The 144179-nt window shown below is 40.5% G+C and overlaps 1 protein-coding gene across 6 annotated transcripts; it reads left to right on the top strand.

The window, feature by feature from the left end:
* The first annotated feature begins 6675 nt into the window (after positions 1-6675).
* LOC127798705 (sulfate transporter 4.1, chloroplastic-like) lies at positions 6676-100782 on the top strand. Of its 6 annotated transcripts, none has more exons than XM_052332256.1 (17): positions 6676-7079; positions 8240-8288; positions 8660-8861; positions 9609-9777; positions 52385-52450; positions 52532-52639; positions 54385-54492; positions 54579-54644; positions 58036-58096; positions 61655-61782; positions 62072-62113; positions 62614-62730; positions 90061-90112; positions 90701-90839; positions 90966-91054; positions 91483-91559; positions 100542-100782. In XM_052332256.1, exons 1-17 carry the CDS (start codon positions 6744-6746, stop codon positions 100584-100586), a joined length of 1854 nt encoding a protein of 617 aa, XP_052188216.1. In that variant the 5' UTR covers positions 6676-6743; the 3' UTR covers positions 100587-100782. The 6 variants fall into 6 exon arrangements, with proteins under 6 accessions (XP_052188216.1, XP_052188213.1, XP_052188214.1 ...); XM_052332253.1 differs by lacking the exon at positions 100542-100782 and adding an exon at positions 91686-92406; XM_052332254.1 differs by lacking the exon at positions 100542-100782 and adding an exon at positions 91731-92403.
* Positions 100783-144179: the final 43397 nt, after the last annotated feature.

Consider the following 144179-nt stretch of genomic DNA (forward strand, 5'->3'; position numbering starts at 1 on the left):
AATTGGGACAAGAAATTAAGCAAAGAAGTTGTGCAAAGCACGCAGCAGTGTGCGGTAAGTTTGCGACACACTGCCGCAAGCCCCTCAATCATTCGCATAGGCTCGCGGCACACTGCCGCAAGCTCTGAGCCCGACCGCTTACCAGCGGCAGCATTTATCGCAGCACAATGAGTTGTGTTGCGAGCCCAGTCGATTAAGCTCGTGGCAATTACGGTAAGCTCACGGCACAATGAATTATGCCGCGAGCCCAACGCTTAAGCTCGCGGCAAAATGCTGCAATCTCACGGCACCATGAGCATGGGCTCGCAGCACAATCCAAGTGTGCCGCGAGCCCGACCTCTTAGCACACTTGCCGCAAGCCCCAAGCTTGCGGCAAGCCAAAGTCATGCCCACCTCACAAGCTTGCGGCGAACCCGATCCTGCGGCATGCTCAATGGTTTGCAGCAGTGTGCATCTCCCCAAAAAGCTAAGAGCCTCACTCGGCGAATGCTAGGTGTCGACACCAGCCACCCTTGAAAATCGTGCCCTATAAATATCTAGCTAGAAGACAGTGAACAGGACCTCCAACTTCGGTAAATCTTATCACTTTGAATACACTTTGACTATTTTTTCATGAATATTCATCGGGATTCGGGATTGACTTTGGCATCGGAGGGCCTTCGCGGGGAAGATTCTCGCGAGCCTTCTAACCCATTTTCTCAGCATTAACAGGATCGAATCCTTGCGGCGAGGGAAAAGTCTAGCAGCAAAGCTAGTGGCAAAAGCTAGCGGCGAGAGCTTGTGGCATGAGCTAGTGGCAAAAGCTAGCGGCGAAGCTAGTGGCAAGAGTTAGCGGGGAGAGCTTATGGCATGAGCTAGTGGCAAAAGCTAGCGGTGAAGCTAGTAGCAAGAGCTAGCGACGAGAGCTTGTGGCAAGAGCTAATGACTGGAATTTGTGGCGAAGCTAGTGGCGAAGCCTTGTGGAAAAAGCTAGTGGCAAGAGCTCGTGGCAATGCTAGTGGCGAAGCCTTGTGGCCAAGTTAGTGGCGAATCCTTGCGGCGAACATCCTAGCGGCAATTTCCCTTTAGGCGACATCTCTTACGGCAACCTAACTTCACCAGACACCAAGCTCGAGTGGACCCCACATCATAAATTTTAATTGTTGTATTTTGGCAACAACATTGATATTCTTGAATAAATATGCTGGCCAATGTGTAGTGAGGTTCCAAATTGAGTACATTAAAAGCCTGGCATGAGAATCAAGAAAATTTGAGATACGATTGAGGTAAGCGGTTCGACCTTGAACCCAATTTTATGTAAATGGTTTTTATTATGTTGACATGTCTTGTTATGCTATACATCATGTAATTGCATTTACATGTCATGATGATGAATATGCATATGTTCATGATGATATTCTTAATCATGCATCGCATGGTTTAAGATTAGGGACTGGCACCATTACTCTGCCAAGGGTGCCCCAATACAGCTCGTCTTGGTAAGGAGGTTGTAAAAATAGAGAGTAACAGTTGGGTGCGGTCGACTCAAACGAAAGAAATGATGACAGGTTGCATTTTGCAAACATGCACGAAATATGTAGTCGTTACCTTACTTAAATGATTCATCATCTAACGTGGACTTTGTCCCTGGAATATTCAAACGTTCCAAATGGAGATTGTAGCAAAAACGAGGATGAAAAAGGCATATAATGACACTTAACAAAACTGCATGATGTAATGGTTATATGTTTATGTTGTCTATGTATTTAAAATTTTGCTACTTTGAATTCTGAACGTTTTGAAGAGTGATGATGTATAACCCTATTATTGGTTAATGTTAAAGTTAAGATTTAATTCTTAGCTTCTACATTTGATGCTTATAATGATTCTCTTTTAAGATAGATGAATGAAAAATTTGGGATAGATATGAGAAATGTTATGGTTTAGCATTAGTTTTGAATGAAAAAAAAAATTATTATCCCAAAATTGTCCCAAGTTATAACACACCTGAAAAATGGGGTGTTACATAAGAGGTACTATATGAATTCATGAGCATGTGTAGACTATGGTGGTGGTATTGGCTTGTGATTACAACGCGCAAGACTGTGGGTTTGAGTCCCACAGCAGTCATATCTCATGATGCGTAAAACTTTGGGTTTGAGTCCCACAGCAGCCATATCTTCTAATGCATAAGACTGTGGGTTTGAGTCCCACAACAATCATATTTCACAATGCGTAAGACTGTGGGTTTGAGTCCCATAATAGCCATATCTTTTGATGCGTAAGACTGTTGGTCTGAATCCCACAGCAACCATATCTTATGATACGTGAGATTGTGGGTTTGAGTCATACAATAGCCATATCTTATGATGCGTAAGACTGTGGGTTCGCGTCCCACAACAACTTATGACCCTTGGCGTGTGGTATCATAGGCATGTGTTAATGCCATAGAGTTGAGAGCTATCTGAGAGTACTGCTATAATGGGGCCACTACATACGAGACATGTGGTATCATAGGTGGGTGCTAGTGCCATTGAGTTAAGAGTGGATTGAGAACGCTGCTATGATAGGGTCACCGCATACCGAGTGTGTGGTATCATAGGCGTGTGTTAATGCCATAGAGTTGAGAGCAATTTGAGAGCACTGCTATGATGGAGCCACAACATACTCGGCGAGTGGTATCACATGCGGGTGTTAGTGTTACAGAGTAGATTGGATTTATAGGACCAGAGTGGGTTACCTTGTGTCATGAATGCACGATACCGTAAGATAATAGGTGTTATGCTTAAAGTATTAGATGGGTTCCAGAGACTATATAGTAGCAAGGCCACCAGAGTGTGCTTTATCCATGCTATGGTAGGAGTTTATTGCTTGTGTAGATTATACTAATCTCGATTATGATTATGACCATGATATTCCATATTACAATTGTAATATCCTAGATTTTGTAAAAGGCTAAAGAGTAATTTTAACTTGTGCCGTAGGTGAAATTATCAAAAGATTAAGGACTAAAGTATAATTTCTTACAGTTATCAGTACCGAATTGATTGTAGAGAGTGCCCTGGAGCTTAGATGTCTAAGGAAATTAATATGGTACTAACAAGCATTTCGAGATACAATTTATGAAACTGAAAACGGTAAGATTGGAGACAATTTTTGGTACAGTTTTGATTCTAGGAAGTCAACAGAACCCTATGGGGGCTCTAGTTTTTCGTAAGGATCAACCCTGAAGTGGTTTTGAGATGAAACAATGGTTCCATGAGGGCACGGGGATGAAATCGACTTTATCAAGTAATCTTGGAGTTATTAATTTCGCATTTTAAGTGTCGTAATGCCAATTAATTTAATGGTTGATGGTGTAATTGCAATTAGAGAAATATACAAATGAAGTAGGGATGAAATTTGGAGGTTAAATATGTAATTTCCTTATTATGAAGTAATATATAGTTATATATAAATATATATGTATAGGTGTGTCTGTGTGCATGTGTGAGTGTGATGGCCATACTATGAAGCTTCATGGCTGAGATTTGCTACAAGTTGGAGAGATTTTGGCAATAAGATTTGAGGAGATTGTGTGATTATGTGATGTAGAATATATAATATGTATATATATATATATACATATGTGCGTGGAGGCCAAGCTATCAGTAAGTCAAATTGAAATTAAATTGCAATTGAAAAGTGAGTTGCAGAATCAGAGCAACAAATCTGGGAGCAAAGATTATAATCTTGTTGGCCAAGCTTGACTATTATAAGCATATATGTGTGCGTGGTGGGCAAGCATGCAACAGTGATATATATAGAAATGCGTATATGTGTGGCAGCCAAGGCTAAGATCTCTATAAAATGGGATGGGTTTTGGAGAAATGAAGGAAGGAGATTGAGAAAGAGAGAGAAAGAGAAAAAGCTGGGTGCGGTGCTGGCCATGGTCGCCAAAAGCAAGTTGCGAGTAGCGGCAGTGGGAGGCCATGGCAGTGTCGAGCGAAGAAAGGTGGTTGGCAAGGCAGGGGCACGAGGCGGTGGTGGTCGAAAGTACAACGATTGGGGGCGGCCGTTAGCAGTGGCGCTGGCCGCAGCAGCAGGCGACGAGTGGCCGTAGGGTTGGTGCGCAGGCAGCATGAGCGTGAAACAGGGAAGGGGAAGAAGAAGAAAGAGAAGGTGGAGGAAGGAAGAAGAAAAGAAAAATGAAAAAGAAAAAAAAAGAAAAGAAAGGAAAATATGAAAAGTAAAGAAAAATAGGGAAAATAGGGAAAAAGTCTTCGAAAAATCTTAGAAAATTTTAGAAATTAATTTAGGGCTAGAAGAGTATGCCCGAGGCCAAGAAATTGTTCGAGAGCATGTTTCGAGATTAGGGCATGCATACCAAGGAAGCCTAAGAGGCTAAGTTAAGATAAGTAAAATTTTCTAGAAAATATTAAAAAATCAGAAAAGTTATTTTATGAATTTTTATTGAGAAATATTTGAAAAAATAATTGAGAAATATTTAGTTTGGATTTATTGAGGAAAAATAAGAAGAAATAGAGGGAAGTTATGAGAAAATTAGGAAAAATATAATATTGATATATTTTAATAAATATGATGGTCAGGGAATGTTGAGATTCCGAATTGATTTCGTTAGAAGCCTGACACGAGAGTCAAGATGTTATAAGATACGTATGAGGTAAGTGGTTCGACCCAAAACTTAATTTTAAGTAAATGGTTTATTATGTTGCCATGCCTTGATGTGAATATGTCATGTATATTGCATTTACATATATTGATGATGAAATGTGCATATGTATACGTCGATATTATTGATCATGCATCGCATAAGGGTTTAAGAGTACGGGTTGGGACCATTGCTCTTATAAGGGTGCACCCATACACCTCGGCATGTTGCAGGAAGCCGTAAAAATGAGAAGTAACATTAAGGTACGGTCGACTCAAACTGAAAGGAAAAGGAAAAAGACATATGCATATTGCATTTATGCACGAAATATGTTTATTGTACCCTTATTTAGATGATTCATCATCTAGCTTGGGCTTTGTCTTTAGAATATTCAAACGTTTCAGATGGAGAATATAACAGAAACGAGAATGAATTGGGCATGAAATAACACTTAACAAAGTGCATGAAGAATTGATTGTATGTTATGTAACCCATATATTTAAGTTATGCTATTTTGAATTCTGAACATTTTGAGGAATGATGATGTGTAACATTATTAATAGTTAATGTTAAAGTTAAGGTTCAATTCTATCTTCCGCATTTGATGTTTATAATAATTTTCTTTCGAGATAAATATATAAAAATTTTGGGATGGATATGAGGAATGATATGGTTTAGCATTAGTTTTGAAAGAAAAAATTTATTATCTCAGAATTGTCCTAAATTATAACACGCTCAAGAAAATGGGTGTGTTACAACAATTATACTAGTATTACTCTATGCCACGATCCTACCATATATTGCTTGTTAATGTTTACTGAGTCTCTGTTTCGATATATCTCCTGCTCTATTTCATTGTATCATGCTTGCTGGGCCTTGCGGCTCATTCTTTGTCTTTACATCAATCCAAGTGCTGGTAAAGCGAAAGATGAGAGGGGTCTTAGCAGGGCATGATCTATTGGATTAGATGTGTACAGAGTTCACCCAAATAAAATGTTTTGAGGGTGTTTGTTAGTTGGTTGGTTTGTATTATGTTATTGATTGTATTTTATTATTGGGGTTTGTTGTATTCCCTTTTGGGATAGTCTAACGAAATGTAAATGATTATGCTTATTTTGTTCTGTGTATATATATATATATATAAAATGGTAGAATCATTGCTAACAGTATGGTATAAATGATCTTGATTGAGTTATGCTTTGTTTTCATCTTATATTGGACTTCTGGGTCATTATAACTATTATTAAAGTGAAAAGATAGGGGATTCATCAAGCATTTAACCTAGTGTTTCATTGTCGACCTTTGCTTTCATTGTAGATTTGCATTTCACAATAAAGGTTGATCTCATCTTTGTAATGAACTCAGATTCCATCTTCATATTAGATTTATGATGAGAAAAGAAAGAAAAAAAGAGTTTTATGTGAATTTAAATAGAGATGGTTTGATTCAAATAATTTGAACCCTTTTCTTTTTTATTTAGGTCAGAATCTTATCTAGATGAACTATTTTGGGTTTGATTAGAACTTTCTCATCTAGATTCCTAGGGTAGAAAAGGGTTCAATTGCTATAGAAAGAAAGAGAGATAAAGAAAGAAAATGAGAGACAAAAAAAGAAAGAAAAAAGTTATTTGATGTCAGGACAATAACATAGGTGGTTGGCTAGCATGGATGTGATAGCTGCACAGAGGCAATTTGCACATAAAAGAGAAAAAAATAAAAAGAAGAAAATAAGCATGCTATAAAAGAATAGAGATAGTGGTGATTTGATAATGAAAGAATGAGGAGGTAGAAATGGAGATGAGATAAATAGAGGAAAATCTTTTAAAATAGGATGACATTTTGATCATTATAAATATTTAATTGATATTAATTAATGATGAAATCTAAATTATCACATGATATTAAATCTTAAAAGTATTTGCTTTATTTTTTCAAAAACCAAAAATAACTTTTATAATAATTATGTTAAATCTTAAGAAAAGTATACGTAATTTTTCCAAAAATAAATGTGTCACCTAACTAGCACTCGGTGGCTGGCTCAAGAAATCGAGTGTGGGGGCCGCGAATAGGCTGCCAAGACCCTGAGGCCACTCAGACCAGTCCTCCGCCGGTTTATGATCCAATGCTCGGGGGTGCATATGGAGATAACCTACGCCTCTTCCAGCTCCTGCAACCTCGCCGCCTCTGCCGGGGATGCCATGCCGGCTGTGCCGGGCACGACGGGACGTCCGGTGAAGGTTATTCCCTTCCAACACCCTGCCGAAACTACTACGCCGTCTTCGTCTTCCTTGTCGTCAAGATGGCGGAGCAAGCTGAAGGGGATGACGTTGACTGACTGGATCGAACTCTTGTTCCCTTGCTACCGTTGGATTCGATCCTACAAGTGGCGCGAGTACCTCCAGGTCGATCTCATGGCTGGTATCACAGTCGGCGTCATGCTCGTCCCTCAGGTTTATCCTTTCATTTTATAAAATTTATTTATATTAATGCCAGAAATTATATTTGAATCTTCTGGCGTAAATTAAGGTAGAAACCCCTCGGGGGCTAAAATTAGCTGAATCATGCTTTGAATCTTCTCTCTAGCGTAGATGGGTAAAACCAGTATTTAACTTGTGCTATCTCACATTTTCTCCCAATGACGTTATCCGAGCTCCGCGAACTTTATGGGACGATTCTTGTAGTTGTTCCTACTATGTAATTGAGTTAATCTTTCATATAATGTAGCACTACGTCGGTAATGCCCTGATTCGATATATATGAAAAACGTCAATATGCAATTTAATTGAGCCCATTACACAGGGCTCCTTGCTTTATTGGAGCCAGGAGAGGGTTTTATTATTATTATTTTTTTTTTTATACAACCTTTGAATATAGGTTGTTTACACAACTTGAACCTGACTTCTCAATCACAACTGAGCAATCCTACCAATGCTACAAAGACTCCCCTCATAATTTGATATTTAATTAAGTTATTTCATTCTTTATTTTTTATTTTTACATAATGGTTTTTCTTTTTTTTTTTTCATATGCTTGGATTGAACAAAGCATTTGGATGGGAGTGATCAGATATAGATGTTTGTGTGTTTTCCTTGAATTTTATTGGATACATGTGGTTTGCTGATTTTTGTTGAGTAGCTTTGCACCATATTCAGATTCCCCTTTTAGGTTGTTTTCATCAATGGAATTTAAGTGGGACCTTCCTTTGTATTTTAGATTTTTGACCTTGTGATTATTGTTTGCTTGACATTTTTAATTTAATACCTTGGGGATCAGAAATAATTCCAATAAATTGTCATACAGAGAATGGTTTTGTAATATTGTGGATTGGATAGATTGTCTACTCTTATACTGTTTCAGATCAGTTGTGAACTGTTGTAATAACTGACAATTACAGGCATGTTGGTATAAAATTTGCTAGTTGTCTCTTGGGTGCTTCATGCACTTAAATGGATAACGACGGGATGATCTGCACTCCGAATTTATTGCTGCTTTTATACTCCACTAGTACCTATTGGGTGTGGTTGAATTGTTTTTAGATAAAAAATTGTCTTCTTGATACTCACAATTCAGTTTATTTAACTGTTTGTTTTATCATTTTTATTGGTACCAGTCAATGTCTTATGCAAAGTTAGCTGGGCTGCATCCAATTTATGGACTCTGTAAGTTCGCTATCAAGTTAGCATGTTTCCAACTTTGATAAGATTTGTGCTCTGCTGAATTACAAATGAAATCTTGTGTTTTCTTCTTTGTAAGTTCATAAACAGTAGAGCCAACTCTGTACACTGAGGGAATTTTTTATCTTGGAGATTTTTGAAGTGCTTGAACCTCAAACGGGGCCTTGGAATTTTATAAACTAGTATCTAATTAACATTTCAGCTGATTGCAGTGGAAAATTGTACCTCTGGCATCCATGTCACAATTTCTTTATCTGCTGCTTGTTTTTTTATGCTTAGTTTTTTGTTTTATACCTCCTTTATCGGGCTTTAACTCTGGCATTCTTTTTTTTCGATGCATTCTTGGTGCAAGTCAGATACCGGTTTTGTTCCTGTGTTTGTCTATGCCATCTTTGGGTCATCCCGCCAACTTGCAATTGGTCCAGTAGCATTAGTTTCCCTTCTGGTCTCTAATGTGTTAAGCAACATAGTTGATTCATCTGATGAGTTGTATACCGAACTTGCAATACTTCTGGCGCTTATGGTTGGGATTTTAGAATGCATAATGGGACTCTTGAGGTACTCCTTTCCTTTTGATTTGTTTTCCATTTCTGTTTCTGTTTCTGTTTCTACAGTTTTTTTTTTTTTTGGGGGGGGGGGGGGGGGGTGTTCTGCAAAACCAATCAGTTCATTTGCACTTATGCTGCATTGTACCTTTTTTACGAACTAAATGTATTCTGCTATGTGTGCATATTTCCTCATGTATATTCTGACTTAATTCTTCTGTGGACACCTAAGATAACTTTAAGCTGGCTGTCTAATGCACATTCATGGACGACCTTCGTGTTAGTAACTGGTCTTTCAAAGTTTTAATTTCTTGTGACATCCAATATCATTCTTAAACTAATTTGACATATGCTGGCTGTAATTGTAGTTTGATGTAGAAACAGAATTATGAAATAGTAAACCACACCACTATGCTTCAATTTTGTCTTAAGCATGGCAAGGTTGAGCATTTGAAGGCAGCAGTATTACACTTTTGAATGTAATCAGCAAACCTAGTTGGCTTCCTTTTTCTTTTTCTTTTTTTTTTGTTTTTTTTGTTTTTCCCCCTCTTTGTGCTTAAAGGAATTTAGGAGTGGATCTAACCTACCAAACCTTTTCCTTGTTATCTTCTTTTACCTCTCCAATTTACCTATCTAATCATTAAATAGCTTTCTAATGAAAAATCTTATGCCTTATTTCCCTTTTAGTCTTGGATGACTTACATGTCTAATTTTTGAATGGCTCTGTAATGAAAAATCTTTTGCCTTATTTTCCCTCTAGGCTTGGATGGCTTATTCGTTTCATCAGCCACTCTGTGATATCTGGCTTTACAACTGCTTCGGCCATTGTGATTGCCTTGTCTCAAGCTAAATATTTCTTGGGATATGATGTAGTTCGAAGTAGCAAAATTATTCCATTGATTAAGAGCATAATATATGGAGCAGACAAGGTATGCTTTGAAACACCCTTCTCTTTAGAGTGTGTTTTCATGTCATAATTTGGGATTTTTTTTTTGAAAACATTTATAGTAAAGGCCCTTTGCCAACTCTTAAGATTTACAGTTTGTTTTCAAAACCTTCATTTGCTTAACCTTCCATTTTTATTATTTATTTTTCCCAAATTCACTAGACATAATTCTCTTAAGCGTTTACTTCTAGTGGCCTCACGTTCTGCCTAAACTCTTGTGTTTGATATAGTTTATCAAGGCGGCATTTTTTGTGTGTATGCTTATTTTCATGGATTGAATCTAGTTTGATTTATATCTCATATTAAGGAATCCAAAATATTCATTTCGAAATACTGAAAATAAAAGAAAGAAAAGACCTTTCGGGCTCCTCGAGCAGAAATCTTAGAATAAATTTCTAAGCCGCTACAACTTGAGATATGAATGTAAACGTTGTTCGCTTTAATCAAAATAAAATAATAGGCTTTAAATGCAAACCGAGTTCATACAATGATTTGGCATGTTTCTGTCACGGACATGTGCAATTGCAACAATTGTAATAAATTGAGATTAGTTGATGGTAGGCGGGAAGAGTAGTTTGGCACTTAGGCTGAACTTTTAAATTCAAATTACTCCATGTAATTGATGAGCAAGTGGGCCTTAGCGCCACTCACAAGAGTTGGATCAGTATATATACATGCTGAGTCCGCGCCCCATAGCATCGAAGATCAATATAAAATTCATTTCTCCCACATAATTCTCTCTCGTCTATTCTCTCCGTTCTTCCCTCTTAATTTCTCTAATTCTCCCCAATTTGAGGAGAATTCTCCCTATCTAAGTTCGGCTCTAACATTCTGGTATCAGAGTAAGTTCTTGGGTGGCGATTGCACCGGAATTCACCATGGCCGACGGTACATGCATGAAACAAATGGAAGCACAGCTGCAACAAGTCATCACGACAATGATTGATATGCAGATTTGAATGGGAAGCATGAAGTCGTCCATGGAGGTAGTGGTGGAAAGGAGGATCAATGGAGCCCTGGATCGATGGCGGGAGGAGAATCGGGAGCAACACAACCAACTAAAGGAGTAGATGTAGATGTTCATTAGGATGGTTACGACTCAGCATTTGGTAAGACTCTCTGGAATTTCCTCCCAAGGAAAGATTGGATCCGATCTTGCCTGGTCATATCCCGGCCCCACGAATATAGGAGACCTCTGAATTTGAGGCAGATCTAGTGGGGGTAGGAGAAAATACGATGGAGAGGAGACCGGGAACTCAGGGTGCTCCCCATCAGCCTGGTCTTCCATTCCCAAAACTAGAGATACCTATGTCCAATGGAATGACCATGAGGTGGTGGGTGCATAGGTGCAAGAGAATGTTCAGCTTTTACCATGTGCTTGAGCACCAACAGGTGATGTTGGCAGCAACCTACCTGAATGATGCAGGGGATGCATGGTTCTAGGGATGGATAAGAGCCAAGGAGGGCTGCCGGTAGGCGGAGTTTGCGGAGGATCTATGTGAGAGGTTTGGTGACTGGACGTGGTTGAGGAGTTTAACAAGCTCTAGCAAGAGGGGACGGTGCAGTCATTCCAACTGAAGTTTGAAGAGCTCAAATCCCTCATGCTAATTCTGAATCCATACCTGACCGAGGGGTATTCTGTCTCTAGTTTTGTGAGTGGGCTAAGTGAGGAATTGAGGCCCATTGTCAAAATGCTGCAGTCTAGAACTATTAAGCAAGTCGCGGAGTGTGCAAGGCTGTAGGAGTTGACAGTGGAGGCGTTAAAGAGGAAGCAAATGGGGCAGATGAGGGCCATGAATTCTGGAATGATTCAAATGGGGAGCAAAGGGATAGGGAGAGAAGGAGGTAGAATGAGTCAAGGGGGACAATCCTTTGCTTTAGTCCCATAAACAACGGAAAACTTGCTGAGCAGAAGAGGAAGGCCCGGCTATGTTTTTGTTGTGGGGATCGGTATGCTCCCGGACATCAGTGCAGGAGGCAACTTCTGCTGATAGAAGAAGACAAGGAGATGGAGGAAAATGATGATGAAGAACTTCCCCAAGGAGATGAAAAAGGGGAAGAGAGTGTAGAGATATCACTCCATCCCCTTAGGGGTCTTGCTAATAGCAAGATCATATGGGTGGAAGGGAAGGTAAAGGATCACCTGTAACATCCCGTTCGAGCGATAGGAAGAACCAGAACAACTTATCCTGATGGGCCTACACGAACTTCCCAGGGGGGTCACCCATCCCTGGATTACCCCACGTCAAGCACGCTTAACTTGGGAGTTCTTTGCCAACATTCAGCCCAAAAGATATCCAGCTGGTGTTGTTTCCTTTCTTACACTATCCTCGATATATATTAACCTCTCTGGGCTCTCGGGGTATTACATTCTTCCCCCCTTAAGCGCATGACGTCCTCGTCATGCGACCTTACAACTGGTCCCAGATCTTCTCCCCTTGGGGGCTGCCATCCTAGAAGCCTGCCAGAAGCCGCTCCTTGTACAGGCCCTCGAGCCCCGGCGCCACTCCCCGCCCTCATCGGACCGCTTTCGCCAAGGGTCGGCTCTGATACCACCTGTAACATCCCGATCGAGCGATAAGAAGATCCAGAACAACTTATCCTAATGGGCCTACACGAACTTCCCAGGGGGGTCACCCATCCCTGGATTACCCCAGGTCAAGCACGCTTAACTTGGGAGTTCTTTGCCAACATTCAGCCCAAAAGGTATCCAGCTGGTGTTGTTTCATTCCTTACACTATCCTCGATATATACTAACTTCTCTGGGCTCTCGGGGTATTACATTCTCCCCCCTTGAGCACATGACGTCCTCGTCATGCGACCTTACAACTGGTCCCAGACCTTTTCCCCTTGGGGGCTGCCATCCTAGAAGCCTGCCAGAAGCCGCTCCTTGTACAGGCCCTCAAGCCCCGGCGCCACTCCCCGCCCTCATCGGACCGCCTTCGCCAAGGGTTGGCTCTGATACCACCTGTAACATCCCGTTCGAGCGATAGGAAGAACCAGAACAACTTATCCTGATGGGCCTACACGAACTTCCCAGGGGGGTCACCCATCCCTGGATTACCCCACGTCAAGCACGCTTAACTTGGGAGTTCTTTGCCAACATTCAGCCCAAAAGATATCCAGCTGGTGTTGTTTCCTTTCTTACACTATCCTCGATATATATTAACCTCTCTGGGCTCTCGGGGTATTACATTACCAGCTAATGGTCTTGATTGATAGTGGAAGCACGCATAGCTTCCTCGATGAATGGACGACTAAGAGGTTGAGGTGTGAATTGACAGGGACTCACCCGTTGTCTGTGATTGTAGCAAACAACAACAAAGTGCTGTGTTGGTTGGCTTGTGAAGGATTTTGTTGGGAGATGCATGGGGAAACTTTTGAAGTAGATTTGAGATTGCTGAAGCTAGGAGGATGTGATGTAGTCCTTGGAGTGGACTGGATGTAGGGTGTTAGTGAAAATTAAGCAAGATCGCTACGGGGCAAGTAACGTAGTTCAAAATTTTTTAACCTTATCCTGACCCCGAAGATTGGATTAATGTCGAAATCAAACCATTCACATACAAAATAAAAATAAATCTAACATTTAGATTTTCGAGTCGTTTGCGGATCCAAGTTGTTCAAGCGTTTGGCCTCTAACTCGTGATATGGGGCACGCGTTCGTTGGCGAGGAGAGCGGAATGAGAGTGCTAGCTCTCTCTTCTTTTTGAGGCTTGTGTATGGACGGAAAGAACCTCTCGTTTTGAATTGATGCGGAAGGAAACAAGAGAGAGTGAATGGCAATTTTTCAACTCTTGAAAACAACAAAAACCATTCATTAATTTGGGCAACCCATAAAGTGGTATTTATAGAGGAGCATGGCCTCTTAGGGTTTCCAAAACCCTAGTGGATATGGGCCGACCCATTTATCCTAATTCAACTAGTAATTAATTAAGCGACCCAAATCCAATTATAAGTTTAAATAAAATATTTGGTCCAAATCTAATTTAACCCAAATATAATATTTAATTTAATATTTGGCACAAATCTAGTTTAGCCCAAATATAATATTTAATTTATTATTTGGCCCAAATCTAATTTAGTCCAAATATTGTTAGAGTTATGCCCCACAAGTCAATTATATTTTATGTAATTGATCATATTTTTCATTGGGATTCTTTTATCTTCAATCAATTGTTATTGCAAGGCATTATGTTTTATTTGTCATTGATGTGTGTCCTCATTATTTATTGCGATCTATACTTGACAAAGTCCATAGATCAAATAGGCTCATGGAATATGGTCGTGTATAAAGATGACGATCATGAAACATATTCCTTATAAGCCTTGATCTTAAATGTTCCTAGTCATAGAGTTATTAGGAATGAACACTAATTACTCGGATAGGCTAGCACATATGATGCATGCTCAATCAGGAGAATGTCTTGTTTCATGGACATTGGTGTGAGGACACTAATGCATATATGTGGGTGCTTATTATAAGAATAAGCACACTGAACTGACCTGCTACGGAATTCCTAGTGGTTATTGTTTAATGTTGAATTGGAATTCCTATGTTGCAATTGTGCAGATTGATCCTTAAACTTGAGACATTATGATAGTCTTATATTTTACTGATTACGCTTTAATGCTTTTTTGGATTCTAATGGAGACATTGACAAACTGTCACTGGGCATGGCTTTGTCACATATGAAGACTTGTGAATGTCGAAATAGGATTCATCACTTATCGTCAAGATGAGAGGATGTCCTATGTATTCCAATGATTTCGTGATTGTGGAAATCCTTGGCCAAGGTGAGGTAGAAATCAAAAGGTGTTTTGATTTCACCTATCAAGTCATAAATCTGGAATGGATACATAGTTATTGAATGATTAGGATTTCGTCATAAAACCATGCCCTAAATACTTTATTTAGCCAAAATATTAATTTAAGCTCAAATATATTTTATTTCCTATTTGTCACTCCAACAAATAAAAAATTATTAAATTAGAAACTCATTTCTAATTTAACCAATTGCCATTTTAGGAAACTCTTTTCTTTATGACGACCCTCGTCATATTGATGTCATTACGTGTATTAGGTCTTTTTCCGTGAGAACCTATGACGACACAACTTCTTACTGAAGTATCTCACTTAACTATACGTTTGCTTTTCTGGTTTAAGCCAAAGACCGTACCTATTGCGTATGACTCATTAGGCTTTCAAATATGTTGTCAATGTGTCGGTATGAACACATAAGACAAAATTGGCCTCTAGCAAGATGCCATGTCTATCCAATTATCCAGAAGGATTCATAATCCGCAAACAACCTTTCACGAACATGGTTACCGTGTAATTCGATCATCTCATCAATGTATCTTATGTGATCCCAAGTCTGGCGATGTGTTGCTTGATTACGATCACATGAGTTTTCTTCGGTCCTCCGGATATCCTCACTCAATAGAAAGTGAATCAATAACTCCTTATTGATCTCTTTCACCATGGCATTTACATTGAATATCTACTGAAGGCGTCTTAAATACATCATCCTCTATCAAAGGATAGACGAGTCCCATCTTGGTTATGCACCCATCTCCATAAGCCTCACGATATGCCCAACGATCGCCCACGTGCAGCCTTTGTCTAGGCCCATTGAAACGATGTCAAAGCATACCGGTCTTCTTATGAGATGACCGTGATAATCTCAGGTCCAAGGATTAGTTACACCCATCTTGTATGAGAATTCTATCAACATATAATCAAAATGGATTCTTATGGCGAGTCATGTCCAGTGACACGTTCTTCAATATTGGTCACTTATGTACTGGTCTAGACATCCCCATGTCTATGGGTGTGAGACTCCCATTGTTATCGCATAACAAAAACATAGCACATACAAGTCTTACCGCAATTATCAATGTCCATTCTTGACATTATTATGACTTGGGATATTTAATGATGTCTAGAAACTGTGATACATCATCTCACATCTTTATAGATTAATCACAGTATACATTATATGGACTTCTATCTAGTTCTATCAAGTCATTACAATAATAACAAAAAACTAATATAACGACTTCTTGTGAAATTGAATAACTCTTTATTCAATAATAAATTTGATTGCAATTGTCAGTGTGCAACATGCCAATCTGAGTGGGTCTAGAGCATCTATACTAACAGTTAGCCTCATCAGTTTTGACTTCAATAAAATGGTAGTCACATTTGAGAAGGATGGAACGAGAATGACCCTTACCGAGAGCCCTGAGACTGGAATTTGCAAGATGATAATTGGGAGGAAACTACAGAAGATATTGAAATCCAAATGGACTCAAGTGGCTCAACTATTTTCAATCCATGCAATGGAGCATGTAAAAGGAGAGGCTGAGTAGGAGTTAGCGGGGAAAACCACCAACCAACAACCATGGAAGGTATACGAATTAGACTCCCCTTGATAAATCGTTGATTGAGTTTAAGGACCTATTTGAGGAACCCCAGTCATTGCCTCCCCACAGACACTATGACCACTCCATTGTCCTAAAACCCAACATGAAACCCATTAACAACCGAGCTTATAGATATCCCCTAAACAAAAAGCTGAGATTGAAAACCTAATCAAAGACATATTGACAAGGTCACTCAATCGACCAAGTTAAAGCCCTATGCCTCACCCATACTTCTAGTAAAAAAGAAGGATGGGAGCTTGTTATGGTAGCTAGCTGAGTAATCTAAATAAATGTGTAGTTAGGCTACTAGAATTTGAATTTCTTTTTTAGCGTGGCTGGTAGAATGTTCTAGCATGCTGTTAGCCATTGTAAGCGCACATGGGCAAGGGACCAATCGTTTTTGGCACCTAAACTTATCTCGGATCAGTATAAGTAACTGATCAAACGCCAAGCTACACATGTTGAATGAAATTGGAAATTAGTTTCCCTCCAATTCTCTCTCTCTCTAAATCTCTCTCTTCCTTTTGATCTTTCTCCTTTTTAAATATCTCCCATTCTCTCCCAATTCTCGTTCTCAATTCCTCGAGAACTCTCTTGTCAGACTTGTAATTTGACAAATTGGTATCAGAGCAAGCTCTTGCCCGAAATTTGCTAGGCGATTGGAACGATGGCAGGCGGAACTAGGATGCAGCAAATGGAGATGCAACTCCAACAGGTGATAATGACGGTGTCTGAGATGCAAGGAAGAGTGGGAACGATGGAGGAAAGAGTAGGTTTGACTATGGATAGAAAGTTGGAGGCACTGGCCAATCGCCTAAGGGGGGATATGTGTTTGCAGATCTTAGAGGAGATGCAAGAAGTTCGGGATTGTCACGGTTTTATCCTGACAAGCCTTCTTTCTTCCTATTCGCCATGAATGGGAAGATATCTTCTAATGACTAAGTAGTGAGGTGAGGAAGAAATTATGTAGAGAGGGAGAAGTAAGAGAGAAATAAAGAGAGAAAGAGACTGTGAGAGAATGGATGATTTGATATTCTTTTTCATAAAAATCTCGGAAATGGGTAGAGGGGAATTTATACAACCAGCCAAGGAAGATTCCTTACAACTTGGCTGTTGTAACTGCCTCTGCCAGCTTGCTCCACTTGCACGTGGATTCCTTTGAGCTAACAATCTCTAACAAACTAGGAATCACAACATTACAGAAATTGAAATGGCTGAAATAACACTAACAGAATAATACTAACAGAATGCAAGAAATCAAAATCAAAATTTAGTCCCAAGGTATGTCTCGTAGCGTGACAATTCCCCGCTTGTTCAAGAATTCTTGTCCTCAAGAATGCTGAGAAGATTGGCTAATCTTGGGAACTGCTTGAGCAAATCAGGAAGGTACTCCCAAGTGCTGTCCTCAGCCGTGTTATCTTGCCACTTGACTAATACCTGGATTAGTGGTGCCCCTTGTTGGTAAATGACCCGGCTGTCCACTATGGCCTCTGGTTCTAGAGCTTCACGGTTTTCCCTAGGCAACGTAAGTAGGGAGGGTGTGCAATTTCTATTGCAAAAGAAACTTTAAACTCTCATGGTCTGTCTTGATAACAAACCTCCCCCCCTCCAAATAATTTCTCTATTTTTCCACAGCTATCAACACAGCCAAAAACTCCTTTTCGTAGATGCTAAGCCCCACATGTTTAGCACCAAGAGCCTGGCTGAGGAAGGCTAACGGCCTTCCCTCTTGCATTAGGACTGCCCCAATCCCTGTTGCACAAGTGTCGTCTCTAAGACGAAAGGCTTGCTGAAATCTGGTAACCCGAGGGTAGGTACCCTACTCACCGCCTCCTTTAGTCTTTCAAAGGCTGTATCCGCCTCTGGCCCCCAATTAAATCCCTCATTCTTCAAAAGCTCAGTCAATGGTTTGCTAATGACCCATAATTCTTAACAAATCGGCGATAATAACCGGTTAATCCAAGGAATCCCCTCAACGCTTTGACTATCCTTGGCCGTGGCCAAGCTACCATGGCTTCCACCTTCTTAGGATCTGTGCTAACTCCTTCTTTTGAGATCAGATGTCCCAAGTATTCCACTTGAATTTGACCGAAAGCACACTTGGTTCTTTTGATAAAGAGCTGATTGGATTGGAGGATTTCAAATGTGGTTCTCAAGTGGCTCAAGTGTTGATCAAAGGAAGGGATATAAATGAGGATATCATCAAAGAACACTTGTATAAATTTCTTAAGTAGGGCTCAAATATTTGGTTCATATGGGATTGAAAAGTGGCTGGAGTATTGGTGAGCCCAAATGGCATCACAAAAAATTCAAAATGGCCGTGGTGTGTCCTAAAGGCTGTTTTATGAGTATCCTCGGGTCTCATCCTTATTTGATGATAACCCGAGCGTAGGTCCAACTTTTAAAAAAACTTGGCTTGATGGAGTTCATCCAAGAGATCCTCCACTAGTGGTATAGGGAATTTGTCCCTGATAGTCATAGCCTTAAGTTGGCGATAATCCACACAAAACCGCCATGACCCATCCTTTTTTTTGACAAGTAGGACAGGGGATGCAAACGGGCTATGGCTGGATTTTATGAAGGACTGTTGCACCATTTCCCTCACCATTTTTTCTATCACTGATTTCTGGATAGGTGGGTAGCGGTAGGATCGAATGTTAATGGGTTCTGAATTGGGTTTGAGGTTAATGGCATTGTCTAATTCACGGGTAAGAGGAAGGGTTTTCAGTTCCATGAATAAATCCTCAAATTCAATCAACAATTTATCAAGGAGAACTGAATTGTGTACCTAGTCAAGCATTCCCTCCGGTGTGCTGACTTGGAAGTGAATTTCTCCTTGGTTCCCCGTACTGCTCACGTCTTCCTCCATCGCCATAATGGAAAATAATTGGGTTAGATGGTCCCATCGGTTTTTGAACACCTTTTTCAACCTCTTACCAGTGATCAATTTGCAGGTTCCTGCCTCTCTTTCCCCAGTTAGAGTCAGTTCCCGCCCCTCCCTTTCAAAAGACACACTTCCATCTTGTTGAAGTCAAAACTAATGGGACTAACTCCCTTCATCCAATCCACCCCCAAAACCACATCACAGCCTCACAATTGCAAGAGCCTCAGATCTGCCTCGAACTCCTCTCCTTGCATTGTCCAACAAAAACCATTGCAGGTCGATTTTCTTAATACCATTTGACCGTTGGCCACTGTTACACTCAAGGGTGGTGTTCTCGCGAGTGGACACTTCAACCTCCGGGCCATGCCTTCATCAAGAAAGCTGTGGGTACTCCCACTATCTATCAGGATCATGAGGTTTCCCCCCTTGGTCTGCCCTTCTACCTTAATAATCTTGTTGTTGGCAACTCCCTTCAAAGCATGAAGGGATATTTCCCCATTATCTTCCTCCTCGACCTCCTCTTCGGCTCCTTCTTCCACGCCACTTAGCTCCCTTTCTTCACTTCTTTCCAACAACAAAATTTGCTTCTTACACTGATGGCCAATGTGGTATTTGTCCCCACAACGGAAACAAAGTCCAGCTAGTCTCCTCTGTTCCCTTAATTGCTCCCCAAAAGGCATTGAGCTCGGGCCCAATCCATCTTTACCACCACCGTTCACCTTTGTTGGTTCCTAGCCATAACCTCTTCCTCCTAAGTTAGAGGCCCTTGCCACCATCCCTTTTGTTTGCTGCATCTGTTTTTTTAATAAAGCCTCCACCATCAATCTTGTAACCGGGCATTTTTGGCTGCTTGTTCTAGGGTTTGAGGCCTTAACACCTTTACCATGGGCCTAAGCTCATCATGAAGTCCACTCAAATAGCTGGATACGAAATAGGTTTCTGATAGATGGGGGTTATGCTGTGTAATACCCAGTATTTAATATCAAAAGTACTTTCGAAAATTACGGGTCAAAATGGAATTTACCATAAGTTTCGGGCCATAGTGTAATATTCAAAACATAAACAAAAGGTAAGGGTTGATGTCAAAGCAAGTCAATGAAGGAAAGATTGCCCAAATAAGCGATATTTGACAAAACCAAGAGATTCGCGAAGGTTTGAAGTCAAAATCATGCGATTAGGGGCATTTGGGCAAAAGTGCAGATTTTATAAACTGTCCGAGGGAGGTCAAATCGATGAGTATTTCAGAAATTCTTGAGAGAAATGAATAATATGGAACTTGAGGGCAGTAGTGGAAGTGTTAGAAGATCTAGGGGTGTCAAGGATAGGGAGAAAATGAGATTAAAAATAACTTAGGGGCAAAAGTGCAAAAAAATGAAAAATTAGAAGTGTGAACGTGACCGCTGCACATGGCCAGTGGCCAGCTGTCTCTGGACGTCGGGAAGGTCGCCTGGAGGTGCTAGAGTAGTCTCTAGGTGATGATGGTTGCATTGAGGGTTGCTATTGATCGGAAGAAGCCAAGACATGATCGGTTTTAATGGCGGAAGTGACCAGCATTTTGACCGGATTTTTCGAGGCATTTTTCTCATGATTTAGGGCTAGATGATCGACTTGGAGGCTAGATTTGGGCTTAAGGGATAAGAACGAGCAAGATTTGGTGGGAAATTGTGTCGGAAATGAGTATAAATAGCCCAATTGAGGCCGAGGGCTTCAAAAGAAGTCGAGAGAAATTCAGGGCGTTTTTGCTTGAATCGAGCTTCGGGGATAAGGGGCTTTTGTTCTTTAGATTGTCGGAAAATTTTTTGGAGATTTTGAAGTCGTTTGGCATAGAAATCATCAAGTTTCAATGCTCTCGCCGTAAAATCGGGCTCGCCGGACCGCGACCTGCAATTGGCTTTTAAAGCCTTTTCCAGTGACATTTTCGACCATCTAGGGGTGCCATTGAGGTCGTCTCATCAAGCTCTTCAAGACCTCATAGTTGTTTTGGCCAAAGGAGGTCACCGGAAAGTTGCCATCGCCGGAGAAGGCAACCAGCACCGGCTGCGCGTGGGCTTCACTCGTTGAAGCCTTGGGTGGCGATTGAGGTAGGATTTTCTCCTGAAATTAATTTTGTAATTTGTTAAAATTATTTTAGGAATTTTCATGGAAAAATATTTGGTGAAATTTGATGTTAGGGATTTTTTATGAATTACCGAAGGCAATGAAGGTTTAAAAAAAAAAAGAATCTCGGGAATTGCCTTATGGTGACGCGTCAGTGTAAGGCGGGGTGTTACAATTGGTACAGAGCCCTAGGTTAAAACCCTAGGATGGTTAGGCTAGGTTATTGAACTTGGAAAATGCTACACGAACCGAAGCTTAGACAACATGGTGGACAACTCAACGCTAAAATTACAAATTTGTCCCTTACTTTTTCCCCCAAAGTTTGCTGCTTCCTCTCTTCTTCCTCATACTCTCACTCTCTCTCTCTCTGTCTTCCTCCACCATTGTTCACCGTCGTGGCTGTTCTCGTCGTCGCCGCCGTTTGCCTCCGCCTTTCCAGCCGCCGCCGACACCTCCATCTCTCTCTCTCTCCTTCCCCCATTGTCGTGGACAGAAATATATATTAGTTTTAGCGGACGTCCGCTCGCTCTTCAGTCTTCTCTATCTTGCTGGACTCTGATTAACCCCCCAAGTCCTCATAACACTTTGATCAGTCTCACCTATGGGAGATCACAGATCAAAGTCATACGCCAGTGGCAGGATGCAGATGGAGAGCCACTACGGGTCCAGACCCTGCTTCAATCCTTACTATTTTCGCTCTTATAGCACTTCCTACGCTTCTTATCCGCTGCTCGCCCCCGCTCGCCCAGATGGGTGGCCGCGTGAGAGTCTTCAAGGTGAAGAAAGGCAAGAGCACATGGGCGTCTTCAAAATCTTGGAGCTTCAACAATCCTAAGTTCTAGAGGAAGAAGAGGGTTGCGAGCTAGAAGGTGTACCTGGTCGAGGGGAAGGTCAAAGGGTCCCTCAGGAAGAGCTTCAGGTGGCTCAAGGATAGGTACACCCAGGTGGTCAATGGCTGGTGGTGATCTTTTGTGCTTTCCATCTCTTGTGCTTGCAAACTAGTTGATAAATTGCTTCTGTGGATTTAATTTCCAGAGAATAGAACTAGTTTCTTATTTTGTAGATTTTGGGTTTTGTGATCCTTTTGGCTTTTACCAATACTTGATGCTGATGTATATGGTGTAATATGTGTGTGTGGATGATAAAACTCAAAATTCAAAGTCAGGGGCTTTCTTTCATCATGTATTCGTACAGTTGATTTTTCCAGTGATGAATTACTAGTTTTCTTCTTTTATGCCAATAAGCTGATCTCATTTACTACATTTTCCCAATTGTAATGTTTGCTGGATTGACTTGGATTAAGTGTATTGGCTACATATTACTTCCAGCCCCCATTTTCCTAACAGTCTCATAGCTTTGCTTCTCAATGGCGAAAGATGGCAGAAGTGGCTATGGCAATGAGAACAGCCACGAGGACAAACAACGGTGGAGGAACAAAGAGAGAGAGAGAGAGAAGAGAGGCAGCTCCGTCCATGGCGAAAGACGGCGGAAGCGGCGGCGACGACGAGAACAGCCACGATGGCGAACAATGGTGGAGGAAGACAGACAAAGAGAGAGTGAGAGTATGAGGAAGAAGAGAAGAAGCAGCAAACTTTGGGGGGAAAAATAAGGGACAAATTTGTAATTTTAGCGTTGAGTTGTCCACCATGTTGTCTAAGCTTCAGTTCGTGTAGCATTTTCCATTGAACTTAGCATGGTTAGAACTCTTGAACAAGAACTTAGAATAAGGTTATGGATTCTAAGAGACATATGAAAACTTTAGGAAACACATGTTCGAGGTTTCTGAGTAAAATTTATGTGTTATTAGCAAGCAATGGTGGATCAAGTGCTATTGACACACTGGGCGCAAAGGATCGAAGCTCGAGGGAACCACCTTGATGAGGATGTGATTGTGTTCCTAAATGCGATGGAGGAAATCATTGACGATGTACCTCCGAGTTATCGGCGCTGCGGAGTCTGATGCAGAAGATGAGGTCATCAACATCTGTTCCAATGAGGAGTCCCAAGAGGATGACGAAGGACCCCCAGTGGAGTCTGATGACGATGAGGGTCACAAGGAGTTGTGGATCTGGAGGCCAAAGGACTAGATGGAAAAGGGGCCAAAGGATAGTTGAAGGAAGAAGAACTATATAATATAATAAAATGTTATGCTTATTTCTTTTTCTATTATGTTAAAAGTGTTATGTTTTGCGGGATACTGTTAAGAAATAAAACTGTCCCTCCTTGTAAAGAAATGATCTTGTCTTGTTCATAACTTATTTCCGTGATTCACTTCAGATGGTGAATACACGAAGACTTCGAGATGTAGCCCACGATGGAAATGGGAGAAGAATGGAAAATAATCCCAGAGATTAGGGTGATCGCAGGAATCACTCAGGAGGAAACAAAAGATATGTAGGGGAATCAAGCTCTAGCGAGGATCGGTTCGAGCGAATGGAACGATTCTTAGAAAACATGCTAACTTATGTGAGTCGAGAAGAGCCTACTTGGCACACGACCACAACATTGGAGCGGTACCGACATTTGAGGCCTCCTGTTTTCAAAGGCAAAACTTGCGATGATCCGAGCTCAGCCGAGTACTGGCTTGAGTAGACGGAGAAATTACTTCAACACCTCTAGTGCAGTGATGAGGAGAAGGTAAGGTGCGCAACCTACACATTGGAGGAAGAAGCAGGACGGTGGTGGCAGTCTACCGAGCGTTCTATAATAAGATCTCACCAAGAACGCGAGGATGAAGATGAGGATGCGTCGATCTATACTTGGGCGGGATTCAAGGAAGAGTTTAACGACAAATACTTCCCCAAGAGCTGGAAAGAGGAAAGGATCTGGGAGGTTTATGAGACTCAAGCAGACTGATGAAATGTCTGTGAACCAATATGACAACCGATTCACTCAGCTGATTAAATACGTGCCCATGTAAGAAACTGACGAGGGTCAGAAGGCACAAAAGTTTGTCTCAGGGTTGCAAGCATGTCTCCAACAAGTTTTAAGCGGGTGGGACATTGATACCTACAAGGAAGCGTTGCACCGAGCCCTAACCATTGAGAGGAACTTGACGCGGGTGAAAATAATCAAGACAGAGGAAGGAAGCAAGGGCGGTAAGCTGGGAAATTTAACGACTCAACCTAAAGATGAGGGGAAATGCCCTCGATGTAAAAGGAAACACCCTGGGAAGAGATGCGTGTTAAGATGCTACGGATGCGGTGAGGAAGGTCATATTGGGAGAAATTGCCCGAAGAGCAAAGGAACGCCCCAAGTTGGGTACCAGGGAAAGATTTTGTGCTATAATTGCGGGCAATCGGGGCACATCTCATGAGAATGCGCAAAGAGACAGAAGCTGGAACAACCAGGCGGAGGAGCACAGAATGTTCGTCCAGGCCGAGTGTACAATTTGACTTGTGAGGACGCTGAGGCTGATTTTGTAGTGATTGAAGGTACACTGTTCTTTTCGAATATTCTAGTTCATGCTTTAATAAATCTGGGTGCTACGCACTCATTTGTTTTGCATGCATCAGTAGAAAGTCTAAAACTAGAACCTAGGGAATTGGGTTACCAAATGGTAATAGCTACTCCTATGGGTTCGACCCTGGAGACTGCGGTGGGTTGCTAGGGATGTATTTTCGATATGGGAGGGGAAAGTTTCAAGATAAACTTAGCAGTATTAGATATACAAGATTTCAACATGATTATAGGAATGGATTTCCTATCGATACATGAGGCTAAGGTGGATTGCAAGAATAAGACAGTGAGCTTACTCAGACCTAGCGGAGAATGGATTTCATAGCTCCTCACCAATTCCTTCACCCATTCGGGAGTGACAGCTGATATAGCCTAGCAAACTCCTTTTTCCTCTCTTTTGGACAGAGCATCTGCCACCAAATTCTCCTTCCCTTTTCTGTATTGAATTGTATAATCCAATCCCAAGAGTTTAGAAACTCCTTTCCTTTGTAAATGAGTGTGTAACTGCTGTTGGAGTAGAAATTGAAGGCTCTCGTGGTCCGTTTTAATCACAAACTGATTATTCTTCAAGTAATGATGCCATTTCTCAACAGCTACCAACACTGCTATCAACTCTTTATCATATACACTCAAGCCTAGATGTTAGGAGCTAAACCTTGGCTTATGTAAGCCAAAGGTTTCCCTTCTTGCATGAGAACTGCTCCCACCCCACTATCACAAGCATCTGTTTCAACAACAAATTGTTTTGAGAAATCCGGAAGAGCTAAAACAGGGGCTTGAGTCGTGGCCTGTTTAAGGATTCCAAAGGCTGCTTTAGCTTTGGGATTCCGATGGAAATTGTCCTTCCACAACAGCTTTGTCAAAGGCCGACTAATCACTCCATAATTTTTGACAAATTTTCTATAATATCTAGTCAAGCCTGAAAAATCCCTTAACTCTTTCACATTCTTAGGCCGCGACCAATTCACGATTGCCTCTATTTTGTTAGGATCCGTACTCACCCCCTTAGCTGAAATTACATGGCCTAGATATACCACCTCTCCTTGAGCAAATGTACACTTAGACAGATTGACGTATAATTGATGAATTCGAAGGACCTCAAAAGTGGTTCGGAGGTGAGATAGGTGGGTTTGTAGGGTTGGGCTGTAAACAAGAATATCGTCAAAGAAAACAAGTATAAATTTGTGAAGGTAGGGACTAAAAATCTGGTTCATCAAGGCTTGAAAAGTGGCGGGAGCGTTGGTCAAACCGAAGGGCATGACAGTGAATTCATAAAGCCCTTGGTGTGTGCGGAAAATAGTTTTAGGAATATCGGCTGGTCTCATTCTAATTTGGTGAACCAGCCCTTAGATCTAGTTTAGAGAAGATGGCAACACCATTGAGTTCATCTAATAAATCCTCAATGATAGGAATAGGGAATTTGTTCTTTATGGCAAGGGAATTGAGCTACCTATAGTCTATACAAAATCTCCAAGTACCATCTTTTTTCTTGACAATATGGACTGGAGAGGCAAAGGGATTTGGCTAGGTTGTATGATTGAATTGGTTAGCATGTCCTTTACTTGTTTCTCAATTTCAGTTTTTTGGGCAGGGTTATATCGGTATGAGCGAATATTTACAGGTTCTGTGTTGGGTTTAAGATGGATAACATGATCTAAAGGCCGTTAGGGTGGTAGGGTAGTAGGCTCTTGGAAGAGGTCCTGGAATTCATGCAATAATAAGTGCAAGGGATCATAAGTGTTTACCTCTTGTAGAAGTTGCAGTGTAGCTGCTGCTGTCTTTGTGGGTTATGGTTTGTCCCTTACTTCCTCCTCATACTCCACTGCATGAATAGAGTATAATTCCGCAATCTGATCACTTTTTTGGTTCCTTAGTTTGTGTAACCTCCTTCCCGATATTACTTTGCATTCACCCTGATCTAGGCTTCCCATTAGTGTTAACTTTTGGCCTTCAACCTCCACTGTCACCTCCAGCTTCTTGAAATCAAAGGTTAGAGGGCTTACATTCTTCATCCAATCAACCCCCAGCACGATATCACACCCCTCTAACTCCAAGACCCTCAAGTCTACCACAAACTCTACTCCCTACATTACTCACTTAAAATTCGAACATTTATAGTTGCTGTACATTCGGTCCCCATTAGCGACAGTCACTGATAGTGGGTTGGTTCTGGTCATTTCACACTTGAGATCTTGGGCTGTTTTCTTGTTCACAAAACTATGGGTGCTTCCGCTGTTTATCAGCATCGATAGTCTTCCTCTTCCCACTTGCCCTTTAACTTTTATGATATTCCCCGTAGGGTCCCCTTTCAACGCGTGAAAGGAGATTTGTCCTCCATCATCCTCCTGTTCTTCCTTAGCATGGGGCTCTTCCTCTGTATCTTCTTTTGCCTCTTCATCATCGGAAGCCTCCATCTTCGGAAGCCTCCATCTTCAACATTAATCTCCTACATTGATGGCCAGGTCCATATTTTTCCCCACATTTGAAGCATAGGCCTAATTGGCGCTTCTGCTCCAATGTCGTATTCTTGCTTGTTCCTACCCCATTGCCATTCTTGACGCCTCCTTGATTTGTTCCTCTCACAACCGATTTGAAATTACTTCCTCCAAAATTATTTCCCCCTCTGTTGATTGCCAACCCTCCTTGTGACCATGGCCTATTCTTCTTGAATACTGCCTCCTATGTTGCTTCTTGAAGGCGTGCTTTTTCTGCTGCCTGCCTTATCGACACTGGCCCCAACATCTTCATTACGAATCTCAAATCGTCTTTGAGTCCTCTGATGAAACTCGAGACGAAGTAGGACTCGGGCAAGCTTGGATGAGCTTTCTTCAAACCGCCTCAGATAATCTTCGACCAATCCTTGCTGTTTCAGTTTGTTAAATTCTTCGACCGTGTCTGTCAGATTCCGTTCACCAAAACGACCACACAGTTCGTTAGCAAAATTGGTCCACGACACCCATCCCCCTTCTGATTGCCTCCAACTCTAGTACCACGCATCCGCTGTATCATCCAAGTAGGCTACTGCCATAGTCACCCTTTGTTCTTCTCCTATCTTATATAATTCAAAGAATCTTTCACAGCGTCATACCCCAGTGGGGTTTAGTTCCATCGAAGATTGGAATTTCCAATCTTGGCGTTGGCGGGTGGCCCCCATGCATTGGCTTGTGATTTCTGCCATGGGTTTCACGTTCCCATGCAGTCCTTTCCTTCGTTCCCCTTGGTCCGCCTGGTTGCGGTAATATTCCATCACCCATTACGTCTGTCTCCATTCTTGGAATGAACTCTTCTTGCGATCGGAATTGTGGCCAAGTCGACATGATCGCAAACATGTGATCTATCTTCTGTACATAAAAGTTGGCCCGTTCTTGACCCTTTTCTAGCTCCCATATACTGTCTTTGATGGTGGCTACGTCTTCCCTCTGGATTGCCATATCCTCCCATTGGATTGCCATGTCTTCTCGTTGGGCCCTCACATCTTCTTGCGTCTGCCCTATTAATCTATCAAGATTCTCTAGACAAAGCTCCAATTGTTTCAGGCATGTTCCCTCCGTCGTTTCGTCGTTGTTGCTGAATGGACCTTTCGTCACCTTCTAATTGCGTGCCAGAAGCTGCCAAAGAAGGCCTGACTCTGATACCAATTGTCCAGCCCCTAAAATGGGTTGAAGATGGATTGGAATTTCTGGGAAATTCTGTTAGAACAAAATTTAGGAAGAGAGAGGAGAGAGATAAATAGTGACGAAAGAAGAGAATTGAGGAAGAAGAGAATTGGTTATGTCATTCCAAAAAATCCCCTTCTGTTTCGACATTCCCTTTTTTTTTTCACTGCTAAGTAGGTTAGTTAGCTCTAACCCCCTTTCCCGCCTTTCATTCACCTTCTATTTATTACAATAACACCCCCCAAGTCCTAACATGCACATGGGCGATCGTTGGGCATATTGTGAGGCTTATGGAGATGGTGCATAACCAAGATGGGATTCGTCTATCCCTTTAAAGAGGATGATGTATTTAAGGCGCTTTTGGTGGATATTCACTTTAAATCCATGACCATGGTGAAAGAAATCAATAAGAAGTTGTTGATTTACTTTCTATTAAGTGAGGATATTCAGAGGACCGAAGAAAACTCATGCGATCGTAATCAAGCAACACATCACCAGACTTGAGATCCTAGAAGATACATTGACGAGATGATCGAATTACACGGTAACCATGCTTGTGAAAGGTTGTTTACGGATTATGAATCTTTTTGAATAATTGGGCAGGTATGATGCCTTGCTAGAGGCCAATCTTGTCTTATGTGTTAGTACCGACATATTGCTAACATATTCGAAAGTCTAATGAGTCATATGCAAAATGTACGGTCCCTGGCTTAAACCAGGAGAGCGGACGTACGTTTAAGTGGGACATTTCGACAGGAAATTGTGCCGTCGTAGGTTCTCACGAAAAAAGAATAAATAGACATAATGATGTCGATTTGACGAGGGGTCGTCATAAATGAAAGAGTTTCTTAAAATAACAAGTGATTAAATTAGAAAGGAGTTTCTAATTTAATAATTTTTTGTATTTATTGGAGTGGAAAATAGGAAATAAAATAAAATATATATATTTGGACTTAAATTAATATTTGGGTCAAATATTAAATTAAATATTATATTTGAGTTTAAATTAGATTTTGGCCAAATATTTTATTTAAACTTATAATTAGATTTGGGCTATTTAACTAATTACTAGTTGGACTAGTAAAGGGTCGGCTCATATCCATTAGGGTTTTGGAAACTCTAGGAGGCATTGTTCCTCTATAAATATCCCCCCCATTTTTTTTTTTTTTTTTCTGTAAGTATATAAATATCCCCTTTAAGGGTTACCCAAATTGATGAATGGTTTTTTTGCTTTTTCAAGAGTTGAAAAAATTGCCATTCACTCTCTCTCGTTTCCTTTGGCATCGATTTGAAACAGGGAGGTTCTTTTCGTCCATACACAAGCCATGAAAAGGAGAATGAGCTAGCACTCTCATTTCGCTCTTTTCGCCAAGGGACCCATGCCGCGTATTACAAGTTAGAGGCCGAATACTTAGACAGCTTGGATCCGCAAATGACTCTAAAATCTAAAGGTCAGATTTATTTTATTATGTATGTGAATGTTTTGATTTTGACGTTGATCCAATCGCCGGGATCAAGGTAGAGTTCAAAAATTTTGAACTATGCTGCTTACCCCGTAGCGATCTTATTTACTTTCAGGTAGCCAATGGGGACAAAGTGATTAACAAATCAGCCTGCCTGGGGTTTTGTTAGGAGATTCAAGGGGAGGAATTCCAGGTTGACCTCAGGCTACTTAGGTTGGGGGCTGCCATATTGTGCTTAGAGTGGATTAGATGCGAGAGGTGAGTCCTATTAGTTTTAATTTCAACAATATGGAAGTAACACTGGAAAAAGGGTGGTTTTATAGGGCAATATGGAGGTGGGTGCCTGCAAAATGATGAGGGGCAAGAAGTTGCAGCGGATGTTCAGAAAGAAATGGGCACAAGTGGCTCAACTATTTTCCATTAAAGCCACTTAACAGTAGGAGGAGAATTTAGGGAGGGGATGCTCAGAACCCTCCCGACAAGTACATGAATTAACCCTTTTAGATTCATTGCTAAATGAATATCAAGGTCTATTCGTAGAACCTAAGGCATTGCCCCCTAAACGTTCACTGGACCACACCATACCTCTCATATCCCATGCTGAACCAGTAAACATTCGTTCTTACCGGTACCGACCCAAACTCAAATTTGAAATTGAGAGGATGGTTAGAGAAATGTTAGACCAATCAATTATTTGCCCTTGCCACAACCCTTTTGCTTCCCCTGTCCTATTGGTTAAAAAGAAGGATGGCACTTGGCACTTCCATGTTGATCACAGACAGTTCAATGCCATCACCATTATGGACAAATTCCCCATTTCAATCATTAAGGATCTACTCAATGAACTTAAACATGCTATATTCACCAAATTGGACCTACGGGTAGGATTACACCAAATTAGAGTGGACCCTAATGACATTTCTAAGTCAACATTCAGAGCACATCATAGGCATTTTGAGTTTACAATCATGCCTTTCTGCCTCACAAATGCCCCAGCTACATTCCAAGCCCTCTCATGAACCAAATTTTTGAACCTTACCTTAGAAAATTTGTGTTGGTTTTTTTTTTGAGGGTATATTAGTCTACAACCTTTCTTTTGATTAACACCTTATCCACCTTAGAATTGCAGTTGAGATCCTGCAATTCAATCAGCTATGTATCAAGCGGTTAAAATGTACCTTTGCACAGCCACAGGTAGAATACCTTGGACATGTTTTTTCAAGGGTTGGAGTGGGGACTAACCCCAAGAAGATAGAAGCAATTGTGACATGGCCTAAACCCTCTAACATCCAGGCCTTAAGGGGGTTCCTAGGACTTACTGGTTACTACCGGAAGTTTGTGAAGAACTATGGCACCATAAGTAAGCCCCTGACCAAAATGTTGAAGAAAGATGGATTCAAATGGAACCCTAAGGCAGAAGAAGGCTTTGAGCAGTTAAAAAAAGCCCTAGGTAATGTGCCGACATTGGGCTTACCTGACTTTAATAAGCCCTTCACAATGGGGACAGATGCTAGCAATATGGGGATAGGAGCAGTGCTTTCTCAAAAGGGCCAGCCTTTGGCATTTCTCAGCCAAGCTCTAGCCCCTAGATATTAAGGTCTTAGCATTTACGAAAAAGAGCTGATGGCAGTGTTAATGGCTGTGGAGAGGTGGCGCCACTACTTGGAAGGGGGAAGGTTCGTGATCAAAACGGACCACGAGAGCTTGAAATTCATCCTACAATAGAAGGCTGCACACTTAACTACAAAAGAAAGGTATGGTCAAACTCACGGGATTAGACTATGCAATTCAATTCAGGAAAAGGAAGGAGACTGTTGTAGTAGATGCCTTATCACGCCGCCATGAGGATGGAATGGCTGTAGCCATCTCTACAGTGGTGCCTGATTAGCTCCAAGAAGTCACTGATAGCTACAAAAAGGGTGAATGGACCAAGGAGTTACTAGAGCAATTGACGGTTAATGCAGCTAGTAAACTAGGCTACTCATTGGCCAACGGGGTAATAAGGTATAAGGGTAGGATGGTGATCGGAGATTGTAAAGAGTTGAAGGACAGGATCGTACATGCATTGCATGGATCACCCATTAGAGGGCACTCGAGTATCCAGAGTACCTATCACAAGGTTAGACAGATATTTTTTTGGCCACAGCTAAGGAAGTATGTAGAGGATTATATCTCGAGGTGTGAGGTATGCAGAAGATGTAAGCATCAAAACAGTACCCCACCCAGGGCTACTACAGCCTCTAGAAGTTCCTAATTGCGCATGGACCAATGTTACCATGGATTTCATCGAAGGGCTACCAAAATCTGATGGGAAGGACTATATTCTGGTAGCAATGGATCGGTTCGCAAAATTTTGCCACTTTATAGGATTGACCCATCCCTTTGTAGCATAGGAAGTGGCTAGAGCCTACTTGGAGAATGTGGTTAAGCTACACGGAATCCCAAGGTCAATTGTATCTGATCGTGACAGAATATTTACCAGCTTCTTTTGGAAAGAGCTCATGAAAATCCTAGGCACCAAACTTCTATTGTCTACAGCATACCATCCAGAAAAGAATGGTCAATCAGAACGTGTTAATCAGTGCTTGGAGGGGTATCTAAGGTGCTTGAGTTTTGTGTAGCCGAGGGGATGGCACAAGTGGTTGGTAGTGGCTCAGTGGTGGTGCAATTCGAGCTTCCACAGCTCGATCAGGATGACACCTTTTGAGGGTTTGTACGGTTACAAGCCAGACCTACTTCCTACCCTAGGAGGCCACACAACGGTAGCAGCAGTTGAGGCCTATCTACAACAAAGGCAAGAGGTGCTAAGAATGGTAAAAGAAGAGTTGGCCAAGGCGAAGAACAGGATGAAACAACTAGCAAACCGACAAAGGAGTGAATGAGATTTCTCAGTGGGGGAAGAAGTGTACTTCAGGGCACTAACCAAACAACCCATATCCAAGTTGAAACCCAAGTATTACGGACCTTTCACGATTTTGGAGAAAATAGGGGCAGTAGCTTACCGGTTGCAACTACCTAAAGAGGCAAGGATACATCTTATCTTCCATGTCTCTCTTCTCAAGAAAGCCGTGGGCACATAGAGATCTACCCCAAAATTACCTCCTATGGTGGGAGAAGCGCCTCCAGACGTCGTGCCATCTGCTATTGTGGACAGAAGGGTCATACACTATAATGGAGTCCCTCTGATCCAGGTGTTAGTCCTGTGGTCTTCCCTTCACTCTGACAATAACACTTGGGAATACTTGTCGGAGCTTCTCCAACAATTTGCCAATGCTGCAAGCTTGTTACATATTTCTTGCGAACAAGAAATACTTTAAGGGGCGGGGATTGTTATAGTAGCTATTTGAGTAATCTAAATAAATGTGTAGTTAGGCTCCTAGAATTTGAATTTTCGTTTTAGCATAGCTGATAGAATGTTTCAGCATGCTGTTAACCATTGTAAGTGCACATGGGCAAGAGACACCCCGTTTTTAACGCCCAAACTTAAGGGGCCAATCATTTTTGGCGCCCAAACTTAGCTCGGATCAGTACAAGTAACTGATCAAGTGCCAAGCTACACGTGTTGAATGAAATTGGAAATTAGTTTCCCCCTTCAATTCTCTCTCAATTCTCTCTCCCTCTAAATCTCTCTCTCTTCGTTGTGATCTCTCTCCCTCCTAAATATCTCCCAATTCCTGTTCTCAATTCCTCGAGAACTCTCTTGTTAGATTGTAATTTGATAGAGTTGGCATTTTTGCATTGATTATCGTTAGCTCAATTCTCATACAGTAAAGAAGAAATTCCCAATTCCAATCATAGAAGACCTACTTGGTGAATTTAAACATGTAGTGGTTTTCACTAAACTAGACTTGAGATTAGGGTAGCATTAGATCTGAATGAACCTTGATGGCGTACCTAAAACAACTTTCACCACTCATCAAGGGCACTATAAGTTTTTGGTAATGCCCTTTGGCCTAACAAATGCCCAGTCACATTCCAAGCCTTAATGAATCACATTTTTGAGTCCTACCTCTACAAATTTATCCTAGTCTTCTTTGATGACATTTTTGTTTATAGCCTCTCGTTCCAACAACACCTAGACCACCTAAAGGTTACCTTAGAGGTCCGATGATTCAATCAACTATTTATCAAGAGATCTAAATGTGCATTTGCTCAGCTAAGGGTGGGACATGTAATATCTAGTGTCGGGGTGAGCATCGACCCTAAGAAGGTGGCTGCAATGATTTCATGGCCGCGACCTACATTTGTGAAGGCTTTGAGGGGATTTCTAGGCCTAGGCCTAGGCCTAACAGGATACTACAAGCAATTTGTAGGGATTATGGGGCAATCAACAGACCCTTGACCAACTTACTGAAGAAGGAGGGGTTCAAATAGGATGAGAAGGTAGAGAAGGCTTTCAAACAGCTTAAAAAAGCTATGAGTGAGGTACCTACCTCGGGACTCCTAGATTTCTCCAAACCATTCACTTTGGAGACAGATGTTAATAGCATGGGGGTAGGAGCAGTGTTATCCCAGGAGGGCAGACCCTTGGCTTTCATTAGCTAAGCCTTGAGTCCGAGGCACCAGGGCCTCAGTGTATACGGTAAGGAATTGTTGGCAGTCTTGATTGTAGTGGATAAGTGGCGACACTACTTGGAGGAAGGGCAATTCATCATCAAAACATACCACGAGAGCCTAAAATTCCTCTTGCAACAGAGACTACAAATGCATCTTCAGAAGAAGGGGATCGGAAGGGAAAGGAGAACAAGGCAGTTGATGCCTTATCCAGATGCACAGAAGAAGCAATGGTGACCTCTATCATAGTCGTTGTCCCTGATTGGTATCAGGAGGTCAGTGCCAGCTATGAACAAGATGAGTGGACTAAGGGAATCATGGAACAACTCACCTTAGATTCCACTTCAAGACCTAGGTTCATTATAAAAAATGGAGTGTTGAGGTATTAGGGGAGATTAGTAATTAGAGATAGCGAGGCCTTGAAACAGAAGATTTTGGACACCCTCCATGGATCACCACTCCAGGGATATTCCGAAATACAAAATACTTATCAGAGAGTCAAACAACTATTTTATCGGCCACGGTTGAGGAAGTGGGTAGTTGAGTATGTGTTGTAATGTGACATTTGTAAGAAGTGCAAAACAGAGATAGTACCCACCCCAGGGCTACTACAACCCCTCCTTGTACCTACACAAGCCTGGACCAACATATCTATGGACTTTGTGGAAGGGCTTCCAAAGTTTGAGGGGAAGGATTGTATCTTAGTAGTGGTGGACAGGCTCACTAAGTTCTCTCATTTCATTGGGGTGACGCACCCTTTCACTTCTCAGGAGGTAGAATGCTCATTTTTGGATAGGGTGGCCCAACTGCATGGAGTACCCCAATTCATTGTCTCAGATAGAGACAAGGTGTTTACTAGCCTTTTCTAGAAGGAGTTGCTTAAGAATTTGGGAGCCAAGCTACACGTCATCAGTTTATCACCCAGAGTCCGATGGCCAGTGTTCTAAAAATCGCTGTAGGCGGCCATTAGCCGCACCGAGTATGCCTTAGTCAGGCCTCCTAGGTGCCGGCCCGATTAATCGGCCGCGGCGGCACCTAGGCTGCCCGCATCGCCTAGGCTGCCCAAGTTTTTGCTTTATATATCAGTCGATTTTAGGGTATTTTATTTCTTAATCTCGTCTCTCATCCTCTCCCCCTCTCACCCCAAGGCCGCCGTTGCCTCAACGCTATCACTTCAACGTCGTTGGCTCGTCGGTACTCATCGCCATCGCTGCCTCTAGCTCCATCATTGCCGTCAAGCTTCATCAACACTGCCTCTATGCCATTCGCGTCCTCCTCCCTGCTTGAACGTCGTCGCCGCCGCCGCGTCCTCGCCATCAAGCTCCATCTTCGCTGCCAGCGAGCTCCATATCCTTCATAACCTCTCTCTCTTGAGTCTCTGGTTAATTGTTTCTCTTTCTCTCCGTTACATTATTTCTATTTTTCATTTTTTTTTATTTTATTTTTTTGTTCTATTTATATATTAGATATATATTTAGTTTTAATTATTATTAATTATATATAATATATGTGTTTTTACATGATGAAGAAGATTGAAAACAAAAAATTATATGAGGTTATTTTGTAGAAAATAATTTATGTTTTCATTATATTATAAAACAAAAGTTATTTTGCTATTTTATTGTTTTAATTTGATTATTTTGTATTTATTTTGCAGTTATGGCATGATATGTTATTGTTATTTTGAATATTAAATGAGGTTATTGGTTATATATATATAGGTTTCTATTGCAAGTTTCTCCAATTAAAAAAAAAAATCAAAATTTTCTAGGCTCCGCCTAGGCGCCCTAACCTGGCGCCTGACTAGCGCCTAGCACCTTTTAGAACACTGCCGATGGCCAAACAGAGTGGGTGAACCAATGCTTGGAAACCCACCTGAGATGCTTATGCTTCCTACAGCCTAAGGGATGGCACCAATGGTTATCATTAGCCCAATGGTGGAGAGACTACAGTGGCTACAATGGACTCCTATTTTTAACAGAGACAACAAGTACTTAAGGTCCTACGAAGGGAATTGACCCATGCATAGAATTGGACCAAACAATTTGCGGATAGGAAGATGAGTGACAAAGAATTTGTAGAAGGGGAAGAAGTTTATTTGCGACTGAGATAGGCTCATCTAAAAACTCTCGCTCCAGGACAACACTCTAAACTGAGTCCAAGGTACTATGGGCCCTATCCCATTGTAGCCAGGATTGGTAAAGTTGCTTATAAGCTTCAGCTACCTTTAAATTCCCAAATACACTCGACATTTCACGTGTCTTTGTTATAGAAGTCAGCAGGGGCCAATTCAGTGAGTATGACCTTGCCCTCCTCACTCCCTGATTCCTCAGAGGCTGCAAAACTTGTGGCTATCCCTGACAAAAAGATTATATACCGATAAGGAGCCCCTATCACACAAGTCTTGGTGAGATGGTCCACCCTACACCTAGAAAACAACACTTGGGAGTACCTCCCTAACATGCTCAAACAGTTTCTGAAGGTGGCGGGACTTATTTGATCTTCTTGAGGACAAGAAGCTGCTGAAGGGGGGGGGGGGGGGTTGTCACGGACATGTGCAATTGCAACAATTGTAATAAATTGGGATTAGTTGATTGTATTGGGAATTAGTTGATGGTAGGCGGGAATAGTAGTTTGGTAGTTAGGTTAAACTTTTAAATTCAAATTACTCCATGTAATTGATGAACAAGTGGGCCTTTGCGCCACTCACATGAGCTGGATTATTATATATACATGCTAAGTCTGCTCCCCATGGTGTATTCTCACGCAACACGAAAAATGCCATGAAGTAATAGTTTGTGGGTGGGGGAAACTCACCTTGGGGTCTATTTGGAGAGGATCTTGCTCGCTCTTCCTAGTTTTCCAACCTTTTCTTGTCACCTTGATGGCAGGCTTCTTCTTCCCTTCACTAGTTTTCTCTCTTCCTTCTCTATTTTCTTTCCTCTATCACACTTGTTTCAACTCCCTCAAGTGGGAGACCTCCCTCAATATATAGGATCCCTAATTTTTCCCATAAAGAAGCCAATTAATATGAGGAATTTTTGTTTTATTTGTATTTTTTAAAATCTACTTTCTTGTGAAATACACCTATATATAGATGTGAGAAAGGAGGAAGAGGAAAGGGGTTAGTGGGATCCATGAGGGATGGCTTGAAAGCCATCCCGAAGGGTGCAAGGGTTGGGCAACCACTTGTGCAGGTGAGCAGCTGCTTGCTGCATTGGGGTCGTGGGGTCCCTTTCATGGGAAGGGATCTCACGTCCCCAAGGTGGGCTAGCGGAGGGTGCATTAGAAAAAGGAGATGAATGCACAAGAAAAAAAAAAATTAGACTTGGGAAATTGTTCCTCAGCCTAGAGACAAGAAACCCGTGGGATATAGATGGGATTACACTTTGAAGTATAAAACTGATGGTTCTCTTGAAAGGTATAAGGCAAGATTGGTTGCGAAGGGGTATACTTAGACATATGGAATTGATTATACCTTGAAACCTTTGCACTAGTAGCCAAGATGAATGCTGTGAGGGTCCTATTATCTTTAGAAAGCACTATATGGGTTGAAGCAGTCACCTAGGGCATGGTTTGGGAGATTCAAAAAAGTTTTGCTGCAAATGAGATATAAGAAAACTCAAGGGGAACATATGTTGTTTATTAACATACCAAGGGAGGTAAGGTAACTATCCTACTTGTTTATGTTGGTGATATTATTGTTACCAGAAATGATGAAATTGAATAAAAAGGTCTTAGAGATTACTTAGCCCATGAGTTTGAGATTAAGGAGTTGGGAAAATTTAAATATTTCCTTGGAATTGAGGTTCTTACTCCAAACAAGGAATCTTTATTTCTCAAAGGAAATATGAATTAGATTTACTCAAGGAGACTGGAAAGCTATGTAGCAAGTCAACAAATGTCCCTATTGAATAGAACCACATAGCAAATCAGCAAATGTCCCTATATGTTTCCATCTTTATTTAGAAAAGCATGGATATCTATTACAACAAGGATTTGACATAATCTATATTCCAATATGGATTTGATTCTATAAGTCCTTCTTTAGCAAGGAATTGGTTTATTTATTTTTAAACAGTCCTTCTTTAGCAAGGAATTGGTTTATTTATTTTTACACAAGTGATTATTATCTTTTCTTTTGTTCAGATTTGTTCTATAAAATCCATCTTCAACAAAAACTGGTTATTCTTATGTTACACTGTTGCTAATCCATATCCTACTTGGATGTGGTAAATCTTAATCTCTATACTCTTATCTTCACTCATTATACATATCTAGTCCGTCAAGAATTGGAATTGCGAAGTCCATCTTCAAATAGGTTTTGGATTATTTTAATTATTATTATTATTGTTGGAGAATCCGGGTAAAGGGTGTGGATAAGGAAGTTTTAGTGTTTGAATAAAAGAAGGATAGGCAACCGAATAAAGAGCCTAATAAATTTGAACGAGATAAGGAAGAAGAAAAAGATATTTGTTACTTAAAAGATTAAATTTTGTATCCTATTTATATGTAACCTATTCAAATTATAATTTATATCCTATATCTTATAGGATTAGGAGTAGAAGCCGTTGCTTTACACTTGTATTTATAGGACTTTCATTCAATACAAAGAGTGAGTTTGATTGATTCCATCCTTCTTCATACCTAAGGTTGTTAAGCTTAGGTTTTTTTGGTTTTGTTCATGGTATCAGAGCTTGGTTCCTCTTAGCCGAGAATCAAGATATTATGGCCTTTTCCAATCTTGAGAATGCAGTCCATACAACTACAAAATCCTCCCTCATTCCAAACCCTCAACCGATAGCAGTTCCAGCTACAACAATCCTAGCTGTTCCTCTATCAACTGATAGCCACACCTTGCAGATCACACAACATAGATTGAATGGAAGAAATTTTCGGGAATGATTTCAATCTATTATGTTGGTAATTAAAGGCAAGGGTAAGTTTGCCTACCTGTCAGGATCTGTTTCAACTCCACCAAAGGATACAGTTGATTATCAAAGATGGGAAGCAGAAAACTCAATAATCATGGGCTGCCTTATAAACTTGATGGAGCCAAAGATTGGTTTCACATATCTATTCTACAAGACTGCTAAGAAAGGTATCAAAGGTTAGTTAGGAGGCTAATTTACCTATCTCTCACTCGCCCGGACATTGCCTATGCTGTAAGTATTGTGAGCCAATTTATGCACTCACCTACTCAATAACATATGAATGTAGTCTATCATATCTTGAGATACCTAAAGGGGACACCAAGAAAGGGATTATTGTTTCAAAAGAGTGATACTAGAGGGGTTAAAGGATTTGCTGATGCTGACTGGGTAGGATCCATAGTGGACAGCCGATCAACATTTGAGTTTTACACTAAACTTTTGGGGGAACCTAGTCACATGGAAGAGTAAGAAACAATCAGTTGTGGCAAGAAGTAGTGTTGAGGCAGAGTTTAGGGCAATTGCCCAAGGCATTTGTGAACTGATTTGGTTGCCAAGATTGATGGAAGACCTACAAATGCTCCTGACTTCACCAACAAAACTTCTTCTTCTATCTGCATACTGCTTCATGTGGTTTTAGGCCAGTGTAAGTTCTTCTTTGAGCTGCTACAATACTCTTTGTCTTTTCTCTAAATATGCCTCCATCATAGCCACCGTAGTATTTTCCCCTACTGTTGGAAGGAGTGGGGGCTAGTAACCAAACAACGCTTCAAAGGGTGACCTCTTGATTGATGCATGGTGGTTAGAATTATACCGCCACTATGCAAGCGAAACCCATTTATGCCACCCCTTAGGATGCAAAAAGCATAAGCATCTTAGGTACCCTTCCATACACTGGTTCACTTACTCAATCTGCCCATCCATTTGGGGATGGTAAGCTGTAGATGTCTTTAGCTTCACCCCTAGGGATCTCATCAACTCAAGCTGGTGAAGATCTTGTCTTTATCAGAGACTATTGAGTTGGGAATTCCATGCAGCTTCATGACTTGATCAAAGAAAACCCTGGCCACTTCTTGGGCAGAATAGGGATGGGTAAAACCGATGAAGTGTGCAAATTTGGTGAATCTGACCACCACTACCATAATACAATCCCTCCCCTCTGACTTAGGTAAGCCCTCAATAAAGTCCATGCTTATACTTTCCCATGCCTGTGCAAGGATAGGTAGGGGTTGCAATAAGCCTGGTGGAGCTACTGTTTGTCACAACTCGAGAGGGTAGTCTTGTAATTGGGCATATGGTTAGTTGGGTTAGTTACCTGGATGTATAGAGGTTGAATGTAGGAGATTAAAACCAAGTGCACATGGCCACTTGGCTGCTCTAGAAGATGTAAATAACCGCCTCTACTATAAATAAGAGAACACCACGAGTATGAGGATCATGTGAGGAATTTACCATTGAACTTTTCCCTCCTTTCTCTTCCAATTCTCTCTCTCTCTCTCTTACTCCCTATTTTCCCTCTCTTTCCCTTATTCACTCTTTCTCGCCTACATTCGGTTCTCCTCCAATTACGGAAGAACCACTAGTCAGATCGAGGATTTGACACTATCTCATACTTACAATGACTGCAAGTATCACAAGCTAATACATACTCAGTCACGTACCTTTTCAACTAGGGCCAATGGAAGATCTGCTTCACCTTGTAGTAGGTATTTTGAATTCCCGAGTGGCCTCCCAAGGGTGACTCATGGAGGGAACTCAATATCTTCTTCCTCAGTGTCTCATTGCCGCCAATTACCAGTCTCCCTTTATATCTTATCACTCCCTGATTCAATGTGTACCCGGGCTGCTTGTTAGGATTCAGAATCAACAGCTCCCTCAACTCCTTCATCTTGCTATCTCCTTCATAACTCCCCTCTACCTCTCAGTATCAATCTGGGGTTATCATAGTAAGGGCTGTTGTTTATCCTTCCTTGTGGCACCTGGAAAGGGCATTAACAACCAGATTCTCTCTTCCCTTCCTATATTATATGATATAATCCAAACCTGTAAGTTTGGCCATCCCTTTCACAAATCTTCTGTAATATCCTGTTAACCCCAAGAAACCCCTCAATGCTCTAAGGTTAGCAGGTCTTGGCCAATTCACCATCACTGCCACTTTTCTTAGATCAATGCTTATTGCTACACTTGAAATAACATGTCCCAAGTATTCTACCTGCTTCTAACCAAAGGCACATTTAGGCCGTTTAATATACAATTGGCTGGACTTGAGGACCTCGAATGTAGTCCTTAGGTGTTGTAAGTGTCGATTGAAGGTCTGACTGTATATTAGGATGTCATCAAAGAAAACTAGAATGAATTTGCGTAGGAAAGGTTCAAAGACTTGGTTCATAAGTGATTGAAAGGTGGCTAGGGCATTGGTGAGCCCAAATGACATCACCAAGAACTCATAGTGGCCATGATGGGTTCTGAATGTTAGGAACCGGCCAACCGTGTAGCTTCGATTCTGCCTTCTTTGATCCGTAGAGTTGCAAGCGCAAACTCCTCCAAGTCGGTCCACACTATCAACCCTTTCCACGACGCCTCGAGTAATGCTAGCAAACCCTAGGTGCCTCCAATGAGAGATCCGAATTTTTCCTTTTTTGTTCTTCCAACTTCATAAGTGGCATATTTATAGAGTTAAAAACCCTAGTTGTGCCTTGGAAATCCCCTAAACAATTTAGGCCCGGCCCTGAATCATATTGGGCCGAATCTCTCTTTTAAATTGTGGAACGGGCTCGACTTAAGTGTGTGACCCCTTAGGTCCACCATTGGGCTAGATGTATGGCCAATTCTATTGAGCTATATGAAGGCCCAACTGAATAGAATAATTAAACTCTTTAATTAAACTTATGGGCTTCATAATTAACTCATCTCATGGGCTTCTTAATTAAACTCTTTTAATTAATAGTTTTAGAATTAATCATATTAATTCTAAAACCCTACATATCATGGTTAACGTCTAGCAACATGCCATGAATGCCTAGCCAACGATGGAAAAACATGGACCTTTTCAATTGCAATTACCGCACAGTAAAATCCTTTCATCAATCTATGTCCCGATTGAATTTAGGGTATGGTTTTATGACGAAACCCTAATCATTCAATAACTATGTATCCATTCCAGATTTATGACTTAATAGGTGAAATCAAAACACGTTTTGATTTCCACCTCACCTTGGCCAAGGATTTCCTCAATCATGAAATCATTGGAATACATAGGACATCTTCTCATCTTATCGATAAGTGATGAATCCTATTTCGACATTCATAAGCCTTCATATGTGATAAGGTTACGCCCAGTGATAATTTGTTAATGACTCCATTGGAATCCAAAAAGAACCAAAGCGTAACCAGTCAAATATAAGACTACCATGATATCTCAAGTCTAAAGATCAATCTGCACTATTGCAACATAGAAATTCCAATTCGATAATAAACAATTACCATTAGGAATTCTGTAGCGGGGCAGTTCAGTGTACTTATTCTTATAATAAGCACCCACATATATGCACTAGTGTCGCCACACCAATGTCCATGAAACGAGACATTCTTCCAATTGAGCATGCATCATATGTGCTAGTCTATCCGAGTTATTAGTGTCCAATCCTAATAACTCTATGACTAGAGCATTTAAGATCAAGACTTATAAGGAATATGTTTCATGATCGTCATCTCTATGCACGACCATATTCCATAAACCTATTTGATCTATGGACTTTGTCAAGAATGGAAATAATAAAAACAACCATCAATGACAAATAAAACATAATGCCTTACAATAATAATTGATTGAAGATAAAGAGTCACAATGAAAAAAATATGATCAATTATATGTAAATATAATTGGCTTGTGGGGCATAACTCTAACACTGAAGACTGTTTTGTGGATGTCATTAGAATTCATACGAATCTGATGATGTCTTGAGCATAGGCCCAATTTGGAGAAGATGGCAACATTTTTCAGTTCATCGAGTAAGTCCTCGATTATAAAGATAGGGAACTTGTCTTTGATGGTTAGGGCATTAAGTTGACAATAGTCAACACAAAAGTTCCATGAACCATCTTTGTTCTTGACAAGAAGGACAGGGCAAAGATGGTTTATGGCACTTTTGTGTTGACTATTGTTAACTTAATGCCGTTGACAAGAAGGATAGGGGAGAGGTAGAACAAAAAATGATCCGTTGTTAAACAGAAGGCTAGAAAGAGAAGCTCTCTGTTGGGGATGAGATTTCCTGTTCGTGGTTGCCTTCTCCTTAGACCTTGCTGCTTTCTATTCCTTGATTCTGTATTTGCAAACCTCTTTTGAGAATTCTAGCGTGTGGGTGTGTGGATCTGGGGTTCTAGATTGGTCGGTTTGCTCAGCAGATTCGCTGTATCGGCGACTTGGAAATTCAAACTTGTGAATTTCAAAATTTTGGTTTCCCGCTGTTGGGTTTTCGATTTCCGATTGAAGACTTAGCGTCTTTTGCCAAGTTCGCAAATTCTTCCGTGCATTTCCGGCCCTCATGGGTAGGAAAAAAGTGAAGTCGTCGGGCAAAGATGATGTGCCTTCGGTGGATGACGTTTTTAAAGCTTATGGGATTCGCGTGGATTCCATTAATGAGCAACTAGCGAAGGTGGGCCAAGCTTCTGATGTCACTGATGCTCCCCCATTAAAGGCGAAAACCACAGTCGTTGAATCAGTTAAAGGCGAAGGGTCACAGGCAGTGAAGGGTTCGGAAGACCAGGTCTCAGAGTCTGGTCAAAAGAAGGAAAAGGATGTTTTACTGGATTCTCCAGTCTGCAACAGGGACAATCAAGAAGGAGCTCATCTTCCATTGAAGGCCTTGGTTCCTCCTCAGGTTCAGGAGGCGACCAAGATTAAAGTCATAGCTTCACCCAGTGTTTCTCGTACCTTGGGTGAAAACGTCACAGTATCTGAGGGTTCTCCAGCGAAGGTGGTTCAGTCCGATCCTGCTCGGGAAAGGGAAGGTGCTGCTAAAGCTCCTTGGATTGATTTGTTTAAAGATAATAGAAATCCGTCGAAGGGCTTATCTCTGCTGTTCATGGAAAACCTTTTGGAAATCCCAGAATTGAAGAAAGAACATGCTATTGATGTTCATTCGGCGTGGGGCTACAGTCTTGTTGGCTATTTTGCTGGCCAATTCCCAGGTAAGTCAGCCCTTTTGAAATTATGTGATTCATGGAATGTCAAGTATAAATACTTTGCCCATTCCAGTGGTTGATTGATTTTTAAGTTTGATAATGAATCCTCCAGAGACAAAGTTCTCTCGGGTGGCCCCTACACTGTTTTTGGAAGACCTTTAATGTTAAAGGTAATGCCTCCTTTCTTTGAGTTTGAGGATCAGAATGTTTGATTTATGCCGGTCTGGGTCAACCTTCCTGATTTGCCATTAGAATGCTGGACCCAAGCAGCATTGAATATTATCTGTTCTAAGGTGGGGAAGCCCATTTCTACTGATAGTATTACAACTATGAGAGGGCAGTTCTCTTATGCTAGGGTCTTGATCGAGATTGATGCTTCTAAGGACTTAGTTAAATTTGTTTGTTTTAAACTTCCGTCTGGAAAGCTCAAATTTCAACTAGTTCTCTATGAATTTGAGCCCAAGTTCTGTTCTCACAGTAAAGTTTTTGGACACTCGTTAAAAGGATGTCAAGCCAATAGGGCTGAGGAAACTTCAGTAAAGGCCTCAGATGATAAGCCCTCAGAGGGTATGGCATCGGATGTTGCGAATAAGCCCTCTGCTAAGGCATCGGGTGTTTTGATTACGCCCTCGGATGATTCGGTCCAGATCCTATTTGATCCACCTAATGATCCGGTTCTTTCAGGGCAGCCTAGTGTTGATGGGTCTTCTCAGGACCCTGGCAAATTGCCTGCTCTAGACTGTGAAGCCCAATTGGGTTCAGCTTCAGGCCTCAGTCAGCTCAATCAGAAGGTTAGTAATTCAGATGGCCAGCTATCTGATGATACTATGCCTCAGATTGACATTCCTCGGGTGGTTCCTCTAGGTAAAGTGGTTCAAGTGCAGGCTCCTTTTGTGCCAGTTACGTACAAAAAGAAGAGTAAATAGGCAAGCTCCCATGGAGGAGGTGCAGGATGTGGATGCAAAAGTTGCTATTCGAAAGACCAAACATAAGGGTCAGGATGTAGATGCAAGGAAGGATAATTCAACCCAACAGAAAGTGGTTAAGAAGGGCTCTAGCCTTCTTATCACCATGATTTGTGCTTGTTGGAACATAAGGGGCTTCTCCTTGCCCCTCAAGCATAATGGGGTCTGGCACCTCATTAAGGAGCATGGTATCGATGTTTTGGCTATTCTTGAGTCCAAACTCAGTGTGGGTAAGCTTGCTTGGATCATGTTAGTTAAATTCCCAGGGTGGTATCAGGTTAACAATTTTGATTTACATGAAGCTGGCAGAATCATGGTCATGTGGAATCCTTCCAAAGTGGCTCTTGAGCCATTAGGTTTTTCCCCTCAAGTGATTCGCTGTAAGATCTCATGTTTGATCTCGTTGAAAGCTTTTAATATGAGTTTTATCTATGGCCTTCATTCCATAGTTAGTCGTAGACCACTATGGAGTAGTATTATGGATTTTGGCAATCAGTGTTCAGTTCCTTGGTTATTGCTTGGGGACTTTAACAATGTTCTTAGAGCTGATGAGAAGTTTAATGGAGCGGATGTCTCTACTTATGAAACCAAAGATTTTCAGGATTGCTGTTTATCTACCGGCCTTTCAGATTTGCAGTCCATGGGATGTTTCTTCACATGGACTAATAACTCTGTGTGGTCTAAACTTGACAGAGTGCTTGTAAATCCTGTTTGGTGGTTTGCGGGGTGCTGGGGGCTAGCTCACTTTCTCCCTCCTGGTTGTTTGTCTGATCATTCAGTCATCATTGTCTCTCTTTTTGATCAGGTTATGGGTAATAAGAGACCATTCAGGTTCTTTAATATGTGGGCTGAGCATGAGGAATTTCAGTCCGTTGTGGATTCTGCTTGGAGGCTGAGTGTTCGAGGTAACTGTCAGTTTGTGCTTTGCAAGAAATTATTTTTTCGTAAAGGGGCTTTGAAGAAGTTAAATGTAAACACTTTAGCCATATCTTGGTCAGGGCGGATAGAGCTTTTAAAGCTCTTAAGGACCTTCAGCTACAATTCTCCTCCTAGCCTGATAATGAGATTTGCAAAAGGAATTGCCTAGCCTGCTCAAGGAAGCTAAGGCTCTAACTGAAGCCGAGCGTCATTTCTTTTCTCAGAAAGCAAAGTGTTCTTTTCTTAAAGATAGTGATCGTCGTACCAAATTCTTTCATGACATGGTTAAGCAAAATGCTAAAAGAAATGCTATTGCTGCTATGTATAAGGATGATGGGCTCCCCATTTGTTCTGCTAAAGAGGATGAGGATGAGTTTATCGGTTTCTATAAAGGTTTGCTTGGATCTTCATCTTTTTGCCAACCTATTGATCAAGGGGTTCTTCGGTCTGGGCGTTGTATTTCCAGTGATCAAGGCCTTTCCCTCGCTGGTAGCATCTCATCTCAAGAGATTAAAGATGCTCTCTTTAGTATTGGGGATGGAAAATCCCCGGGGCCGGACGGTTTCTCCTCACTTTTCTTTAAGAAATCGTGGAACATTATTAGAGATGATTTTTATGAGGCTGTTCAGGAGTTTTTCACCTCTGGCAAACTGCTTAAACAGATCAATCATATAACCATTGCGTTGATTCCTAAATCGGCTCATGCCTCGACGGTTGGAGATTATAGACCCATTTCTTGTTGCAATGTCTCATATAAGGTAATCTCCAAAATTTTGGCTTCTAGGCTTGCTTCCGTGCTGGATTCTATAATTGACCAATCTCAGTCAGCATTTGTCCAAGGGAGAAGCATGGCGGAAAATATTTATTTGGCCCAAGAGATCCTTCGGAATTATAATAGGAAAAGGATTTACCCAAGATGCGTTATTAAGATTGATTTGAGAAAGGCCTATGACACGGTTTGCTGGGATTTTCTCAGCTCTATCTTGGCAGGTTTTGGGTTCCCTGACGTGTTCATTTGCTGGCTGATGGAATGTGTGTCCACCCCATCTTTTTCCATCTTGATTAATGGTAGCCTTTGTGGCTTTTTCAAGGGTAAGAGAGGCCTAGGCAAGGTGATCTCCTGTCCCCATTTCTGTTCGTTTTTTGTCTGGAGTATTTCTCCAGATTATTGAGGATTAACACTCATGATTCGGACTTTAATTTCCACCCTAAGTGAGGGCAGTTGCGGATTTCTCATTTAGCGTTTGCTGATGATTTGATGCTTATGGCTAGGGGCGATTGTCCATCTGTTAAAATTTTGATGGATAGTCTAAGGAATTTTGCTGCTTGCTCGGGTCTTCAAGTGAACGAGTTAAAGTCTAGTATTTTTACAGCAGGTATTATTGATCCAGATTTGGATACTATCTTGGCTCTTACCAGCATCTCGAAGGGCTCTATGCCATTTCGTTACTTGGGCATTCCCCTTGTGGCTGAGAAGTTAAAGGTCATGCATTTTTCGCCTCTTATTGATAAGATTACAGCTTATATTAGTGCATGGACCTGTTCATCCTTGTCATTTGCAGGCAGAATCGAGCTTATCAGGGCTATTCTACAAGGTGTTGAATGCTTCTGGTTATCTATTTTGCCCGTTCCGGCGATGGTTATCGATAAGGTCACTCGCTTATGCAGGAATTTCCTTTGGAATGGCAAGCAACCGCTGGTTGCTTGGAAGGATGTCTGTCTGCCCAAAGCCAAAGGTGGCCTTGGTCTTAAAGACATCAAATGGTGGAATTTTGGTCTCTTATCTAAGTCCTTATGGAACATCCATGCGAAAAAGGATACGCTATGGATTCGTTGGATCCATCAATCTTATTCACAACACATTCTTGTTTGGGATTGGTCCCCTAAAAAGGATGCCTCCCCCTTGCTTAAAAGAATCACGGTCATTAGGGACGCTATGTGCCAAAAAGAGGGCAATTTTGACGCTGCCATTCAGAAATTATCTAGCTGGGTCTAGGGCAAGTCAATTGATACTGCGTTGGCCTATGATTATTTTCGCACTAGAGGGACTAAAAGGGCATGGGCTAAGGAAGTCTAGGCATCATGCATCACGCCTAAACATTCCTTTATCGTGTGGCTTGCTGCTAAATGTAAACTTTTGACTAGAGACAAGCTTATGATTATGGACATTGATCGTGCATGTGTCTTCTGTAATGCGACAGAGGAAACTAACGAGTATTTGTTTTTTAATTGCCAGTTTTGTTCTTCGATTTGGGATAAAATTAAGTGGTGGTTTGGCATCTGAAGAGCTATGTCCTCAATTCATAGTGCTCTTAAGGGGCTCAAGAAGGAAGCTCGGGGGACTTCATGGTGCAACAAAGCAAAAAAATTAGCGTTTGCTTGCACTGTCTATTGCATTTGGAATGCTAGGAATCGTGTTATTTTTGAGGGTCAGCGTCCTCTTGTTGATGATATCATTAGGAAGATCAAAACACATGCATACAGAGTTCTTTTTTCTTTGTATCCTCATGTTTTGATTGTTTCTAATTTACCAGACGCGGGTATCTAATTGCCCTTTTTTTGTGTGCCTGGGGATGCCCAGAGTATTTGTATGGTTCATTTTTGATCAATACATATTTATTTACTGATAAAAAAAAAAAGACAGGGGATGCATAAGGACTTTGGCTTGGTCTGATTAATGATTGTTGGAGCATTTCCTTAACCATTCTTTCAATTTCAGTCTTTTGGTGAGGGGGGTATCTGTAGGATTTGACATTAATGGGTTCTGAGTTAGGTTTTAGATTAATTGAATGGTCGAGGGTTCTTTTGGGTGGCAGGGAGTTAGGCTCTACAAACAATTCCTCATATTTAAACAAAGGCATATTAAGATGGGTTAAGTAATGTACCTCCAATTGGCTTTGGTTCGGAGTGATTGTGGTTAGATGGAACTCCCCTTCCAACTCACTCCCTTCCTCTGTCTCCTCTACCGCTTGGATAGAAAACAGTTGAGCTACTTGAGCCCACTTGTGCTTGAGTAACTTTTGCAGCTTCCTCCCTATAATCATCTTACAAGCCCCCATCTCCCTATTGCTAGTGACAGTCATCTTCTTCCCACCTTTCTCAAAGGTCACTTTCGTTCGGTTGAACTTAAAGCTAATAGGGCTAACTTGTTTCATCCAATCCACCCCTAACACCACGTCGCAACCCCATAGCTTAAGTAGTCTCAAATTTGCCTCAAACAACTCCCCTTGCATCTCCCAACAAAAACCTGTGCAAGTTGAGTTGCTTAGCACTTTGTTGCTTTGGCAACGGTCATTGATAAGAGCTGGGTTTCGGTAAGCCTACAATGGAGTTTCTTGGCAGTGCTCTCATCCAAGAAACTGTGGGTACTCCCACTATCGATTAGAATCATCAAATTGCACTCCTGCACCTTACCTTCCACCTTGATGATTTTGTTGTTGGTTAACCCTTTGAGAGCATGCAACGAAATCTCCCCATTATCTTCCCCTTCTAACTCCTCTGCTCCCACTATTTCCTCTTCTTCTTCTTCCATTATTCCATCTTCTTCTTCCAGCAAGAGTAATTGCCTCTTGCATTGATGCCTGAATAATACTGGTCACCACATTTAAAACACAACCCGACCTACCTTCTTTGCTCTATAAAATTCCCACGCTGACCTGCTAAATGACTACCAGGTGCAGCCACTGTCATCCCTTTTTGCCCCGGGTTTACCCTTACGAATTCCTTACCATACCCCTTCACCATCGGTACTGCTGGCCCCATATTGGCTCCCTTACTCGGCTGTCTCTACTTCTTGATGATAGCTTATATCATAATCTCCTGCAGCCTAGCATTTTCTGTTGCTTGCTCCATCGTTTCCGGGTGGAGCATGTTGACAATAGGTCGAAGTTTCTCATTTAACCCACTCATGAAGCTAGAGACAAAATAGGCTTTAGAGAGGTGGGGGTTCAAGTTGACCATGATCAATCTTAACTCTTCAAACCAGGCTTGGTAAGCCTGTACCCCTCATTCTTGTCGCAGTTTATTGAATTCTTCCACCACATACTTCCTATTTCTGTCTCCAAATCTCTCATAGTTTATTAGCAAACTCCTCCCAAGGACACTCTCCCCTAGTCTACGACCACCCTTGATACCAGGCATCCCTCACGTCATAAAGGTAATGCTACTCTACGCCCCTCCGGTATATTACCAGCTAAACATTCACTCACATCTCCTCACCCGTCATCTGGGATTACTCCTATCAAACATGGGAATATCTAATTTAGGCATAGGGAACCCCAGTTGATTGAATGCAATCGATCCCTCCCGCATATGATCCACTTCAGTATCCTCTTCTCTTCTTGGGGAAACCTCAATTTCAAAGGGCTCGACATTCCCATTCCTCATGTTATGATCGGTCAAAACTGGCTTTGTCCTTTCTCTCAGGGGAAAATCAGGTTGATAGACTTACCTGATTTTGGCGTGTGAACATTACCATAAAATTCTACAGTTGATCCCGAATCTAAGCTCCCACCTCGTCTTTAATCCCATCCATGCTCCTCTCCAAGCTTCCTAGAGAGGTGTCCATCTTTCGATCCATCGCCATGATCGCTTCATGGTTGCAATTGGATCCAATCTCTAGCAATTTCACTCAAGCTTGCAGATTGGTAACTGTTGAATGGAACTATTGCACTTGCGACTCCAGATTCTTCATTTGAGTCCCCTCTGTCATCGCTTCGCCTACTGAATTTCTTGGCCCGGGTCTTGCTTTGGTACCAAATTGTTAGAACTTGAGGGATCTAACAGTAACTCTTGAGAATTTGTGAAGAATTCTAGAGAATTAAGGGAGAACTAGTAGAGTTTGGAGAAAGAAGGAGAGAGAGAGAGAATTGAGAGGGAGAGATAGAAATGAGGGAGAATTTCAAAGTGAATTTCAATTCAAATTTCAGCATGCCTCGTTACAAGTAACTGGGTCCTTTATATAGAGGATCCCATGGCCATAGCTCCTGCGAAAAGGAAGCTTTATTTACAGTTGTACCCTTTCTAGAAATAACTACCCAACTCTCTAACCGTTACACGTGAAGGCCATGCCACTTGCATGGTACATTCCCCCCCTAGGTACTTATACTGTGACAACAGATACATTTACAAAGGCTATGTCAAGACCTGGATTTGAATATCTTATTGCCAAGTTAGGAATGAGAGACATCTATTCACCAGTTTGAAAGGGGACGTTGGAGCATCCGTCTAAGGGTGTGGATAAGGAGGTATTAGTGTTTGAATAAAAGAAGGATAAGCAGCTGAATAAAGAGCCTAATAAATCTGAACAAGATGAGGAAGAAAAAGATATTTGTTACTTAAAGATTAAATTCTTGTATCCTATTTATTTGTAACCTATTCAAATTATAATTTGTATCCTATATCTTATAGGATTAGGAGTAGAAGCCATAGCTTTACACCTGTATATATAGGACTTTCATTCAATACAACCAGTGAGTTTGATTGATTCCATCCTTCTTCATACCTATAGCTGTTAAGCTTAGGTTTTTTTGGTTTTGTTCAATTATTTTATTATCTATTTTCCTAATTTCTATCTTTCTAATTATCTGATAGATATCTGTCCTTCTATGTATATATCTTTATATTTCCTTTATTATCTTCATCCTAAAATTTTGGGTTTTTACAAGAATCCTCATCTGGACTACTTCAATAACTTGACTGCTCATCTCTAGTAGTTCCATGTTGGTGGTATCTTGGCAATTAACTCCGGTCTGTTAAAAAAAAAACTCAATAGGTGGGATATACTTTCACGGATGCATTTCAGAATTAATTGCTACATGTGATATGGCTATAGCTTTTACATATTTGATATCTCAGTGAAAATTCTGCTAGCCACTTCTAAAATATATATAAATTTTAAATTCTCCATTATGTGAAAAGGAATTGCAATAACCGTTACTGTATTTGGTTGTTTGCTTGGTAATCTCAAAATTATTTGCTCTTTAATTTCCTCCATCTTCCATTAACATTGTTTTGGCTAGGGTTTTTACTGATTTTCTAATTATTTTTTTTAGTTCTCATGGCCTCCTTTTGTAATGGGATCTATCATGCTAGCTATTCTTCTGGTCATGAAGCACTTGGTATGAGCATCTTTTCTGAAGTAGTTTTGTGTACTGCTAGCACTCTGCGGTTAGTAATTATCTGGATGGTTTCATCTATAGGGAAAATCAAGGAAGTACTTGCGGGTTCTGCGAGCAGCTGGACCACTTACAGCAGTTGTCCTGGGCACAACCTTTGTAAAAATATTTCATCCATCTTCAATTTCTTTGGTGAGTAACATACATTGAGCTTTCTAAATTATCTCTTAACAATGTAGTCACTAGAATATCTCGTATGAGTTAGGCTGTAGAAGTATAATAACTTCTTCAGCCCATCCGTGAAATAGTTTTCTTTCCAAATGCTATGAGTCCTGCCTCCCTTTCCCCCTTCACTTGTATCTATTCTATTTTTGATGTGCTAAGATTAATATTTGTCAATGCCTCTCAGGGATAATTTTGGAGTGCATAGAGATGTTGTATTGGCTTCCTGGCGGGATGTCACCTTGTGTTATTCTCCTCTGTGCCTTTTACTGATGAAGATCATAGAAACAAATATCTTTGGAAACAATATTTTAGGCATAAAAATAAAAATTAATATTGTTTTATTAGTTTATTTATTTTAATTTGTTTCTTAGTTTCTTTTGATTTCTTTTATTTCCTAAAATCCTTATTAGATTTGGATTATCTTTATAATCTTATTTAGAATGAGTCAAGGAATCCTAGTTAGAATAGATTTTTATCTATTAGTTGTCTATAAATAATTCTTTAGTGAAGTATTGTAGATATGACTTTGATGAATAATATTGAATATTGATATTGATTTTGAGTAATCGGGATTACTCTTGTTTCTTTGGTTCGGATTCTGCGTCATCTACTTTGAAGACAACGAATTGCTGCCAATTGGTCTTGACAATGACAAATACATTCATTGGTGAAAGGATAATATTTCAAACAATGTTCTCCTAAACATGCATGTCAATGCAGTTTTCCTTCCCACTGTTTAGTTCTTTAATCTTGTAGTTTTCTTCTCTTTTTGTTTGTCATCTCTAGGCAGGGCCAAAATTTTTGACTGCCTTGAGCAGTCATAATTGGGGACTGATGAGTGCTGATTATCCAATTTCTAATCATTATATTCTTTTATGTCAAACATTTTTCTTTGATAGATGAATCAAACTTGTACTGTTCTTACTTCTCTAGATGAATTTTCTTCTTGACAAATTTATATAAAAAAAATACCAAGTAAAAATATCTGTGCATGTGTGTCTTGGACAACCAAAAGAGGAGTTGGTCATCTTCTAGGAATAAATTCAAAGAAAGGTTCAATGTTGTACCATTTTGGCTTCAAATTTTGAGAAGACAAAGTTAAGCATTGTAACCTCGTCTTTTCAATATGATGCTTATGCAAACATACACAGATAGGATCTGGCAGATTCAATTGAAGGTAAAAAAGAATTTCTGAGTGCATAAACATGTGGATCTTGAAGTACATAGAAGGATTAAACCAAGCTCCCTCCTAAAACCCAAACCTCCAACATAAACCAGGTACCTTAAAATTTCTGAAGGATCAATTATATAGAATATTAGCGTGAATCATTTGACTGAGCTCTAGTAGACCTTTATTTCATAGATTTCTCTACGAAAATGCTTGGGACAGAAAAGAGTTAACATATGGAAGGATCAAAATCGATTCTGTGGCAGAGAGTTTTGCATATCACAGAATCTTGATCAAGCCTAAAGTCCCATGAAACATGAAGAATAACCTGTATTAAGTCTTTGAAAACTGGATTTAATGTTTACTTATCTTTTTTTTTTTTGTTTAGTCTTTCTACTTTGAATCCATTTCTTATTATTTGTTCTTTTTCTGTCACCACTTTGGTTTAGTTTTATGTATTTTCTTTTTCCATTTTCAGTAGAGAATAATTTCATCTACATTAATTCTTTGATTGAGCTTGTATAGGCTATCGGTTGTGTTGTAGGTTGGAGAAATACCTGAAGGCCTTCCAAAATTTTCTGTTCCAAAAGAGTTTGGATATATGGAGTCCTTGATCCCAACTGCAATTCTTATCACCTGTGTGGCAATATTGGTTAGAAAATATTGAATAATCATTTAGCTCCTAACTTTTTGAATTTAATCTATAGTTTTTACTTCAACCTCATTTTTCAACTCCAGGAATCAGTGGGCATTGCGAAAGCATTGGCAGCAAAGAATGGGTATGAGTTGGACTCAAATCAAGAGGTATGTTTTGTAATAACTAGAAGTGATGATGGTCAGCACATAGAACTCCATTACTGCATGTTATGAAAATTCTACATCATCTATCATCATCTAAGCCATTGTAATTTTTCACGTTTCATGGCATATCAGTTACTTATTAGGCTTCTTACATGAACTCATATACTAACCAAACAGTATCTCTAGCCATTTCAGGTCTCAGGTGGAAATGTCAATTTCTGAAGTCTACATCTTCAATGATTCTTGTGGTTTTTTTAAGTTGCATTTATTGGTTTAACAACTAAGATGATTTTTTTTTCCATGTAAAGCAAAATCAATATTTTCACTATTAGCTAAGTGAGTAATTGCTATTACAAAAGGTTCATGATGTAACTTAAATTGTTGTACTGTGCTTTTCCTTTGGTCTCATCATGTATATTTATATTTTAATTGTACTCATATTTATTTAGTTTATATAGATATATTTTGTAAGCACCCTCGCCTGGATATTCCAACCACCCGGACCACTCGAACGGGAGCGTCTACGGAAGGAAAAAGAATGGAACACAAGACAGAAACTACCCTGGCATGCATACACAAGAATTAAAATAGCGGAAGCTAAGCTATACACATCCATGCACTACGGGTACTCTACTAGCACAGCGGTCACCTGATAAACAAATACAAACAGACACCTGTGCCAACATACATGAGACACGAGGAATGACCTTGCACGATAAAAAATAATAGAGTAAATCCTATTCAAATATCAGAGTTGACGGGGACTAACGGAATTGCCTGTACACCACACTGACACTGTCGCTAGATGCTGACTCCCTTGCCCTTGACCCACGCTGCCACTACCTAGAATGATGGAAAGCAAAGTGAGTCGAGAGACTCAGCAAGCATCAAGAAAGGAAGGATGAAGGCTGTACATATGCTATAAACTCTCCCCAGAATATCAACCCCCAAGCACACATAAGCCATGAGACGCCCAACATAGTATGAAAGCGTAAATAAATCATATAATGGTCCTTGGGGTCCACACAAGACACACAGCACCCAAGTCTCATACCAACTTGCCGCTGCCTTGATAGGCAACGAATATCTCCAACAAACCTGTGCGTACCATCCCGGGTTGGTGCTCCCGTCACTCGAATGCTCGCATCAGTCCTCCCGACACCCGAATTGTAGAATAGCTGAGCCATAGGCTCCCTCGGAATGGTCCTCCCGTCCGAGATCTGTGAACTGATAGTAACCATGCAATGCACATAAAAATACAATGGCGTAGTGAGCATCAACGTGATACACTGGCGCCCATACATCCAGGCATCAGGCCATGCTCCGCCCACATAGTAAACCACACGCGATGCATATGCCCGTGCCAGATGCAATCTAACCATGCTAGAATGTCCGTGTCCAAGCATACTCAATAAATGAATATCCCAACATGCATCTCGTACCCATGTGCATATCAAACCATGAACGATAAAACAATAAATTGAATCATGTAGTAAGTCACATAATAGCAGAGCTAGTCAGCAGTGTCCAGCACCGGTCAACGGTCAGTGACTAAGAGTGTCCACCTGATGATCCACTTCAGGGCTGTACAATAGTTTACTCCAACGTCACCAAACAATCGACCCCTGCCCCACTGCTCGATAGTTCCAGCCTAATCACACCCAAGAGACCCATAATCAAATCCGCACATCTAGGAACCTAGTCCCCAAGTTGGGTTCAACATCATTCCGAAAGGAGCGGGGGTGATACAAATCCCCGTAGGCACACAACCAATAGCAGATTACAACGTTTTTACGCTTGAATGCCACCAAATTAATACACGCTGCAAAATAGAATAAATTCCCAAAATTAACAAAATCGGACCCAAAATTAAATTCTAACCATACAAAATTATTAATACTTGCTTCTCTACTCACCTGGCTAAATAAATTTTCAATTAAATCTGGTTTAATCCCCAATTTCTCCCAAATTCCTCCATTTTCTTCATCACTGCACGAGCATCTTCTTCTCCGAATTTTTCCTGCTAAAACCCCTTCTGTTTGAGCGTGAAATCGGCACGAGCAAAATGAGTGGCTGGGGAGAGGCCACGTGGCAGCCGTTGGGACCAGCGTTGGGGGAGGCCACCGCCTCACCGAAACGAAGCCATTTCAGGCGCCAAGGGCTGATGCCCAAAATTCCCTCATGCGCACGCATAGGCCGTAGGTTGATCCCGCGACCGACTCCCTCGCACACGAGCACGCGACCGCCTGAGCTACCGCCTCCCTTAATATTAATATGCATTGCATTAAATTTAAAGTGACTTCTCTTCCCTTTCCGAGATTTCCACCAGCACCCATAACTTCTGAAAAACTTACTTGCACCCCACATTCAATTTCCCTCTTAATATACTTATACCCCAAATGTCCAGAAAATTCACTAAATTAATTTATTTTCCTATTTTCATAAAGACTCCCTGTTAAATTAATTATTCTAATTCTCATTTTCTCAAAACAACATAAACATTTATTTTTCTTTTACATCCTCAAATATTTCATGATGACTTCAAATACCAAAATTAATAATTAATATTTATCTCCAAATTTCTGGATGTTACATATTTTCTATAAACAGAGATGACTTGTACTGTTCTTTTACTTTGGTCTCATCATGTATATATTTTAATTGTACTCATATTTATTTAGTTTATATAAATATATTTTTTTGAAAACAAAGGCTGACATGGCAATCGGCTGATGTGGCAAAAATTACTGAGGTGGTAGCCACGTTAGTAGGGCATATCAACATTTAATGGTTTTTATTAATAGAAGAGCAACAACAATCCAAAATTATAAAAAATTAAGGTTGGGTCTAAAATTGAAACAAATGTAATCGTTTTGGCAGTTTGCCCTAATTTTAATTGTTTACAAGAGGACTTTCAGTTTGAGATTCTTCAGGAGAATACATACATAACATATGTATTTGTTAAGAAGGTGTTTTATTGACGAAGGGCAATCATGTTATCCCTTTGTATGGAAAAGAACATTCCATGCGTGAGGTTTTCTTGAGCTTAGATGTATAGCTTAAATGAATTGTTTTTCTGTATAAAATATTTTATAACTGTAGTTGCATTAACCATGCTCTAATGCACCATGAATATTGCCAAATCAACCACCACTGTCTGTAGTATAAACCTCTCACATATTACGGATTCGTAGTTGTGATAAAGGGAGATTTTCCTTATATTTGCGACTTAATGTAAAAACTAAGAATTAAGAACTACAAATGGAGGCCTAATTGGCATTTGGTTGCCATTTTGGGGTTGGTTGTTTGTAATCTTAAAACTAGAATTTCTCTTCATTTATTTGCAAAGAAAATAGAAAAGCAGTTCTGACAGATCCCTTGTTCTCTCTTACAGTTGTTTGGTCTTGGTGTGGCCAATATTTGTGGTTCATTCTTTTCTGCATACCCCTCAACAGGTGAGATTTTTTTAGGCCAAAACATGCTAAGTTGATGCTTAGAGATAAGAGCAAAATGATGAATTGTTAAGGAATGAATCAAGCGATAAAGAAAACTTAAAACAAAACCAACAACAACAACATATCCAGCCTTTATCCCACTATGTGGGGTCGGCTACATGAATTCTAGACTTCCATGAATTTCTGTCTTTTGTCATATTTTCATTGAGGTCCATACACTTCATATCAAACTTTAATGTCTCTCCCAAAGTCTTCTTAGGTCAGCCTCTACCTCTTTTTTTGACTAATTGTTCCATTTCATCAACTCTTCTCACAGGAGCGTTTCTTGGTCTCCTTTTCACATGACCAAACTATCTTAGTCTAGTCTCTCTCATCTTCTTCTCTGTTGGCACTACTCCTACCTTATTACGAATAACTTCATTTCTAATTTTATCTTTTCTTGTATGGCCGCACATCCATCTTAACATTCTCATCTTCGCTACGCTCGTCTTTTGCTCATGCTGGTATTTAACTGCTCAACATTCTGAGCCGTACAACAAAACTGGTTTTATAGCTGTCCTATAGAATTTTCCTTTCAGTTTTAATGAGATTTTACCATCACATAACACCCCCGATGCATTTCTCCATTTTAGCCAACCTGCCTTAATTCTATGTGTGACATCCTCGTGAATTTCTCCATCTTTTTGAATCACTGATCCCAAATATCGAAAATGATATTTTCTTTGTAAGATTTGGTCTTCCAATTTTATTATAACATCCTCCACTCTTGCATTCTTACTAAATTTACATTCCATATATTTTGTTTTCTTTCTGCTTAATTTAAATCCCTTAGATTCTAAATTGTTTCTCCATAACTCAAGCTTAGTGTTCACTCCTTCTTTTGTTTCATCCACCAACACTATGTCGTCTGCAAATAGCATACATCATGGCACCTCTGTCTGAATATCTTTAGTGAGTTCATCCATTACTAAAGCAAATAAGTATGGACTTAGTGCAGAACCTTGATGCAATCCTATTGTAATTTTAAATGGTTCAGTATCCCCTACGCATGTTCTGACCCTTGTCTCTGCACCATGATACATGTCCTTAAGGGATTGTATATAGGCTATTCGGACTCCTTTCTTCTCTAAAACCCTCCATAATACTTCTCTAGGGATCCTATCATAGGCATTTTCTAGATCTATAAACACCATATGTAGGTCCTTCTGATGCTCCCGATACCTTTCCATTAGGCGTCTCAGTAGGTATATAGCTTCCATTGTTGACCTACCAGGCATGAAACCAAACTGATTTTCTGAGACCTCTGTTTCTTTTCTGAGCCTCTGCTCTATTACTCTCTCCCAGAGTTTCATGGTATGGCTCATTAACTTAATTTCTCTGTAATTTTCACAGTTTTGAACATCTCCTTTGTTCTTATACATAGGGACCAAAGTACTCTTCCTCCACTCATCTGGGATCTTTTTTGATTTAAGAATCGCGTTAAATAATTTCGTTAGCCAGGAGATGCCCTTTTCTCCCATACATTTCCATGCTTCTATTAGTATATTATCTGGTCCGCCTTATGATTTTTTATCTTTTTTAATGCTTGTCTTATTTCATTTGGACTTTGGACTTATGCGTCGATAAAATGTATAGCTCACGTTCCCTTCGGAGTTACTAAGATGTCTCAACCTAACTCTTGTGTCGCCATCATCATTGAATAATTTTGTGAAATACTTCTTCCATCTCTCCTTTATCGCTCCCTCATTCACTAATACATTTTGATTTTTATCTTTTATGCATTTCACTTGATTTAAATCCCTTGTTTTTCTTTCTCTTGCTTTAGCTAATTTATATATATCCCTTTCTCCATCTTTTGTATCAAGTCGTTTATATAGATTCTCGTATGCTTTTGACCTTGATTCACTAATAGCTTTTTTTGCTTCCTTTTTTGATTCTTTGTAATTTTGTTGATTTTTTTCATTGTTGCACTGATATATAGCCTTATAGCAATTTTTCTTATTTTTAATTTTCAATTGTACTTCTTCATTCCACCATCAAGACTCCTTAAGGTTAGGGGCTCTATCATTTGTCTCTCCAAGCACTACCTTTGATGTGCTTCTCAAGGCATTAGCCATTTCTCTCCACATTTGGTTTGTTTGTCCTTTTCCATTCCATTCTCTTCTACCCCTTAATTTTTCTTTGAAGATTAGTTGTTTCTCCCCTTTTAAATCCCACCACCTGATTCTTGGATTTTGTTTTATGTGATTTTTCTCCTCCAATTTCTTACTTGGACGTCAAGTACTAGACGTCTATGTTGAGTAGTCAAACACTCTCCCGGTATCACCTTACAATCCCTACAACATACCCGGTCCTCTTGTCTCATGAGGAAGTAATCTATTTGGGTGCTTGATGTGACATTTTTATGTGATTAAGTGTTCGTCCCGTTTTTTGAACCTAGTATTGGTTATGATGAGCCCATATGCCATTACAAAATCTAGAATAGACTTACCCTCATTATTAATTTCCCCGAATCCATACCCTCCATGTACCTCTCTATTGCCGTTTCCGTCTCTACCCACGTGACCATTTAAGTCACCTCCTATAATCACTTTCTCTCCTATTGATATCATTTGTATGAGTCCCTCTAGGTCATCCCAAAATTTTGCTTTTATCTGCTCACCTAGCCCCGCTTGTGGTGCATATGTACTAAAGATATTCATAGTCATTCTTCCTAGAATAACCTTCACCATAATAATCCTATCCCCTATTCTCTTTACATCCACTACCTCATTTACTAAGCTTTTATCCATAATAATCCCCACTCCATTTTTTGTTCAATCATTTCCTGTGTACCATATTTTATATCCATTTTCTGGCAAAATTTTTGCTTTTTTCCCTACCCATCTCGTCTCTTGAAGGCACATAATATTAATCTTTCTCTTAATCATTACATCTACCACTTCCATAGCTTTGACTATTAATGTTCGTATGTTCCATGACCCAATCCTTAATCTATGATTTTGTTTTTGATTTTAATTTTGTTTTTGGTTTTGGTTTTGGTTTTGATTTTGATTTTGATTTTGATTTTGGACTAACTTCTTTACCCACATCCGTCCAAGCATATGCGGGAACCTTTGCTCATTTGTCACTACATCCGGGCGCCGATGCAGCGGCCCTAGCTCACTTGACACTACACGCGGGCAGTGTAGTGCGTCGCTATGAAGGGTTATGCCCACAGTATGTGTTTTTATTTTTTTTTTTACTATTTGAGAATGTCACAATTACTAGAATTATACCCACGTATTTATTTTTGAAGATTAGGGCAAAAATAGAACTCCTAATTCAGGCCTATTTAGGTTTCAGGGGCTCCAACCCTGAGCCCCCCTGCCTGCTGACCGGGTAGTGGAACCCCTGGCTTTGTGTAGATGTCATAAATTGAATTAGGCTCCACATCTCCAACAAAAATTGACACTTAAATGACTCTAGGCTTCATTTAACCATTCTATAATTATGAGATGCTTCTAAAAGATGCTTCTTCTTCTTCTTCTTCCCTGTTTTAACGAGTATACCATGTAGGCTCCTTTTCTAGGTCAGCCGTCAATCATGAGAGTGGAGCAAAAACTGGATTATCTGGATTTGTGATGGGCATTATAGTGGGTTGTGCTCTTTTATTCATGACTCCTTTATTTAAATACATACCCCAGGTTAGTTTCTGTGTTGATTCTTTAATTACCTTTTTATTATGAATTGCTTTAGTAGTCTATATATATTGTTTTAATCCCCGAAACTATGATTTGCTAATAATATCATCTTTTACTGACGTTTATGGTGTCCATGGTCAAGGAACATAGAACTTTGGATTGAGTTGTTACCTTTTTGCCTATTATTTAAAATTCTTCCTCTTGGTTTTACATGCAATATCATTTCAGTTACTAAAAAGCAGATGCCTTCTTGTTGCTCATAACGTATTCTTGGTCTCAATCACCTCCACAGTGTGCTTTGGCTGCCATTGTGATCTCTGCTGTAATTGGGTTGGTGAGTATCCTAATTAGATCATGAAGTCCTTGCATTTACTCAAGTCATCATGTTCCTTGAATCCAGTTTACTTGTTTGATGTCCTTAGTTGTTTGAGCATAACATATTGGTAATCATCTTACATTGTTTGGAATCTACTTTTTACACTCGTACAATGTCTATGATCTAAAGGTATGATATTTTTGGCTTAGCATTTTTCTCTGTTATAAAAAATAAATTATTAGCTTCCTTGGTCTCTGGCCATCCTACAGTAGCAAAGGAGGTTGTCTACAACTCAGCCTCCTTAGTTATGGGACACCAAAAATATCTGTTTAAATTTTACCGTGCATGGCTGGCCAAGTACATAAAGTAGTTCATCATCCAAGAATGGAATCTCTCATTAGGTATTATTGTATCAGGCCTTATTTTGTGGTTATTTGCCTACATAAATCAGAGTGCATTTTTACTAGTTACCTTCTTTTACTTTCAACCAGAATTCCTTGTGACTGATATTCTTGCAGGTGGACTATGATGAGGCCATCTTTTTATGGCGTGTAGATAAGAAAGATTTTCTTCTTTGGAGCATTACTAGTGCAACCACACTGTTTTTCGGTATAGAGATTGGTGTCATTATAGGGGTGAGTATGATATATATGTTAGTCTATATTTTTTGATAGGGTAATGCCAAGGTTAAAGTGCAATAAGTGCACCTTATTTTTAGTTTTCAAACAGATTGTATTAGTTGATTAAATATATCAAAACATAATGCATTTATCATCAACTAATAAAATTGTTTGAAAACTGAAAATAAGGTGCATTTAATGCACCTTATATGAAAACAAGGTGTATTTATTACACCTTAATCATTGCCTTTTTATAAGTATGAAATATATTTATTTAAACATTAAACATTCCAACATCTTTCTAGTTTTATCATGTACTAAACTTGCTTCAACTTTCCATGCCCCAGCACTTTCTATATAAATATTTCCAGTTTTTGCTAATTATCAGCTTTTCATACAATCCCATTATCCTCTCATGTTGTTTATTAAAAGTCTAATATTTGTTTTTTGACTTTCCGTTCCAAACAAAATAAAAGGTAAGTTGGAGTGAAGATGATGAAGTCAAGATGATTGGGACTCATATTGATAACCAATAAAGTTAGTTTTTGTGATTACTGTTTTTTGATTATATCTTGAATCATTAGGCCTTTTAACAGATTAAATAGAATTTAAGTGGTATTAGATTCCCATATTATGTTTGATTAGTTTAGAAGGGTTTTAGGTTTTTTAGGGGTCTTATCAAACATAAATATGTATTATTCATGTAAAGCAAATGATGGTTTTCAAGATGAAAAATAAATTGAATATTTAGAAGAGCTTTGGGATCCCTTCCTCCCTCCTCTCTCTCTGTACTTTCCTACAATAGTTTTCCTGTATCTCTATGCTTCTCAAGCGTTATCCCTTTGTTCTTCTCTTTCTTTTACCTATTTGCCTTTCTCTAGTCTATTGATCCTGCCTAATGTAGAATCTGAAACAAAAGAATAAAAGTAATCCTAATTACTAAAATCAATTTCTAAATATTCAATTTCATAATTAAAGTCTGTTTAATATACATGTTTAAGGGGTTTATATAGATTAGAGACCTTAGCTAATTAGGAAGTGTATCAAAGATCAAATAGTATCCTAACTAGAATGGAAATATAATCTTCCTAAAACTATTTAAGAAAGAAATAATCAAAAATACTCTAAAACAAATAACATAATATATTGATAATATCTTGTAAAATATTCCCTTCCCATCATTCTCTTCTAGTGGGAGAAAACTTGACATCTAGTCTTGTAGATCTTTAGGCTCAATCTGGAGGATTAGCCCAATGGATGCGAAAACTTTAAATAATCGGTGTCAATGAGATGGAATAATTGGTGTTAATGAGATGGACTACAAATACCATTCTAAGAGCTTAAGATCCAAAGCTAGAAAATCATCCTTAAGAATCCATATAGCATTTGGACGTGTTTGGTCCTATTTGTGATGTAGGACGGATTTGGGGCTCAAGCTCAAAATAGCATTTATAATACTAGTCAAACAGTATTTTAATTTATGTCTATTTTTTGTCTTTTCAGTTTTATGTTTATTTTAGGGTTTAGGGTTGTTAGTAGTATTTAAACATATTCTCCTCTTCATTAATGTTAAACTTTGAATGAAATTATTTTGTGAGTTTTACTCCAAATTGCTGGTGGATTCTAGTTTTGTTACTCTTATCATTGGTGGATTCCAGTTTCTTTGTTTTTGAAGGATTTCACTAGAAATCCTTTGTTTCGTGCTGCGTCAAGTGGTATCAGAGCAAGTTCTCATCAGAGCCAGTGCAACAAGCTTAGACTTGTTCTGCGATTCCTCGTGGGTGCCAAGCTTGAGGATTTTGTTCTGCTGCAACATTTCTCTGGAAATTTTGAGTGGAAGATCCTCAGCACCAGCGACTCCAACACTGATTTGCTTCCAGTCATCTTCTTCAACACTGCCCGTCGCTCTTCCCGATCTGCCATTGCTGTGCCGCGCTGTCACTCTTCCAGATCCGCCATCGCCCAGAAACACGCTGCCCAGATCCGCCATCGCCAGAGTCACCAGCGCTGCCGTTCTTTCAGATCCAGCACCAATAACCCCAGATCTGGCACCAGCGACTTCAGATCCACCATTGCCACCCAGATCTGTTGTTGCCAAGTGCCTCGCCGCCTTTGATCGTCGCTGACCATTGCCATTCCTTCCTCCATCGCCACTCGGCAAAGCTGCCGGCACCACCGCCACTTTCAGATCTGCCATCGCCAAATCTGCTTCCACCTCACCATGTTGTCGCTGCTTCACTAGTGACTTCCGCTCCGTCCGGCACCTTCCCCCCCATCGCGATGCCCAGCCGTGCCAACATCAACCGTCTCGTCATGTCGCGCCGTCGCCAACGACCACTTTCAGATCTGCCCTCATTGCAGTCAGATCCACCATCATAGCAACCAGATCTACCGTCATTGCAGTCAGATCTACCATCACAGCAACCGGATCTGTTGTCGTTGCAGCCAGACCTGTCATTGCAGCAACCAGATCTGTCGTTATTGCAACTAAACCTCCCACCGCCGCTAAGACCCAGATCCACTTCCACCACACTGCCACCCTTCAAATTTGTCACCCGTCGTCGCGTGCTCATCCAGATCCGGCTGCCATCATTCAGATCTGTATCGTTGTCAACAGCTCTGCCCAGATCTGCCGTCACTAGCTATCACCACCTCTGATCTGCTGCTGCCACCTCGCTCACCTAGATTCGACCCCCGCTGCCCAAATCCGTGCCTAACTCACCTAGATCCGACCACTATTGTTCATATCCCCCCCTAGGTGGCCTAGATTTGACCGTTGCTGGCCAGATCTGCTCCTTCTTTATCGTGTTTCAGCGAGTTTTATCCATGGGTGACACACCGCTACTGATATGCCTTGAAAATCGCACTCGTATTCGGTTAAGGAGCATATTCAAAAATTGGAGTAGATATGGGTTTGAACCAAGGCAAAAAGGCGAAGGAGCAACTCCAGATCGAGGGGGTGAAGACCCACTCGGTCATATAACAGAGTGGGTGGAGGCCCCTTCTCCCCAATCGGTCATATGACCGAGTGGGGGGGGGAGGCTAAACCTTTTTTCCCTTCTACTCTATCAAGGGGCCAAGGATCCAAGAGTCTCGTGACTGAGTGGTGTCTTCCACTCACGTCACTTCCCTCGAATACGCCATCATGGCCACGAAATTCTCGGGATGGGCCACGAAACTCTCGGGATAACCACCACGTGTCCCCCTCCTCCCTTATATAGGAGGCATCGCCTCTGACCTCAAGTACGCTCTCTTTGGCATTCTAAGTACATTCTTGCGCTCCCGCTCTCAAGAACTGACTTAAGCATTGGAGGGTTTGCGCAGGGATACCCACCCACGTCCCTAACCGTGCGTTCGTCTTACAAGTCTCTCGGTCATTAAGGGTCACTCGGTCATCAGAAAGCCTCCTATCAGATCCAAAGAAGTCTCCCGCTCATCAGGTCCCCCGTTCAAAAGTTCACGAGTCTCCTGTCACTCAACATACCCAAGACTCTCAGGACACTTGGTGGCGAGACTTTCTGGACTCTCAAGACACTTGGTGACGAGACTCTCAGGACACTTTGGTGATGGGACTCTCACGACTCTTAGGACCCTCAAGACTCTCAGGATTCCCGATACTCATAAGACTCTACACTCTCGAAATTCTCGTGATCAACCACAAACATTGTATTCTTCCATGATTAAAAATAGATTGTTGTATTTTGGTAACAGCAATTGGCGCCGTCTGTGGGAAGAAGGACAAGAAGTCAACTTAAGATATGGAAAACACCCATGGATATCAGCGAACTCTCTCTCAAGGTGTAGAAACACGTCCACCTCCATGAGACTCTTAGCAACAGGGAGCGCACCCACCTCCACGGGACTCTCACCCACAGGGAGCACCTCTACCTCTTCCAGACTCTCAGTCACAGGGAGGTGCTCGCTCTACTTCCTTGAATCCACAGGTGGGGTACTCGCCAGCCCTGCCTTCACTTAACATCATCTCAAAGGCACACCCCACTGATCAAGCTGCGACTTCGGGACAACCATCGCTTATGGTCCCGTGGGAAGAGTATGAAACATTAAGACAGCAACATGTTGAAGGTATGCAAGCACTTTGGGACATGGTTGGGATACTCCAAAGCATGATGCCTGGAGGGACTCTGCCCGATACCTTGAGAAGGTTTATGCCTGAACCTATGCCGCCACACAAGTCTCAGCCTGATTTGGGAGTTGATTCCTATCGGGAAACCACTCTCGACTCTCATTCTTGGTCTTCTCCCCACCGGGAGAATAGGCCGAAATCACCACCACCAAGGAAGAATCCCCACACTGTGCCCAAAAGAAATGATAATCTGTGAATGGAGGATAAGGCTAAGAGCCCACAAAAGAGGAGGTATCATGAAACCGTGGCTAGTATGGCCACGGGGGGAAAATAAACTCAAGCTCGTTGTCCCGCTTATAACCCGGCAGCGAGAGAAAAACAAATTCAAGCCTGTTGCCTTGCTTACAGCTCAGCAATGAGGGAAAAACAAACTTGAGCCCATTGCCCCGCTTATAGCCTGGTAATGAGGGAAAAACAAACTCAAGCCCGTTGTCCCGCTTATAGCCCGGCAATGAGGGTAAAAACAAACTCAAGCCTGTTGTCTTGCTTATGGCCCGTCAATGAGGGAAAAATAAACTTCAGCCTGTTGCCCCGCTCATACCCTAACAATTGGGGGAAAAATCCAAACTCATTGTCCTGTATATGGCTCGACAATGAAAGGTAAATCCTGACCTGTTGTCCCACTCATGGTCGTAAGGGTAAAAGGCATTCAAACCCAAGGTATGAATCTTATTACATAGGATAGTTAAAGAAGATGAATGTTAGGAACAAAATGACTATACGCAAACGGCTTCCAAAATGCAAGAAAAGTATGCCAGAAAATACCCGAAATTTTGCAGGGCTGAATACTCTTTCGCCCAGCTCCCTCGGTCAAAAGAGTAGGGAGAAATTGATATGCCCTGAAAATTGCACCCATATCCAGTTAAGGAGCAGATGGAAGCATTTGGAGTAGAGATGGGTTTGAACCAAGGCAGAAAGGCAAGGGAGCCTCTCAAAACTGAGCAGGTGAAGACCCACTCGATCATATGACTGAGTGGGTACTCGGTCCTATGACCGAATGAGTCATGTTCTTGTTCTTGTGGGGGAGAAGAGACCCCCAGTCACTCGGTCATGCGGTCATATGACCGAGTGAGTAGGGGGTCCTCATCCCTTTCTCTCTTCTACCCTTCAAGACATGAAGAAGCAAGACTACCCACATGATCATTTGACTGAATGGGTGTCTCCCACCCACGTCTCATCCCTTGGATACACCATCACAACCTCAGAACTCTCAGGATGGGCCTCAAAACTCTCGAGATGGGCCGTGAGACCCTTGGGATGGGCCACGAGACTCTCGGGATAACCACCATGTGTTCCCCCTCTCTCTCCTCTATAAATAGGAGGCCACGCCTCCGACCTCAGGTATGCTCTCTTTGGCACTCTAAGTACATTCTTGCGCTCCCGCTCTCGAGAATTGACTTAAGCATTGGAGGGTTTGCGCGGGGACACCCACCCGTGCCCCTAACCGTGCGTTCGTCTTACAGATCTCTTGGTTATCAAGGGTCACTCATTCATCAGAAAGCCTCTCGTTAGATCCAAAGAAGTTTGTCGCTCATCAGGTCTCCCATTCAAAAGATCACGAGAGTCTCCCGTCACTCAACATACCCAAGACTCTTAGGACACTTGGTGGCGAGACTCTCCGGACTTTCAAGGCACTTTGGTGATGGGACTCTCAAGACACTTTGGTGATGAGGCTCTCAAGACACTTTAGTGACGAGACTCTCTAGGCTCTCAGGATCCTCAAGACTCTCAAGATCCGTGAGACTCCTAAGACTCTACACTCTCAAGACTCTTGTGATCAACCACACACAAATTGTATTCTCCCACGATTAAAAATAGATTATTATATTTTAGCAACAACTACCAATCACCAGGGTAGATTTGGACTCCCAAAACGGGCGGATTGATGATCTCACTACTCAGATTGGGGAGATTTGTCAACTATTGTTACAAACTGTTGGACACAATAGAGGAAACAACAATGAGTTGAATGTTAATGCTGATGGTCGACGATGAAATAATAGGAGGCCTATAATAGGAGAGAGTGACTCGGAATCAGATGATGATCTCGAGAACATGCCCCGAAACCACAGTCATCGAAACCGAAACACCTCCGATGATTATAGGATCAAGGTAGATATCCCTCCGTTCTCGGGAAATTTGAAGATCGAAGATTTCTTGGATTGGCTAGTGGAGGTTGAACGATTTGTTGAGATCATGGAGGTTTCAGAGGAGAAAGTAGTTAAGATGGTGGCTTTTAGATTGAAATTAGCAGCTGTCATGTGGTGGGATCAGTTGCAGAAGATTTGCCGAAGACAAGGGAAGAGTAGGGTTCGAACTTGCAGAAAAATGAAACAGCTTATGATGGATTGCTTCCTACCTGCAAATTATGAATAGATTTTGTATCGCATGTACTTGGGATGCATGCAGGTAAATCATACAATGTTAGATTATACCAACGAATTCATGCGATTAATTATCGGAGGCTGATAAGAGAGCGATCAATTATTGGAGGGTTGCTCAATCTACTGAATAGTTATCGTTCGTTCCGACGAACAAAGGAAAGACCCCACAACAAACCCAAGTCAACCCTAGTAACAGTGTTGTTGAGAGCGGTAATAGGGTTACTAATAGAGGTTTAGCCCGAAATCCCCCTCCAAGGGAGAATCTGTATGCCAGACCCATGGGAGATACTTGCTATAGGTGCCACAAGCCTGGTCATCGCTCCAGTAATTGTCCAGAATGGAAGCAGGCTAACTTACTAGAGGCTAATGGAAACGAAGGAGAAGAAGAAGAAAATGCGATAGTGGATGATGACTATGATGGGGTCGAGTTTGCTGTTGAAGAAGGAATGGAGAGACTAAATTTGGTATTACAATGAGTCCTGTTGTCACCTAAGGAAGAGGGACAATGTCATATCATTTTCGGTTTGCTTTGTTCTATAAAGAATAAAGTGTGAAGTGATTGTAGACAATGGAAGTTGTGAGAACTTTGTTTCGAAGAAATTGGTGAACTTGTTGCAATTACCAACTGAGAACCATCTCAGTCCTTATTCACTCGGTTGGGTGAAGAGGGGCCCATCAGTCTAGGTTGCTAAAACTTGCAAAGTACCCATTTCTATTGGCAAGTATTACAGAGACAACGTGGTATGTGATGTTATTGATATGGATGCTTGCCATATTCTTTTAGCTCTTCCATAGCAATTTGATGTGGATTCAACCTTTTAAGAGGTGTGATAATGTAGTGATTTTCACGTGGAAAAGTCACAAAATTGCCATGGCTCCTCTCAAGTAGACTCAAAAATCAACTAAGCCACGACCAGAGAGTTTCCTTACTCTTACAAGTGGTAAGCGAGAAATTGCAGATTCTGTAAGAGGCATTGATTGCAACTACCTAGCAGTGGTTAAAGGGCTTATGGTGGCTCGTAAAAGGGAAGAAGACGTTCCGGTTGAAATACAAAAGATATTAAATGATTTTCAGATTTTGACCTCAGATGAGCTACTAGACGAGTTGCCTCTCATGTGAAACATTCAACACCAAATTAATTTCGTGCCAGGGGTCAGTCTTCCAAATTAGCCTCATTACCGATTGAACCCAAAGGAGAGTGAGATTCTGAGGGAGCAGATTGAAGATCTATCGAGGAAAGGATTCATAAGAGAGAGAATGAACCCATGTGCAGTACTCGTCCTGTTGGTGCCTAAGAAAAGTGGGACTTGGCGCATGTGTGTTGACAGTCGCACCCTCAATAAGATAATTGTGAAATACAGGTTTCCCATTCCACGATTAGAAGACATATTGGATGTGCTTGAGGGTTCTAAATTATTTTCGAAGATCACTAAATGCGCTCTTGGGAATAAGATTCGAAGCGTATGTGGAGATAAGCCAAAACAGTGGGATTGTGCATTACCTCAGGTTGAGTTTGCCAACAATAGTGTAGTTCACACAGCTACAAGCAGGGCTCCATTTGCTATTGTGTACACTAAAGTTCCCAACCAGGTAGTCGATTTGGTGAAGCTACCCTAAGGTAACGATAAGGGTACAACTGCTGAACGCTTGGATGAAAATGTGATTGCTGTCCGTGGGGAAGTAAAATAGAAATTAGAAAAGACTAATGCAAAGTATAAGGCAACGACAAATGCTCACCGACGAACTAAACAATTCCAGGAAAGGGATTCAGTGATGGTGTTTCTGAGGAAGAAGAGATTTCTCGTCGATACCTACAACAATGCCGCCTACATTCTTGATCTGCTAGCTTCTATGGGAATATATAGTACCTTCAACGTGGCAGACTTGTGTGAGTTCCATGAAGATAATGAGCCTCTCTATCCAAATTATAACTCGAGGTCGAGTTCTTCGGAGGTGGAAGGGACTGATGTAGGACGGATTTGGGGCTCAAGCTCAAAATAACATTTATAATACTAGTCAAACAGTATTTTAATTTATGTCTATTTTTTGTCTTTTCAGTTTTATGTTTATTTTAGGGTTTAGGGTTGTTAGTAGTATTTAAACATGTTCTCCTCTTCATTAATGTTAACTTTGAATGAAATTATTTTGTGAGTTTTACTCCAAATTGCTGGTGGATTCCAGTTTTGTTACTCCTATCACTGGTGATTCCAGTTTCTTTGTTTTTGAAGGATTTCGCTGGAAATCCTTTGCTTCATGCTGCGTCAATTTGATTAGGAATCTTCTAGAACCTCCCTGAGATGAAGCCACAATCTCATCATTGAGCACAAAATCTATCATATCCCTTTATCGTAGAAGGTAGTGTAAAGGAGCGACTTGGGAACTTGTCAGAACACTAGTAGGCAAAAGAAGAGGCTCAAATTTGCCTTGGTAAAGTGATAAATCCCCCACATTGAAAACAAGATCAATACTCATATTATTAGGTAAATCAAGTAAACAAGCATTAGGTCCATGTTCAAAAATAATAGAAAATAGGCCACAAGCTTGAGCATATAGTTTCTTGAAAGAATATGTAAGGAAACACTGGTCAAATCATGACATGGCCATTTTCTTTAAGTTCCATAGCTCTATGATGCACATCACATCAATAATAAGTTTATGAGCAACATTACTTATTGCAAGTATAGATCTTTCCTCAACGTGCAAAGGGATGTGTTTGGAAAAATTTTTAACAGGCTTAAAAGTTTGGATCTCAAAGGTTAAGGACACAAGATTTTCTGCAGGCTTGGAAATTTGGGCTTCAAGAAGGGTTTTAGATCAATAGGGGATTGAGGGGAGTAGTCATGAACAATTTGAAGACATATTCTTACTAGGAAACTGATCAACAGAATTGATATAAACAAATTCAGTAGGTGGCAAGATCAAATCCCAATTACTAGGACACTTGAACAAATATCCTAAACTAAGGTTAACAGCCTCTCAAAAGAATAGTTTAGCAACATTTGAAGTATCAAGTGTCTTACTGTGAGGAAGGAAACCTATATGTAACATTACCCAAAATATTCTCTAACCTTAGAATGGGAAGCCTAAATTCAATGACAAGTTTATTGGTGACCTTGCATTCCACACACGTACCAAATTCATCTATCTAAGGGGTGTAGTGACTACACAACGACTGCTATGAGGATCAAAACCCTTAGCCAAGGGTTCATCTTCTTTCTTGGTTGACTTAGTTCTCTCTCTAAGATTCATCTTAGAATGCGGCAAACTAGACAATGGAGGCCTTGGAACTAAATCAATGGCATGTGGAATATCTTTGACGGGTGAGTCAATAGGAAGCTCACTAGGCATGCCATCTTGAAATTCCTCATCAATTTTACTCACATCATATTGTGTTGTGCCATAAATTTGTCTGGCGTCCCCCTGGGCATAGTTTTAATGAATAAATAAAGTGGGCATATTTTTTTCAAAAATAATAACGAATAAATAGTGAAGGAATGATTAATAATATTAATAATAATGGTTTTGAGGGTAAAGCAATCCAAGGAAAAATGGCAAGACTGACTCCTATAAACAGTAAGGTCAAATGAACAGTGAGGAAACTTTTTTTTGGGCTGCTGATGCAAGGAAATGAGTTGCTCCCGGAGGAACAATTTTCCTCCCAGAAGACTGAATTTCTTCTGGGAGGAAAGCAACCAGTAGGCCGCAAGAACCACCTACCCACATGGCTGCATGGCCGTCCAGCTGGAAAGCTGCAAGGGCCAGCTACCCGGAAGGAAGCAAGGGCCTTCTTCCCGAGCTGCTTCCAGCCAGTCGTGCACCTTGCTCCTGCTAGCTGGTTCCATCCTCCTGTGACCTGCATGGCCATCCAGCCGATAGTTCGGAAGACCCAGCTACTTGCATGGTCGTCTTCCTGGAAGGCCACATAAGTATATAATATATATACTAACATGATATACATATTCAATTGCCTATAAGTCATTCCTCCCAAGCAAAGTCCCCCATGGGCCCTGTGCATTAGCCATTTCCAATTGCATTCCGTACTTAACATATGTATGTAGTATGAATATGATTAATTAAGTATGTGATGTACATATAATTAACTCCATATGAAATTACCCCATAGGCCCCACGCATTAGCTTGATCCTGGGACGTAATATCTCTCAGAAACGTCATATTAAATTCAGAATAATAAGCAACACCGGGAATCATACTTTGTCACCTCGAAATTTCTCTCGAGCAGGCCACTTAGAGGCCAAGAACCCGCTCCTGCAGCTCGCTATAAGGCCCACCTTCTCCCGGAGGACTCCCTAGGTTATTAAGTCCTCTGGGGGGGATTTCTCTTAAGCCCGTTTGAATGTCCTCATGCCCAAAGCATACATGTTCATCCCTGACATACTGGTAAAACACTATAAACGACCCCTCTCTTGTCGGGAAATATACTTCTTTTATATTCATTAATTACATTCTTTATTTATATTCAAAACATAGGATCTTGATAATTTGGTATCGAAGTAGTCGATTCTTGGACTGCTATCCATGATAGCCTGAATCTACAAGTTTAGGAGCTATGGTGGATGGTACTCGAATGAAGCAGCTGGAGGCACAGGTTAACTAGGTTAATTCCCTTGTGACCAATCTACAGACTCGAATAGAAGCATTGGAGTTTGGGGAAAGCAAGAATCAGGAAGGTATCTAGTTGCTGGAAAGCAAGCTGGATGCTTTGATGGAAGGTTTGGCCAAGAGGTTGGACAGATTCTTGCAAATGTTTTTCAAGATTCCATAGTTTGGGGATCCTATGTTGGAAGGTAATGGCTTAAATCTTAGACAAAGTAGAACTCCTATAATAGAAGTTTAAAATATGCATGACATGGAGATAATGGCTGATAGAATGAATGATAGAAGGAAGGAAAATAATTCAATGATTAACTCCTATACTCATGGTGTTGTTCCCATGTTAAAATTGGAGATTCATATATTTGATGGCAAGAACCCTAGATGGTGGGTAAGGAGATGCCAAAAGTTTTTCAATTCTACAGCATCGGAGAGTCTCAAAAGGTTAACCTGGCTTCAACCTACTTGAACTATGCCAACTGATGCATGGTATCAAGGGTGGTGAGGCTTAGAGAAGAATGTGTTTGGCAAGACTTTGTGGAAGAATTTTGTGAGAGATTTGGGGACAAGAATATGGCTGATGTTATAAAAGAATTCAATAAGTTGAGACAAGTTGAAATGATTTTCGAATATCAACCAAGTTTGAAGAACTTAAATCACTAATGATCATTAACAACCCCTCTGTTTCGAAGGCATATTTTGTTTTGAGTTTTATAAGTAGCCTTAGTGAAGAACTTAGGCCAACAGTGAAGATGCTATAACTTGCAACAGTTTAGCAGGCAATAGAGAAGGCAAAATTGTAGGAATTGACAGTAGAGGCCATATTCAAGAAGCGTATAATCCTTTACAAAAGAATTGGTTCAAGAGGAGCACAAACTTCATCAGTTACTGATGCGAACCCGAAGTTCTGTTGGAACGAAGCCCAAAGAAACCACAAAAGATTGAAACGAACCCCAAAAAAACCAAAACTGGTTATAAGGCAAAGAATTCCCTTATCTGTTGATTCATGAATCAAGAACCTAGATTAAATTAAAATCTAGACCCATTGATGTGCGGGAACAAGAACCAAGAATTGTGTTGTTGAACACCACAGACTGCCCAGATCTTTGATAAGTTTAGGTCTTGAACGCCACAAAGAAATCAATCATTTGATAAGTTTGAAGTTTTGTTCATTGAAGAACAAGATAGAAAAAGAGAAATCTCTCAAATTCAATTCATAATCTCTTTTTCTTTTGTTTACAATGGAAAAGCTTTTAAATAGGGAAAAATAATTAAATCCTAATTCTACTTGGAAACTAATAAAAATCCTAAACCTAATCATAAACTTAATGGGTTTAAACTAAGAAGGAAACAAAAATCCGAAAAGGCTTTTCCAACTTGTAGTTGGATTGGGCTAACTAAAACCTTCTTCATTTCTACCTTCCAATTGTAACAACTACCATTTACATTGAAGTTCCTACTAACTGATGAGAATCATGGAGGGGCGACTAACAAAGGAAATAGAAGCCACTGATAACATTTCCATTGAGGATGAAGATGGGGAAATTTCATTGCATGCCTTAAAGGGTATTCCACTAATAAAATCATAAAGGTGGAAGGCATGACAAAAATAAGAAGTAATGATATTGATTGATAGTGGCAGTACACATAGTTTCCTTTATCAAAATACTGCAAGGACTTGTGTTGTAAGTTAAAGAATACTTTTCTTTTGTTGGTCAATGTGGCAAATGGAAGTAAAATGTATAGTAAATCCAAGTGTATTGACTTTTTTTGGGAAATGCAAGGACATGAATTTATCACTTGCATTTGTTAAAGTTAAGTTGATGTGATATTGTATTGGGAGTGGACTAGATAAGAACAGTCAATCCAATTATATTTGACTTCAATAAATTGGAGGTTACTTTTGAGAAGGAAGGAAAGAAGGTAACTCTCATTGGCAACCTGGAGATGGGAGCTTGTAAACTGATTTTTGGGAAGAAATTACAAAACTTCTTGAAGACCAAGATGACTCAAGTAGCTCAAATGATACTCAATGTTTAACCGAGGTACTATACTTACTCATTACATTTACTTTGGACTGAATTTGAGGATTTATTTGTAGAGCCTAAAACCTTACCTCCTTAGCGACCATTTGACCATTCTATACCCCTTAAACCCAATGTTAAACCAATTAACATTTGTTCCTACACTTACCCTCCAATTTAGAAATCTGAAAGTGAGAAAATGGTCAAAGAAATGCTTGCTAACTCTATTATCCAACCTAGCCACAACCCATTTGCATTCCCAATCCTACTTATCAAAAAGAAAGATGGTACTTGGAGATTTTGTGCCGACTACAGACAACTTAATGCCAATACCATCAAAGACAAATTTCCCTTGCCCATTATAGAAGATATCTTAGATGAATTAGGCAGAGCTACAATCTTTGCCAAGCTGGATTTAAGGGCTGGTTATCATCAAATGAGGATGAAACCAAAAGATATCCCTAAAACAACATTTCGAACCCATCAAGGCTCATATGAGTTTAAAGTTACGCCATTTGGCCTAACCAATGTTCCTGCTACCTTCCAAGCTCTTATGAACAATGTATTGAGCCCTTATTTGAGAAGCTTTATATGTGTATTTTTTGATGATATCCTTGTATACTGTAAATCTTTTGACCAGCACCTTGATCACCTTAAGGCTACATTTGAAGTCCTCCAATTCAATCAATTGTTTGTTAAAAAGTCCAAGTGTACTTTTGCAAAAGATCATGTGGAATATCTGGGACATATTATTTTGGGTGAAAGTGTTAGTACAAATCCAAAGAAGATTGCAACTATGATAGAATAGCCCAGACCAACCTCAATTAATTCACTAAGGGGTTTATTGGGATTGATAGGCTATTATAGGAGGTTTATTAAGCATTATGGGTTGGTAAACAAACCTTTAACGAAGTTGTTAAAAAAAGAGGGATTTCATTAGAATCCTTAAGCAGAAGCAACCTTCCTTGAGTTGAAAAAGATCATGACACATGCACCTATTTTGACTTCGCTGGATTTTACAAAGCCTTTTATTCTAGAAACAGATGTCAATGACAAGGGTGTGGGGGAGGTCTTGATGAAGGAAGGTAAGCCTTTGGCCTTTATTAGTCAAGATTTGAGGAAGGAAATTGTGTTGTCATCACTTCAGTGGTATCGGATTGGCTGCAAGAGGTGACTTCTAGTTATTAAATCACTACTTGGGCACAAGAGATCTTAACTCAACTGTCCATTAGCCCGAATAACAAACTTGATTATACTTTGAATAATGGATTACTTCAATTTTGGGGAAGAGTTGTGGTGGGAGATGATGACTCACTCAAAACTCAAATATTACAATCATTACATGATTCACCTATAGGTGGTCATTCAAGTATAGATCCACCTATCATAAGGTTAAAGAGTTAGGTGGTCATTCAGGTATAGATCCACCTATCATAAGGTGAAGTAGTTATTCTAGTGGCCTAAACTTAAAAAGATTGTGACTGCTTCTGTGTTGGCTTATGACATTTGCCAACGTTGCAAACATGAAAATGTGGCTGCACCTGGTTTATTATAGCCACTAGCAATTTCGGGTCAAGCTTGGACAAGTATTTCTATGGATTTTATAGAAGAATTGCTTATATTTGAAGGGAAGGATGTGATTCTAGTGGTAGCGGACAAACTTACAAAATTTGCTCACTTCTCAAGTTTTCTCATCCTTTCACTGCCCAAGAAATATCAAGGATCTTTTTGGATTTAGTGGTAAAGTTACATGGTGTTCCTTAGTATATTGTGTCGGATAGACACATGATTTTTACCAATTTATTTTGACAGGAATTGTTCAAGAATTTGGGTATAGGCCTACATATATCTACAGCCTACTGTCTTGAAACGGATGGGCAGACGAAGAGGGTAAACTATGTTCAGTTGTGTAAATAATGGCACACATGTTGTTTTGCTCTTTAATATTGTTTTGATGATGAAAACCCTCATTTGATTTTATGCATCCATCTTTTAATGATTCTCTATAGGTGCAACTAAATTATTTTATTAAGCACCATAATAAAAATCATCCAATGCCAAAACATGTTTTCAATATCCTTGTTGGCATTTGGGAAAACAAGTCTTTTTACGGTCAAAAGGATCATTTATACTTGATATATCAAATTTGGTCATATGCACTTGAATATCAAAACCATGTTTTTAAAATTGAAGGCCAAACTATTGACCGTTTTTCATAAACTGGTCAACCGTTTGTGCTTGAGATGTCGATTGGTTTTCCAAGCCTGTCAATCGGTCTTATGTAGCCTCTCGGCCAACTCTGGTAAACCATTTTTGCCTATGTCAACCGTTAACCTCCTACTTAACAAAGTAGACCCTCTAGTAACCTTGCTAGGCAAAGTACAATGAATTTTGAAGAAGAGATAATCTAAGAGATAAATCTACCAGTTACAATGTCTTTCAAAAATTACACACAAATGCTTAAACAAATAATACAAATGATATACAGTCTTTTTGAGAGAAAAATTTGGAATTGTTGGAGCACTTGAATAGAAATAGTAAAACTTGAAGCTTGCAATGGTTTCTCTAACCGCTCAAATGCACCTTCATGCTGGCATTTATAAGTTTCTCATGACCTTTCATAAGTGCGAAAACGACACAAGCGATTTATAGTGGTTCAGCTCAAACAAACTAATCCACTACCTTACCTCCTCACTAAAAATTTTCAACAATCACTAAAAGCTCCTACTTGATCCCAAGTAGGCTCTCTAGTACAACTGGGATTGCAACCTCCTACTTAACAAAGTAGGTCCCCTAACAACCTTGCTGTAACAAACCCTAGGTATAGAGAACAAACAGAACACGAGGAGAGAAAGAATATCTCGAGTAAAATGTATTAAGAATCAAGAATCAAAGATATAGATTACAAGAGCAATAAGCTGATATATATACTGCTCAAAGCATAACAAAAAGGAACTTCCTAACAACTTAAGAACTAACAATAACAACTAGTCACACAGTCAAATGTAATACAACACCATAACAATCACAACAGGACATTAGATGCTTCCGCACTCTCCTTCAAATCAAACTCCACAAATGCCAAAGTAGCCGTAGAGGAACTGGTGCATACGGGGGACATCCGAATACCAAGCTTAGCACATAAGAACTCAAATCGAGCCTTAGGTAGTCCTTTAGTGAGAATGTCAGCCACTTGATCGGAGGTAGGAACATATCTGATTTCCACGTCACCCTTTTCACGCACAAAGTGAACATCAATTTCCACATGTTTAGTTTTGGAATGGAAAATTGGATTTTCAGCCATGCTCTTGGCAGCAAGATTATCACTCCAAACAATAGGAGTAGACAAACAAGGATACCCTAACTCAGAAAATAGAGATTTCAGCCACATGAGTTCAGTTATGCCAAGTGCAACAGCCCGATATTCTACCTCACCAATTGAGCGAGCAACAACTGATTGCTTCTTGGACGCCCAAACAATAAGATTCCAGCCAAAGTAAACACAAAACCCATTGGTGGAGCATCTAGTGACCTTGTAGCCAGCATGATCAGCGTTAGTGAACACTGCTAGAGTCAAGTCATCTAGTGAGGGTGTAAAAACCAGCCCCATACCAACAGTACCTTTGAGGTAACGCAATAGCCTTTTACAAGCCAACCAGTGTTGGGTCTTAGAATTAGACCAAAATTGACTCATTTTATTAACTGTAAAGGCGGCTATGTTTGGGTGTGTATGTGAGATATTGTAGGGATCCAATTAAAGTTCGATAGAGAGCAGGATTGGAAAATGACTCCCCATCATCAGTTAATGAAATACCAGTAGCCATAGGGGTGCTACACGGTTTACAATTTGACATGGCAGCCTTCTTCAACAGATCAACCACATATTTGGATTGAGTGAGATACAAACCACTGGTATCTCTATAGGCTTCAAACCCTAGGAAATAATTCACTGAGCCTAGAGTTTTAAGAGCAAATTGAGTGTCCAAATTGCGAATACAAGAGGTGAGAGTTGTGGAATCTGAGCCTATGAGGAGGATATCATCAACATAAATCATAACAAAAAGCACATAACTGGATGTCCATTTAATAAACAAGGAGGCATCAAAAGTAGACCTAACGAAACCCCAATTCTATAATTCTATAAGATTGTTCTCAACTTAGAGTACCAGGCCCTGGGGGCTTGCTTGAGCCCATAAAGAGACTTATTTAGCCGACAAACATGATGAGGAAACCTCTGATCAATAAAGCCCTCAGGCTGAGCCATGTATACTATTTTAGTTAGGTCCCCATTACGAAAGGCATTATTTACATCCACCTGTTGAATGTCCCAACCATAGGTAACGACCAAAGAGAATAGGACACGAATTATGGGTGCCTTAATCCCTGGACTGAAGGTCTCGTCATAGTCCACACCAGGGGTTTGATGAAACCCCTTGGCCACCAACTGAGCCTTATATTTTAGGATAGAACCATCAACGTTATATTTAACTCGATAAACCCACTTGCAGCCTACTAAATTTATGTGTGATGAAAAGGGAACCAAGGTCCAAGTATGATTCCGTTGCAGGGTAGTGAACTCCTCTTCCATGGTTTTAACCCATCATGAATCTAAGAGTGCCTCACAAATTGAGCTAGGTTCTAGGTTACTCACTAGGACATGAGGAGAAGAGGCCACAAGCTATTTGGCCTTTGATTGGGTAAGCATAGGATGGATAGAAGGAGCTGGGTTAGCTTTAGGCTTAGGAAGGTTGGAAATAGGACCAAAACCTGTAGAAAGTGGAACTGAAGAAGGTGGGAACGAAGTGTGATTGAAGAGTTTGAAGACCGTGACTGAGATTCTGTCAATATTGGAGCTACAGAAGGTCATATTGTCCGAGGACACTGTGAAGAAGAAGCAGAAACTGCAGAGTGAAGAAAACTAGTAGAAGAACCCGAGGAAGGACATAGAGACTTAGACATGGTAGGAGTAGGCAACAAGAGAGGAAAATGGAAAGTCATTGGCATTGAACTTTACATGATGAGATACATACACTCTCCCTGATGGATGCAAACACTTGTAGCCAACTTGGGTATAACCAATGAAGACACACTTGGTAAGATGAAAAGCAAATTTGTGTTGCTTGTAAGGGCGAAGGTAAAGAAAGCAAGCACAACCAAAGGGTTGCAGGGTTTGATAGTTAGGTGTCTTGTGAAAAAGCAACTCAAAGGGAACTGAAAACTTAATTGAAGCAGCTGGTAGCAGATTTATCAAGTGAACAAAAGTCTGAAAGGCTTCTACCCAAAATTTCAAGGGCATTTGAGTATGAGACAACAAAGTTAATCCCATCTTTGCCACGTGTCTATGTTTTCACTCGGCCACACCATTTTGTTGATGAGTGTAAGGGTAGGTATACCTAGGTTGAATGTCGTTAGCATGAAGATAAGGTAGGAAGGCTTTAAATTCACCTCCATTATCTGTTTGTAAGGCTCTAAGTTTTGACTAAAATTGAATTTCAGCAAATTTGTGAAAGGTAGTGAAAATAGATAGAGCATCAGATTTGAGTTTTAAGGGATAAATCCAAGGGTATCTAGTGTATGCATCCACAAAGAGAATGTAGTACCTAAACCCTTGAACAGAAACAACAGGTGCAGGACCCCAAAGGTCAGGATAAACCAATTCTAAGGGTGTAGTAACTGTGATATCATGTCTGGAGAAAGGAAGTTGGCTAAGCTTGCCAATCTTACAAGAATCACAAAAGACCAAATCAGAAGAACATGATACACCAATTTTATTCAACACACGATTTAGAATAGGAAAAGAAGGATAACCCAATTTATTATGCCATTCCTGACAAGCATTGGTGCTTTGAGCTACATTTATATTATTGGACAACTCATGACTAAATGAGTTATGTCTATTACATGTTGTTCTAGTATTACATGTACTGAAAGGAAACGCAGAGGAAGAAATAGGTAAGGACGCTAGAGGTTGGGCTGAAACACTGTTAGCAGCAGGCCAAGATGTTGGTAGCAGCTGATAGAGCCCATCCTTAAAGATGTCCCCGGAGCAGCACTTGTCTTGTATCTTTGTCCTTAATCAAGCAAATATCCAAGTGAAATTCAACCACAGTATTATGGTCTCAAGTTAATTGAGAGACACTAAGTAAATTTTTCTTCATACTAGAGACATGGAGAACATTAGAAATGGACAGAAAGGTAGCAAGTTTAAGATGAGTGCATAAATGACTAGTACCAACATGAGTAATAGGCATCTTCTTACCATTGCCTACAGTAACTTTGTCCCCACCATTATACGGAGTATGCAAAGACAAGTTGCTCAGATTAGAGGTGATATGATTGGTTGCCTCGGAGTCAACAAACCAGGAGGGATCTGAAAAGGAAGACTGAGCAACAAGATTATCAGAAGAATGTTTAGGAGGATGTCCATAGGAAGAACCTAATATAGAACCAGCCTCATTCATGAAGGCACCATTAGAGTCACTAAAGGCAGCCATGTAAGCCCTTGAATGAAGCTGATTATCACCATTGGACTGACCAAAATCACTAAACTCTGGTTAGGAAATCGCTAAAAGTTTTTGTCAAACCAATGGTAACATTTATCCACAAAATGTCCTGGTTTCCCACAGAGCTAACAATAAATTCAATCGGTCACTCGCCTTTTCATTCTTGCTAGTGTATATGAATGCTCTCAAAAGGTGGGTATTGACCATACTTTAAGACCCATTGGTGGTTTGTCTACAAGTGATTCTAGTGCAAGATGCATATGTGTGAGCTTTATCATATACCTTATTTTTCCCAGATTCAAATTCTCATCTACTTTTAACTCCTCCATTAAAGCTAATGGAGTATTGGAAATTGCAGCCTAAGAGAGGATACTTGGATTAGTACTGTGGAAGTTTAAGTTCATAGTTCAAATTTCTATAGTATTAATCATCTTTGTGTTTATCTGTTATCATGCGGTATTAAACCAATTTTGTGAATGCCTGGTTTCTCCAACTTAGCTTCTCTCTCTTTCATAGTTTACACTCCTATTTCAATTGCTCTAAATTATATTTCCCATGGTCTTTCTTCCTTTGTTTCTATAGAATTTGACAGAAAATCAACATAACTTCATTCAAAATTTACGAAGCAATATATATAGTATAGATGTAACTGCTCCATAGGAGTCAGTTATGACTTAGAAACTGCCAAACAAGGGAAAAAAATATCCTAGAAATAAAATTATAACAAACTGTACACTCAAATGGAATATTCAAAACTAAATAACTACATATTTTCTGCACTCCCCCTCAAGGTAGGTTGTAAATGTTAAGTAAAATCATCTTGGATCTCATATTCTCAAACTTGATCTTAGGTAGAGCCTTGGTTAAAATGTTTGCAATCTGAAGAGTAGTAGGTATGTAGGAAATATTGATAGTCCCGTCTTCAACTTTTTTCTTTTATAAAATGTCTATCTATCTCTACATCTTTAGTTCGATTATGATGAACTGAATTTTTAGCTATGCTTATAGCAGCTTGATTATCACACAATATATTAATTTGATCACTTAATAAAACTTTAAGTTCAAGGAGCAATCGCTTTAACCACATTCCTTCGCAAATTCCATGAGCCATTGCTCTAAATTCTATTTCTGCACTATTTTGAGCCACAATTGTTTGCTTCTTACTGCGCCAAGTTACCAAGTTTCCCCATACATAAGTACAAGATCCAGAAGTTGACTTGCGATTAGTAATAGAACCAACCTAATTTGCATCAGTGAATACCTCAATATTCCTCTTCTTAGTCTTTCTAAAGTATAGACCTTCCCCATGAGTTTTGTAACACCCCGATTTTTCTTTTCAAAATACATACAAAAGGATGCAGAAGATGCATGATGATGTCGGTAACCAGATGACAATCGAGTGGGTGTTATGGAAGCCTTTGCCAACGGAAGCAAATGATCGAACCTGAAAGCTCCACAAGCTAAATAATTAAGGTTTCCACTATGAGTTCTTGAAACAAGTACAACACGACATACCTTGATACAGAATAGGAAACTAGGGACTACATAGGATCCCATTTTACATCGTTTGAGATACATACTTAAAGTACGATAATATGCAAGGTGGAGGTACTTTTACAATCGAAATTAAAAGGAAACAAGCTATTCGTGGACCACCTCATTTCATTTCCTTTGGCTTGTTCCTAGGGCACTTGGCACGTTTGAATATGCTGATGTAAGATATGAAAATTTTAGTGAGTGAATCAAAGGAAGTAGTTCGTGCATGCAAATGAAATATGAAAAAATGTCATGAAACCTCCCATGTGGTAGAGATGCCAAGGTGTTGCAATCACCCCCGCTGATCCATCATGTTCATACACCTCACATGACCTCTCCCTGGTCTAACACAATGGCCCTGACGTCAACTAGCCACACCCACCACAATGATGTATGGAAAGTAAAGAAATATGCTCGGTTGAAGGAAAAGCATGCTATGTAAGTCAACACCCTTACCCAAATGAAGCCAAAATGATCGGGATGTAGCAAAAGTATGCAAGAAACACTCACCTTGTTGGTTTGGGCTTGCCAGTGCACTGTTTACAGTGAGCGGGAATAGTTTTCTGCAGAAATTATAAGTTTTCGTAAATCAAACTCAAAAATATTTTTATATAGGGTTGCAGGGGAAAATTAAAGGAGCAAAACTGGAAATTTTCAAGTAAAAAGGAGTGTGCACGTGCCCTCACACGCTTTCGGAACGAGCCCTCATGCGCCTGCACGCCCAGGCAGAGCTGGCGCGTGCAGTGCACATGCTGGTCGTCTTCTCCGATGACTGCACATTGCAAATCCAATTTTCGACCATATCTCTTTCGTTTTAGCTTCGTTTTGATCCTCGTTCGAACCTACGACACCCTTATTCAACCCTCTACTGAATTATAAGCAAAAATTGGACTTACCTCGTGGTTTTAATGTTGTTTTGCACAATCTACGATGGCGGCCCGAACTTTTCGACGAGGCCTTTTCTTCATCATTCCTGGTAGATTTTTCCCCTTCTTTTGGCAGTGTTTTCTCTCTCAAATTCCCCTCCTTTCCCTCTTGATGAATGCCTAAAAGAACTTCCCCAAAAGCCTTATATTTATAGGCACCTTCTGCGAATCGGGTTGCGCCACGTGTCGCCTCGAAATAAGAGCCCATCATGAGCTTCACGCCATGGTGCCACTTGTCCCTTGATTTTTGTGCCTCATCATTATTTTCTAACTACTCATTCGCCTGTTTGGTTGTCCTAAGTATTTAGTTATAAGATATTATAAGCTTTCAAGGAATTAACGTTTTGGCCCGAGGCACTTTGCTTCTTTTTCACTTGAACCCTTGAATTTTCCTTGAATCCACCAAATGCCTTTAGAATAATGGTCCCTTGCATTTGCCTCCAAAGTCTTCTGAAAATTTTTCATTTGTTCCCAAAATGTTTTCCAAGAACTACACATACACCCTGATATCCCTATTTTCAAGGGATACTTCATTCCTTTAACAACAATATCTTTCAAGGACTTCGTGCATTACAAGTTTTGTTTAGATATCTCAAAATGTGATACTATTGGTTCCTATTCTCTTTAGTGGGATTGTTCATAAATTGACTGGCTGCACTTTCTGCAAAACTAATATCAGGTCTTGTATGTGATAGATAAATAAGTTTACCAACCAGTCTCTGATATTTTCCTTTGTCAACAGGAGCATTTTTTCTTTCCTCCCTATCTTTAGTTACAATCTCCATTGGAGTATCTGAAGGTTTGCATCCAAGCATTCCAATTTCCTTAAAGTAAATCAAGAACATACTTAAGTTGAGAAACTACAATACTTGTCTTGGATCATGCAATTTCCATCCCAAGAAAATATTTCAGATTTCCCAAGTCTCTAACTTCAAATTCATTTGCAAGAAATCTCAAGTTTGCTAACTTCATGATCTCCTATTAGGATTATATCATCCTTATACACAATAATAATAGATATTCTTCTACTAAGAGAACTATTTATAAACAAAATATGATCAGATTGACATTGTGAATAACTAAACTTCTTTATTGCTTTAGTAAATCTGTCAAACCAAGCTCTAGGAGATTGTTTGAGACCATAAAGAGATTTCTTTAACTTATAGACTTTGTTTGATCCTTAAGACCTGTAGGTATCTCCTGTACACTTCATCTTCTAAATCTCTATTGAGAAAAACATTCTTGATATCTAATTGATATAATTTCCAGTCATTATTCACTGCAATTGATAAAAGTACTCGAATTGTATTTAATTTAGCAACATGAGCAAAGGTCTCTTGATAGTCAATGCCATAAGTTTGTGTGAAACCTTTAGCAACTAATCGGGCTTTGAACCTTTCAACACTTCCATCTTCTTTGTGCTTAATGGTAAATATCCAATTGCATCCAACTGGATTCTTTCCAGGAGGCAAATTGACTACATCCCAAGTACCATTCTTTTCAAGTGCTCTAATTTCTTCATCTACCGCTTGCTTCCATTTAGGTATTTGGAGAGCTTCTTGTATATTATTAGGAACGCGAATATCTGTGAGTTTAGTTGTAAAAACACGGTATTCTGGGGACAACCTCTTATAAGATAGGAAAATACATATGAGATACTTTGTACAGTTCCTTACACCTTTTCTTTAGGCAATTGGTAGATCAAGATCATCTAAATTCACCTCTTCAAAATTAGAAACAATGTTACCTTTTTGTGTCTCTTTTGGAATTGAATTTTGTTCAACTTCATGGTTAGTAGTGAGTTGCACTTGTTCTTCTACATGTCCTGATCTTTCTTCCTTCTAGAATAGACAATTAACTCTTTGTTGTTAACAGTTGAAGGAATACTCACAAGTTGTAATTGTTGTAATGGAACACTCAAAGGTTGTAAATTTGACCGATTTTCAGTGACATGAGACTTTGGACTAGGAGTGGAAGGAAGGACAGTGGTAGGAGATGATTCAAAATCCCAAAACAAAAATTGTTCAGAATTCTCACTCTCCCCCTAAATGTTGGTTTTGGAATAATAAGGCTATTTTTCTAGGAAAGTAACATCCATAGAATGATAGAATTTCTTTGTGAGAGGAGAATAACATTTATATCCCTTCTGATTTGGAGTATAACCGAGGAAGATACATTTAATGGCTCTAGGATCAAATTTATCTCGATTTTGATGAGGAATATGGACAAAATAAGTACAACCAAACACTTTAAGAGGTATAGATGAGATGAGACAACTAGTAAGATATGCCTTGAGAAAGACTTAACATGGAGTCTGAAATTTGAGAACCTGAGAAGGCATTTGATTAATAAGATAAGTAGCAGTAAGAAGAACATCTCCCCCAAAAATTTTAGGAACATGAGAGGATATCATAAGAGCTCGAGTAACATTTAACAAATGCTTGTTTTTCCTTTCAACAATCCCATTTTGTTGAGGGGTATTAGGACAAGAACTTTAGCATTAAAATGATCTTTAGCATTAAAATAAAATAATCTTTCCCTTCTTGAACTAGATATGCCCCAAGAATAGAATTAAAATAATCTTTAGCATTCTTAGTACAAAGAATTTGAATTTTGACATTGAATTGAGTTTGAACCATGATGTGGAAGTTTTTGAATAGTTAACCTACCTCGGATTTTTCTTTCATGAGAAATACCCATGAGAGACAAGTGTGATCATCTATAAATGAAACAAACTATCTTGTCCTGATTACACTTTTAATTTTAGATGGTTCCCAAACATCATTATGAATTAATGAAAAATGATGTGATTCTTCATAAGTTTGATGTGGATAAGAATTACGAACATGCTTCAATAATTGACAGAGTTCACATGTAACATCAACTGAATTTTTATTAAATAAGGATGGAAAGATTTCTTTGAGATACAAAAGACTAGAATGACCCAAACGATAGTGCCATAACATACTTTCACTATCATTACTAGACCTAAGACTTAAAAAAGAATATTTCCCATCAATTGTCTTTTGAGTTTGTCTTCTAGAGGACTCATACACGTTGAACGTATATTCGAATGCAACTCAGCACTGCCAATAATCTGTCCTGAATTCAAATCCTAAAAAACACAGTGATTTGGGAAAAATTTAGTAATACAATTCTTTTGCCGAGCAAGCTGACTAATAGATAGTAGATTACAATCCAACTTTGGAACCAATAAAACTGATTCAAGTGTAAGGTTCTTGGAAAGGATAACAGAACCTGTTCCAGACACTTATGATATGGAACCATTAACAATACGCACAGTGTAATTTTTAGAACAAGGTTGAAAATCTTGAATTAGAGATATATCACCACTCATATGATTAGAAGCTCCAAAATCAATTATCCAAATACCATTGCTATCCATCTTTTTAATCTTAAGTCCTGTCAGAAAATTACCTTTTTGGGCTACTGTAATTGTTGTTGAATGGGCAGTGGTTGGAGTGATTGATGTCTGTTGAGCTTGAAAAATTAATTGCTGAATAATTTTCAATTGTTATTTCCTGAATTGACCATTTGGAACTGCAATAGAATTCTCCTATGTTGTAGTGTGATGTCCATGACTTTCTTTCTTAGTTCTTAGTTTCTAATCATGAGGTTTGCCATGGATATTCTAGCAAGTATCTCGGGTGTGTCCTTCCTTTTTGCCGTGATTGCACCAGGATATGCCTTTCTTGGTGTGGTGAGCATCTGTTCCTCGAGAATGGCAAAAACTTCAATAGTTAGTGGCTGATTTTTTGTGCTCATCATCACCTTCTTTCTTCACATTGCACTTCTAAGGCAACTTCATGCAGATTTGGTAGAGGTTTGATGGCTAAATCGCCCTCGGACTTCATCTAAATTCTTGTTGAGACCTAGCAAAAACTTATAAATTCGCTTTTTCTCAACAATCTTCTTGTATTTTCCAATATCAGTTTGACATTCCCATGTTGTTATCTCATACATATCAAGTTGCCAATATCTTGTCAATCAACTAAAATATTGGGTGGCGGTGAGATCCCCTTGTCGAAAATCATGGAGTATTTCTTTAATTTAGAAGGCTTCCATTGCACCTTCCATGTCGGAGTATGTCTCCTTGGCGGCTATCCAGATTTCTTGTGCCGTCTTGGAATAAAGTTTTCACTGACTTCATTTGTCATGGAGTTGATAAGCCATGACATGATCATATTGTTCTCTGTCTTTCACACCTTGTACATTGGATCATCAATCATCGGTTTAGGGGTAACACCAGTGAGATAATCATCCTTTCCTCAGCCACAAATGAACATCATGTTTGAATGAGACCACTGTAGATAATTGTGGCCATTCAGTTTATGTTCAATAATAAGAAGAGCAGAGGAATCAGATCCTACTGTTGGGGTCGGAACTGAGGGAATTTGAGAGGAAGAATAAACTTCAACAGTAGAAGCCATTGCAGATGAAAAACACGAGAGAAACAGTATCCAAATGCTCGGTGAAATAGAAATGGAATCAAATACAGAATTGAGAAGAACAAACTGAAATTATCAGATGCAGATTTGGAATGAACAAGTCAATGTTAGGACTCCTCTGATACCATATAGAATTTGACAGAAAATCAACATTAACGTCATTCAAAATTTACAGAGCAATGCTCCATAGGAGTTAGTTATCACTTAGAAACTGTTGAACAAGGAAAAAAAAATTATCCTAGAAATAAAATTATGAGAAACTGTACACTCAAATAGAATATTCAAAACTGAATAACTGCATATTTTCTACAGTTTCCTTTTCCCAGATTTGAACTATAGAAACAGGAACTTGCCTGTATTTGTGATCTGTTGTCATGTTTATTATATATCGAACAACTTTAAGCTCTATACTCTTGTCTGACAAGCTAATTCCTGACTGGCTGTGGTGTTGGTGTGGACAAGTGAAAGATATAAACATCTCTTACATTATTGTTCTAACTTTATCTTGGTCATTGAGCTATAGAGACTGTACATTCCTGCCACTAAGACATTTACAGTCCATGTTTATTAGTCTGTGCTTGTGAAGGATACTAAAAAATATTTATGGATATATATGTTTATCTTCATGTGATTGTCAGTAACATGGCAAAGTTTGTGCCTAAAAGTCTTCTTAATGTGTAGGAAACAGTTGGTTATATCCTTAGCTCTAGCTGAATCTTTGCTTAATATTGCAAACCTTCTTGTAGGTTGGTGTCTCACTTGCTTTTGTTATTCATGAATCGGCAAATCCACATGTTGGTAAGCTTGTATTACAATGATATGCATGTAATTGGATGCACCTGTGTTAATCATTACTACTACAATTCCAGTACCTCCGCATATTATGCATATTATTTAATTTCTTTTGGTGTATCATATCTCGTAGGCTCCTCTCCAACATTGGTTTTTTTTTTTTTTCTTTTCTCATTGTTGTCTATTAATTTCACGCCCTTCATCTTCATTAACTTATCATCACTAATGGATCCTTTCAGCCCAATCAACTGCAGAACTTTTTCCTTTCATTTTCTCTCTGTTGAGTGTCTAGAGCTAGGTTTCTTTACACTGGAGCTTCTATTCTTTCGTTTCCAGTCATCTCTTTTGGTTGGAGTTGGGGACTGTTGTTACTTGTGTCACATGTTTCTGGATTCCATCTTCATATTTTTTGGCTTCTGCTGCACATGTTTATTCTTTATATCAGTTGGTGTGGCGGAAGTTTCACTTACTGCGTTTGTCTTTGAATTGAAATAGAAATACATAGTTGATGGCACTATCCATTCGTACCCAATATTAGCTTTGATCAATATAAACCTTAATCTTCTTTGTACTTGACTTTGATTTGTGTGGCAGCTGTACTGGGGCGCCTTCCAGGCACTACCATTTATAGGAATATTCAACAGTATACAGAAGCATATACATACAATGGGATTGTGATTGTTCGAATTGATGCCCCCATATATTTTGCCAACATAAGCTACATAAAAGATAGGTGAGAATCAGTAATTTCTAACTTGTCAGTATAATGTAAATGTGTGGTTTTCTTTCTTTAACTGATTGTGCTGTATAATTTCCCAAATTAAGAAATAAATATATTTTATCTATTTTTCATTGTCAGGTTACGGGAATTTGAATTTGAGGTTGATGGACCCGCAAAACGTGGACCAGAAGTTGAACGAGTATATTTCGTAATTATAGAGATGGCACGTAAGTATTCTTCAATTGATGGTTTGCGCAACTGCCCTTACCATTTGAACCTTATGACAATTCAAATATTCAATAGATGTGTCACACAACCTTCCTTGGGTAGTTGAGATCTAATTTAACCTGACATGAACGAGTTGATATAAGACTAATTTGGACTTACTTCTGGAGTCATTGGTAATTTGTATGGTTTAAAACTTGCAGATAGATCTTGCATGGGCTGGATTCTTGTTTATTAATTTATTTGTTCATTGATTTAAGTATCATGCAGTGGAGGCACGGATGACCTGACCTGTTTCTAGAAAATGTTTGCTTGCTTAGATTGCTAACCAAATATGACTAAAACATGATATGCTGATAAACATTTTTGATCGCCAACATTTTGAAATATGCTTTTATTGTCATGGCTCTATGTTTTGTCCCTTTTTCAGCCGTAACATATATTGACTCGAGTGGTGTTCAAACTTTAAAAGACTTGCAACAAGAATACAGGTCAAGGGACATCCAGGTAAAAGTCCCTCTTTAACCACTCAAAAGACCCCCCCCCCCCCCCTAACTTTGTCTTCTCGTTCTGTACTTTTTGCTTAATCTCAGAATTCTCCTGGTGGGAGTTAAAATGAGAAGCTCCCGGCAGCTAGCTTATTCCTCTGGCTGTCGCCGCCTGCATTGCATTGTGCAGATAGCTATTGCGAACCCAAATCGAGAAGTTCTGTTGACCCTGGCAAGATCTGGGGTCATTGATCTGATTGGTAAAGAGTGGTACTTCGTGAGAGTGCACGATGCTGTTCAGGTCTGCCTTCAGCATGTGCAGAGCTTAAAGGATGAGATGCCCAAGACAGCAGATAGATCCCCCGGTTTATTCCAGAGATTGTTAAAGCAGAGAGCGGAGGAATTCTCAGCTGCGGGGGGCTTGGAGTCTGGAGATTCCCAATCACCGATCTTAAAAAATGACGTCGTGGATCCTCAGTTGGAGCCATTGTTATCTCGGAGGAGGAGTTGAATAATTCTTTCTGTTCGTCCAAATTTTTTCCTTCCCCCCCCCCCCCCCCCCCCCCCAGCATTTGGGGGTTCTCCCTCCTTCCTTCCAACCCGGTGTTGTATGTAAAGCTTTGCATTTAATGGCTGGCTGGCTGGCTGGCTGGCTTCTAATGGTTGTTCCCACCCCCAATCATAGTTTCTATATTACATTATATATATTGGTTCTTTGCTTTCCAGTATATATTATGAATTGCAAACGAAAGATCATTTACGTAATTTTTGTTAAGACTGCGGCAACTTCTTCCTGGTTCGAAAATTGGCATTAATGCCAATGAATGATTGACGATACCAATGAAAGTGAATCTTGCCAGTTGATGGTTTACCATTTATTCTATTATTGTTATTGTCAAAATATAATAATTTATTTTTAGTTGTGGGCAGATGTACAAGTCTTGAGAGTCGTGCCTTTAACGATGAGAATCTTGACGTGCAACTGGATCTCGCAGTCAATCAGATCTGGTGATCTCATTGAGCGGATGGTCTGATAGGGCTGATGATTTGGTGGGCTGATGACTTGGTGAACCTGGTAGATCTGGTGAGCTGATGATCAGGTGGCCCAAGATAACCGAGTGGCTTTGGGTAACCGGGTGACTTGAGGCGACCGAGTTACCTTGGATGATCGAGTGACCTTTTGCCATTTTTCTTGGTTTGGTTTTAAGTGGTTCCCGTATCTCAACTTCATTCCCTATTTACACCATGATTCAGCTTGAATCTCTCAAAGCTCAAAACATGAAAGTTGTAGATAATTCTCTTAACTTTCCGTAAGACTTTGAATCAGCTCAATCGAAGCTCGTATGAGAAAATTATGGCCGAAAAATCAAAATAGTGTCATACCCACTCGGCATAACCGAGTGGGTCATGGAAAGTGAGGAGAAATTGGTCTCCCCATGATGGAGTGGGGGCTCACTCGTTCATGCCTTTTTTTTCTCTTTTGTCTTGGTTCGGATCCATCTTCTTTCAATACTTGACTCTGAGCCTTAATAGTGCAAGTGCATTAACTTAAAGCTTAATTTCAGCCTGATAAAGTATGAATCTCTCAAAACTCAAAACATGAAAGTTGTAGATAATTTCTTATCTTTCCATGGGACTTTGAATCAGCTTAATCGGAGCTCGTATGAGAGAGTTATGCCTGAAAAATCAAAGCAGTGTCGTACTCACTCGGCATAACCGAGTGGGTCCTCCCCACTTGGTCTTGGCTTGACCTCTTGATCCTTTGGCTTGTTTCCTTGATCTCTTACAACTTGTTGGGCCTTTGAGCTTCATGTCCATGTCTCGCGACTCTTTTAGGTCTTGTGATTCTCCAAGTTTACTGGGCATATCAATTGCTCCCTACTCTTTTAGCCGGAAGCTTCGGGTGAAAGAGTATCTTGTCTTGTAAACTTTTGAACATTATTTCTCTTTTAGTTGCTTCATCTTTTACATATCCTCTCGAGCTTGTTTGCACACCGTGCTTTTAAATTTCTAGGCTCTAGTGATTTTCAATTCATTTGCAAAAGTATGAGGTAGATATATTAGTAAGTTTGCTTTCCATAGATATCGAACTGTGCACCGAACAATGAGTTTGATTCTGCTCCTCGTTATGGTGTTATGTGTAGGACAATAGGTTTGTACTTTCTTTTCACTTGTTGTCGGGCGGTGAGTAAGACAATGGGCTTGAGTTCATTTTTCCCTCGTTGTTGGGCTGTGGGCAGGACAATGGGCTTGAGTTCATTTTTTCCTCTTATTATCGGGCTATAAGCAGGACAACGGGGTCGCGTTGGGTTTTTCCCTCATTGTCGGGCTGTAAACAGGACAACCGACTTGAATGTACCTTTACCTCATTGTCGGGCTATGAGCGGGACAACGGGCTTGATTATACTTTTACCTCGTTGTCGGGCTATGAGCTGGGTAATGGGTTTGAGTGTACTTTTACCTCATTGTAGGGCCGTGAGCGAGGCAATGGGTTTAAATGTACTTTTACCTCGTTGCTGGGCTATGAGCGGGACAACGGGCTTGAATGTACTTTTACCTCGTTGCCGGGCTATAAGCGGGACAACGGGATTGAGTTTGTTTTTCTCTCGTTGCCAGGCTGTGAGCGAGGCAACGAGCTTGAGTTCGTTTTTATTTCCTATAAGCAGAGCATAGCAAGCAATGTGTAATGAAAACGCTGACATTTTGAACAAGCTTGAGTTCGTTTTTTTTTTTTTTTTTAAATAAGTTAGTACATCCACTGTTTCATGTGGGTCTTATGTTGCCTTCGATCCCGAAATACACGTGTCAAGCAAAATTTCGAACAGTTTAGTTTTTTTATCTTTAACATAGGCTCTCTTGAATATGTCTGAATTTTGCTCCCAGTTTTCTCTTTGAGGGAATTAATGGTGGCTGACTACCTTCTTCTAAGGGCGTGTCCTTTCGTGGCTTGTCTTGGTGGAATAGGAGGAGACCCCTACCATAGTTTCATCGCCCGAGATGACATGTATGGGCTCATGAATTGGTTCATTGTCTAGAGGTGGATTCTCTCCGTAATCCCTTCCACTCTTTTGACGTCTCTGATTTGATCTCTCCCATTCTCCCTGTCTATCTTCTCCTCTTCGAGGCTCCTTGTCTTTGACCTGTACATACCTTCGAAGCTATCTTTCACGAACTAACATCTCAATCTGATCTCTCAACTCCCAGCATTGGTCAGTGGAATGACCACGAGTTCTGTGATACCAGCAATATTCTTCTCTAATATTCCCCATGGGATGGTCAACCTTTTTTAGGAGTTTAATGAGACCTAACCCATCGATGGCTGCAAGTATGGTCGATTGAGGTTGAAGAAGTCTTGTGTAATGGTGGAACTGGGGTCAAGGTATATCTGATCCCCTAACCCGTCTGGAGTCTTCTTCAACATCACGTTCCTTCTTTTTCTCTCTCTGTCCTCATTCCCACCTACAGCTCTCATAACTTTCGTATGGTGCACGTATTTATTTGCTCTAGCAAACAAATCTGCTAGGGATGTTGGTGGGTCCAAAGATAATGATTATTGTAGGGAAGTTAACCGTGTTCCTTGTAACATAGCAGACACTTCCATTGCAATTGGTAAATCATGAACTTCGAGGGTGGCATTCCGAAATCTATCCATATACTGACACAAAGTTTCTTTGTTCCCCTGTCGAATACTGAGCAAGTATGTGACGTCTTTTTTTCTTCGACTATTAATCATAAATGCCTTAACAAATTCCATTCTGAGCTGACCGAATGAAGAGATAGAGGCCTCAGGTAAACTGTTGAACCATGTTCATGCATGCCCTGATAGAGTTAAGGAGAAGGCTCGGCACATTATGTCATCGTCCCATCCGTGCAATATCATCAACGACTCATAGTTTTGAATGTAATTATAGGGATCATCCTTACTGGAATAGAGGGTGATTTGAGGCATTTTGAATTTTCTAGGTAGTGGCTTTTCCAATATATCTATAGTAAACGGACATTTTCTGCATTGTTTCTCTTCTGTGGCTAGGATCAATTTCTTTCGTTCAAGTACTTCTTTAACTACATTTTTCATGTCATCTCGTATACTTGTTGTTGTTTGGTTATCATGTCTTCTTGGCGTACCAGCCCCAGTTTCATGGTATCTCCGTCTTTGGGCGCTTCTAGCCCTGTTTTCCTTTCATGGGCTCTTATTTCTTCGGGGAGTGGTGCGAGAATTCTTCCTTGGTGGTGGTGATCTATCCTCCTGACGAGGAGTGGATCGAGAATGAGAATCGGGAGTGGCCTCTTGATAGGAATCAGTTCCCACCTCGGGCTGAGGCTCAGGTGGTGGCATAAACTTTTTCAAGGTATCGGGCAACGTCCCTCTGGGCATCATACCTTGGAGTATACCAGCCATGTCTCGAAGTGCCTGCATGCCCTCAACGTGTTGCTATCTCAATGCTTCATACTCTTCCCACGGGACCATATGCGGTGGCTGTCGTGAAGTCCCAGCTTGATCAGTAGGAAATGACCCTAAGCCGATGTTAAGTGGAGGTGGGACTGATTGGTTCCCCAACTGCCGGCTCGGGGAAACGAAGCGATCACCTCCTTAGGATTGAGCATTATGAGGGGGCGGAGGTGCTCCTTGTGGGTGAGAATCGAGAATATTGGGAGGCGCTTCCTGTTTTTGAGAGCTCCGTGGTGGTAAGCAAGTTTCTACGCCTTGAGAGAGAGAGTTTGTCGGTGTCCACGGGTGTTTGCCATTCTTAAGTTGACTTTTTGTCTTGCGTTTCCCACAGACGGCGCCAATTGTTATTGCCAAAATACAACAATCTATTTTTAGTTGTGGGCAGATGTAAAAGTCTTCGGAGTCGTGCCTTCAATGATGAGAATCTTGACGTGCAACTGGATGTGGTGGTCAATCAGATCTAGTGATCTCACAGAGCGGATGGTCTGATAGGGCTGATGATCTGGTGGGCTAATGACTTGGTGGATCTAGTAGATTTGGTGATCTGGTAGGCTGATGATTAGGTGGCCCAAGATAACCGAGTGGCCTTGGGTAACCGGGTGACCTGAGGCGACCGAGTGACTTTGGATGAACGAGTGACCTGAGGTAAACGAGTGACCTGAGGCGACTGAGTGACCTTGGATAACCAAGTGACATGAGGCGACCGAGTGGCCTACAAAACGAAAACACCGTTAGGACGTGGGTGGGGGTCCCCGCGTAAACCCTCCGATGCTTAAGTCAGATCTCGAGAGAAAATGAGAAATTGTACTTGAATAACTCAAGAGTGCGTACCTTGTAATGAAGACATGGTCTCCTATTTATAGTGGAGGAGACAGAGGAGACGTGCGATAATCGGGGCGAGAATCTCGCAGCTCATTTCGATGATTTTGCGGCCCATCCGAGAGGGAAAAGATGAGAGATTGGCCTAAGCCCACTTGATCATGACCGAGTAGGGGGCCACTCGGTCATGCCTTATTTTGCCATTTTCCTTGGTTTGGTTTTGAGTGGTTCCCGTACTTCAACTTCATTCCCGATTTACACCATGATTCAGCTCGAATCTCTCAAAGCTCAAAACACGAAAGTTGTAGATAATTCTCTTAGCTTTCCATAAGACTTTAAATTAGCTCAATCGGAGCTCGTATGAGAAAGTTATGACCGAAAAACCAAAGCAATGTCATACCCACTCGGCATAACCGAGTGGGTCATGAAAAGTGAAAGGAAATTGGTCTCCCCATGACCGAGTGAGGGGCCACTCGGTCATGACTGAGTGGGGGGTCACTCGTTCATGCCTTCTTTTTCCCTTTTCTCTTGGTCTGGATCCATCTTCCTTCAATACTTTACTCTGAGCCTTAATAGTGTAAGTGCATCAACTTAGAGCCTAATTTCAGCCTTTATAAAGTATGAATCTCTCAAAAATCAAAACATGAAAGCTGTAGATAATTTTCTTATCTTTCCATAGGACTTTGAATCAGCTCAATCGGAGCTCGTATGAGAGAGTTATGCCTGAAAAATCAAAGCAGTGTCGTACCCACTCGGCATAACCGAGTGGGTCCTCCCCACTTGGTCTCGGCTCGACCTCTTGCTCCTTCGGCTTGTTTTCTTGATCTCCTACAACCTGTTAGGCCTTTGGGCTTCATGTCCATGTCTCACAACTCTTTTAGGTCTTGTGATTCTCCAAGTTTGCAGGGCATATCAATTATAAAAATGGTTTTAATTACGATGTTGCTAGGGATAGACATCTGGTACATCAAGTGTTAAGACTCTTGTAAAAAGTGGAGGTTTTGTCTCTTAAAGAGTGTACTCCGACGATCACATTAGTACTTAGTAAGAGGGTGAACACTAGAATAATAAATAAGCTCAAGAGTGTGTTCGTGTTTACCATTAAGGAATTATACTGTTTATATAGTCTGATCCACAATGGACAAGTGAGATTATCGATAAGGTCATTTTTCATGATTAAGGGGTGAGATCTTCAGTGGTGATCAATCCAAGATCCCTAGACCAGGTAGAATATTAGGATGTGAATGGTTTTTCTATTAGAATAAAGAGGTGCGAGACGTGTGGCACTTACTGATAGAAAATGCATGTATCATGTTAATATTAGCTTCTCATAGAGGGAAATATAATACTGGCTTGGCTTAATAAGTATGAGATCTTTCATCACTGCCCCTTACTCCTCAAGTTGAGCTCCCGAGACATCAACTGGAATACTTAAGGTATGGGTTCCTCTACCCTATTCTTTTCTTCTTTGACTTTTTCTCTTTTTCCCACATATGTAGCAACAACTGCAACTCATCGTCTTCTCCAGTGTTTGGCAATTGCAACACTACAACAAGTAGTAGCTAAGATTGATTGCAAAGAGAAGGAAAAAAAAAAAGTGTGTTATGCCCCGTTTAAAACCCTAGCTGCTCTTGTAATGTGTTTATATGGGTTCCAAACTGACCTAAGTATTCCAAAACCTATTTAGAGTTGAAATCCTTGTTAGACTAGGAGACTACTTCTAACATCTCACATCGAGTGATAGGAAGGAGCAGAACAATTTACCCTGATGGGTTTACACGAACTTATCAGGGATCATTCATCCTTAAACTTCCCTACCTCAAGCATGTTTAAGTCAGGAGTTCTTTGCCTACATTAAACTCAAAAGGTATTCAGCTAGAGTTGTTTCCTTCTTTACTTATCCTTGATATATACTACCATTTTCTGGGCTCTTGGAGTATTACATTCTCCCATCCTTAAGCACATGACGTCCTCATTGTGCGACCTTACAACTGGTCTCAACTCTCCCTCGTCCGGTGTTCCCGGTCCAGTACCCCCAACATTGGGCTAGTACAAAGTCCCAACACATGGCCCGGGTTGCTCTGATACCACCTGTAACATCCGCATCGAGCGATAGAAAGGACTGGAACAAATTACACTAATGAGCCTACGTGAACTTCCTAGGGATCACCCATCCTTAAGCTTCCCCAATTCAAGCACGTTTAACCTGTAAGTTTTTTGCTTACATTTAGCCCAAAACGTATCCAGTTGGTGTTATTTCCTTCATTACTTATTCTTGATATATACTACGTTTCTTTAGGCTCTTGGGGTATTATAAGTAGCCAAAGCGAAACATCGAGGTAGGGATAGCTCGAGAGAAAGGTAAGCAATGGCTAAGATAGGAAATTCTCGAGTGGGAATTTGAGAAATTCGAGAAATAGCTCGAGAATGTGATTGTCTTGAGTAGAAGAGTAATGTGAAGAGAATTTTGAAGACGAAATTCATTTAAGAGGGGTTGGATATAATACCCGGTATTACATAGTGTTGGAAAAGATAGGATTTCTAGTGATGTTGAAGGACCTTGAGTGGCCTTAAGAGCCCAAAAATTGGTTTCGAGAAATTAATTAATAAAATTATCGAATTGATAGTAGGGAATGCCCGGGGACTTGGATGTCTAGAGAAGAGGGCATGAGATTGGCCAGTATCTTGAGGTTGGGCTAATGACACTGAAAGCAATCAGACCGGAAATAGTTTTCCAAATAATTTATATATAAGCTCGAATTGTTGACAGTACCGAATAGTCCTAAAGGACATCCGAGAAGTCAAGGGGACCAGAGGTTGTCCGATTTTTGAGTGAAACAACCCTAAAGTGTTTTTGAGCTGAGAAAAGGTCTTGTGCGGGCACAAAGACGAAATTGATCTTTCCAAGAAATAAAGGGTGGGGAAAAGAAGAAGAAGAATAAAGGGTGGGGAAAAGAAATAAAAAGAAATGAAAAAAAATCTGGAAAAATGGAGGAAAATGCTATAAAATTTTGAGAAAATTTTAAAAATTAATTTGGAGATCGAGGAGCGTGCCAGAGGCTCGTTAATGGAATCTGGGCACAAGGTGGCAACCAAGGAGGCAACGCCGGTGTGGGCGTTTGGCCGAATTTCTCCTCTAGATTAGTTAAGGTATAATTAATTAATTATTTCAAGTTATTTACATTATGTGAGATAGTGTAGAATAAGCGTTGGTTTGGGTTAAACCCTTGGCTTGAGTTGTTTGGAAATTATCAATGGATGTTTTTGCAATGTATGGCAACAACATAGGCCTTAGTGTAATTCCTGATAGTTGGGTTTCTATGTGTTTGCATCTAGGTTTTATCGGAGAAGTGGTGGTCCTATAAGAGTTCAAAGTTCAGGTTGGCGTTCTTGCTCATGGCAGAGAAAGTTTCGAACCATGTAAGGGACGGCCCCAAGGGTGGGGGGCCTTGCAAATGTTTAGTAAAATCGATGAATATATGTTGCGTGTAGTTGCTTGTTGTACATGTTCTATAGGTGGTCTAGTGGAGTCCTATGGCCATGGGAGAGACTAGATGCATGCTAAGGGTAAAATGGGAGGTTATTGCCTTGAACAAGTGGATTCAAATGGCAGTGATACCTTGTCAATCATACATATTTACTTGTCATTGCATCTCATATATTATCTTGTTTACATTTATTTGCACCTTTACTGAGTAGTTGTGACTCATGAGGTTTTATCTCGTGTTGTAGATATTGCAAATCCAGATACAAGCCGTGATGATGTCAAGACGATGAAGTGACGATTAACGTTGTTGCTCGAGTTTTGTTTGTTGTATATATTCCTGTATATATATTCGTTTTTGTTGAATGTATATGTTGTTGGACACTAGATGATATCTAGTTGGTTGTAATCAGTATAATGTATTGGTGATTATGCAGATTTCTTGTTGTATGTGGCTTTGTTTAGTTGAGCCAAGATTGAGATTGAATAAGGATTGAAAATGAATTTCTCATAAATCTCCAGTACTCAACAGATTTGTAATATGTTATTTTGTGTCTGGGTCACCTTTGGCTTGTTGTGAGATGAGCTGAAGAAATGTGAAGCTGACTTAAGTTTCGAGTCCCACTCAACTGTAATTTATTTAATTGTTTGGGACCAATTCCTCGAGTGGAGCTGAGAGAAGGACAAAGCCTAATCCCGGACCTAGGGTGTTTCTTGTTGAAACACAGTCCATCTCTTTAGTTATTGGATTGATGTGTGAATAATCTAGTTAATTATTCACTGGTGGCGCCCATAAGTGGGAGCAGGTCATTACACACTATAACACCCTAAATTTTTTAGGCATGTTATAATTTAGGATTTTGGGAATATAAAATTTTTTTCATATCACAATCTTTGTCATACATTATACAAATTCCCAAAAACCCTAATTTTCACCTTCTTAGCTTAACAAACCCAATAATCGAATAGCTAAGGCAGGTGTTAAAATTTCAAATGCGGAAGCTAGATCGAACCTAATATGGTTCACAAACATAATGCTTTATTTATCATAAATGAAATCATTCATGACTTCTACAAAATGCATTACATGGACATCATATCTCGCAAGTGATAATTGAACGCCTAAAACATATCCAAAACATATATAGGTTCGCACATAGACAAAGATATGCTAAACATGCTATAGACAACAAATTAAGCTTATTTTTTAGCTATCTCCTTTCCCTTAGAGTCACTTGTCGAACCTAGAACGTTTGAATATTCTAAGGACATAATCTAATTAAAAGATGAATCTTCTAGTGAGAAACTCCAAAATAGTTTATATCAGTGCATGAATAAGTATAAAACGTATGAGGAAAATAACGAGGATTACTCTGAAGTGCCTCATGAACATATTAGCTTCCTCTAAAGAGAGCTTTCTCAATGGCCCACGCATAGCGTCTCTCGGGAGGTCCCTAACCATGTCACCTTGGCCCGACCTCATAAAACTCATGCAAACACCACGTCCGTTATCTCTTAGACTTATGGTCTTCTCCACGAGAGCTTTCTCGATCGCGCACGCATAGCGCCTCTGGGGGAATATTTGACTTTTTCCCTCAGCCAACAACAAATAGGTGTAACAGTATGGCCACACGAATTTTATAAATGCAACAATTAAAAAGCCAACAGCATATATTTTTCAGAAAAATTCATTTCATATATGCAACATGATTTCACGTAAGAGAATAATAAGAGTTTACGTACAAGAACTTCACAAAACACATTTCATGCAATAGGAGTCTCACATAAGAGAACAAAAATAGGATTTGGAGTATAAGAGTCTCACATAAGAGAACAAAAAATAGGATTTGGAGTATAAGAGTCTCACCTTTAAGGTTTATCTCTTGGAAGTTTCAATTTCATAGCAAACGGCCTAGGTTTCTACAGAAAATACACGTTTCGATAAATCTAACCTCCAATATTTTTATACAGGATTGAAGGGCATTAAATTAGGGACAAGACTGAAACATTTGAAGAAAAATGGGTCCCTCACGCGCCCTCACGTGCCCTGGGAAGGTGGCCCATGCGCCTTCACGCGCAGCCACTTCTCGGCGCATGTATCTCGTGCGTGACCCCCCAATTTCAGACAACTTCGCCTCTTTTTATTTTTTCGGCCATAACTTTCTCATTTTAACTCCGATTTGACCCCTGTTTGAACCTAGGCGACCCTATCTTCCCCCTCTACAGGATTATCAAAAAATGGGACTTATCTCATTTTTCTCTGACTGTTTGGGATGAGCTTTGGCAGAGACTCGAAACTCCGACGATGCTTGTTCTCCCCCGCTTCTCCTCCAATTTCTTTTTGTCTTCTTGCAGAATTTCCCCCCTCTCTTAAGAGAAAGCTCCTCAACTTAGAATGTCTCAATCCTCAAACTCCCTTGAATGATTCGAGAACAACTCATGATTTTTATTTATAGATTCTTTGAACCAATCACATGGTGCCACTTGTCTCAAGATAAGCTTTGGACTCTAAAGACTCAAAGCTATAATTGAATGGGTTTTCAAATCAAAAACTAGAATGAATTTAATTTTGAACCAATCAGGGTTGTTTTATTTATAAAATTAGAGCCTCTTCAGGATTCCGTCGATTTCTCGGAAGCCCTTTACCATCATTCGGTATTTTAGGCTACAATTTAGCTGAACCGAAAATCGTCTCTGAGTTGATTTCTTTCAATGTTATAAATCTCGCCTTGAGACGCTCCTCAAAGATATACCTTTGTCCTTAGGTATCTAAGTTCTAGGGCACTCACTGCAACTGATTCAGTCACTTGTTGCCATTGCAAGCATATTTTTCGATATTTTAAATTCACTTAAAATACGTGGCAACTTTACTAAAATATGGGGTATTACACACACAATAAACCAAGTTTTTTAAACAAAACACTCATAAACAACAAGTTTGAAGTAGAAACCCTCATAAGTCAAAACCATTTGTATAAAACAAACCAAGTTTTGATAGTAAAATCACTCACCTTGAACATATTCAGAATACCTCGATTCTCGTGTTCAATCTTAATTTTTGTACTAATTAAGCCTCAATAATCATACTATGACTCAACTTCGAGCCTCAACGATCGCTAGATATCATATTCATTCAAAAGAATACCAGCATTAATTTTTTCATAATTTTCTCATAACTTCTCCTCATTTTCTCCCTATTTTATCTTTAAAAATTCCAAAATAAATACATCCTCAAGGTTTTTTCTCAAATTTTTCTCCACCATAATTCATAAAATATTTTTCTAAAATATTAAAAAAAAAATCAGAAAAATACCTCACTCCACGAGCTGTCATGAGCTAGCCACGTGTTCTGCGCGTGCACTACACGCGTCAGTTGTCTTCTCTAGCGTGCCCCTCGCCGTCGGTGATCAAAATGTTTTCTTGACCTCACCACCTTGAAGATCTCTTCAATCCGATCCTATTGGCACCCTCTTTGGCCTGAAAACACCACCGAAAAAGCTTCAAATGGCTGGCCAAAGCCTTGGCTCCCCTAACTGTCGCAATTTCGGCCAAGCCCTATATCCCACTTGATTTTACTCCAAGACGTCCCAAACTTTCCTGAACCCACCCTCTTGACGCAAGGAACAAAAGCCCTCTTTCAATTTCTCTCGAATCACCCTCTAAAGCCTCGATTTAAAGCTTGAAATTGATGAACAAAACCCTTGGTCATAACCTTTATTTATACCCATTTTTCTGCCAAAAAAGAGCCATTCTTTGTCAAATCAAGTCACCTCTCGAGCATTAAAGGCTTTAGCTGGCCTCTAGAGGTTCGATATGGCCCAAAGATTTGTTGAGCCAACTTACTCATATTAATTAAGTTTTGATAATTAATAAAAGAAAATTTTCAATATACAAATTATAGTATTTTTGGTACTTAATAAAAAGAGTATTTTCCTTAAAAATATTAGTTTTAGTACCAAATTATTTTTAATTAATTTATAAAATATTTTTTTATAGCATATGTATTACCAAGAATATTATTATTTTCTATTAAAAAATATTTTTAGATTAATTTTTTAAATATTTGTTAAGATTAATTTATTAAATTTTTTCATAGCATATATTATCAAAAATATTATTTTTTATTAATTTTTTTAAATATATTTTAAATATTAATTTATTAAATATTTTTTATAGCATATGCATTATCTAAAATATTTTTTAAATATATTTTAGATTAATTTATAAAATATTTTTATAACATATGTATGCCTTGATTCGAACCCAAAACCTCTAGTAAGTCCAAACCTTCCCTTGCCAACTTATCTACAAATTTCTTTAGTCATATGTGTGCATATATTAATTTTAAGTTATAGTTCTAAACTTTATAGCCTATAACGGTCATATTTTTTACCGTTGGAAAAGTTTCAAAAATGCCTATGAATACCCCCTACCCCCAATCTCGTTTTTGAGTAATTAAGTGCTTCCATTACAAATCCAAAGCAGCCGAAAGATCCCAAACACTCTCAAACTATCATCCAAGCATTCTGAGGCTCACAAAATATTATTGCACATCAACCGAAGAGCCACAAGGCAAGAGGAGAAAAATATTTTCAAGTCTACTTCGAATTTTTCCGAGGTCACTAATTTATTTATTTTATTTAAATATTATTGTCTTATATATTTTGTACTTAATTGCTTATTTGTGTCCAAGTATGAATAAATTATTTGTAAACATTTAAATTATCATTAAAGTTTGTATAGGTTTCCTAGAACCATTAAAATCTATGTGAATCTAGTTTCTAATGTAAGCTAGGGAGAAAACCTTGGTGTAGTGGTTTCCTAGAATCTATTATAATCTAAATGTGTATCTAGTTTCCAAAATAAGTTAGTGTGAAAACCTTGGTGAAATTGATTTAATGGAATTCCAAAGGTGGTTAGATCTTGGGAGAGTGGATTAGGTGTGTATAAAAATACCGAACCATTATAAATTGTCTTGTACTTCATTTTATTTATTTTTGTTATATCTTGTGATTTGTATTAATTATTAATCTCAAACATAATTTATTTTGATTATCAAATATATATTTTTAAATAAAATAATTAATCAATAATATCTATTAAATGAGAGAAAAATTTTAATTACTCAATTCACCATCCTCTTGAGTAGCCATACCCTAAGGGATCAACAATTATTGTCAGAGCAGGCTTCTAAAATAGTTAAACCTTTAGTTTATACTTTAACTTAGAAAAGATCTAGATGGCCTCATTCACCAACCAAGCTATAGTTAAAGGATCCTCACCGTCTAGACCACCATTATTTGATGGCATAAATTTTGCCTATTGAAAGATGAGGACGAAATTATATTTATTTTCAATAGATTATTATTTGTGAAAAATAGTTAGAGATGGTTTTATCACAACTTCAACTAAAGAAGATAAATGGATTGAAGAAGATATTAAAAAATACCAAATGGATCATAAAGCAAAATACATAATTTTTTGTTCAATCATTCCTAGTGAATATGAAAAATTATTTGCTTGTTCTACATCACATGAAATTTGAAAAAAATTAAAAGTAGTATATGAAGGTACCGATCAAGTAAAAGATACTAAGATTAATCTCTTAATGTCCTAATATAAAGAATTTAAACTATTTCAAAATGAAAATATTAGTGATATGGATGGTTGATTTCAAAAGATTATAAACAATCTTAAAATGATAAAAAAATAATTTCAGAAAAAAATGAAATTAAAAAAAATTTTAGATCTCTAACAGTAAATTGACAACCTTTAGTAACAGCTATTTCTCAAGTTAAAAATTTAAAATAATTAAAAATAAAAGAATTAATAGGAACATTTCTAACTCACGAATTAATATTAAAAATATTTTATCAAATTAAGGGAGAGTTTAAAAATATTAGTATTTTTAAAAAGAGTAACTTATATAATAAAATTAAGGGAGAGTTTAAAAATATTTTATCAAATTAATAATCTCATAAATCATATTTTTGTTATCATCAGAAAGTGGGAGAATGTTGAGCCAACTTGCTCAAATTAATTAAGTTTTGATGATTAATAAGAAAAAATAATATACAAATTATAGTATTTTTGGTAATTAATAAAAAGAGTATTTTCTTTGAAAATATTAATTTTAGTACCAAATTATTTTTTGATTAATTTATAAAATATTTTTTTCATAGCATATTTATTACTAAAAATATTATATTCTATTAAAAATATTTTTATAATTTTTGATTAATTTATAAAATATTTTTCATAATATGTGTATTACCAAAAATATTATTTTCTATTAAAAATATTTTAGATTAATTTGTAAAATATTTTCATTGCATATGTATTATCAAAAATATTACTTTCTGTTGTTGCCAAAATACAACAATTTATTTTTAATTGCGAATAGACGCAAGAGTTTTGGGAGTCGTGTCTTTGCTGATGAGAATCTTGACAAGCAATTGTTGGATCTGATAACGGTCCAGATTTGATAATCTGATAGAACTGATGATCTGGTGGGCTGATGATTTGGTGGCCCAAAATGATCTGGTGGCCTAAAATGATCGAGTGGCCTAAAATGACCCAGTGGCCTTGGTGACCGAGTGGCCTTAGTGACGAGTGGCCTTGGTGACTGAGTGGCCTTGGTGACGAGTGGCCTTGGTGACCGAGTGGCCTTGTTAACCGAGTGGCCTTGATGACCGAGTGGCCTTGGTGACGAGTGGCCTTGATGACGAGTGGCTTTAGTGACCGAGTGGCCTTGATGACGAGTGGCCTTGATGCCATATGAGAAAGCATAGTCGACTATTGTTCAACAAAAACTACTGATAGTCGACAAACACATTCTCATAGTCGACAGATCCAAAAATACAAAGAAATATTATAACATCATATACATACATAGTCGACAGAACAAAATTCATAATCAACAGATCATTCATCATAGTTGACAGATTAGAATATAGTCAACATAAGCCATACATAGGCGACAGAACATGCAAGCATAGTCGACTATCCTCAAGCACATAGTCGACTATTGACAGGCATAGTCGACAACACTAAAACACATAGTCGACTATCCATTTTGAAAAATTGAATACTTAACATATCCTCATTTTGACTCTTTTGAAAGCAAGTTAAGATTATCAAAAACATATTTATTTTGAATTTAAAAACACACTCAACCACACTCAACATTTCTCCTATATAGATTTTTCATAACTTTGCTTCAAAGAGATTTAAGGATTGATTTTCTCATTCATATAGATTGATTCAAGATCATACTTATCCATATAGATTTACTCACTCATAGAGATTGATTTTCATATAGTCATTATCAAAACTATTTTATTATTTAAGAGTAATATATCATTTTCACTTTAACCCCCTACTATTTTCCAAATTTTAATTTTGGCCCCTATTTGAAGCCCATCAGCTTTCCAACTATTTCATTAAGACCTAGAAATTCTAAACCCTTCATTTCGCACCCAAAGATTTATAAAAATAATCTTTTTGACCTCTATCGGGCAAGATTAAGAAATTATACTTAGGCCCGAACATAAGTAAAATCGCGTTTTGATTGCAAATCCTTTTGTTTATTCTTGAAACCACTTAAGGGTTGTTCCTTATACTAAATATAAACCTACTCAAGGCTTTGTTGATTTCTCGAAAGTTCCTTACCATCATTCGATTTCTCAGCATGAATCATATATGTACTGAAAATTGTCTCTGATCTAGTTTCCTTCTATGTCATAATTCTTGTCTTTGGATGCTCGTCGACCACGTAACCTTTTCCTTAGATATCTAAGCTCCAGGGTACTCCCTACACTTGATGCGATGATTTATTTTACTATCAAGTTGATTTTTCGGTATTTCGAACTCATTTAAATTACATGACAGCCTCATGAAAACATGGGGTATTATATGTGGAGTACCCACAAGCAAACGGACAAGTCGAAGCAAGCAAAAAAACCATACTACATGGGCTAAAAACCCGATTGGAGAAGGCAAAAGGCAGATGGGCTGATGAACTCCCCAGCATCTTGTGGGCATATCGCACTACTAGTCGGGAATCGACGAGGGTAACACCTTTCAACTTGGTGTATGGGACAGATGCTCTTATCCCCATGGAAATGGATCTTAGCTCATCTCAAGTCATAGCCTTCAGGGAGGAGAATAATTCAGATTGTCTAAGGGAGAATCTGGACCTGCTAGATGAGTTAAGAGAAAAAGCAACAGTACAGTTGGGTAGGGCCCTATAGAATCCAACTATTATAATGAAAGGATTCTCCCTCGTAAACTCGAAGAAGAAGACTTGGTAGTTAGAAAGACGACCATCACCAACGCTCTCAGAGAAGAAGGGACACTCAGGCCTAATTGGGAAGGGCCCTATAGAATTCAGAAAATGTTGGGGTCCAACACGTGCATACTACAGACACTACAAGAAGAGATAATGGGAAAAACTTGTAACACCATGCACCTTAAGAGGTATTTTCTAGCTTTACCAATCATAGATTCCAATGGAAAGGACGAAGCACGAGACGTAAGGCTGAGCTTGTCACCAGACACGTCACCCTATATGGACAAGGGCTAGGATTCATTTTAATTTTCCCATGTAATAATATCTCCCGATGAATAAAAGAATGCACCCATTGTATTCCTGTGGAGTAGGAAAAACTATAAGTTAACCCAAATAAAACCTATACGAGTCCCGAATATTTGTATGAGTCGTAAAATGTTATGCAAGTACGATGGTTTAAGCACAACTAGCTCCGAAAGGTCAAGTCACTTAGTGGCAATCTAGTGCCGATGACCCTAAGCCGGCCGGGGTCACCATAAGATCCAATGCCTATGCTCGTAGACTCACTTGAATCTCTCGTTTGAGTCCAGTGCTATACCTTTTGGCTAGACCCGACTCATTGGTTGATCTAGCGCCTAGGCCTAATGGCAAACTTAGATGTCTGTCAGGAATCCCACGCTAGACCACTGACCAAACCCAGATTCCCTGAGGTAGACCAGCCCTAGGAAGGGGTGGAAAGAGGTGGGGCGGCCATATGACAGTTCTAACATTATTTCACCTACCAGGGTTAAGTCGCCCAATCGTGATTTGGCGCCAAAACCTCAGATTCACCTAAGATCATTGGATGATCCGATGCCTATGCTCGCAGGTTCATCCAGATCCCTCGTTAAGGTCAGTGCTACACATTTTGACTAAACCCAGCTCCTTGGTTGATTTGGTGCCAAGGCCTCCCGACAAACTCAGACTCTCGGTAGGAATGTCAGGCTAGGAAGTGGGCCAAACCCAAACTCTCTAAGGTGGACCATGTAATACCCAAGAACTTTGGCTTATTATTTTAAAGGAAAAATGGAAACTCGGGGAAAATTGGTATCTAAAAAGCCCAAAAAATCTACCAAATCAGCCAAAGGGAGTACCATGAAGTTTAAATGTCTGAGGAAAGAGGAATTCCTTTAATGAGCATATCGAGGCATGATTTTTAAGACTGAAAGAAATGGAATCAGAAACCGTTTTCGGTACAGCTATGGATCGGGTTGAAAAACTGAATTCTCGTAGGAGACTCCCGAAAAGATAATGAAAGCCTCAAGAATCTTCGATTTATCGAGTAGAATAACCCTTCAGAAGTTTCGGGAAGAAACGGGCTTAAGTGTAATTTTCCAAAGTTACCCGAGGGGTCAAAATGACATTTTTCCAAAAGTTTTAGGGGAGAAATGGAAAGATTAGAACTTGAGGGACTCAATGGAAATTACCAAAAGTTGAGGGGGCTTTGCGAAATAGGGCTAAAATAGAAAAGACAAAATAGTTGGGCCAAAGTGAAAAAAGCTGAAACTTTGGCCATGGAATCCGACCATGGCATGGATGATCGCCGAATGGCCGTTTCAAGCATTGGGTTCGCAAGCGGAGTGGTTAGGGAAGGCTTGGGCGTGATGATGAGCCGACAAGGGCTACCAGGGTGGCCAGATTTTTGAGAACTCCAACCAAGAAGTTGGCCACGATGTTGAGCCCTGCAACTTTCTTTTTCGGTCGGTTGAGGGCTATTTTAGGTCGATCTAGGGGAGGGGGAAACGTCAAAAGCAATGGGTAAGGCAACAAAAGGCATTTTGGGTTTCAACTTTGCTTATAAATAGAGCTTGAGTGGCCGGGAGTTTTTAAACATTGGAGCCTTAAATCAAAGGCTTTTTTGAACAAATTGAGAGCTAAGGATAGAGGGCTTTTGTTGCCCATGTGTTGAAGGTCATTTCTGGAGAATTTGAGGAGTAACGAAGAAAAAATGAAGGAGATCCGAGCCTACGCCAGAAACCTAGGCTGTCCACCTGGCCGAGACTTCAAGCTCTCTGCTGAGCCTCTTTCGGACCTCTGATAGAGCGCATATTTTCATATTATTTAGCCCTCATATTTAGTCTTTTTGCACGTTAGTTGTGACATTTTATTCATCTTGATTTTGTTTTATTTTATTTTATAGGAATTGGGCTTCATACTATTTTATTTTATTTTGGACAGATTAGGGCTTCCTGGGTCATAAGGAATTTTGATGGTAAGAAGGGAAACAAGGAGATTGGAGACAAAGAAGCAAAAGTGTGCTGACAGATTTGACCTTCTGTGATTCTTTCAAATTTTTGGTCAAGTTATAATCGCAGAACGTGAATGATGTCTTCAGAGATATTGTAGAGGACTTCTTAGGCTTTCTTTAATGGTATGGTTTGTCCAAATTCGAGTTCGTTTGGGCCTCCAAACATCGCTTCAAAGTCGGGACCAGATAGCTGGGTTAAATTAGGAAAGCTACTCTGGACACTGATTCTTTAAAAGGCCATAACTTGGGCGTCCGATATCCAAATCAAGTGATTAAAAAGCCCAAATTCATTTACTCTTCCTGATCTACAATTTTTATGAAGGGGCAGAAGCCCATAACTCACGTTATCCTATTCAAAATCGGCTGTGAAGTTGCGGTAACCTAGGGTTTCCTCCTTAAGCTCTATTTAAGCACCTTAAGAGGCCATTAGAAGAGATATATATATATTTTTTTGTCTCATGAACAGTAGCCATTTTTCTCTATTTTTGTTTTCTTCTCCATGGAGGGCTAAACACTTGTAATCAGTTGCAAATCTAAACTTATTCCATGGTTTGAATCCCGAAAGCTTCTACGAAATCTGGTTTGAATTTCAATTATATTTGTTTTAAGTTTTCTCTACTTCTTTTTCGCTTATTCGAGTGCATGTTCAACCTCCTTTTGATCCATCGCAGGTACCATTAGGATCAATTAAGCCTGGGCTTCGTCGTGATGTAAAACTCCCAGTTTTCTAGTGTACCGTCACTGGAGAAGATGACCGGCGCATGAAGCTCACACGCCAATCTCACTTGCCCTATCACGCGCTGGCGCATGCGAGTGCGTGGGGCCTTAGATTTTTCTACAATTTTTTTTAATATTATTAGAAAAATATTTTAGGATTTTTTGTGAAAAAAAATTTGGAAAAAAGGTGATGTAGGTATTTATTTTGCATTATTAGAGAAAATAATTGGAGAAAAATAGAGAAAAAAGGTAAGAAAAATGAGGAAAAATAATGTTTATTGATTATTTAAATAAATATCTTGCCTAGGGTGCTTTGGGTTTTGAGGTGAAACAATTGTGGGAATTTCGAAGTTGGCATGAAAATCGAGACAGTTGCATGCTTTTTGAGGTATCCCGATCTGTGTAAGGTGAGCGATTTTGTCCCTATAACCCATATACGATATGATTACCTTTCTATGCATGATATTTACATATGTTATGATCATTTTTGTCATATTTTTTCATATACTCTTGCATGGGAAATCGTGATGTATGCATGGCACGATATTATTGACATATTGAAACTCGTGCATGGGATAGGATGTCACCCTGAGAGTGTAGCCGTTATTCCCCAAGGGCAATTGATGGAACAACATTAGGCTTATCCTGCAGAGGTTCGGGATTCTACCTAGGGTTCTGTGCTGGGCTAGTTGGCTAGGAAAGTTACACTATGGTATCTGTTTATATTGTCTATACATCATTCATTCATTCATTCATGATTATTTAACCCTCATTTAGAAGATTTCATCTTCTAATATTGGACTATGTCCCTGGAATATTCCACATTCCAAGTGAGGCAAGCGGTCGAAAGGGCAAAGAGGTGATCAAGGCATGATCGCGACAGAAATTTTGTGGGTCCCGTGTTGGACTAGGACCATCTATTTCATTCGGCTGTATTGTTTAGGTTTTAAATAATGCTTGTAATGATATTTGGGTAAATAATGTTTATAAACCCATGTTATGTTTTCGAGATTCCTTACAGGTTCTGATCTTGCTTCCGCTTATGTTTAAAGTGTATCATTCCTACTCTACGTTTGGGAGTGTTAATTTTTAAAGGTTATGTTGAGGACATATTGTTGATTTACGTTTGATGTATATATAAAAAAAAAATCCTAGCATATATTTTAATGCCCTAGAAGGCGGGGTGTTACAGTTGGTATCAGAGCCAAAGTTCTATTTGGAAACTTAGGAGAGATCATTAGGGATCTATGAACCCGAGGTTTAGAAAAACTTAGATTAAGGAGATTTGATACGATTAGAACTAATTAGTAGAAACCATAAGTGGAGGCATAGGGGGAAAGAGACTAATGGTTCGTAAGATGAAATCCCTATTTGGGGATTGTCGGTTGAAGGATTAAAGGTTACTAGATTTAAGTGTGGTGTAATGAAAGTACATGTCTAGGAAAGTTCTGGCTAAGGAAAGACTTAGTATTAAGTGTGTCCCTTTGTGACCCACCACTCTTTCCTTGGAACTTACTTGGTGTACTATTCACGAACATATACTATTCTAGTATACGATTACTATTCTCGGTGAATAGTAGAAGCCTAATGGAAGCTAGTACAAGCGGAATGGTCTAGCTATTAAAGTTAGGATCTGATGATATGATTCGGGTGTAAGGTTGACTCAGTAACCATGATTATGGATCCGAGAGATGTAGAGACTATTGATTTGAGGTCATTAGTCGAAATCCTTACAATGAAAGATAGGATAACTGATGGTTATCAAGGATGATCGAATCATGGATAATTAGTTTGATGTGGCATGGCCTAGCTTATGAGTTAGGATCGGATGATAAGGATTTTTGAGGATCATTTAGTATCTCGGAAATAAGATATGGGATCCCACGGATTGGGACAAACGAGAGGCTGAAGATGGCCAAGTGATGGTACGTGAGATGCGTGAATCAATGAGCTGACAATGGTGCAACCAATGTGACTCGTAGAGACGGGATAAGGAACCCTAGCAGAGTGACGACACTACTAGTTCGGTGTTCACAGTGACAGATCTGGATCTATGGACCCGCATGCAGAGGGCTGATGGATGGCTTACGGTAAGGTATGGGAGGCTCGTCGACCAAAGCATCATAGCGGACTGTCTGGGAGACGATCAAATGCTGAAGAACTGGGACAACCCAGTAGGGTCTGTACCTTGTAGGGGGTCTAAAGTCCCAATGGTTTAGGGTGCGAGGTGTGCCACTAGCTGTGATTGATCGAGGTCGGAAGCCTCAAGAATCTAAATGAGACGGATTGAATATAGATTGAGTGTCCTATTTAAAGAATCGTATTGGGATTCGTGGTCATCTTAGGAGGGGTGACACGACGAAAAGTGCGAGGCTCAAGGAATAGAATACCTCAGTGTCTAGTATGGCAATGGGATCATGAGATGGTCATGTTTGCAATTGCCTAAAAGAAAGAGTTGGGTGGCACAAAGGAAAAGCTACCCGATAGGTATGAAATGGACAGGAAATATGCATGCTTGTGAGCCAGCTAGGCGCTACCTATGAGGTGAGGAAATCACTGGCTGTGATGAGGGCCATGAATGAATGTTCTTGCAGAAGGAATTAGACTCGTGGCAACGACAACGAATGATAGTTCTTAGAGGACTACGACGAGACCTTGCAGTTATCACCCGGGATGTACCTGTGTGAGGGTTGACGTTTGGTGTAGGAGTAAGCCTACTTTATGATGGGGGTGATGATGACAGCTGTGTGCTGGCTGATGGTAAGTGTAGTGCCTAAGAAGAACTAATGGCCGCATGTCGATAGTCAACTAGATCTGAAGAACGAAATGTGAGAGTCAATGGATTCTCGGTAAATGAGATTTCAGGTAGTGGAGCATGGCTAGTCAAAAAAAAAAAAAAAAACCTAGACAATAAGTTGTGAGATGGAAGTCTATGTTCAAGATAGAGTTCGGGTACCAAAAAGGAAAGAGTTGCTCGATAGGTCATATCGACCATAAAAGAATGATGGGGAACCTAGTCAGCAGAGGTTGTGACTACGGTCCAGTATGTTAAGTGGGCTTGAGGATTCAAAAGTCTGTGAGAAGGGACACGTGAATGCGTTGTGTTTTGTGCAACCATGCAAGAACCTGAATCATTATTTGAGGTTTAAGGTATCCTTAGGTAAAGAGTCCCTAAAAGTTTTTGAGGTTCGGTTGCTTATAGAAAATGGTTGGAACCAAGTATCGTGATCGGATATGGGATCTTTCAAGGTAAATCGGTTTGTAATTCTCGAGGAATTTCTAGAAAGAATTGATTGAGGATCTAGGGGTTCGTAATGAAACTTTAGAGTTTTTAGGAAGAAATCCAATGAGGATTAGAGTATCGTAGGTGACGTAAGTACTTGCCTGCTGTAGCTGATAGTATAGTTATGGATCGTCGTCTTAAAGGTTGTGCGAATCTTTGACATGGTTGAGAAAATCAAGTAATGACAGATGTGCCAGGGAGACGGGTCGCAGTAGGAGAAGCTGCAGACCTAGATCGATTAGAAATCTAAGATTTTCAAATTTTAGAGAATGAAACTCTCGTATGGCTAGACAGTTAGTCTAGGTAGCCTAGTAGGCAAATGGGGAGATGTGTAGCTGGACGATCATTAAATTGATGTCAGCAAATTATGGAAATAAGAAGCCTACTAGGATATGGTACAGGCACTTGCGGTCAGTGAAAAGCCGTAAGAAAAATAGGAAATCCCAGGATATATTCTCGAAAGATTTATCGGGATTATTTCTTAATGATGATTGCCAATGATTGCTTGAGGATATTGAATGATTAGCTATGAGTGGTTTGACCGAGGACATAAATTATCATACTTTGAGAGAGGTGATAATTAAGAATCGATATCTTTTATGTAACGGCCCAGTTCTTCTAGGAGCGTTTCTTACCCCGACATATAATAATTGCAACATCCATTTCCTTATTTTACCTTATATTTTTTTTTCTCACTGGGTAAACTATGTCCTATTGTGGAAAAGTGTTTAGATCGCAACCTAATTCATATTTAAAATTTCATAGTCATAACTTGAACAAAACATCAAACCGAATATCTAATCTATTACATGACTGAAACCTAAATAGGTTTTTTCAGCATAACCTAACATCATCCTTCAAAATAATACATGTCAGAATAACATAGTCAACATTGTAGATAACGTAGCAAAACTTAAACGCAACATGCCTATACACATAATCGATACATTTACGCACTTCCATAAGTGCCATTACATGTCTTCATTTTCTTCATTCCTGCTATGACCTCCATCTAGAACATTTGAATATTTCAGGGATATTACCCAGGTTAGATGATGAATCATCTAAGTAAGAATACATTTATAATTTGCATGTGTGTATGCAAAATGCAACATTGTCCTTTACCACTTGGTCGTTTGAGCCGACAAGCCTTTAACAACTTTCATACCGGCCTGAGTCGACGTAACAACTTTCATATCGGTTTGAACCGACGTTGCTTGTCTGTACTCTCAAACATATGCAATGCATGATGGATGATAACGTTTATGTATGTATGCATCTCAACAGAACATGTCGATGCATCTACGTGAAAGCACACCGAAACATAACATGTCAACATGCCAAAACATAGTTTGAAGCATACATCATATCAAACATATAGGCATACTATTTCAAACAATAGGGCACGTTTGTAGAAAATACCTTTCATAAATAAATTAAGTTTGAGAAAACTAGCTCACCTTTGAAATTTGTTTAAGCCTCGAGAAGCATGGTTTTAACCTCAAGTGTGCATTTGCCTCGATTTACGTGCATCATCTTGATTTGCATGCTAACCTCAAAATTAGCACAAGTCACTTCAACTTAAATCTCAAAGCACCCTAATCATCATATTTATTTAAATAAGCATTAAAACCTATTTTTTCATAATTTCTTGCATTTTCTTTATTTTTCTCCTTATTTCTTCCTATTTTTCCTCAATAACTCTAAACTAAATATTTCTCAATTATTTACTCAAATATTTCACTATAAAATAATATTTCTGAACTTTTAAAATTTTCTAGGGAATTTTACTTACCTTAACTTAGCCTCTTAGGCTTCCTCAATATGCGTGCCCTGACCTTAAAACGTGTGTCCAACTTCGATTGTAGTGCAAATCCTCGATTCTTGCACATCATCTCGATTCTCGTGCACTACCTCGATTCTTGCTCATTACCTCAATTTTCATGCACCACCTAAATTTTTGTGCACCGCCTCGAAACGCATGCCCGAACAGTTTTTCTAGCCAAAATCTCCGGAATATTATTAAATCTCCATTTCCTATTTTTCTAGAATTTTCTGGGATTTTCTTCATTTTTTTCCCATTTTCTTTCCTTTCTTTTTTTTTTCTTTTCTCTTTCCTTTTTTTCTTTCCTTCTCCTATTCATCTTCTTTTTCCCTGCCTCTTCTTTCTGTAACCCACGAACTAGCCATGCCCATCCTTCCCTTTCTTTTTCTTCTTTCCTCTTTTCTTTTTCTTCTTTCTTCTTTTCTTTTTCTTTTCCTTCTTCACTTCTTCTTCCTCGCGCTCACGACCCTTGCAACAGCCACGACTGCCATGCGCTATGGCTGACCCAACCAGCTACTACCGCTGTCGGCCATTGCCTTAGGTGCCTCCTCGACCGCTGCTCGCTGTTGCCACCCCAGGACGCCTCGCCTGCTTGTAGCATAGCCCGACGCCATAACCGCTGCATGCCCTTACCTTGTGCTGCCATGGCCGCGACTTGTGGCCATGGTTGTTGCTCTCTCCGTCGGCTTTACTAATGGCCAACCACCAATCTCTCTCTCTCGGCATTTCTTTCTCTCGGCCATCAGCTCTACGCCTCAACTTTCTCTTCTTTGATCTCTCGCCCAAGCTTTTTTCCATGGCCGAATTGGCATCTCTCCCTTTCTCCGTAACTTTATCAATTCCTTTATCTATATATATAAGTGAACCACCACAGCCTTGGCCACTACTCTTGCAATTTGGCTGCCAGGAAGCTTCGTAGAAGCTTGCCACCAGCACACCCGCACACACCATGTAACGCCCCAACCCCAAGATAGTACATAAGGAATAAAATAACTATAAGATTTATACGAGCGTTAAGGAAATCCCATGGCAATAGTAAGGATCGTAACTTGAAATATATTGGGACTTCCAACAAATAGACATTCGCACACACAATTTATCAAGACAACAAAGAAAATAAACTTCATTTCCCATGTAACAAGATAATGTTAAAGTTATAGTACAATCATTGCAACATGACTACAACATCATAAGGAAATGGTAAATAAGATAACTACAGTTGCACGACCTCCTGGATTTTTCCTTTCGAGCCGGAGCCTGATAAAACCGAAACATTTAATTATTCCAGGGGTATGAACACCTAGGTTAGATCATTAAATCTAAGTGAGGGTAAGAAACTAACTTCGTGCGTGCAAATGCAAAATGCAAAGATGCATGCTCCAGGTGGATGTGACGCCAGGGTGTTGCAATCACCCATGCCCAACCTTATCATGTAACACGGCCTAACAATGCGGACAAGTGAAGATTCCCTTCACCCATTATAATCACAACCAATCACAAGCCACACGTAGTGATGCATGAACAAATGGAAAGAAACATGCGTACCAAACGAAATAAACATGATATGCACATGCCATTACTTCCAACATGCTCAAAAGTATCTTCAACATCTAGGAAAAAACATTTTAGGAAACCACTCACCTTCAGGTTCATCGAAAAGCACAAATCTCACGCAAATCGAGGCTGTTTGCTACCAAATATGATCTTTCATAAGTCATATGACAAATACTTTTACATAAAAGGGTGGGGATTGAATATAGGGTGACTATAACAAAATTTGAAGAAAAAAGGAGGCTAGACACACCCTCATGCGCCCATGGAAGGGGCCTCATGCGCTGCCATGCACAGCGCCTTCCGGCGCATGAAGCTCACGCGTCATCCCCTTGCCTCGGCCAGATTCTGGTTCCTTCACTATTTCGGCCATAACTCGGCCGTTTTAACTCCGATTCAACCCCCGTTTTTTCCTATACCTTCCTTTTTCAGTGCTCTACAAGATTATAAAAAAAAATGGGAACTTACCTCAAGGTTTTGAAGACCTTTTGCGCACTTTACAAAGATTGCTTGGGAACTCGACAAGGCTTTTTCCTTCCTTGATCTCCGGCAGCACTTCGCCCCTTTTTGTCCAGAATTTTCTCTCCAAATATCTTCTTCCTCACCCTTTTGGAATGGCTAAATCCCTCCCCCAATAGCCTATTTATAGAAGTGCCTGGCCAACCCCACTTTGTCATGTGTCACTTTAATCATTACTCATTATTACTCCTTTATCTTTTGCCACAAGATTCATTCAAGTGTCATCTTTAGGGTTAGGCTAGATCATGATATGCCACTTGTCACTCCAAGATTAAGTTATTTAATTTGGGATTTGAGCCTCATGATGATCCCACCATGTTTTCCAATCTTAGGGTGCCAAGTGTCCCAAACTTGGAGATTAAGTAAAGACTATGTGTTTCCATTCAAATGATGCCACGTGTCCTATAATCATTACTTAGATTTGGAAATTATTCTCATGCCACTTTTCATCACCTAATAATCCTTTCTTGATCTTGAGATTAGCACCCTAATCATTACTTTTATCCTATGACGCCACGTGTCCCTCAAGATATGTCACCATTATTACTTTCATCCTATGGTGCCATGTGTCCCGAGTCCTTTAAAAATTTGAAACAATATTTCATTTATTAAATGGAAATAACTTACAAAACTTTCGGGTATTACAACGACAATCGTGTTGTGCCTCCCACGCCTCCATTACGCGTGGTGGAGATGACGGCTGTCCTGCTAGCCTTCGGCTTCGTCGCATCAGAACTCAAACGCACCCTTTCGATCTTCTGGAGTATGACTCGAACTCGTGGCCTCTCTTCGGTGAAGAAGAATAATAAACGACTTGGATGAAAAAACAACCAAAGAGAGATATATATAGGGAGAACCCTAGGGTTAAAACCCTAGTGGGCCAAACCCTAATGGGCCAAGATCATTTAATTAATATCTAATTGGGTTAGCCTAATTAATTAATTAAAAACCCTAATGAACTATTATTTTATTCTAGCCCAATGGACCATTCTGAATAAAATAATTCTCTCTCAATGTAATTCATCCAACAAGCCAAATGTATTAAAAAATACATGAGTTACATCGAGCTACCCCGGGGACCAAAAGACAAATTATTCACGGCTACTAAAATGACCAAAATATCCTTGCTACCTAGTAGCTATATTTTGTCATTCTAAGTGTTCCAACTATCACCATATGGTAACACTGACCCCACGAATAATTTTGCATATGCCATGTCTTTGACCTACTAGTGTAATGACGAAAATACCCCTCTGCGTAACACCCATCATTTAGAAAGGAATAATGTACTAACACCTTTCTAAATGACTTCTACCATCCTTAGATCACTAGTCCAATAATCCGTGACTACTCGAATGTACTTGCTTATCACTGGGAGCTACCCAGAAGCACACACTCTTAAGTCACGTTCCCAGGGCCCTGGATTATTCGATTATTCTTGGACAATCACAAGGGGGTGAATCACAGAAACTATCTTGTATTAGTCTGTCTTAGCTAATTAGAAACCATACTCCCAACTCAAAAGGATATTGATCTTTGATAGACCTCACCTACAATGAATCTAAGAATATAGCTCTAGGTTCACTAGACCACTAACTAATACTCAAGTATTAGAGTACTCGTCCACGTAGTAGCAGTGATAGACTAGCTCCATGATAATTAGTACTTTGTCATTAGCTTCTATCACAGGTCCACTCTACGCATTCCAAATGCGCTTGTACAATTAGAGTAAACGGACTGTTTACTGGCTAAGGCAAGCCATCCTCCATTAGGATCTATTGCACAATGATCTTATCATGATAGAATGCCCAGTACTATCAAAAGATCAAGAGTAATATTTTCTTGCTTATTAAGTACCCATGATTCATGCCTAACTGTGAAGAACGACCCATCACATGAATCACTTACTTAATAGCATGGACACCTTTCCAACAATTAAATGCAAACAATATATGTGCCATAAACTGAATAAAAGAAACATCATTACCATAAATTAAACAAAACGTGTCTTTAGGGCATACATTTCCAACAAATTCAATTTTTTAGCCTAAATTATAGCTGCATTTTAGCTGTATTGAAAATCGTCTCAGTTTTGATTTCTTTTAATACCATAAATCCTATTTCGAAACATTTATCTACACCATATTATTACACTCTGGGGCATTCCCTGCAGTCGATTTGGCAATTTATTTTACTATCAAACCTACTTTTCGGTATTTTAATCTCATTAAAATTACATGGTAACCTTATGCCGAAACGGGGTCTTACATTTTACCTTGAATTTGATGAATTATGAAACTGCTGCAAGAGGCTAGGATTTTCTATGATTGATGTGCGATTGAGGTTAAGATAAGGGAATGAGGCATTCCGAAAATCAGCAATGTGAGTTGTGATTGATGATATCTTATTATTTGACCAATTTACCATCTGCATCAAAGGACGAGTTGGTAATTGTGTTTATCAATGATATATTGGTGTACTCCTCTGATAGGGAGATGCATGAGGAACATTGAGGATAATGTTAAGGAGCATCATGATAGATGTTGTGATCGAGATTGGCTTCCTAGGTTGTAAGCAAACCTTGAAAGAAATTATGAGAGCATGAGGCTCTATGTCGGTGAACATGAAATCAAAAGTGATCGTCATAAACACTATGAGAATCGAAAGTTCTGAAAAGTAGGATGTCCTGATAGATTTTGGGAGACGAACCAAAAGTTTTAAATTGAAGTTGGTTCGAGCAAGGGTTGGTGACCTTAGTAAGTATAACTCCAAAAAAAAGATCGCGGATCAGTAAGATTTGGAGATTTAGACTGGTATTGAGAAAAATATCAGAATGAATGAGAGTCAGGACAATTACAACTCTCGGAGATGGGACAAGGAGGCTTTAGAATAACAACAACACCATGGGTGTGTGGCCTATAAACAACGGATCTGAGGCTAGGGACCAAGGGAGAAGGCTAGTAATATAACGCCCTGTTTTTCGAGCGCGCTATAACTTAGGACAATTATGGGATAATAAATTTTTTCTTTTCTATTTAAAACTATGATTAAACCATATCATTGCTCTTATCCATCCCAAAATTTCCATACATTTATCTAGAAAGAGAATCAACATAAACATTAAATGCGCAAGCTACAATCGAACCTCAACATACCTCAAATGCTAATAATATTACATGATCGTCTCAACAAAATTAATAATACAAGATCATTCATCATCATAACATAAGTCTTCCAAACATAACTTGCAACATGATATAAGTTTTTTAACATGACTTTTAACATGACATAAGTTTTTCAACATGACTTGAAAACATGATGATGTACCCGGGAAGGTGAAGCGGATATCTGATCAAGCGTGGGCCCCAATTCGATGGGATAAAGCAAAGGCAGGGGGCCAAAGAAGAGCTACTCGGCATAGCTGAGTGGGTGCCCACTCGGTTAGCCAAGTGGAGGCCACTCAGTTAGCCGAGTAGCCACACCCCCGCTCGGCACAACCGAGTGGGGGTCCACTCGGTTGTGTCGAGTGGGGGTCCACTCGGTTGTACCGAGTAGCCCCTCACCCCTAACTTGGCCTTACCGAGTGGGATCCACTCGGTTAGGCCGAGAGATCCCACTCGGCGAAGCAACTGAGTGGGGGGTCACTCGGTCATGCAGAGTGACCCTCCAGGTTTTCCATTTTTTGACGATCCGCCCGATCCAACCGAGTGGCCCCCCTTCTCGTCAGCCGAATGATCTCCGGAATCCTCGGAATGGGCAACGAGATCTCTGGAATAAGCCGCGAGATTCTCGCCGAGAATATCACAAGGCCTCCTTCACCCTCTGCTATAAATACGAGGTCCCCTCTTCTTAACGAGGTACGTAATTTTGAGTGATTAAAGCATTATTTCGTATTTTCTCGAGATCTGACTTAAGCATCGGAGGGTTTGCACGGGGACCCCCACTCGCGTCCTAACGGTGCTCTCATTTTGTAGGCCACTCATCACCCTCAGGTCACTAGGTTAGCAAGGCCACTCATCATCGTCAAGTTACTCGGTCACCTAGGCCACTCGTCGCCCTCAGGTCACTCGGTCACCTAGGCCACTTGTCTCCCTCAGGTCACTCGTCACCCTCAGGTCACTCGGTCATCTTGAGCCACTCTTCATCCTCAGGTCACTCGGTCATCTTGGGCCACTCGTCACCCTCAGGTACTCGGTCATTTTGGGCCACCAGATCATCATCCCACCAGATCATTAACCCACCAGATCATTAGGCCACCAAATCTGGACCTCTACCAGATCCAGTTGCTTGTTAAGATTCTCATCAGTGAAGGCACGAATCCCTAGACTCTTGCGTCTATCCGTAATTAAAAATAGATTATTATATTTTAGCAATAACAATTAACGCCGTCTGTGGGAAACGCAAGACAAAAAGTCAACTTAAGAATGGCAAACACCCGTAGACATCGACGAGCTCTCTCTCAAGGCGTAGAAACACGCCTACCACCATGGAACTCTCAGCAACAGGGAGAGCCTCCCATTATTCCCGATTCTCACCCACAAGGAGCACCTCCTCCCCCTTATAATGCTTAACCCCAAGGAGGTGATCACTCTGTTTCCCTGAGCCAGCATGTGGGGAACTAATCAATTCCACCTCCACTTAACATCGACTCAGGATCGGTTCCCGTAGATTAAGCTGGGACTTCGCGACAGCCACCGTGAACGGTCCCGTGGGAAGAGTATGAAGCCCTAAGATAGCAGCACGTTGAGGGTATGCAAGCACTTCGAGACATGGTTGGTATACTCCAAGGTATGATGCCTGGGGGGACGTTGCCTGCTACCTTGAAAAAGTTTATGCCATCGCTTAAGCCTCAGCTCGAAATGGGAGCTGATTCCTATCAAGAGGCCTCTCCCGATTCTCACTGTCGATCTACTCCACGACGGGAGAATAGGCCCAGATCACTGCTACCAAGAAAGAACCATCATACCGTGCCCAAAAGAAATGAGAACCCCAGAATGGAGGATAGGGCTAGAAGCCCCTAAAGGCGGAGATATCATGAGACGGTGGCTAGCACGCCAATAAGACATGACAACCAGACAGCAGTTAACATGCATGATGATATGAAAAGAGTAGTAGAAGAGGTGTTTGAGCAGAAAAAGTTAATCCCCGCAATGGAAGAGCACCAACGTAGAAAGTGTCCTTTTACTGCAGATATGTTGGAGAGGCCTTTGCCTCGAAAATTCAAAATGCCGCAAATCACCCTCTACTCAGGAAAAGATGATCCATATGATCATGTTTAGAATTATGAGTCACTGATGATATTGGATGGATTTAACACTATCAGGACACGCTCGAACATGGTTTAACAGCCTATCGGAAGACTCCATTTCATCATTTGGGCAGCTAAGAACAGAATTTATCAAAGCTTTTGTGATTAATAGTCGAAGGAAAAAGGACACCACATACTTGCTTAGCATATGACAAGGGAATAAGGAATCCTTACGTCAATTTGTGGATAGATTTCACAACGCTACTCTTGAAGTCCTTGATCTGCCGGCCCAAGTAGCAGTGTCTGCTATGCTTCAAGGAACCCGTCTCCTCTCTCTCCAAGAGTCGCTTTCCTTAGACCCTCCAATGTCCCTGGCTGATTTGTTTGTTAGAGCGAACCGGTATATCCTCCACACTAAAATTATGAGGAATGTGGGGGGGGGGGGGGGGAATGAAGACGAAGAGAGGAAGAGAAAGGAACGTGAAGGAGAAGAAGAGTCTATTCGACGACAGGAAAGGATTAGGAGAGCAGACGCACCTCAACCTCAGTTTAATCACTATACTCGGCTTTTACAACCACGGTCAGCTATATTAGCCGTAGTAGAGGGAGAAGGACTCCTTAAACTACCCCGCAGAGTTAACAGACCTATGGGGAAAAACCAAGAAGAATATTGCAGATATCAGTGAACTCTGGGACATTCCACTGATCATTGCAGAGAATTAAAGAATCAGATTGAAATGCTTATTCGAGAGGGACACCTAGAAAGGTATGTGAGGCATGAAGGAGAAGAGAACAGAGAACCCCGATAAAGGGAAAACAGGCGTGATGAGCACGAAAGGCAAAACCCAAGGCAGCAAGAGAGAGGAAGAGATCGAAGGCAAGATCCTTGGTCGGGCTGTCGAACACCGATAGATTAGATGAATAATGATTCGGATTTGCAATAAGGGTGCAACCCAAAGTCGTCTCCCAACGAACCTCAAATGGATCTATCAAAACAAGACTAAACGGGGGGGGTTTTTTTTTATGAAAAACAGAAAATAAAATAAACAAGAACACAGTAAACCGAGATGCAACCAGTTGCAACCTTTCCTCTCTACCTGGGTATCATCATCCACCATATAAAGAACCTATTTATCTTTAATCCCCAGATCTAAAAAAAACTGCTTGACAATCGCCGAAGACTAAATCGAAACAAATATAAAAATCACAGAAGATCTTCTTGATCAATATACAAGTTTCAATTTTTTTTAGCATACAGATCTGAAATCGAAATGAACAATCGCCCACTAAGTTTATGTTGTTTCTTGCAAACCAATACCCCAATCGAGCCTATTAGTCAAATCCGCCCAAGCATCATGCATGCATTCATACGATTGCATAAAATACATACACACTTGAGAAGAAGCAAAGAAACAAAACCATAAGATTAAAGATGAAAACAGATATACAAAAACGTCCAAAGATTCAAACCTGATAAGGAGTATGGCATGCAACCGGTTACAAAATCCTTAGCCTTCCATCTTGACAAGAACAATGGAGAAGAGGAAAATCGGCTACTGTTCACGTGAGAAAAGAATTATCCTCTAATGGCCTCTTAATGTGCTTAAATAGAGCTTAGGGATGAAACCCTAGGTTACCGAAACTTCACAGCTGATTTCGAATAGGATAAAGTGCATTCTGGGATTTGTCCCCTTCATAAAAATTGTAGATAAGGAAGAGTAAATGAATTTGGGATTTTTAATCACTTGATTTGGATATCGGAAGCCCAAGTTATGGCCTTTTAAAGAATCAGTGTCCAGTGTAGCTTTCCTAATTTAGCCCAGCTATCTGGTCCCGAATTTGAAGCGATGTTTGGAGGCCCAAAAGAACTCGGATTTGGACAAACCATACCATTACAGAAAGACCAATAAGTCCTCTACAATATCTATGAATACATAATTCACGTTCTGGGATTATAACTTGGCCAAAAATTTGAAAGAAGCACAGAAGGTCAAATTTGTCAGCACACTTTTGCTTCTTTGTCTCCAATCTCCTTATTTCCCTTCTTGCTATCAAAATTCCTTATGACCCAGGAAGCCCTAATCTGTCCAAAATAAAATAAAATAGTGTGAAGCTCAATTCCTATAAAATAAAATAAAACAAAATCAAGATGAATAAAATGACACAGCTAACGTGCAAAAAGACTAAATATGAGGGCTAAATAATATGAAAATATGCGCTCTATCAATCCTCTATTAGACAATGAGCCAACTCAACAAGCCATTCATGTTATTTCGGGAGGGGAGACCCTAGGTGGGGACACGTCGGCCTCCCGAAAGGCATACGCTCGTCAAGCATACCAAGTTAATTTGGTGATGGAGGTAAGAGATGATGAAGAGCCAATCACCTTTGCCCCAACTGATTGAGGCGATATAATACTCTCGCATGATAATCCCATGGTTATTTCAGCAGTCGTGGCTAAGCATCCCATCAACAGAATTTTGGTAGATAGTGGCAATTCTATCAACTTGATCTACTATAACTATTTTGAGCAGATGCATTTATCTTATATCGATTGAAAAAAGTGTCCTCGCCCCTATATAGCTTTACTGGAGAAGCAGTCTTAGTTGTAGGATCTATTCAGCTACCTATCACGTTGGGTGTAGATCCCCAACTCGTAACTCGACAAATGAATTTTATGGTGGTCAAAACCTCCTCGGTAGCATATAACATGATTTTGGGTCACTCATTACTCAATGATTTAAGGGCTGTGGTGTCCTCATGCTACTTATTGATGAAATTCCCCACGCTCGCCTAAGTTGGATAGGTTCGAGGAGATCAGAAGAAGGCACGAACTTGTTATGTGTCATCTACAAAAGGGAAAAGAGCTGAAGAAACTTTATCCATAGTAGAGAAGGCCATACATAAATCCTTGGAAGAAGGAGCGGCACGTAAACCCCAACTTGTTGAAGAATTGGAAGTAGTACGTCTGAGTGAAGCAGATTCTGAGAAAGTAGCATATGTGGGTTCACAACTTCCAGAACATATAAAGGAGAGATTGCAAGATGCCTGTGGGAAAATTTAGACGTATTTGCTTAGAAACCGAAAGATATGTCAAGAATCAGTCCAGAAGTGATATGTCACCACTTGAATGTGGATTCCCAGTTCGAGCCAGTCCGACAGAAGAAACGAAACATTGCCCCTGATAGACTACACGCATTAGAAGAGGAAGTTGATAAATTGCTAAGGGTGGGCTTCATTCAAGAAGTATTGTATCCGGAGTGGTTGGCCAATGTTGTTATGGTCCTGAAGCCTAATGGAAAATGGCGTGTCTGTGTGGATTTCACCAATCTCAATAAGGCATACTCTAAAGACTCATACCCGCTACATCAGATCGACCATCTCTTGAACGAAACGTCTGGATACCAGTTTCTGAGCTTTTTGGATGCTTTCTCAGGGTATCACCAAATAATGATGTACCCTCCAGACTAAGAGAAAAACATCATTTATCACTAAAAAAGGGACATACTGTTACCAAGTCATGCCTTTTGGACTCAAAAACGCTGGAGCCATTTATCAGCGCATGGTGAATAAAGTCCTTAAAAAATTGTTGGGCGACACAATGAAAGCGTATGTTAACGACATGATCGTGAAAAGTCAGGAGGATGAATCCCATGTAGAAAAGCTAGCATAGGTGCTCGGAGTCTTTAGATAGTACAAGATGCAGTTAAATCCAACGAAGTGTGCCTTTGGAGTGCAGTCTGGAAAATTCTTGGAATACATGATCACACAAAGAGGAATCGAGGCAAACCCTGAGAAAATTCAAGCAATACTGGATATGGAGCCACCAACATCAACTAAGGAAGTTTAACGATTGACAGGACGAATGGCAGCTCTCGAACGTTTTCTCTCCAAGTCAGCTGAAAGAGAGCTCCCCTTCTTGCGAACATTAAGAGCATGAAAAAGTTTGAGTGGATAGAACAATGCCAAAAGTCATTTGAAGCATTAAAGGAGTATTTGAAAGAGGTTCCCCTATTAACACGACTAGAAACTGGAGAGGTATTGTACTTATACTTGGGGATAAGTGATGAAGCCATAAGTGCAGTATTAATCAGGAAAAAGGGACAGGTGGATCGGCCAATATATTATGTCAGCAAGGTATTACAGGGCCTAGAGACACGTTACCCCGTGGTAGAAAAAATGGCATTAGCTCTGTTAAACATCTCCAAAACGTTGAGGCCATACTTCCAGGCTCATTCGATCATCGTACTTACAGATCAACCCTTACGAAGTATTTTGCAAAAGCCCGAATGTTCCGATCGCCTTACCAAATGGTCCATTGAGTTAAGTGAATATGATATCCAGTATCAGCCTCGACAAGCTATAAAAGGACAGGCGCTAGCTGACTTTATTGTGGAATGTACACACTCCAGTAAAGTGGGAGAAAATGAGCAGGCAGAATGGTTGTTGTTTGTTGATGGAGCATCTGGTTCACAGGGAAGCAGCGCTGAGATAGTACTCATATCCCCTAAGGGAGAAACGTTAGAGTAGTCTTTGCGATTTGCTTTTCCAAGTACCAACAATGTGGCTGAATATGAAGCGTTAATTGCTGGGATGAGGATAGCAAGGAAATTGGAAGTAACATGATTAGTTGCTCATAGTGATTCTCAGTTGATTATGGAGCAGTTTCAGGGACAATATGAAACCAGAGAGCAAATAATGGCACAATACTTGCGCAAAGTAAAAGACTTGGCCCAGACATTTCAGAGTTTCCAATTAACACAAATAAACCGATTGCTCAATGGACATGCTGATGCTTTGTCTAAACTAGCATCCACTAGAGAGACAACAGGTAGAGCAGTATTTGTTGACATGCTTCATCAACCGAGCATTGAAGAAAAAGAGGTATCATGCGTTGAGTCAGGAGTAGACTGGAGATCGCCCTTCTATCGTTATCTCACTAGCAATGAATTACCAAATGATCCACAAGAAGCAAGAAAACTTAAGATGCGGGTGACAAGGTTTACCATCATAGACGAGATATTATATAAGCGAGATTACACTACACCTCTACTCAAATGTTTAGGCCCTCAAGAGGCCCAATATACCCTGGCAGAAACCTATAGTGGAATGTGTGGACAACAGTTGGGAGCAAGAGCCCTAGCAACCAAAATTTTGAGAGCTGGTTTCTTTTGGCCCACGCTAAGGTCAGACGCGTTAAAGAAAGTCAAATCATGTGACAAGTGCTAGCGACATGCCCCAGTCCAATCTGCCCCAATATCTCAACTGCAACTTACGTTCCAGCCTATACCATTCACTCAGTGGGGTTTGGATATTCTGGGACCCTTCTCCCAAGCACCCGAGCAGAGAAAAATTTTAATAGTGGCTACCGACTATTTCACTAAATGGATTGAGGCTGAGGCATTGGCCACCATTACAGTACGAAAAGTAGAGGTAATGGTATGGAAAAACATTATGTGCCGGTTTGGGATACCAAGAATTATCGTTACGGATCATGGGAAGCAATTTGATTGTGACTCCTTTAGGACATTTTGTGACAACCTAGGGATTCAACTAAGATTTGCTTCAGTGGCGTACCCCCAAGCTAATGGACAAGCTGAGGTCAGTAACTGAATCATATTGCATGGCTTAAAAACCCGACTTGAAGGAGCCAGGGGCGCATGGGCCGACGAACTACCCTCAATTTTATGGGCTTAACGAATGACTAGTCGGGTCGCCATTGGAGAAACTCCATTCAATCTGGTATATTGGACAGAGGCCTTAATTCCCATTGAAATTTCAGCTAAGTCCCCAAGACTTATGGCATATGAGGAAAAGGATGGTGCAAGGAATTCTGAAGCACTGCGAGAAAATTTAGATCTGACTAAAGAGCAGAGGGATAACACTGCCATGAAGATAGCTACATAGCAGAGAAGAGTCGCCAGTTATTTCAATTCTCGGGTAAAGAATAGACCCATGAAAGAAAGAGATCTAGTACTTCTAAGATCTGTTGTAACCAACGCACTAAGGGATGATGGAAAATTACGAGCAAATTGGGAAGTGCCATACCGCATTCTAAAGTTGATTGGTCCCAACACTTGCATTTTACAAACTCTTTCGGGAGACACCATGAGGAAAACATGGAATTTGAACTATCTGAAGCTGTATACGAACGATGTACCTGAGAAAATATCTTCAATAATATAAGTCCTAAATGGGACCGTGGACGTAGGCACATTTAGCCGAACCACGTAAAAATGCTTATGTGTGCATGGCTGTCATTTTATTTACATCTTCCAAAAGGAAACTCACATGCGATCACACCTGTTGCCCCGCTTATGGCCCGACAACGAGGTAAAATACGATCAAGCCCGTTGCCCTGCTTATGGCCCGGCAATGAGGTAAAATACGATCTAGCCCGTTGCCCCGCTTATGGCTCGGCAACGAGGTAAAATACGATCGAGCTCGTTGCCCCGCTTATGGCCCGGCAACGAGGTAAAATACAATCTAGCCCGTTGCCCCGCTTATGGCCTAGCAATGAGGGAACAAGGTAAAATACGAGCAAGCTCGTTGCCTCGCTTATGGCTCGACAATGAGGTAAAATACGATCGAGCCCCTTGCCCCGCTCATGGCACGACAACGAGGCAAAAAACACTCAAACTCACCGCTCTATGCGTAACCCAGCAATAAAGGAAAGCCCTAACCTCACTAAGATGAACCACCAAGGAATAAATCAAGCAACAAGGAGCGGAACATGTTGTGAAAAACAAAGCAGAGCGGAACATGTTGTGAAAAACAAAGAAGAAAACACCCCTTGATAAAGCAACAAGTCTCATTACAGTAGGAACAACCAAAAAAAAAAAAAAAAAAGCACTGAAAAAAAACAACAAGGAGGGTCTACTCGCGGGAGCGGTACTTGCGAGAAGAACGCTTAGTAGACCCAAATGACGCAACAGGAATCTCAGGAGGCACTTTGGGAAGTTCCCCTTCCTCCGTCCCATCCATATGAGGAACATCTTCAACAACTACGCCAGGATCCTCTTCAATGGCTTCAGGCTCGACCGCCATGCCTTCTCCCCCAGATTGAAAGGAAATGGATTCCATGGGCCCATCAAATTTTCCAAGTCATCCACCAACTGAGAATCTAAGTAAGAAGAAGGACTCATAGGGGTATTCGTCTTATACTGACGCCAATCCACTTGATTAGATTCCTCAATTTCTAGAGTAAGCAGAAGTTCAGGAAAACTCTCTCCCAGACGCTGAGATTCTAGATGGGCACGTGCTAGATAAAATCCATACTTCAGAAAACCTGAAGCATATTTCCCCTTCCTATCTTGGCAATCGGTCGAGAGACGATACTCTTTCACCATTTCGGCCCGAATAGCGTGAGTGTCCCTATGACTTATCTTTAGTTCCGTCAAGCACAGAGAATGCTCCTACAAAAGTGCTTCATGCGTCGTCATCAACCCAATGTTCTTGCGCTCTTCAGCTTCCAGCTTAGAGCGTAAATCTTGAACTTCCCCTTGAAGCCCCGAGGTACTAGCAGCAACCTCAGATAGTCGATCACGCATATGCTCAATCTCTGCCCGACGAGCGCAGCCCTTTAACTCTTGGCGCTCTTCGCCCCAAGAAGATTGACGGTTCCTCCAGTTTGACATCTGAACCTCTACCTATTCACGATATGCCCTGTCCCTAGCATTAGAGGCGACAATCCCTTAGATCCCTTGCACCAGGAGCTGCTCCGCTTCATCCCTAGTCTGGGCATGATTACTGCCAATAAATCGCCATTCATCTTGAGGGAGAATGGTAGAATAAATGAGACGGGCACCAATCCCGGGTTCAGTAACAGAGTCTGTCTCTAATACCCCAGGGGAAACTTCAAAGTCCCAACCACTAAGCTTCGTACCATCCTCGAGAATCATAGTATGTCTCACCTCGCCCGGAATAGGAAGTATAGGAAGTGGTCTCATTGATTTCTCGCCTTCAAGACGGCGACGATCCTTCCTATTAGGAATTACAGGCTGGCGACATTCTTCTTCCACTCGGGCCATGTCACCAACAAACCGAGAAGATGAACTTCGCCCCCTTCGAGAATTGGGAGCAGGAGATAGAATGTCGACGGCCTCTTCATGAGAGAGAGGAATTGATGATGGGCTTTCCGTATGAGAAGGAACTTCAGCGCTCGAATGGTCACTTCTCGGACGACGTTGCCTTTCCACCCCAGTGGGAGAAACACCAGCAGGCCTGCATGACCGAGGAGGACAAGAGCTCGTAGATCCCTCGGTACCATGGGAAGAAACCCCAGTCGTTGTCGCAACACGTGCCTCCTCTTCACTGTGGCGTCTACGCAACTCCATCATCCTACTCAATCCATCCATTTTTGCAAAAATCAATACAAAGCATTTAATGTGGAAAAATAATGCAATAATGGAACAAGGAAGACAATGACAAAAGATATTCTACCCCCATGAGTGTTTCCCCCTTGAGGATCGAAAGGAGGATGCGAAGACGATTCAGGCATTTCCATCTCCTTCTCCCCGACTCCTTCCATTTCCCGATTGGATAGCGTAGAAGATTGAGGAGGAGCAGTTGGCATCACAACCCCCCAACCCACGATTCTGAAATTTTCGAAAGTTAGGAGGCTCATCAACTCAATAGGACCTTGCGCCGTTAACATCCCTACCAGACGACGATATACGCCCCGAACTTTCTTGCAGGGAGGAAACCCTTGGCTGGCATCCTGATGATTTCAGTGTAGGGGAGCATCCCAACCAGGTAGAGGCTCTATCACCACCCATCACTCTTCAAACTAGTTGATCTTGTTAGGAATAGCGTTGAACAACTCGAAGCTTGACACCTTTTAAAGTGTATAAAGGGTGTGGTCTTTGCTAGCTTTTTGTAATCGGTAGAAGTAACTGAAGTGCATCAAGGAAGGGACTACATCCCTCTGATGACAAAGCACAGAAAAACCTACCATCTGGGCCCAACCATTAGGGTGAAGTTGAGCGGGAACAATCTTATAGTGATGCAACCACGCCATGACAAAGGGCGGAAGAGGAAAGTGGAGTCCCACCTCAAACGAAGCAAAGTGAACGCCAATGGAGTCTTCATCTACTTGGGAGGGGTCCGGCTCATCAAGACGAGGATACCTCACCATAAATCTAGAAGGGGTGGCATCATAAACCTTCTCGAAAGCCCCGTACTGGAACTGAGAACTTGAAGTGGCAGGAATGTGCGCGGGGCCGAGGGGTGATGCCGGTCTTCTCCTCGACATATTGAAAAGATTTAAAAGCGTTACCTTGTTACGTTAGGAAAGACAGAGGATTACGGTAAGCAAAATACCTGCACATAAAGCAAAGAGTATCAGTACAAGACAAAGAAGAAAGCAAGTGAAGGGGCAACAAGCGACCGAAGGCATATAAAGGAGCCAGGAGACCGGGGCCACTCAGTCATGACCGAGTGGCCTCGGCCAAAAATAGGACCACTCGGTCATAACCGAGTGGCCCCCTAGTCACACATCATTGCCACTCGGTTATGACCGAGTGTCCTAATAAGCACGCGCTAAGTGATGAAAATGAGACGTGGCCTAAAAACGCGCCGAGACCTGAGAGAATTTGAGTTTCAAAGACACCACAGTTGATTCTTATGAAAATTAAATGAAGACTTGAAGCCCTATTTATAGGGGCTCAAAAGGCAAAAAAACCGAAGCTGTCAGACGAATGTAGAAAATAAAGAGCAAATACACATAAATGATCTTTTGAAGATAAGCAAAACAAGACAAAAATCGCACCAAAATTTCTCGGGATCTTATGCTCTTTTACCTGACCTCTCGGCTGAAAAAGCAAGGAGCAATTGATGTACCCAAGAAGGTTAAGCGGATATCTGATCAAGCGTGGGCCCTAATTTGATGGGATAAAACAAAGGTAGGGGGTCGAAGAAGACCTACTCGACATAGCCGGTTGTGCCGAGTGGGGGTCCACTTGGTTGTACAGAGTGGCCTATTGCCCCTGACTGGTCCTAGTCGAGTGGGGTCCACTCGATTAGGCCGAGAGACCCCACTCGGGGGAGCAACCGAGTGGGGGGTCACCCGGTCATGCTGAGTGACCCTCCGGGTTTGCCATTTTTTGACGATCCGCACGATCCAACCGAGTGGCTCCCCCTCTCGTCAGCCGAATGACCTCCAGAATCCTCGGAATAGGCCACGAGATCTCCGAAATGGGTCGCGAGATTCTCGCCGAGAATATCACGAGGCCTCTCTCACCCTCCACTATAAATACGAGGTCCCCTCGTCTTCATGAGGTACACAATTTTGAGTGATTGAAGCATTATTTTCTATTTTCTCTAGATCTGACTTAAGCATTAAAGTGTTTGCGTGGGGACCCCTACCTGCGTCCTAATGGTGCTCTCGTTTTGTAGGTCACTCGTCACCCTCAGGTCACTCGGTTAATAAGGTCACTCATCACCCTCAGGTCACTCGGTCACCTAGGCCACTCGTTGCCCTTAGGCCACTCGGTCACCTAGGCCACTCGTCGCCCTCGGGTCACTCGGTCACCTAGGCCACTCGTTGCCCTCAGGCCACTCGGTCACCTAGGCCACTCATCGCCCTCAGGTCACTCGGTCACCAAGGCCACTCGTCGCCCTCAGGTCACTCGGTCACCAAGGCCACTCGTCGCCCTCAGGTTACTTGGTCACCAAGACCACTCGTCACCCTCAAGTCACTCAGTCAGCTTGGGCCACTCTTCATCCTCAGGTCACTGATCGGGGCTGTCGAACACCGATAGATTAGATGAATGATGATTCGGATTTGCAATAGGGGTGCAACCCAAAGTCATCTCCCAACGAACCTCAAACGGATCTGTCAAAACAAGGCTAAACGGGGGGAAAGTTTTTGATGAAAAACAGAAAACAAAATAAGCAAGAACACAATAAATCGAGATGCAATCAGTTGCAAACCAACCTTCTATCCCAGTTTTCATCGCCTTCTCAATAAACAATTTGTTTAGTTTTAATCCTCAAATAAAAAATCAGAAAAATCCTTTAACAACCGCCAAAGATTGGAAAAAAAACCAATAAACAGATTTCAGAAACCTCTTAGTTCAATCTATCAGTTTTGATTCCCCTTATTGCACAGATTCGAGACTGATTGAAATACCATCCAAACAGGTTGTTCTTGCTTCCAGTTAAAGCCTCAACCGAGCACAAAAACCTTGGATTCTCAAACAAAGACAATGCATGCATTCATCCAATCGGTATCAACACATACACAGATTTAAGAGAGAACAGAAACAAGAGAACAATAAAGTTAAAACTAAAAAATAGATTTCCATTAAAACCAAAGACTCAAACCGGGAACAAGGATGGTATTGCAACTGATTACAGAATCCTTAGCCTTCCATCTTGACAAGAACAATGGAGAGAAGGAAAGTTGGCTACTGTTCACGCCCTTCAAAAGAATTCTCTTTTTTAATGGCCTCTTAAGGTGCTTAAGTAGAGCTTAAGGAGGAAACCCTAGGTTACTGCAACTTCACAACCGATTTCGGATAGGTTAACGTGCGTTATGGGCTTCAGCCTCTTCGTAATAATTGTAGATCAGGAAGATTATATGAATTTGGGCTTTTGAATCACTTGATTTAGATATCGGACGCCCAAGATATGGCCTTTTAAAGAATCAGCATCTGTGCAGCTTTCCTAATTTAACCCAACTTCCTAGCCCCGACTTTGAAGTGTTGTTTGAAGGCCCAAACGAACTCGGATTTGGACAAACCATACCATTCCAGAAAGCCCAAGAAGTCCTATACAGTATCTCTGAAGACATTATCTTCATTCTGGAATTTTATCTTGGCCAAAATACTGAAGGAAGTGCAGGAGGTTAAATCTGCTAAAATTGCCCTTACTTCTCTATCTCCAATTTCCAGGATATCTCATTGCCATCAAGACGTCTCATGCCCCATCTCATGCTCCCATAGCCCTAAACCTGGAAAAATAAAGTAAAATAGTGTGAAGCCCAATTCCTATAAAATAAAATGAAATAAAATCAAGATGAATAAAATGACACAACTAATGTGCAAAAAGACTAAATATGAGGGCTAAATAATATGAAAATATGTGCTCTATCAGTCACTCGGTCATCTTGGGCCACTCGTCACCCTTAGGTCACTCGGTCATTTTGGGCCACCAGATCATTAGCCCATTAGATCATTAGGCCACCAGATCATCAGCCTTGTCAGACCATCAGCTCTGTTGGATTACCAGATCTGGACCTCTACCAGATCCAGTTGCTCATCAAGATTCTCATCAGTGAAGGCACGAATCCCTAGAATCTTGTGTTTATCCATAATTAAAAACAGGTTGTTGTAGTTTAGCAACAACACATGACATAACATAACTGGTACATAATAGGATCCTCATACGGAAACTAAATGCAGAAAAAAATTTATTTGCACTCATAGTGCCCTGGGTAGATTACTCCTCATTCCACTTCTGTGCCTTCGCTGCAAACCCGATCTGGAAGTTTGAATGTTCCTGGGGCGAAACCCACATTAGATGATGAATCATGTAAGTAAGAGTACATCATATAACGCATATGTATGAATGCAATGCACATAACATCATAACTCTCATGTTTAGATTGACTGCACCTTAAGATTACCCGTCATTTTTATAGTCTCCCTGCCAGACCGGGGTGTATGGGTGCACCCTTGGCAAAGCAACAGCGCTTGTACCTAATCCCAAAACCCATGCAACGTATGACCGTGAATCTCATCGTGCTCATATGCATATATCATCATTAGAAAATGTAAATGCAACCTACGTGATGCATATTATACCATGACATGTCAACATGATAACTAAAGCGTTCATGAACTGGTTTTGTATTGAAAAACGCTTCCAAGTCCTTTTCATAAATTAAGTAATTAAGTAGTACCACTAACCTTGTAAAAAGATAATTTTGCCCCTAGCGTAATTTTGCCTCAAAATTCGCGCGTCGAACTTCCAATCATACTCAATTATGAATCTTGACATACTTACTTAAGAAAATTAGATTTCTAATTTTTTTTCTCTAATTTTCCTAATTTCTCCCATTTCCTCCTATTATTTCCTCCAGATTATGAAATAAATACTTCCTCATAAAATTTTCTCAATTTCTCTTCGCAATAATTCCTAAAACAATATTCCTAAGCCCCAGAAATTTTCTCATAATTTTTAGAATCCATGTTCTATTTATTTCTCATTTTCTCTTTGATTTTCAAGCATCTATTATCTCAAAAATCCATAAAAAATACTAATCATGCATTTCTCTTCTAATTTCACCATAAAAAATTCTAAGATATTATTCTCATATTTTTGCAATTTTTGAAGAAATTTTTGAAGATAACTCACATCCCTATGGAGCGATTCGATATTCTTCTATACTATAAGGAAGCCTCGATTTACGTATCCAACAACACATTCTGTCACAAATTTTCACACGAACTATTAAACCCAACCTATAGGATTTTTCTAGAAATTTTTGGTATTTTTCTCTACATTCTTTCTTTCTCGTTTTCAAATCTCTCTCTTACTCTCAAATCTTTCTTTCTTACAACCTTTCTCTTTCCAATTCAAGTCCTCCAACCTTTCAAGTTTTCTCTCTTTATAGAGGTTAAATTAAGCTTAGTATAATTGTAGCGACCCACTATCTTTTATTATTTTGTCACATTTTTTAGTTATTTTCCACTAAATCTCACTCATAATCTTTAATTATTTGTCCACACCCCACTTTGTTTCTCACATTTCTCAATTGTTTCACCCATTATCTTTGATTATTTATCCACACCCTACTTTGTCTTCCATATTTCTCCATTAATTTGAAAGTTAAGCATGATTGCTACGGGGCAAACAGCGTAGTTCAAAAATTTTTGAACTTACCCCGATCCCGACGATTGGATCAATGTCAAAATCAAATCATTCACAAAAAAATAAATAAATCTAACCTTTAGATTATCGAGTCGTTCACGAATTCGAGCCGTCCAAGCATCCGGCCTTTAACTTGTGATACGCGGCACGCGTCCGTTGGCAAGGAGAGCGGAATAGGAGTGCTAGCTCCTTCTCCTTTGCGCGGCTTCTGTATGGATGGAAAAAGAACGCCCTCATTTCGTATTGATGCCAAAAGAAATGGGGAAGAGTGAATGGCAATACGTTTTTCAACTCTTGAAAAACGACACTGTTGTTGCCAAAATACAACAATCTATTTTTAATTGCAGATAGACGCAAGAGTCTCGAGAGTCATGTCTTTGCTGATGAGAATCTTGACAAGCAATTGAATCTCCTAAAGGTCCAGATCTGATAATCTGATAGGGCTGATAATCTGGTGGGCTGATGGTCTGGTGGGCTGATGATCAGGTGACCTAAAATGACCGAGTGGCCTTGATGACCAGTGACCCAGATGACGAGTGGCCCTGATGACGAGTGACCTTGGTGACGAGTGGCCTTGATGACGAGTGGCCTTGGTGACCGAGTGGCCTTAGTGACGAGTGGCCTACAAAACGAGAGCACCGTTAGGATGCGGGTGAGGGTCCCCGCGCAAACCCTCCGATGCTTGAGTCAGATCTTGAGAGAAAATGAAAAAAGTGTGCTTTAATTACTCAAAATTGCGTACCTTGTGAAGAAGGTGGGGTCTCATATTTATAGTGGAGGAGAAAGAGAGACCTCGCGGTATTTTCGGAGAGATTTTTGTGGCCGATTCCGAGAATTTCGGGGCCCATTCGATTGGCGAGACGGGGGGCACTCGTCTGGATCATCAATTCTAAAGGGTTACTCGGCATGGCCGAGTTGGGGGGGGGAAACCACTTGATAATGTCGAGTGGGGAGGGGGGCTTAGCCACTCGATTGTACTGAGTGGGCTCCCACCTGGCCCGGCAGAGTGGGTCTTCCTTGGCCCTCGACTTTGATTTATCTCCTATTGGGGCCCACACTTGATCATAGATCCATTTCACCTTCCCGGGTACATCAATTGCTCCCTGCTTTTTTAGCTAAGGGATCGGGTAAAAAAACATACGATCTCGGGAAATATTAGCGCCGCTTTTGCCTATCTTTTGGGAGATCATTTTTGCGCATTCGCTCTTCATTTTCTATATTCGTTCCACTGCTTTCGCCTTTTTTTCCTTTTGAGCCCCTATAAATAGGGCTTCAACTCTTCATTTAATTCTCACAAGGATCAGCCGAGGTGCTCCAAAACTCAAATTCTCTCAGGTCTTGGCGCATTTTCTGGGCCACGCCTTCATTTTCACCACTTGGGCGAGCTCTCACTGGGCCACTCGGTCATGACCGAGTGGCCATGACATGCGACTGGGGCCACTCAGTCATGACCAAGTGGTCCTGGTGCCCCGATGCCCTTAAATGCCTTGAAATGCTTGACTCGGCCTTCAGTTGCTCCTTCTTTTCCTTGTACTAATTTTCTATGCATTTATGTGTAGGTATTTTGCTCGTTGTGATCGTCCATTTTTCCTAACGTAACAAGGTAACGGCTTTGAACCTTTTAATATGTCGAGGAGAAGACCGGCATCACCCCCCGGCCCCCCGCACATTCCTACCACTTCGAGCTCTCGGCTTCGGTACAGGGCCTTTGAGCAAGTTTATGATGCTACGCCTTCTAGATTTATGGTGAGGTACCCTCGCCTCGATGAGTCGGACCCCTCTCGGGTAGACGAGGGCTCCCTTGGTGTTCACTTTGCTTCATTTGAGGTGGGACTCTGCTTTCCTCTTCCGCCCTTTGCAATGGCATGGTTGCATCACTACAAGATCGTTCTCGCTCAACTTCATCCTAATGACTGGGCTCAGATGGTCGGCTTCTCTATACTTTGTCGTCAGAGGGACGTCGTCCCTTCCTTGAGGCTCCTCATTTGTTTCTATCGATTGCGAAAAGCCAACAAGGATCGTGCCCTTTACACACTCCAGAAGGTGTCGGGTTTAGAGTTTTTCATCGCTCTTCCAAACAAGATTAATCGATTTGAAGAATGGTGGGATGCTCCTTTATACTGGAACCATCAATATGCCAACCAAGGGTTTCCTCCCTGCAAGGAAGTTTGGGGCGTGTATCGTCATCTAGTAGAAATGTTAAAGGCGCAAGGTCCCGTCGAGTTGATGAGCCTCTTGACTTTGGAGAATCTCAGAATCGCGGGTTGGGGGGTCGTGACACCAACTGTTCCTCCTCACTCTTCCACACTATCCAACGAAGAAATGGAAGGAGTCGGGGAGGAAGAGATGGAAATGCCTGGATCATCTTCCCTTCCTCCTTTTAATCCTCAGGAGGAAAACACTCCTGGGGGTAGAATATCTTTCGCCATTATCTTTCTTTTTTCCATTATTGCATTATTTCTCCATGCTAAATGCTTTGTATTGATTTTGCAAAAATGGATGGATTGGGTAGACTGATGGAGTTGCGTAGACGTCACCGCGAGGAGGAGGCACGTGTTACAAAAATGGCCGGGGTTTCTACACATGGAGCTGAGGGATCTACAAGCTCCCGCCCTCCTCAGTCGCATAGACCTGCCGGCGTTTCTCCCACTGGGGTGGAAAGGTGACGTCGTCCAAGAAGCGACCACTCTAGTGCTGAAGCTCCTACTCATACGGAAAGTCCATCAATTCCTCTCTCTCGTGAAGAGGCTGTCGACATCCCCTCTCCTGCTCCCAATTCTCAAGGGGGCGAAGTTTGTCTTCTCAGTTTGTTGGTGACATGGCACGGGTGGAAGAAGAATGTCACCATCCTGTAATTCCTAATAGGAAGGATTGTTGCCGTCTTAAAGGCGAGAAAGCATTGAGGCCCCCTCCTATACTTCCCATTCCAGGCGATGTGAGACATACCGTGATTCTTGGAGACGGTACGAAACTTAGTGGTCGGGACTTTGAAGTTTCCCCAGGGGTATTAGAGACAGACTTAGTTACTGAACCAGGGATTGGTGCTCGTCTCATTTATTCCACCATTCTCCCTCGAGAGGAATGGCGATTTATTGGTGGTAATTATGCCCAAACTAGGGACGAAGCAAAGCAGCTCCTGGTGCAAGGGATCCAAGGAATCGTTGCTTCCAACGCTAAGGACAGGGCCTATCGTGAACAAGTAGAGGTCCAAATGTCATACTGGAGGAAACGCTAATCTTCCTGGAAAGATGAGAGTCAAGAGTTAAAGGGTCGTGCTCGTCGGGCAGAGCTCGAGAAGAAGAATGTAGAGGTAGAGATTGAGCGTATGCAGGATCGATTGTTTGAGGCTTCTGTTGGTACCTCGGGTCTTCACGAGGAAATTAAAGATTTACGCTCCCAGCTAGAAGCTGAAGAGCATAAGAATGTTGGGTTGATGGCGTAACATGAGGCACTTTTGCAGGAACACTCTTTATGCTTGTCAGAACTGAAGATAAGTCGGAAGGATGCTTGGGCTATTCGGGCAGAAGCAGTGAAGGAATATCGTCTCTCAACCGATTGTCAAGATAGGAAGGGAAAGTATGCTTCCGGATTTCTGAAATATGGATTTTATCTGGCCCGTGTACATCTAGAATCTCAGCGTCCGGGAGAGACTTTTCCTGAACTTTTTCTTACTCGTGAAGTTGAAGAGTCTCATCAAGTAGATTGGCGTCAATATGAGCCGAATGAGCCTATGAGTCCTTCTTCTTATCTGGACTCTTACTTAGTGGATGATTTGGAAAATTTAACGGGCCCTTGGAATCCGTTTCCTTTCAATCATGGGGAAGAAGGCATGGCGGTCAATCTCGGAGCAGTTGGAGAAGATCCTGGCGCAGCCGATGAAGATATCCCTCACACGGTCGAGGTTAAAGAAGGGGAATTCCCCACGGGGCCTCCTGAGATTCCTGTTGTGTCGTTGGGATCTACTAAGCGTTCCTTTCGCAAGTCCCGCTCTCGCGAGTAGACCCTCATTGTAGTTTGTTTTTCGCTATTGCTGGGCCAATGTGCTCCTCTCGTTGTAGTTTGTTTGTTTTATCAATGTATGTTTTTTCTTTGTCCTACCCAATGTGCTCCGCTCTTTATTGCTTGATTTATTCTTTTATTGCTGTCTTTAGTGATATAAGGCCAAGACTTTTCTTTTGCTATTGAATCATGCATGATGTAGCGAGCTTGAGCGTATTTTTCCTTGTTACCGGGCTGTGAGCCGGGCAACGGGTTCGATCTTAGTTTACCTCGTTGTCGGGCCATAGGCGGGACAACGGGTTCGAACGTAGTTTACCTCGTTGCCGGGCCATAGGCGGGACAACGGGCTTAATCTTAGTTTACCTCATTGCCGGGCCATAGGCGGGACAACGGGCTCGATCTTAGTTTACCTCCTTGTCGAGCCATAGGCGGGACAACGGGCTCGATCGTAGTTTACCTTGTTGCCAGGCCATAGGCGGGACAACGGGCTCGATCTTAGTTTACCTCGTTGCCAGGCCATAGGCGGGATAACAGGCTCGATCTTAGTTTACCTCATTGTCGGGCCATGGGCGGGACAACGGGCTCGATCGTAGTTTACCTCATTTGCCGGGCTATAGGCAGGACAACGGGTTCGATCGTAGTTTACCTCGTTGCTGGGCTATAGGCGGGACAACGGGCTCGATCTTAGTTTACCTCGTTGTAGGGCCATAGGCGGGATAACAGGCTCGATCTTAGTTTACCTCATTGTCAGGCCATGGGCGGGACAACGGGCTCGATCGTAGTTTACCTCATTTTCTGGGCTATAGGCAGGACAACGGGTTCGATCATAGTTTACCTCGTTGCTGGGCCATAGGCGAGACAACGGGCTCGATCTTAGTTTACCTCGTTGTAGGGCCATAGGCGGGACAACGGGCTCGATCTTATTTTGCCTCGTTGTCGGGCCATAGGAGGGACAACGGGCTCGATCGTAATTTACCTCATTGCCAGGCCATAGGCGGGACAACGGGCTCGATCGTGTGTGAGTTCCCTTTCCGTTCTGTAGATGTAAACAAAATGACAAGCATGCAGAGACAAGCATTTTTACGTGGTTCGGCTAAATGTGCCTACGTCCACGGTCCTATTTAGGACTTATGTTATTGCAGATATTTTCTCAAGTACATTGTTCGTTTACAACTTCAGATAGTTCAAATTCCATGTTTTCCCCATAGTATCTCCTGAAAGAGTCTGTAAAATGCAAGTGTTGGGACCAATCAGCTTTAGAATGCGGTACGGCCCTTCCCAATTTTCTCGTAACTTTCCATCATCCCTTAGCGCGTTGGTTACAATAGATCTTCGAAGTACTAGATCTCCTTCTTTCATGGGTCTGTTCTTCACCCGAGAATTGAAATAACTGGCTACTCTTCTTTGATATGCAGCTATCTTCATGGCAGTGTTATCCCTCTGCTCTTCAATCAAATCCAAATTTTCTCGCAACGCTTCAGAATTCCTTGCGCCGTCTTCTTCCTCATAAGCCATCAGTCATGGGGACTTAGTTGAAATTTCAATGGGAATTAAAGTCTCTGTTCCATATACTAGATTGAACGAAGTTTCTCCAGTAGCGACCCGACTAGTTGTTCGATAAGCCCACAAAATGGTGGGTAACTCGTCGGCCCATGTGCCTCTGGCTCCTTCAAGTCGGGTTTTTAGGCCATGTAATATGGTTCGGTTACTGACCTCAGCTTGTCCATTAGCTTGGGGATACGCCACTGAAGCAAATCTTAGTTGAATTCCTAGGTCATCACAGAATTTTCTAAAAGAGTCACAGTCAAATTGCTTCCCATGATCCGTGACAATAATTCTTGGTATCCCAAATTGGCACACAATGTCTTTCCATACCATTGCCTCCACTTTTCATGCCGTAATGGTAGCCAATGCCTCAGCTTCAATCCATTTGGTGAAATAGTCAGTGGCCACTATTAAAAATTTTCTTTGCCTAGGTGCTTGAGGAAAAGGTCCTAGAATATCCAAACCCCATTGAGCGAATGGTATAGGCTGGAACGCAGGTTGCAAATGAGATATCGGGGCAGATTGGACTGGAGCGTGTCGTTGACATTTGTCACATGATTTGACTTTCTTTAACGTGTCTGACCTTAATGTGGGCCAAAAGAAACCGGCTCTCAAAATTTTGGTTGCTAGGGCTCTTGCTCCCAAGTGCTCTCCACATACTCCACTATGAGCTTCTACCAAGACATATTCGGCCTCTTGAGGGCCTAAACATTTGAGAAGAAGTGTAGTGTAAGCTCGCTTATATAA

This window comes from Diospyros lotus, chromosome 4, assembly GCF_014633365.1.
Source record: "Diospyros lotus cultivar Yz01 chromosome 4, ASM1463336v1, whole genome shotgun sequence".
Classification (NCBI taxonomy): Eukaryota; Viridiplantae; Streptophyta; class Magnoliopsida; order Ericales; family Ebenaceae; genus Diospyros; species Diospyros lotus.

Coding starts and splice junctions, on each gene's coding strand:
- LOC127798705 (XM_052332253.1), top strand. CDS start 6,744: ATGATCCAATGCTCGGGGGTGCATATGGAGATAACCTACGCCTCTTCC. Junction 8,289..8,659: donor GCATCCAATTTATGGACTCT/GTAAGTTCGCTA, acceptor GGTGCAAGTCAG/ATACCGGTTTTGTTCCTGTG. Junction 54,493..54,578: donor TCACCTGTGTGGCAATATTG/GTTAGAAAATAT, acceptor TTTCAACTCCAG/GAATCAGTGGGCATTGCGAA.